This window comes from Netta rufina (assembly GCF_964035555.1).
Source record: "Netta rufina genome assembly, chromosome: 1".
Taxonomy (NCBI): Eukaryota; Metazoa; Chordata; class Aves; order Anseriformes; family Anatidae; genus Netta; species Netta rufina.
Genome location: NC_140123.1, coordinates 2,455,112 through 2,599,290, shown reverse-complemented (window position 1 = coordinate 2,599,290; position 144,179 = coordinate 2,455,112). Strand labels below are relative to the sequence as shown.

The window sequence follows — 144,179 nt, the reverse complement described above, 5'->3', positions numbered from 1 at the left end:
CTTTCTTTCCACTGGCAATTTGCATCCTGAAAAGCATTAACAAGCTTTGTGAAACCATGAGCAGATGGCCACGAAGGTACCTCCATCTCCTGAATGAAACATGGGGCTGCCTAGCACTGAACAACACAGCTGCCCAGGTGTCCAGAGCAAGAAGTGAGATGTTTCACACACCATTTGAAATTATGCTCTGGAAATGTAATGAGCAGCATCAAGCCAGGGGATTTTTCATTTTACTGGGTGGCAAAGTGAGCAGTGCAGTGATCCTGAATGCTGCTGGAATACACTTTGTACCAAATCTAATTGTATCAAATTTTAAATTTTTGGTATATTTGCTTGTAAATTTTTTTTATCAAATTTAAAAATCTACAGTTCTATGAAATTTAAAGTGTCTGGTAAATACATTCATAAGCAACAAAGCATCTTCACATGTTGTAGTTGGAAAATACTGCAGGTACTGCTAGATAGTGAGTTAGATGGATCCTTAACCCAACCCAACATAACAAAACACCATTAAAAAAGCAATCTTTGTAAGGCCTTCCAGACAAATGCTCCAAAAGATCAGAAAATTCTAGCTTTTAGTCTTCATCATGAGAAAAGATGTTAAAATGGGAGGTGTAGAAACTGTCCCATCTTAACCTGCTCAGTTATAAAAGAACACATGTATTTGTGCTGGGCTGGGTCAAGGATCCACCTGACTTGGTATCTAGTGGTGGTAAAAGTAGAGATTAAGGCAATTACACGACTACACTCCCAACTCCTAGCATTCCCACTTAATTCAACATATTTTCCCATACCCCATGTTATATTTTGGGGGCTCTAGCTTGACTAATGCACCGGATACAAACCTTTGGGGTGAAAGCGGGCAAGTCTCACCTGGGGCTGCTAAGAGCATCCCATTTCTCTCCACCACCTCCTCGGCTCATTCATCTCTGCAGCCCTGCTCCCAGGTGTTGACAAAGTTGGTGTGTCCAGCCACAGTAGCTTTTCACCAATGGCTGCTAATACCTCAGCAACCCGTGCCATGTGGTTAGGAATGATTGCAGAGCTCTGTAGTTCATAAAAATTCCAAGATTATTAGTTTAATAATAAGTCTAGTCTTTCCATGTCAGTACATTATAGACCCCCGGCTAGGCGTTTTAAATCCAGGACTATGAGAGAATGTTGTAAAGTCTCCAGGCCACAAGCCTGTTTTTTTCTTTGAGAAAGAGGAAAATTAATAAGACAACCTAGAGAATGGGAATAAATCCAGGAGACAAAGCTAAAGAATGAGAGGGAAGAAAAAAAAAAAAAAAAAAAAGAAAGAAAGAAAGCAAAGGGTGGAAAAAAGCCAGAGGGAAAAAGATGGAGGCTGATAAATGGTTCTGTAGAAAGGCATATTGAAACTTTGTTTACAATCTCATGGTACCAAAGCGTGCGGTATTAATAGCCTTCGACACCTTGTAAACTCAGCAAAACTAATTTTGCAGAAAAGAAGTTCTTTCCCAGAAGTCTTCTCTTTCTTGCCTAACACACATTTTCGAGGGCTGACATGTCCCCTTTCATCAAGACAGCGGCAAGGAAGTTGGAAGTTTTGCCAGGACGCCTGGGGTAATGCCCCGTGTGCTCCTGCAAAGACAAAACACAAAAACATCAGATTTTTAATGACCCCGACAGCCCCATAACACTCTGCTGGGACAGTGGGTCCACAGGAGAGCTCGTACACTCCACTTGTGAGGCAGGCAGGCATTATTGTCCCAGTCCAACAGCGGATGAATTGTCAGCTCTACCAAATGTGTAGAGTCAGACCCCATCCAAGGTCTCTGTTCACACAATCTCTTCACCTCATGCCAAGGCATGGAAGAACCTACGTATTTTAGCACCCCCATGGGAAGAAAACATCTTTGGGTCAACCCTACCCACATGTGGTATTCCCCTAAAGAACAGAAGCCTTATTTCCCCCTTACCAGTGACTGTGATGGTCAGCAGAGCGCAGAGGAAGGTGACTTCTAAGGTGCCATCCCTGCAGATCCTGAGGATGGATGTGCACATGGTTGAAACAAAAGGGATTTGGGATGAGCTGATGGGATTATTCAGGAACACCAGTGACCAGGGCAGAGTAAGGAATGGGAATAGTTTTAACTCAAAGCTTTCAGCTAGAAACCGACTTTTTCCCCCCAAATGAAATATTTTACATGAAATTTCCCTGTTAACATTTTCTGTGTTATTTTTTTGTTTTGTTTTGTTTTGTTTTGTTTTTAGGGGGTGGGCAGAGAATTCATCTGATCGCTCTTGAAATTTTCCATTTGTCCTGATCCAATGAATATTTCCCTATACATTATGAAACACCATTAGAAAAAGAACAAGAAAATCTACCCCGGATTAGCAGGAATGGCAACCATCTGCAATGAGGGAAATGGAAAACAAGGGTCCCATTAGAAGCTGGTAAAGAAGCATTACCCCCTCCTGTCCTCCCCAGGCTTGTGGTGATCACTTACTCCAAGGCTGATATGTGTCTGTCTTTGGTTTTGAGCTTCTATTTTTCTGTGGAGCTGAGAAATCCTGAAGCTGAGAAATCCTTCTCTCTGAAGCTTCACCTAAAGAAGTAAATTTTATCAAAAAAAAAAAATAGAAAAAAGGTTGAGTTTGAGGGGATGCTCTTTGTGTGCCTCCCTCTTCCAGACCAGGGAACAAAGTCACCGGGCACTTGGTTAAAGAAGGAGCTCCCCTCGAGATGCCTCCTTTCGAAAGACAAGGGGCTGATTCCAGGAAGCTGTCAGGAGAGCCAGTTTATGGGCCCCTGTCAGCCTCCAGTTACAGGTCATTCTCACCTCCTACCGCTGGTAACCTGAGCTGGAGCTCCCCAAAGAGGGTGAGATTAGCTGACAGCCGTAAAAGTCAGCCTGGGAGCATGACCTGGTTGTGCTGCCTCTGCCACATTCGCCCTTCCTCTGGCTCTGTCACCCGGCTGCTGGCAGCTGATCTCACATTGCTGATCTATGCCTCAGAAGATGCAATTTTATTTTTTCTTTCTTTCCCAGTGAAGTTTGGTGATGCTGGTGACTTTCTGACCCTTTTGGTAGTGCTCTGACTGATCAAGACCAAAATCAATGAAAACAAAACAAGGCAAAACCCGTCTTTCCCCGCTCCCCAGCTCTCTGAAGGTCAAGGGCAGTCCTGCAGAGTTAAAGCTCCCCTTCCCTCCAGCCCTGCAGCATCACAACAGGCTCTGCTCTGCAACAAGCTTGGCTCGGCAGGCAGGAGACATACCAGTTACTGGGTTGAAAGGTTCTTGCACAAACTGGATCAGCTGAATCCTTTTCCAACTGGAAAGATCATCGCAGGGGCTTAGTGGTTCGCTGGTGAGAACCAAAACAAACAAGCAAGAAACTCTGCAGAGCCCTCCCCTCCATGTGGAACCTTAATCCAGATACTCGTCTGGCTTCAGTGATGCTGAAGAGTTGGCCCAGACTCGGCAGCAGAAAGCGTGCGTTTGATGGAAAGTCATAACCATGGCCCACATGCTGACTCAGCAAGAGCATTCAGTTCTTCTGCCAGCTCTTGGGACGCTGGCTTGATTAACAAGTACATTGGGCTGGCTGTGTGTTCATTAAACAATGTCTTCATGTGCTTGCTGTCACCACATGGGCAGCGAATTCTCTCATGACAGAGAGAAGCAACATGAAACACGCAGGAAAGAGTTCATCCAGTGCATCTGTAGCAGCACAGTGCAATCAGCCTCAATGCTCAGCTTTGTTTTGCCAGCATAGGACAGGATTGTGCCCCTAGCAGAGGTTAGGTGGAGAGAAGAGCGTGAGAGGAGAACCCTGGTCACAGAAGAGACGTTGGGTTAGAAGCTAGATAACTTTTGGCTTGCAAAATCCCAAGAGGGTAGGATAGGTTTGAGGTCCTTCTAAGCTGCTTGTCCTTTTCAAAAGGAGTTCCAGTGTTGACTGTAGCAAAACCATGAGGTTTGCAAGAAAACTGTAAAAAACATAAGAAGATTAAACCACTCAATCTGCTCCCAGTAATAATGTAAACATGAATCTATAACAGGACGTACAGGCTTCCACTCTTCAGCTCCAACACAGATGATATTTGTTTATTTTTGGGGGCGGGGGGGAAACTATATGGGAACCAGAGATTTCCAGCCTTCTGAGAACTGACCTGATGAAACTGGGAAGGCATCCAAAGGCATCTGCCGTGTCAGTGGAGGGTGAAGGAGGAGGCTTGGGGAGCTTTTGGTGTGCAGACCTGGTTCCACGGGGCTGCTGGGATGTATAGTTCAAGGGCAGCACAATAGGCTTGTGGCTTCTCCCACCTGCCTAAGACCTGGCATCCAGCTTGACAATGGTGAAGCCAATTCTCTCACAAAGAATCTGAGACAAAAACACGCAGGGTTTAGTTTTTAATGAGATGCTTGCTAAATGTTACTGGAATACAAACTGATGAGAAACACATTGGTGTCTAACTGGCAATAGGGATTTATCTGTGGCTGATCTTACAGTCAAGAGCTAACATTTCTGAGAAACAGTCTGTGCATGGTCCTGAATTTCAGTACAGGGTCAGACTGGGTATTGGTGATATTCTGCTGGCTAGATTGGGAACAGGGCTTCCACCTCATTCCACATGAAGTAGCTCAGCCTCTGTTTTCTCTTCAGTTAAGAAGAAGGAGAAAACAGCACATACTTGTTAGGTGCTCTAAACCTGCAGCCTTTAGAGCTGAAACAGAGGAGGGAGGGGATTCGAGCATTGAAAAGTTTCATCAGTCTCCCTTTAGATATCCAGAAGCCTCTAACTGCCTTTAGGTTGACACCCTTTGGCCATGTAGTAGTCAAATATCACCAACTCTAAAGAACCATCCTCTCTCTTTCTTTGCTGCAAGGCCCCAAAACCTCACATTTGGAGCTGAGATCTTATATTCTAGGTCAAGAAGGAGGACCCAGGGAGCTACAGGCTGGTTAGCCTCACCATGATTCCTGGAAAGGTGACAGAACAGCTAATCCTGGAAACTGTTTCCAGGTAAATGAAGGAGAAGAAAACCATCACAGCACAGGCTGCCCAGAGAGGGGCTGGGGGCTCCTCCTTGGGGATCTCCAGCAGCTGCCTGGACATGGGGCTGGGCCCCCTGCTCGGGGTGGCCCTGCTGGAGCAGGGCTGGCACCAAATGACCTCCAGGGTTCCCTGCCAGCCTCAAACATTCTGCAATCCTGAGACATGCCTAAATGAGAAATATGGCACCCACTGTGAGACCTGTCCTCTTCACACTGACTTCCTCTGAAGCCCATGGTATTGATGATTCTGAGCAAGGGGACTGTATAACTTCAGGTTATATAGCACCATTTAAGCTGGCATGAATTCAGATCTTCCGTCCTGCCCAAAGACTATTGCACTCAACCCTACAGTCATTAGACTGTGTGGAGCTTTTAACCTAAAGCCTATCTTTTATTATCCTTTGCCTTGCTTTCAACTAACATGGAAGATAGGGATGTAATCAGCTAATAAACTTTCACCTCAAGATCTGTCCTTTACGTTTATTCACGTTAAAAATATCCTCAAAAAACTTATCTCCCATTTTGGTGATTTCCTGCACACTGTGAAATGTACTCGGTTTCAGAGCAAAGTAGCTCATAGACCCCTTCAACACCAAGAAGCTGTTGTAGAGCTCCAGAAATATGCAACCTGAAGGAACCTGGAAACTGTAACTTCAAGTCATTTCTATCTCTTTCCCACAGTTCCTGCCTCAAAAGGAGCCTGGCAAATATGCTGTAGAGGACCTGGCAATGTCCCTGAAGTCGCCCATGACTTCAGTCCTTGAAGACACCCATAAACTACAGGAACATGTGTGGATGAGAGGAGCTTAGGAACTGGGGCTCAGCTCCACAGCAGTAGATTTGCCCAAAAAGTGGAATCTTGGAAGATGAGGGCTCCTCTCTCAACCCCTCAGGTGAAAAAGCAAGCAAGATGAGCTAGAAACATGCCAACTTTCCATCATGTCCTTGATAAAATCCAACTGTCTCTATGAATCATTTAGATTTCAGCTGTGGATAGGTTACATTGTCATGGCGGGAGGTATGGATAAAACTGAGGCAAAAAGAAACAAACCAACAATCCCTTGTAAACAGGAAAAAAATAGGAAAGAAAGAAAATCTGAGGATTTAAAGGGAAATAATTATTGCTGGACCCAACCCAGGTCATTTATCTAAAATCCCACATACCTTGGGGGCCTTCATCTGAAAAATGTCTAGCTTTTTTTCCTGTTGTTTTAACCAGACTGAAGCCTACAAGACAAAGATTTGAGACACTAATAACTGTGGCTGATTTCTGCCTGGATTTGTTTCAGCCCTCTGTCTCTTAATGCTAACCAGCAAAACGAGAAATAATTAATAACACTCAAAATTCTCCACACTGAGCGTGAAGTGCCATTGTTTCCTTCACATTCCTTGTGCTGATTCTGCAGGGCCCCAGCCCAGCAAAGCAATCAAATACATGTGTAACACTGACAGCCTGACTAGCAGCTTTGGCTCCAAGGAGCTCGAGGCTAGTATTTCATCCAAAAAGGTGCTGGGCTATTAGTTGACTAACCGTATGGATGTCTTGAACAGGTTCTTGCCTTGACCTTGAGTATGACCATTAGTGATGATGTTTGATGTGGGCTTACGTATTTCCAAAGCTGGACATGATAATCTAGCCCTGAAGCCTTAGATGAGCTTCCAGAATCATTTCAAGGAGGTATCAGAAAGGGTTGTTAGTTCTTCTGCAAAGTTACTCTTAGGCTGTGTCTAAATTGGTAAATCATACAGCGCCTAGGATTATCCCCAGGCATGAGAGCTCCCTGCTCCAAATGGTTTAATTTTTGAGATGCTTTTGGCACCAATTGGGTCTGGACCACTGGACCACTCCATGGACACCTCCCAGGCATGGCTCAGGGGGTTGCCTGTTCTCAACACGCAATTTGGATGCAGCCACCTGGTTTTGGACAGCCAGAAGGAGCAGCAGGATGGACACGAGACTTTTCTTGATGTTTGGTTTTGGGGCTAGAGAGCAGTGCTGGGCACATCTAGAGTACTAGTATAGACCCACTGACTGAATCTCTCTCTTACCCCATCCGTTACCCAGTGGGAACATATCTTGTGGCAGAGATGTTTATAAACCTTCATCCATCTGGAAGTCATTATCTCAAAATGAAGTTTATTTGAAGAAATTGTATTAAATGATTACATGTTATTTTTACCTCAGCTAGAAAGCAAACTGTTGTACCATTGCTGAGAGCCTCTCTTTGGTCCAGATTTGTTTTAATATTTTATCTAGACTATCAGCATCGGGGTATGGCAGCTAATTTGGCTGCTTTGCTATAGTTGTCTGATGGTCGGACATAATTTATTAAGAGTTTGACTCTTTATTTAGGTTTATTTGTTACTGTTTCTCTTCTCCATCTTCTGTTAGGTCTGCCTATTGACCATCTAAATTGTCTCTTTATTTACTTTCTGCATTTTGCAGCAAAGATTTGAAACACATATTAAAGTCCAGAAAGGAGAGAGAACAAGGCAGCGAAAAAATATCCCAGATAGGTTGCCAAAATATTGTCACTTGTGTTGTGTACTGGGAAAAAGCTGGACTAGACAGTTGTGGGGCTGATCCTGCTCTCAGCAAAAGAAAACAAGAAAAAACGAGAAGGACTGAAGCAGGGCAATAAACATCAGCAAATGCATAGATTTGCAGTCCAGAGATGGACTTTAAGGATCATGCAATCTTACTGCACAACTCCAAGCCACTGATGGGTAATTCATGGTCAAGCAAAGCCATGCCTTTTGAAGGGAAAAGTAGCTGCTTGATTTAAGTAACTTAGCTAGTGGGGAGTCTGTCCAGCCTCTGGATTTATGTCAAATTTTGGCTCATCGCCTCACACGTACCACTTCTGCAGCCTTCCCCTACCCATCTGCACAACTGAACCCTTGTGAAGTAACCTCTTTTTCTCTGCTCTTGACAAATGCCATCTCATCTTGCTGATATCCATCCTCCACGAGGACTGCTTTGATCACGTCTCTTCCTCCCCAAACAGCTCTTCTCAGATTCCCCCATCTGTGCAGCATCCGACCTGAGGCTCCTCCTTTCGGTTTCAAAGCCTGTCATCCCTCAGTCAGCTTCGGATTTCCCCAATGCCAGGTTTTGCATCTGCTGCCCTTCCCAGCTTTCTCAAAAAATATTCCTCTCTCTTAGCCAGAGCCTGGATTCATCAAGGCTCGTGAGCAACTAAAGTTCAAGAGACGGCACGACTCAAGTGCTCTGACATCTGGGGCCAGTAGGAGCCCCCCGCCCCTCCCGGGTTGAATCTCAAGAAGATAAAAGTGAGAGCTTTTGGGGCCCCTGCAGCAAAGGGGCACCATAAGTGAGTGTGAACATGAGGCCCAAGACATGAAAAAGTTGTGAAGCGGCTGACCTCCTGATATTTAGAAGTAGTTTTAAACTGTAAGACGTTTAGTGTGCTTCCTTTCTATGTATCATTGTTCCCCACTATACATCTGCCAGCTATGTTTTTGTTATTTTAAAGGTTGGAAGACCATGACATTTTTCTTTTTTTTCCCTTGCACATTATAAATTTCACCCTAGTATTATGTCAAAGACCAGAAACGGTGATGTGTGGACAATCTCCTGCGCTGTGTTTGCACCACTACCAGCACAGCGGGCAACTTCTGCTATATATAAAAAACAAACTACAACTTTCTGCTTTCATACCCCTTGGCCACATTTCCGCCACTCCTCGGTGATTCCTTAACTCCTTAGTTCAATTCCTTTAACAAGCAGGATAAATGTCAGCCAGATCCTGTGATTTGTATACGTTCAAAGTTTCCAAGCCCATCCTTATCAGCTTAATTTTTCCTCTTTATTTTTCTTGCTAATGACATATTTGGAAAGGAATTCCATATTCTGGCAGGTTTAGAGGCATTTATTAATTACATCCTGCTCTTTGTTTATTAATGAGCCTGCGATCTCATTTTCCCCCCTTATAATTGTAGAGGGCTTTTATTTCCCTTAGCCCTCACACGCTTTACATTAGCTCATAAACGTTTCCTTTCTTATGCCCAGAGATTTTCACTATTAGTTTAATTGACCGATGGCTCATCTGAAGTAGGGAACTGACTCATGGTGCACTGGAGCTGTCAGCAAGTGGACTAATTGTTAATACAAGCACCGCGGGCAAGCCCAGCTAAGCCTGGGAGAGAGAAAATAAAGTCAAAGCTGGGTTCCTCCTGTGTGTTTGCACAGCACCTAGTACAAAAAGGCCAGAGTTGCCCCGAAGTTTGCTTGGTGTTAACAAAATAGAAGTAAAAATAAATGGTGATGTATGAAAAAGATGGGGAAGTGTTTCCACAAAAGCACTGTCTAGCTGCTTCCATTCTCCAAGTTTGCAGATGACCCGTTTTCCACGTGACGTTGCAAATTCTTCTGATGGAAATCCCAGGTGCTGTTTTGGAACCAAGTTTCTTTGAGCTGAAAGAAGTAGATCATCAAAAATATCAGAAAAAGGCGGCTGCTGTTGGGGTGGTTGGCACTGAGAAAGCTCTTGTGAAATGAAGACTATAGATGAAAAAGTCCGGCACTGCCTTGGATCAGGAATCTCTCCAGTGATGGGTAATTGCAAATGGGATAACCATGATGCCAGAAACTGGCAGAAGAAGAGATTGTCCACCAGCTCCCAACCAAGGACCCCCTGAGCACATCAGTTATGCATTCACACACTTGCCCATGTGAGATGAAGCCACGGGTGCCCTGACCTGGGTCCATCAGTGAGGCAAGGTGGAACTGTGCACAAGGATGGAAAGTCCCAGCTTAATGCAACTCCTCATCCTCCTCGCCATCAGGAGGACAACAGTTTGGAAGTCAGAGCCAGATCTCATTTCAGGGGCATCTTTGCTAAGGTTGGCTTTGTCCCTTTTCAAGAAGAGCTGAGTAAATAAATGCATCTGGGAGGACACATGGAGCTGGCGTACAGCAGTTGGGGGCCCAGGGTGAAAATGGGGAAAGAACTGGTCAATCTGTCTCTCTGCTTTGTTGATTTTTCCTCTCCATCCTTCCCATGACCTCTCTGGCCTTCTCCAGATGTGTCACGTCTTATTCAATGAGCTTCAGACAAACACGAGCTCCTACATCAGGATCCTCCACCATCAAGATGGAGCAACCCAAGAAAACCCCTTGTGCAGCCCCAAAATTGCCCTCACTGTACCACAAGAGCTGGGACAACGACTTCCTTGACTGAGCATCCAGCATGCCAAAGGAGACACAGCTTTGGGAGTCTGCTCTTCTGCCTGTTTTTCTCTCCCTCGGCCACGAGCTTCCTCCTTCCGTCTACCCCTTTGATTTATCGTACTTTTGCACTTCTGAGCACCTGGAAAGTGTTTTTGTCCCATTAATTTTGCCTTGGAAGTTTCAATGCTTCCCAGAAGAAAAATAAATCATCCAGGCTGGGAAGATGTGCCCCACACAGCCTCCTCCCTTGTCTGGGTTCCCTCCTCTTCTGCCTTCCACTTTCTTTTCCCTCCTACTGTTCCCTTCCCTTTCCTCTGAGATGGAAGAGGGGGTGATAAATGTGCCACGCAAGGTATGAACTCCACATACCAAGAGCAACGAGGTAATCTTATCTGCTCAAAGATCATTTTGCTGAGCATCTAAATAAAGCTCTCTGCACCCAGCACATTTCCCATTGCTACAGATAACACCTGTGGTCCCAGGAGATAGGACACCTGGCTGGAGAGGTCTAAAACCTGCAGGCATCTCCCTCCACTTCTAAAACTTTTGGTCCTCAGAAGTTTGAAACACCTCTGGATGGCCAGTATTGGGCTGAAATTGTGTTTCCTTTAACCTGAAGGTCTCAAGTCTCTCTTTGCAATACTATTTCTCCTACGAACCCCTCAGGTTGCCTCCTAGCTTGACATCTTTCTCCTTGCAATGAACTAACCTGTGGTAGCACACACTGCACAGAGGACAAACCCCAAATCAGGCCTTTTCCCAGTTTATCATGGAGAGGGACATAGCACTAAAATGTCTGTACTGTTGGTTTCTGTGGCCACTGTCATGCTCCAGCCCCAGTCCTCCTAGAACTTGCCAAAATTGTGCTGTGTAAGGTTAAATACTGCTGATATCTTCTGCCAGCATAAATCCTTTGTTTTGGGATGTTTACTGAAGATTTGATGTTAGGATTTTGTAATATCCTCCCTTCCCACACCACTTGGAGAACTCATTTAAATTTCTTCCAGTGATGAGTACAAGATGGACAGATTAGATACACTTGGCACTAAAGGAACTGCATCGAAAGCTATGAAATACTTGTCAAATCATAGTATCTTCCCCTTCCCCTTCCCTTTCCCCTTCTCCTTCCCCTTCCCTTTTCCCATTATGTTCATTTTAAAGATAGTTTCAAAGCCCAAGAGTCAAGCCTGGTTTAAAATTTTCCACTACTCACTTCTTCTGCATTCAGTACAGGAAATACAGGGGGGAACCACTCAGGAGTTTACTGTACAATTTTATTATGTAACTTTCTTTTTCCTTTTTCCTGGGAATTAGATTTATGTGGCCATTCAGACTGTCATCTATCTGTCCCCCATGGACTTCTCCACTTGTTGACTTTTCAGCCCTCTTTGACAGAAAGCTGAAGTTTCTAAAGAAATTACGTTCTTATTTTTATGCTAAAATAAAGATCTGGAGCAAGGAATGACTTCAGTTTAAATAGTTAATTTCTTAATAATTTTTATCCTATTAGCTGATTGTTATATGGCAAATGTTCTACATATGAAATCACAGTAGAGAACTACGAGAAAAACAAGGGAATTCTAGAGATGTAACAGAAGACAACGGAAAATATTAAAATAAATCAGTTTAGCAAGCAATCAACCTTGAGACATAAATCTATAAATACCAGACTGTTCTTACTGCCACTCTTTGTTCTCCTGGTTTCTGTGTGAATCTGAAATTGCTGAAACTCTGCTAGAAAGGTGATTTCCTCTGGTATTTTTAGTTTTGAAATATCTGAGTAAGAAAGCATTGGCAATTCTTCCAGAAAGCACATTTTGACAAGGTTTCCTGTTGTTTCACATGCTGCAGCCCCTAGGTGCAGTGCATACTTGGCCCAGCACAGAGGCCAGAGCCAGTTTGTGGTGCCTTCAGAACCACCATCCCTCCTAAAAGGGATATCTATGCAGAAAATGTAGGATGCAGCCCTCCGGACTGCTGGCTTGGATTGCTTGGTGTTGTCACCAAGGGCATATTTAGGACATAACTCATCTCAGCCTAGACTTTGTCTCAGTAATTTAAATGAATTGCATCACCAAGTGCCTGTTTCTCTCCCTTATATCAAATGTAAAAGTAATAAGGGCAAATGAGACTAAAATAATAATAATAAGAATAATAAGAATAAGAATTAGAATAAAGAATAATAAAAAAGAACAATCATTTCAACAGGAAAACTGTAAGAAAAACACATTTTCTTGATTCCTGCTGCCCTAGAGAAGTTAGAGCACAGCATTCAAGAGCATCAGACAGAAGAGTCTTGTCCAATTCCAGAAGCGCAGCTCAACAGAACCTCATTTTAAAGGATTTACTGGGGTGAAACCAGCCTGGGAGAGTGGAAAAGCAGTTGAGTGTATTTTATGAAACAAGATGAGCATGAGTGCTCTACCTGCAGTGAAGTATCTGAAGACGGAGGAAATTTGGATCCAGAGGGACGAGGGGAGTGCGGTAGGTTGCATGTCGACGGGGGTGCTATAACAACTCTACTTACACACTACATTGCTAAGGAGATCCACTTGGGAAAGCACAATAAATAACACGACTACTTAATAGCTCTGTAGTGCCTTTCATCCAAATATCTCCAAACACTGTACAAACATTTGTTAGAACTGCCGCTAACCCCGGGCAAAGTCACACTATCTTTGCCATGCTGCAGATAAGGAAATTGAGGTTACGTTATTTCCAGGAGCTTGTGACAGGGGACAGAGTAAAAAGCCAAGGGTCTTGCCACCTCTTCGCCTTTGCCCCATGGGAATGCTGGAAAAATGGAAATGGAGATCTGAGTCCTTGGTAAGCCCGTGCTAGGTCAAGGGGCCACCCAACGGTGGCTTCCTTTGCTCCTCCGGAGAGGCTAAGTTGAACTATAATGCAGAGAAAAAATGGAAGATACTAGGAGGAAAAGTGAAGAAATGACATGTTGGAAGCATGTTTTTTTCAATGCATATGTTTATAAACGCTTGGATAACTGAAATCTTGAAAGCAACCTACAGAAGTGTTCCTTTTGGCTCCACCACCTTATCATGGCTCAGGTTAAGGAAGAACGAGCTTCCTTCTTTCATAGAAGGGAAAAATACATCTACACAGCAAACTTGGGGTGTTTTCCTCTCACCTTGCTTTTGGAGCTTTCTTCAGTAACCCACACCTACAGGACACCAATGTCTATATCAGGAGCTGGAGACTGTGGGGGATGCTTTAGGGCATGAGCTTGCACTAGAAGTCCGTAAGCAGATAGAAGAGCCCTTGAGGTCTCAACGAGGTGTCTGGAGTCTGCTGTAGCACAAGGAAAGAAGGGGCAGGCCTGGATCATGGGTCATCCAACCCAGCCCTGGGATCAGATGAAGAAGCTGAGGTGAGGCTGATCCTTCCCACTGACTTTAGCAGGTGTCTAGATGATGAGCTCAGGTGTCAACCACTACACCGAAGACGCCTAAACTTGGGCAGATGACTCGTACCTTCCACAGCAGAGACAGGACTGCAATTAGAGTGTCTAAATTACAGTGACTGTGAGCTCTGGAGCACCTTTGTCTTCCACACAAATCACCAGGAGTTGAGCAAAACTCTTTGCAGCCCCCAGGATGGGGTGTATCCATGAGACACAGCCTCCCTTTGTCTAACAGCGATGCCAAGATCCGGGTGAGCAACGAGCTGTGAACACCAGTCCGTTTGCTCAAAGCGATGATAGTCCTCCCCTGCCAAGCCCCCACTGTAATGAAAGAGTCTGTTAACTGTAAATTGTTATTTTTTTATGGAAAAAAAAAAAAGGAGGAATTCAGATTGTTATGTTTTCCGACCTACAGCTAGCAACACACAACCCCCCCTTCTCCCTTTGCAACTCTAAAGCGTTGATGTTAGTGTAACACAAGATGCTGAGGAAGCGATTCCTCACAAATATTATGATGGGGTTGTCATGTTGCAGTCCACATGGGGTGATATACGGCCTGAACAACAAACTGCCCTGCTGGGCCCCAGCCCCAAAAAACGAGGCTGCCTCTCCCGGCACGCTTGGAGCCGGTCTCCTCTGCACATGCCGGGGGCTGTTTCTTCAAAGTGGCTCCTTCGGAGACCACGAGGGAGGAGGGATGGAGGTGTGAGAAGAACAAACAGTCCTCTCCCAGGGATGCGATGACCCATTATGGTTCCCTTTAAACCAAGCAGCAAAAGACCACTGACGGGCTCTTTGGTTGAAGAAGCTCGGCCCAAAGGGGGCAAAGAGGAGAGGGAGGCTCGTGATTGTTTGTGTACGGGTGGAGATTTATTTGGGAGGCAAAGGGAGTTTCCTCCATCCTTTTTTACTAAATAACATGTGATTTTAACCCCACCCTGCATGCACCTTACAGGAAGGTCTGTGTGCAGAGGAGTTGAACAGCCCAGAGAAGACGAACTGACAATTTTACGCTCAGTTCAGGCTCAAAAGAAACATCAGAGCTCCGGCATCTCTTAAAAATGGAGACACCTGCTTCGATGATATCCATGTCCAAGTCCAGGGGAGCTTTATGGGAATGTCTCCCACTGAGAAACAACTGCAATACCAAAACTCCCCCCAGACAATGAATATCAGCTCTTCCAAGACTGGTTATAAACCTGTAGCCTTGTCCAACTTCTTTTTATGTTTGTAGAAAAAAAAAAAAAAAAGGAAGGAAGAAAAATCCCAGAGCCCATCTGCTTGTCTCCTGCCTCCTCCTGGGGAAGATTCCCACCCCTGGAGTTTATTTCTCTTCTCTGGGACCAGGCTTTTGATTTGGCAGCTTGCAGATCACGTCCAGCCTGCCAGACAGCATGATGGAGTCCTCCACGTAGATTCAGAGCAGACAGCTTGGGGAGCTACCATGAAGGTCCCATAATTTTGAAATCCAGTCTGTTTGAAGTATGGCGTGGGATCAGGGACAGTCCCCAGCTGCCACAGTGCCCCTGGAGCCCTCTCCTGCCTTCCCAAGGGTATAATGACATCCCTGGGTAGCAACCCAAGCCCACCTGGGAGAACCACAGCATTTGTAGCTGAATCAAGACACCAAAACCCTTGTTTTTATCCCAGGACCACCATGACTGTGTTTCAGCAGGCACCCCAAGCAGGACCAGGCTGTAAAGATGCTTAAAAAAGCTGTGGTGCCTCTCCCCGTGGCTCAGGCATTCCTCCGGCTGCTGGTGCCTTTGAGCTGTGAAATTACCTCCCATGGGAACCCTCCGAAAGCAGAGCATTTGTGCAGCAGGCTTCTCCGAGAGCACATTTTCTCCAGAGGCATGCATATCTGGGGACTTTTTCTGCTTTGGGAACTTTCAGGAGCTAGCAATGCCCTGGTCTCACTTATCCTTGTCCTATGGCACATTACGGCTGATGTTTGGTATTAATATGTGCTATAGGATGATTAGAGAGAGCAAAGAGTAAATGTTCTTTGCACTGGGACCCTGTTGAAAAGCAAGGGACTGAATTCGGCGATACACCTTGCAAATTTCAATCTCCAGTCCCAAGTTTCTCTGCCTCCCTCTCCATAGTGAGGGTCAAACCCACTGCACGTCCCTTCTGAAAGCACCCAGCGCCATCAAAGGGCCTTCCCTGGGAGCCTTCCCTATCTACGCCTACCCCAAAGGAAAGGGGAAGACCACCCTAGGACAACCCTTGCTGGGAATCCAGTTCTCCCGTCACTTCCAGTGTAGCAGAACAACCCCGGCTCAGTGGTTTGCCTTGCAATTGATGTTTTCCGTGCCATATGGACAAGGTCTCTGCCAAGAAAATAATTAGGCACTGGCATGGAGGCAGCCCTGTGGGGAGCACGCAAATTCTTCCCATTTACAGAGTCTGTGTGCAAAGACTCCAGATCTGAAACGGAGATGGGCCTAATTCCCGCTCCACAGAGATTTGCCATTTACAATCCTTTCTCAGGTCGTAATCAGAAGCTCACAGATCCCTGCTATGCCAAGACACAGCCCCGCAGTGCTCCCTGTGGCTTCTCCCGCTTGTGGGGCCGTTCACGGGCCAAGCACACTGACACTCCCTGGTGTCTAAGCTGGTCAAATCACACATAAACCCAGCTCTCCATCAAGGTACAGCCAACACTACTTGCAGACACGCTGCGGAGATATTAAACCTCCTCCCGAGGCTCTCTGTTTTCCCCTAGCTGTCACAGCAGAGATTACAGCTTTCCACAGCCTCTCCTACCCACGCCGTTCACAACTGGCAATCGTTTGCACAGATTTTCACAGAAATCACCGCCACCCTGAAGCAAGCATCAAAGGAACTACAGGAAATCAAAGAGCATTATAAGCTCTAACACTTTCTTCTGCAGAAATAAGATATCGGAGAGGCATGCTGCAGGTCTGATGGCTGCACGTTCTCTTTTCTGCCAGGGTTTGAGGGAGGTGGGAGCAATTTGCCGCTTCACATAGAGATGAGGTTTGTACAATGGCTCTCTGAGCATATGGGAGGGTTTACGTGTCTGTCTGATGGACAGCCTGCGTTCCCCCTAGAATTTTTTGAGTGCCTTCACCAATTTCCAGTCAATTTGACAGAAAATCAGCAGTCTCCAATTTACTTGAGCTCCAGCATGTTTTGTTAATAGAAGGTTAAGGAGGGAGAGAGGCAATATGTGTGTCCTCTGAGGAAAAGCAAGTGCATGGTTTCTGTCCCTGTTAGACCCTACAAGATCTACATGGGAGAAGCTGTGGACATTTCAGCCTGTGTAAGAGCTTCAGCAAGGTTCATAGCTAATGTGCACAGGAGACTCCAAACAGCAAACAGAAATGGTTTGAAACTGGGGTGTGTTGCTACCCACTGCTCCCAGAACTGCAATCCTTGCAGAGACCATGAGACCCCGTTGCTAATTGTGATGGGCTGAACAGCTCCTAAGTTCTCTTCACCTAATGGATTAAGTATTTGTAATATTTCCTGCTCTTCTCCTTCCCTTTTAGAAGACTGAGACACTTCAATATCATCCTGACTGTACCTCTGCCTCCTCCTACCCACCAATCTCAACTTTATTGCTGGAGTCTGGCAGGACAATGCCGTAGTGAATTTGCACTTGTATCTCCTGCTGCTTGTTATGATGGCCTGGCGCATTTCTCCTGCTGGAGAGTTCATTTAAATTCTTACATTTCCAGCCAAGCCTTTGTAGATGAGTGAATCCATCTGTCTTGTTCTGTTTTTCCTCTTGGAGTGCTCCAAGCTTTTCTTGTCCTGTCCCAGCCATGGTGTCCAAGTCATGCCTTCCTTGTTGAGGTACAGGAAAGATCTGTGTCATGTGTGTCTACAAGGTTGAATTCCCAAACCCGTGGGTTTCCACACATCTTTATCCCAAGGTTTTGGTCTTTCTTTCTCCCATTTTTCAATATTTTTAACTCTTTCTTTCATTATGCAAGTACACTAATGTCTGATCCACCTGAAAAAAACATCCCTATGCCATGCTGGGACATAAAAAGGATTCATGCAGGAGGAAAATCAGGGGACACGAATCAATTCTAATTTTTGTGAACATGTTTGCCTGTAGCAAATATTCATAAATATTGGAGATAGGATGAAAAGATGAGATAGGATGAAAAAGCAAGCAGAAATCCTGAAAAATAACATATGTAGACAGAATTGAATCATCTTGCTGGTACAGGCTTGCTCTTGGAAAGATATCAGGGTCTTCTGAAAGCCACATGAAGAGCGTATTACCAACACAGCTGGCATCATCCATTGGGAAAAAACAGCTGAAACCTTGTTCACTTCTTGTTTGTTTCGTTCAGGTGACCATGATGTGTTTTGTTGTCCCTAAAATATGAGAGGTGTTAATTACTCCTTTCACTAAGCTAAAAATGGCCATGTACACAACCAAAGCCTTTACCTACAGCTGTTATTGACATTGAGCTGCTGTTGATAGTCTTAACCTTATGCTTTCTTACTGGTTGCAAACAACAAATCTCCATCCTTCCAAAAGAAGTGCATTGCTTTTTCTCTTTTTGCAACATTTTAGCATGAAATCCAGCCCTGTTTAATACACTCTAATCAGCACAGACTATTGAAAGAGTCCATGGATCCTGAATTTCAGCCGGAGTTTGACTTCTGGAGGTGACTAAACCCACCAGCTTCAGGAGGGATAGCAGCACACAAAAATAAGGGTCACGGCATGTGGGCACTGCTCAGCCCCCAACCTGTATGACACAGAAAAGCCCCCACAGGACAAAAAGCACAATGTGAATGGAAGCATTTTCTGTGAGTCACTGTTAAATTCATGTCAGGCTGGATCAGCAGAGGTAGCTCAGGGGTTCAAGGAGGAAAGCACACGAGGTGCTTCTCACCAGAACGACTGAGAGGAGCACATCCTTTCCTGAGACAACAAGGACACACAGTTCCCAATTTCTGCTTCCAGGCAAGGGCAGGGAAAAACCACAGACTCCTTTGACCATCCCTTCCCATACCTAGCAGAGCAGATACATCTATTTGTGCACTAAAACTATGCAGCCCCCTGGAAAGCTACCAAGATGCCCAGGCAAACCTCTGTCCTGTGACAAGCAGTCGCTGTGCCTCAAGCTGGTGGTGGGAAACATCTTTCTTCTGAGACCAAGCTATCGCTAAGCCAAAACATGTAGCAGGAGTCTCTGTGGGGAAGCACCGATTTATCAGTCTAGCTAGACTAGAAATTCCTTTTCGGCAGGATCTGCTCCTTCTTGAACATGTGCATCGCAGCCCGAGGAATGAGCAATGCACATGATATCTCTTTTATGTCTGCCACGGCAGCCAGCCTTTTAATAATATGAATAATAATTTAAAAAACCTGCCTAGTGACTTCACACCAGTCTTCCTAGAGAGGAGACACAGAGAGGAAGCACTATGAGATGTTTGTGCCTGTACCTGTAAAACACCCATATCCTGCCTCAGTTTACTTTGGGGTTAATTGGTCATATCTCTAAGATGCTGTAATGTTTGGATAACAAGTTTTATATATGCTGCAAGTCATTCCCACGAGGGTGCAACTGGAGGTTCCCCATAACTGCATTTCTCCAGACTGAGTTTTCTGATGCCTAGCAAGGGTTGTGCTCACCCCTCAGCCTGTTCTTTCATTGAGCATTGGTAGGGTTTCTGCCTCCTGCTTGCTTGCTTGGTTTCACAAAACGTACTGGAAATTCCTTCTCTGTGGCTTAAACTGGCCAACAGCCTTAATGGTTTTTGAAGAGATAAACAGACACAGACATGATCCGAACATGATCATATAAGCTGTGCTTTCTTAGGGAGCCAAGTGAAAAGCAAGCCAGATGATTTCAACCCAGAACACCCTTAGAAAAGAAACCTTCATGAAGGTGATCACTGTGATGAGGATTAAGCGAGTGCAAGGAGAAATGAGCTGTGAGGCTAGTTGCAACTCTTGGGTAAATTAAAATAAACAGTGATGCGTACATGGGTGATATCAGCCATAAGGACTGCAGGGTCCCAGCCAAGGCATTTGCATGCTGAGAGCAGGATTTGGCTTCAGATTAATGATTGCTACTGGTGGTTCAGGGTAAATCGCCATAAGTACATCCACCCTACAGCACCAGGACCCCCAAATCACAGCAGAGCAGTGCTGACAACAGACTAGGGAGGGTGGGCAGGATGGTAAAGAAGAGGAGAAACCAAAGCAGCTCGTCTCTGTCAAGGCCCCCATGTGGTCCCTGAGAGCAGTAGGTTTGAGTCTCACCTCTCGTGCTTGGATGGGGAGTTACAGTGTAGTCAAAGCACAAGAGTGGGCCTAACAAAGGTCAGGATGTGGATAGATGGTGCTGGGTGCCATATCATGTCTTATATGACGTCCTTTTTTATCTGAGATCCTCTTGGTGCTCTGCTTTCCATGCTTGGCACAAACCCAAGAGGTTGTGTCCACCTGGGATTGACTTGGAGGGTCGATTTCACCCAAGGGAGGGATGGAGAAGGCATGGGGAGAGGGCTGCAAGCCATGCCGAAACCCATCAGGAGGCCTACGGAGATGATGAGCTCCCCTAAATGGTGGCCTGCAGGGGGTCGGGGAGTGTCGGCCGCACAGGCTGGGTTGAAGAGGGGTCAGCTACAGGCACTTGCCATATTGAAAAAGGATTTGCAGCCAAAGGCAGGGCTGACTGGAGAGCTCCCCTCCGGGACCACTTGCTGAACGAGCATAATTGCCTGAGCATTTAAGAAAATAGAGATCCATCTTTCTGTGCAAGTGGGCCTGCTGCTGGGAGGGGAAAGCTGGGGGAAGCAGCAGAATAAATACTGGGGCTTTGCGAAGCAGAGATAAATCCACCAGCAATGATGAAGCAAAGTAAGTTAGAGAGCTTTTGGAAGCCTTTCCACGTCAAATGAGTAGTGTGTCCCCTGATGAGGGAGGGTGGCAGGGAAGTAGATCGATGGGCAAATGCTCCAAACAGTAGCATCCATCTCTCATAATAAGGCAGCAAAACTGCTCTCATTTCCTGTAATCTGATAACCCACCAGAGGAAGGGAAAAAATGCCTTTAAATGGTGATTATAACTCCCGTCATGGTGTTTCCTGATAAAGTGGCCCCCCAGCATAGTGTTATTATCAATCATGACTACTGCAATAGCATCCTGAGGCTTGCTTGGAGATCAGTACCTTCACAAGGAAACTGTCCTGTAGGACTCACAGGACCCTCATGGGAGGGAAGGCTTCACTGAGATGAAATGAGTTGCACAAGGCCTTCCAGCTGGGACTAAAACAAATCCAGATACCCTTTGATTAGCGGGATTATTTTGGCTCACGCAGTCAAAGCAGTGCTAGGTGGTGGGGACCTGCAGAGGCCTACAGGCCTACCTCCTGCTCAAGGCCAGGCCACCACAAATGTCCAGACAAAAAGAACTAACTAGTTGGTGTGGTCATAACCACGGGTTTGAAAACCATAAGCATGAAAGCCAGCATCTGAAAAAACATGACCATCAAGGCTGTAATCTCATGAACTTTGGGCCAAGTTCTGGGGTCTGGCATGTTTCTGACCAGTCCAGGCTCTGGTGGCCTTTCCTCCTGTTCCTGGGCATTTTGTTATTTTTTGGTTCTTCCATTTTATTTCTTACTGCGTAGAAGCAATAACAGTACTCAGGACTTTTTATTTTTACCTACATTGACATAGCACACAGCTGTAATGCTACTTCTCTTCACACAGGAATATGCATGCAAAGTGCTATGGCCATTAGTAGCACAGTTGCCATTTGTATTCCAGATGTATCTCAGAGCACAGTGCTCTATAACCACAGAGAAATGACAATTCTTCCTCAAACAAGCACTGACTGACACCAGCAGGTGACCAGGACCTCATTCCTGTCCTGAAGGACTCATCTCAGGAATTCCCCATACCCCACAGCGCCTCCGAGCTGCAGTTCCCAAGCAGCACCACGGCTTTACCCTCACTCATTTCTCCTCCACCACCACCAAAACGTCTTCAGTTCAGTCTTTGATTATAGGATCACTGAAGAAGATGACATCCCAGCTGTACCCACCAACAGTCCTTGGAAATGGAGGTGAGGTGCAGAGACTGTGGTGCTGCATGGCAAAACCAATTGAGGCAGCGAGGGCAGCTTTTATCCCAAGGAACCTGCAGCATTCATCTACCTGCCTCACTCCTGTGGCTGAGCTGGGCTACAAGCCCTAAATCCCACTCCTGCTCTGCTTTTTGTCTCCTTTACATGATGAATTCCTCAGAAAGCAGAACCATCTAGCCCAGCCATAAATCTGTCTTCCATGGAGCAAGGGAAGTGGCAGAGAAAGCTGGAAGAAGTCACTGGTGTTCCAGAATATTCATTAGTGAATTTTCATAAGAAAACCTCTCTCATGTCCCTTCTCAAAATAAAAAGGGGATGAAGGAAAAATGTCCATAAAACTCCTCGTGTCATAGGGACATAGCTCTGCGCAGGCTGCTGATTAATTAGGTACCTAACGGGTGGCTGCTCCAGACAATGTGCAGGAGCAGCTCATGCAGCAGGCAGCACGGAATCACAGCCCTCAGAACAGGCAGAACAAAAGCCCCACATTGCTTCGCTACACTTTGGTTATTAAATCATCTCTTCTAGAGAGAATGTCGTGTCAAGCTGGCTCACGGTTTCAGGCACGAGGGTTGCCCAAGTCTGGTTTCTGTTCTGCAGCTGCAAACACCTCATTCCCAGCAGGTCTACCTGAAGCAAAGAAAACTCCAAAGCGCTGCCAGCCATGTATTCCCGAGGGCCAGGCTCCCACCCACCACCCTGCCACAAACCCAAGACCTTTCCTGGTGCACTCTAGACCCCCAAAGATATCTTCCCTCTCAGGTGTGGGTGGCTGAGGGATGCCCACCCTGCAGTCTGGGTGCCTTGAGGGAGACTTCAGATCAACTTGAAGACCTCACGGTGACGATGTCCCTCCTCTGAAGGTGTGTCCAGCCTACAGACCATACATAAATCACCACCCCCGTGATGCAATGGAGTTCCCCAAAACGATGACTAATGATATCTGCTCTATTTACCACGAGAGGGCACTTTTACATTAATTCTCACATCCCTGGCTCCAGCTTTGGAGTCTCTGCCTGAATACAGTAGGTGACAGTGGGGTCTGATGTCCCACTCCCCAGGAGAATTCCTTTTCTAAGGATGGGGCAGTGTGGTACTCATTGCATTACAGGGAGATTGCACTAAGGGACTTGGGACTTGTCTTGGTGTATACAGAGACAATAGCAAAATAATACCAAAGAAAATTTCCATGGTAAAGGATGCCACGTAAAAAGAAAATTTCTTCAGAGGAAAAAGTTCTGTAGGGAATATTATGCAAAAATGCGATGTCTTTCAGTCCAGATGAAGGAGACACCTGCTTTCCAACTTCTCTAGGAAAGACTCTATAAATTAGCATTTTGGACAGAGAACTGAATTAACGTTTTGGAAAATGGACAATGGCTTTATACGTGCTGCAGACATGAGTGGTTCCTTTGCAAACACCTCACCAGCTGAATGCTGCAGGATAGAGTCCAGGCTGCTGACTTGGAGCTGATTAGAAACCTTTTTAAAAATTTTTTTTTCCTCCACTCTCCATCATGCAGTAGATGTGGAAAACTGCAAGCCCTGAGAATATGCATAGCTCTGAAATTACCGCTATTCATCATGTCCAATTGGCTGTTGGAGAAATCCCAACTGGTCAAGGAGTTCTGCAGCATAACAATAGGTGATTATCTTTTGCTCCAATTCATTTTGTCATGACAGCCTCCCAGCCTCTTCTGGACTCAGATTTTCCTGGGGTTTCAAGGAAAAGTGTAGAAGATCCCAGCAACGAGACAGATCTTTGCTTCTCCGGGGAAAGCACCTCATGTTTGGGCAAGAAATCAACTGTGCCTTTTAAGGCACTTAGCAGACACAATTACTATTTTGTGTCTTGGGTTAAAAAAAGAAGTCAAAATGAGTCTTTAACTAAATTCTGCAGCTTTAGTCCAGAATAGCTGGGAGAAAGAAGGCAGAGAATGACAGACGTGAATTAGATCAGCCCTGGGAAAGAGAGAGTCCTTTTCAATCATCTTTACCCTTTCTCATTTCATCTTAGTTTCATCTTAAGAATCCAACCACAGATATGAAACATAACATTTTTAAACACCATCAACGCTGTGAAAAGGGGCAGTAAAAATGCTGAGCAAACACAGAGAAATCTCACAGAAGAACAAGGATGATAAGAGACTGGAGAAAATATGACCTGTGAGGAAAGACTGGTGGAGTGGTGACTCCTCAGCCTAGGGAAAAGAAGACCACGAAGGGAATGCGATGACTGCTTTGGCATAATTTATTTACAGCACAGCAAATTTAGGTTGGCTTTGAAGGAAACCTTCTAACTTGATGGAAGAGAAATGCTGTAAAATCTGAACTCATTTCTGCTGGGGGATTTTGTGAACTGGCAGCACAGTTCTTGGTGTAGGTGTTTAGACTAGGAGCCCTCTTGGGCTTTCTTCTATCTCAAAGCTTTCTCTCTGTGGCTGGGCATAGGGAAAGTCAATCCTGTTCTTGTAACACAATTTTAAAGCCTTTCCATGAGCATCTTCCATGAGAGTTTGTCCTTGCTGAGGGAATTCCAGCAGAGAAGAAGACAGAAAGAAGCAAGGATTGCTTTGTTCCATTTGTGGCAAATGTTAAGCATTTTGCAGTATCAAAATACACTAAAACTTTCCAAACTGGATGGAAACCCCTGCTTGGGGTGTCCCTGCTGGAGCAGGGTGGCCCCAAATGGACTCAGAGCTGCCCTCCAGCATCAACCACTCGGGGATCCTGTGAGGTGCATTGCCTGAGCTGGGGCAGGATGATCCAAGGTCCCTTGTCACAGCAAACACCCTGGCAAGCCATGGGTCATACTTTTAAAGTGAGTTTATAAAAAGCATCTCTGGGCAACTTGACCATGGCCGCAGCCTCTCTTGATCACAGCAAACCACACACCACAGTGGTCAAAGACATGCTCTGAAGAAGACCCAGCCACACATTTTTCAGCTTGGGAAGGACGGAGGAAACTTAGAAATCCAAATCCAGGGAGATTTCCCCAACCTGCTGCTTGCTAGAGCAGGGAACAAAGCCCACTTTCCAGCTGCAGCAGGCTGGGCTAAGACGGAAAGGCAGACCAAGGGCAGGGCGGATTCCCAAGGGACACCACAGGCAGAGGCTCCAAATGCCACAAGTTGTCCTCCTGCATTAACCTCTTGCCTCCGAGCACCCTTTTTTCCAAACACGGCCCTTGAGGAGAACGTTGGCACTCCCCAGCAGGTCGGGGCTGTGAGTGGCAGTGCTATTTGCAGCAATCAGCTCTTGCTCAAGAGCCAGGAAGCGCAGGGCTGAGGGGGCTAATTAACGAGAAGACATTTCGATAGCCTTTACGTTTCGTGGGACTCAACGTTTCGCATTTGTTCCCCCTTTCCCTTGTGTGGAAAAAAAAATGTGTTACTGTGACTCTCGGAGACAGGGAGTGACACGGGGATCTCCGGCACCTTCCTGCTGGATGCTTTCGGTGAAGGAGTTTGACCCTTCCCAAGGAGGAGGTTCGTGCCTCGGCTGGGTGTGCATGCGAGGAGGGGAACATCTGCACCTCCTCGCATGCAAGCACCACCCACAGCGTGTCTTCTCCCATCACGTTTCCCCAGCCACAGGCTCCTAAAGTCCATTCTGAGCCGCGGCTGCTGCAGGCATGTATCTGTTGCGTAAGATTTGTCCCCATCACTCATTTTGCAGACACAAACTACTCCCTCCGGTCATAAAAATCAGGTCTCGGCACGCTTGCAACATGATGATCTGAGAACAGAAGGGTTGCAAATGCTCGGGGAAGCCTGGGTTTAAAACCCAGGTAAAAGTCGGGAGAGGTAAAGCTGCAGATGATGTGCATGGGGCAGGTGCAGGATGATCGGTGCTGGGGGCACAGCATCATCAGCCCAAAGCCTCTGCAGCTGGATGAGGCTGTAAGCAAGGGCAGGGGCTGCGGGTAAGTTCATTTGCAGCTTGTATGCTGATGGCTGAAAGCAGAAGCCAAGGCACCTCCGCTTCCCAGATGCACTGGGCATCTTCATGGACCTCAAAAAAATCCCCACAAATAACCCAGCAACCTCCAGCCCTGGGAGAAACTTGCTGGCAATCCGATGCCAAGAGGGTTTTCCCCGACATCTAGCGGCCGGCATAGACACTGAGCAAGATAACATGGCAGGAGAAAACAAGCCGTGCTATTACCAGGAAGATTAATTACAAGCGCAATACTATCCAGGCCTTCTGATGAAATATTTTACAGTATATTGCCCTCAGGAGAGCGACTCTTTTTACTGATTTATTTTAACCTTCACATTACGCAGATATGTTATAGACGTCTTCAGAGATGCCCTGGTGTTATTTGCCCCCTGACAGCAAATAATAAACTCTTTCTCAGCTATATAACATTTCCAAGGAAGCCCTTGACGTGACCAGAAAAACATCGAGGACAATTAAGTCACATGGCACTCACAGCCCTGTGGGAACGGGCTTGAGCTCTGCTCCAGGACTCAGATAGCATGAGAAACCCTGGTTCAAACGGAGTAGCAAGAGTCTAGGAGGTAGTAATTATTAAAGATCTCCTGGTTAAAGATCCTCTGGGGTCCCTCTATTATTTTAATAATGGTTCGAGCCAGCTTTACTGCTTCCAGAGGAAAGGAACGAGAGGAGCCTGCTAGCACAGAGGAGGAAGGGCTCATCGCAAGGGGACCTGGGCAGGAGATCGACTGCCTCTTGCGGGGTCTGATGGGGAGCAAGGGGGTGTTGCTCACACAGCCTTGGGGGTCCAGGTTAATTTGGTCTCTCCCTTGTATCTCAGCTTTCCGTCCCGCTGGATGGAGCAATGTCATGAGCAGAGGTTGCAGGACATCATCACTGGGGTCGCATGGTTAAGATGTGAATAAGGGGATTCAGGTTCCTGAGGGGCTTTCCTGGCTTTGCCACGAGCTTCCAGTCTCCCTGCCCAGGCAGCTTGCTGCCTTAATGCAGTGTTAGGGTCCCACTCTGGCCAACCAAGTGGCGTGTCTGATTTCTCTCACCACTGCAAGTGTTGGCATGACAGAATCATTGAATGCTTTGGGTTGGAAGGGACATTAAAGCCCATCTAATTCCACTCCCTGCCATGGGCAGGGCCCCCAACCCCAGTCCAGGCTGCCCCCAGACCCCCCCAGCCTGGCCTTGGGCACTGCCAGGGCTGGGGCACCCCCAGCTCCTCTGGGCAGCCTGGGCCAGGCCCTCATACTAAAGATTTTCCTCCTTATATCTGATGTCTTTTATATTAAAGCCAGAGGAGAAACAGCATGCCCATGAAGGAGGCAGGCATCAACATCTACATTTTCTGTGACCATTTTATTGCCTGTAAGGCCCTTGCAAGGTCTGAGCACAAGTCTGCCCACTCCAGGTTCAACCCCTGCTCTGCACACAACTAAGTAGATGGCCATGGGTTAGTACAAATACTTGAGATAACCCTAAAGGCAACCTTGCATCTCCAGATTTTGGCACTTCCAGCAGCATTGAGCCTCTCTTTCCCCAAAAGAAATGATTTCTCTCACTGAGAGCTGCAGCATCAGCTCTGCAGACCCTTTACCAGCATTACAAACTCGAAGCAAAAGCAAAGCTCACACAGCCCCCCGGTGCCTTTTTGCCTCCCTCCTTCCCGTGGTGCTGGAACAGATCCCTGCAAAACCACTTCGGCTGGAGAGCTGTTGTCAGGTCATTTTGAAAAGTTTGCAACACTTTGCAAATTGTTCTTGCTGGAGGTTGTACAATAACAGTGCCATTACTCAAAAAAAAAAACAAACCCACAACATCCAAGAATATTATGTTAGACACAGGTCGGGTCTCTCCACCCACAATAATATTCCAGGAAAAATAAAAAATAAAATGGAGGAGGAAAAGAAATTGTTAAACACAAGCTAGAGATGACAATGAAAAATTTACCCTTAACTGTGTGTATTTTTATGGAGAAAGGTTATCTATCCATCCATCATCACGGACAAGTACAGGAAAGAGCCTGTGAGTATTTAGATATTTATATCTGGCACATGAAGTTAAAAAATACTCAAATAGATGCACGGCTGTATCTACTCCATCTCTCCTCCTCCTTTAGGTGTTCATCGCAAACACTGCATAAACAAATTGAAGCTGGTGGTCCCACCTCTTGAATCATCTGTGTTAGGGTGAAGTGAACAGCAGTGTCTGTTGGTGGAGGGTGGTGATAAAGGGAGCCTCAAGCAACTCGTTCAGGTGTAAAAACCTCTCCTCTGCCAGGCCAAACCCATCTTTTTGTCTTGTTTTCCCCATCTCTAAGGCAGAGAGATCCCCAAACAGCATGTGGGGATCCAGAGGGAAAAGGAGCTCAAGATGTAGGGATGTTGTCTGAGAAATATCACCAGCATCAGCGATGAGGTTAGTAATGAGAGGCTGACATTTGAGAGGGCAACATTTTCCGTAAAAGCATTATTTTCCTATCAGAAGTCAGTAATTTCTGAGTGAAACATAATTAAAGAAAAAAAGGTGGTTATTCCTAAATGCCATTCTTTAGATTCTGAAAAAAAAAAAAAAATTGCATGGCTACAGTCAACATAAATTTAACAGCATTTTGAAGAGTTGAATGCAACAAATACCCAAAACAACATGCAAAATAAAACCTTTTTTTTTTTTTTTTTCTTTTTCCCCTTTCTTCATTTTTTTTTCTCTTTTCCCTTTTCTCTTGCATTTCTGCTTGGGCTTCCCAGCAGCAAGGAGCAAAACAAGGACCTGAAAGCCACCCCCAGTGTGGGTCTTTCTCCGATGGCTCTTGCAAGAGGATGTTGTGTCCATGGGAAGCAGCCGGTGTCTCGAGGCCAAGGCAAGCCAAGACCTGCTGGTTTTGGGTCTGGAGCACAGGGACAGGGCTCTGGAATTGGGGTTAGAGTTGGAAAAAACAAGTCCTGATGCCTCCTACTGCTGGAAGAAGACTCAGCCCACGGCTACAGCACACCCTTTATAGCATAAGGGCAGGGAACACCAACTCCCAGCTGCTCTTATCCACCTAATTCATGTCTGTGCTTTGTTTGTCCGTGCTCCTGTACATTTTTAGCATTATTTTGTCTCTGTGATGTGTTCAGCAAACCTGCAGTGTTGGGTTCAGTGAGGTTTTACTGCCTTGCTGGGTCTTCGGGGGGGGGGGGGTTCTAACATTTCCACGAGGACTCAACAACATTAATTTCCTTTCAATCAATTTTTCCCTCTCCGCCCATCAGCCCTTTCTGCCTTTCATACTTTTCCAAAACCCGCAGCCTCATAAAACTTCATGGGAGAATGTTTCTGCCTGGTTGGCGCGGGCAGGAAATTGCTGTCGTTTTTCACTTCTTTGGCCCAAGGAGGTGTTCTCCAGCCCCGGCACCGTGGGCAGAGCGAGCTGGCACCAGCACCATCCTCAGAGGGGTCTCAGAGCCGACAGCCAAGGCAGAGAAGTGGCCAAGCTCTTTATTTGGGCTGGCACTGGAAAGGCAACCTGGGTGCTTTAGCAACACGGCCGCTCTGGCCGACCCCTCTGCAGCATCTTGGCAGGGTGGAGGAAGCTGGAAACCCCCCACAGCTTGCTCCAAATTTTAGCAGTGACCCTGGTACACGTCCTTGTCCTGGTTTTTGGACATGACAAACCCTGCCTTGCTGTTGATTGAGTGTGAGCACCCACATTCCTGGAAAACTTCCCTGCTGGGACATCTCTGATGGATCTTGACCACAAGGCTCCTGAGATGGTCATGGTTTAGTGGGTGACATTGGTGGTAGGGTGATGGTTGGACCAGATGATCTTGGAGGGTTTTTCCAACCTTAATGATTCTGTGATTCTCTGACACTGCTCTATGGGGAGAGTTAATAGAGAGGAGCTCTGGGGCAGAACACAAACATGAACATGGGACTTGCAAGTTTTGCCTTCTCCCTTCATCATTTAAGAGGAATAATCCCAGGTTCAGGTTGGCTGAAGAGCCTCATCTCCTTGCTAAGTGCGTTATTCTGCTGCTTTTGAAGGAGGAAAGGCAGGAGGTGCAATATGCAGGATCCTGCCAGCCCATTTCTCCAGGACCCCCTGAGTCTCACCCGTGCCCTCCAGCACATCGATGGCTCCCTGCCTAAGTCTGGTGACATCTACAGATGTAGATGCACCCCAGATGTAGATGCACCCCGAAGCAGAAGATCAACCCCAACCCCACTAGCTTTGAGCTATGGAGGCAGAGAAAGATCCACCTCTCTCCCATATACTTTGTCTCTAGACAAAGCCTGCTAGGCTTGAAAAAAAAATAATAAAAGAATCTGGTCTTGGTGTATCAGCTGGTTTGAGGAAAGTCAAGTGGTTTCTCTCCTTGCCCCCCTAAACCTGAATAAATTCAAGGAAGACTTGGTGGATGGTAAGAAATCACACCCAGCCATCACGCAATTAGCACAGAAGAGTAAGAGTCACCAGATCAACACAATTATCTGCTGTGATTTGTGGAGAGGATACTCGAACTTTGGATTTCCTGAAATGTTTCAGCTTGTGCTCTTGCTTGGACTACAGCACCTGCAAAAAGATTGATTCTGCTCACAAGTGAGTGGTGTGAATCTCCCCAAAATTATGAATTTTTGCCAAGTGCTTCCAGCTCTCACACCATTCAGATAGAGAAATGAGAAGCGTTGCTGCTTTAGATAAATGTATTCACTGTCAAGCCCTGTCTGGTTCTGCCTGTCCTTTGCCTGCATCAGGATTTGGAGGCTGGTTTGGGGAGCCGTCTGAGTCGTGGGGTCACAGCATAGGTCTGGAGGAAGAGGGAAAATAAATCCTTGTAGGTCTGGGTAGGTACACAGCTCTGGGGGAATGGCTCTGTGTGCTGCTCCTCCCAAAATCCTATGGCTGCAAGGAGAAATAAAGCTTTCAGATCAAGATTTACCTTGTTTAGGCTTTCTCCTCCTCATCATCTCTAACTGGAGCCCAGAAAGACCAGTTCAAAAACTCTAGTGACCTGCAGTGCAAACATCCCCACAAGTGAGCACTCCCTCCAGCTTCAACATCCTCACCCATCCTCAGGAGATGGCTTCTAAGATGTGTGTTTCACCTGGATGATGGCACAAACTGCGTTGGCTGCTCAACACCCCAAAACCCCTAAAAGAAAGCTCTTGGAGAACCTCGTCCCCCCAGCCCAGCTTCTGGCAGCTGGGTGCTGCAGTGCCCATCAGCTCAGCAGAGAAATGCACGAGGATGGCAGGTGAAAATAATTTATTTTCAGCAGAGGAAGATGTCTCTGTGTGCTTTGCTGACTCTGCAGCTAATTACCATATATTTAAGCATTTTTGCAATGCGTCCCATCTTGGTTCCCCATTGCTGAGGGTGGACAGGCAGGGGACAAGCCCTGCTTCCATCTTCTCCCTCATTTGAGGACCAGCCCTCACCCAGGACTCTTGTGGCTTTGCTGGCTCCTTGGTGCTGCTGGCAGCTCCTGGTTAATCCAGCCAGGCACCTCCTTGACTCTGGTGCTGGACTTTCCTGGCAGGCAGGGAGCCGGGGGCAGCCAGCAAAGGAAACTTTCTAAGTATAAAACCCACCGCGCCTTCAGCCTTGCAAAAGCGTCAGAGCACGAGGCACAGGGTTGACCCAAACTATTTATAAACCGAGACCCCGTGGAAACACGATGGAGCCGAACCAAATTGCTCTTTCCATCCCGTCCCTCTCCCCGCAGCCCGTCACCCCAGCGCTGTGGCACCAGCCAGAAAACTTGGCTCCGTCTTCCCCCATTCAAAATAGAGCTGAGTGCTCAAAATGCACCCCCGGGAGATGAGGAGGTCCTCGAGGTGTGTGGGTGGTGGTCCTCTGAAAGGTGAAGGTGTTTGTGCATGGTGCCTACGAGGAGGACACGTGGTGGGGAGTAGCTCTACCCTGCACAGGGCTCCGAGAAATGCTGCAGGGTGGATGCTCACCCTTGGTTTTCTACCCCTATGGCCACCAACAACCAGTAAGACCAACAAAAACCAGTAAGACCAACATATGGGGCATGTTGGATGGAGGCTCCAGCTCCCCAGGACCAAGTCACCGAAGACAGAGCAGACAGGGGAGCTCCAAGCCCCCAGGTTGGGCAGGTCTCCGTTCCCTCCACGGCATTTCTAAAGAGCACGTTTTGCAGGACTCTCTACCCACCGACCCCTCTCCTACTCCCCAGATCCTGTGGGCAAGGAACTTTCCAAGTCCTTGATGGTTCTTTTTGCAGAGCTCAGAGCTGATCCTCCCCAGAAGATCCCGTGCTCCGGCAGGAAATTCACTGTGCTTGTTCTCGGGCCGTCATGCTGCTCTTGCAAGTGATAATCCTGCTTTTAGCACGCTCCTCTCACAGGAGCCACAGAGGATGCTACACTTCCAGTGACTAGCGAGTTAATTGGGTTTAAGATCTGTAAAACTTAAAAACCACCAGGGGAGGAAAGAATAGCAACCTTTTTCCTTTTTCCTAAGCTTTTTTATTGAATTCTGGGGGAATTGCGGATATGTGTGATTTGGAGGAACAAAAACACCGAGCTGGAAAGGAGTTTGGGAGCCTCTAAAGACCACCCTACATTGCTGAGGCAGGAACAGGGGAACAGGTCATGGCATCTCAAGCCCTGAAGATCTTCAAAACCCTCCTGACAAAGCCCTGAGCAACCTCAGGTCAAACTGAAAATGTTTTTTTGGATGATGGCTAGCATCATCCAAAAAATTGGGATGATGCTGCCTCTTCTCAGACCCTCCAGGAGCAGGGATTATGGTCTTGGATTAACTTTGCTGATAGTTTCTTCTTCAACAGTTCTGATTTATTTATTTTTTTTCTAAAATATACAAGGTGGAAATTTGTTGTGTGCATGCAATTCTTAATCCTCACTGCCACATCTCTTTTCTCAGCTAAGGGAGCTCTCATTGGGGCTCACTGTTTCCAAACCTAATTTTTCTTTGTCTCCTCCCGGGATGCTCCTGCACAACTTTTCACTGCGTGGACCTGAAACCAGGCACTCCTGACTGCTAACACCTTCCCAAGGAAGGCAGGAATTATTTCCCATCCTTTGCAGCAGATGCATCTCTGTTTTGCAACAGCCTCGGGGAAGCTCCCCGCTCATCTCCTGCCACTCAGCTCCCAAGAGGAGCCACTTCACGCTTCCCTTTGGGACTCTAAAAAGTTTTCCACTCATCTTATGGGAAAAAAAAGAAAAAAAAAAAGAAAAAAAAAAAGAAAAACAGCCTCAAATCCCACCGGTCATTTGAAAACCCCAGCTGAGACCCATCGGGCGGAGAGCACGGTATCTGAGCGAGGCATCGGTTTCATCGCGGGGAGGAGGTGGAGGCGGAGGAGATGCTGTCCGTGTGCCAGATGGGCACGGATAAAACCCAGCCAAGCTCTCACCTCATCATAACAGCTTATTAACCGGCAGGTCAAGGGCCTGGGCAGCAGCCCTGCTGTGTTGCAACCTTCATATGGATGGGGAAATGTGGGGGATGCAACCCGCTGATGGCGCTAACGTGGGCATCTCAAGCCTTATAAGTCTTTTATATCTTATATATATCTTATATATCTTATATATATCTTACAGATCTCGATAAATCAGCTTATTGAGGCTGTTTCCCTCGCACACAGTGTGGATTTTTCCCTTGCTCCTTAGAAAATGGGCTGAGAGGCAGCAGTTCAGGCTCCAGAAACACACTCAGACACGTGCTTGGCCATAGGATCGTGGATTCCTCCTCTGTTTTTTAATAGGATCATGGATGTTTTTTAATGAGCTGCTCTTGGGAGCAATGCTGAGACCCCATCTGGGAGCTGTGCAGGGCAGGGGCCTCCACCTCCAGGCCCAAGCAAGGAGGAAGGGGAAAGCATCGCCGCACCGGGCAGAAAACGCAGCTCCGCTTCGGCTCCCAAAACATTTTGGCATAACTTGCTAACTTCAATTTTATCTGCGAGCGTTTTCAGCCCGATACCACTGGGAATCCTGATTTTCTGAGACTTACCAACAGGAAATCCCTGAGCCGGAGGGTTTAGCTGTAATGAACTTATTGTATATTCAAGCACCGAACGTCAATTTGGATTACGATGTCAAAAATAAGCACTGAGAGCATGCAACCGTACCCTGGGGTCACCTGTCAGGAACTCCAGACTGAAATTGGCCAGATATAGACCAGCACGGCCTTGATTTATTTTTTTTCCCTGTGCAGATACAACAGCCAGGGCTGAACGAACCTACTGCAGCCTGGAGATGAGCCCCCTCCTCCTCTCCCCAGTGCCTTCTCCCACTTCACCTGGCTGGGGATGCTTCATTAGAGGCTGCCACAAGAGGCCAGGACCAGTCAGATACACTTTGGGAGGCCAAATCCCTCCACTTGTGTCATTTCGGGATCCCACAGCCCCAGGCAGAAATCAGGAGACCCATCCAAGACATCCCTTGCTCCCTGGCCCAGGGCTCAAGACGCACGGGAATTTTATTTGGGGCATGGGGTGCCAGAGGAGAGGTGCATGGGAAAGCACGGAAGAGGATAAATGGATGAATTACGTGCAGGGAGGCAGCATGGGGGGCTCCTGCTGCAGGAGGGGTGGTGCTGCCATGGGGGTGAGCAAAGGGACCACACCAGGGGATGCTCAGGGGACCAAAAACCAGAAAATTCATGTCCTAGTTGCACCCCATGGTCTGGATTTTCAAGTCATTCCTCTGATTTCACTATATGATTTCTCCAAAAACAAATGTTTCGCTAAAGTTCCCATGTAAGCTCCTTCTTTGGTGTTCTCCCCATTAACTGTGCTGCTCGTTATGTTCTCCCTCATTAATTGCACCGCTTTCCTTGAGATTTCCTCCTAAATCCTTCCCGTGGAGGCTGCACAGCCGGTTACGGTTAGCTGGAGGGAGAAGCAACCTGGAGACAAGAAGCTCAGGTTTGGTTTCTCCAACCAAAGGACGTGGGATTGGAGCCTCCAACCCAAATTTCCTTCACCTCCCCTCTCTCTCCCAAAACCCCCAGCCTCGCTGGGAGGCTGGCAGTGGGATCAGACCTTTATTTGCTTGAAGGAAGCTGGGAACGTTGGCTTTGCCCATGCACTCATCTGGGAGGCTGCAGCATGTTTATCAAGGTGAGGGATGGGGTTTGCAGCCTCTTCTCTTCCCTGCAAATGTTCAAGACCGTAAGGAGCCCCAAAAGTTGGGGATATTGGCTCAGACTAGAGCCACTGACCTATTTACTTGGGTTTTCCCTGGAGGACGGTGAATGAAAAGCCTCGGGTTGTCTTTGCTTTGGCAGGCAGGGAGACCTTGTTGGTGTCTGGTTTACTCGCCTGAAAATCATAGCAGTGGCTGAGGCTGCTGCCTGCAGAGATGCTCAGCCAAAAAGCACAAAAAATGGGGTGATCAGCCTGGGGTGATCAGCCCATGTCCCCCAGCGCCTGATATCATCAAACATCAGAGCAAGGAGGATTAGAGCTTCCCCCTCAGGCCCTCTGCACTTCCCAGCCAAGCTGACAGCACCTTGGACTTCCCACCCAGGACAAATTCAACCCCAAATTAGCAAACCTCCTCCGTGGGCCAAGAGGTGGCCAAAAAAATGCTTTGCGTCGTCACACCATGAGTTGATGACAATATTATCACCTTCAAAACACCCCAGGGTCAAGACAACCTGGGTCTCCGCCTGCTCCAGCATGAGAGCATTTCCTGCGAGCCCAGGGGAAAGGTTTCTGAAGATGCACACAGAGGAGAAGGTGGCTGCTGAGGGTTTGGAGAAATGCTGCAGCTCAGCATCCAGGGTTTGGGGAAGGGATCTTCCAAAGGAGGGCTCCCTCTGGTAGGTGAAGGGCATGAAACCCAAAGGTTGGATGTTACAACCAGGAAAAAGGTGCAGCAGGAATAGAGCTGAATGAGCTCAGACTCAACTGGGAGTTCAACAACAAGCTGCTGTGGCTGCAGAGAAGAGTTTTTAGCTGCCTGAGTTAATGCTCCGAGTGGTTCTTGTCTCCTCCTTGCAACCTGCTGTGCTATAAAGGGCTTCCACACCTCTCTTAGAATCACAGAATCATTCAGGTTGGGAGAGACCTTCGAGACCATCTGCTCCAACCACCCCCCTACCACCAATGTCACCACCAAGCCCTGTCCCCAAGCACCACGTCCAACCTCTCCTTGAACACCCCCAGGGACGGGGACTCCCCCACCTCCCTGGGCAACCCGTCCCAAGGCCTGACCGCTCTTGCTGAGCAGAAATGTCTCCTCATTGCCAACCTGAGCCTCCCCTGGCACAACTCGAGGCCGTTCCCTCTGCTCCTGGCCCTGGTTCCCTGTGAGCAGAGGCCGCCCCCCAGCTCCCCACCCCTTCCTTTCAGGCAGTTGCAGAGAGCAATAAGCTCTGCCCTGAGCCTCCTCTTCTCCAGCCCAAACCCCCCCAGGTCCCTCAGCCGCTCCTCACAGGACTTGTGTCCCAGGCCCTTCCCCAGCTTCGGAGCCCTTCTCTGGCCACGCTCCAGGGCCTCGATGTCCTTCTGGGAGTGAGGGGCCCAAAGCTGAACCCAGCACTAGAGGCTCTTGAGGCTTAAACTGACAAATCCAGCTAAAATTCATGGCCCACGCAGCATAACAGGTTGGATAAGACCAGCCTGAAGACTCAGCCCAGCCCTAGACCCACCCAGTTGTGGTAAATGTGGATGGGGAGTGGAAACAGGGACCTTCCATACTCCTCCAACAGAAGGCCCATGGAGCAGAGCGACTCAGGGCCTCTTGGCCCTCTCCCCACACGTGGGGATCTCCCAGTTTTGGAGATCACAGAATCTCAGAATCACAGAATTTCTAGGTTGGAAGAGACCTCAAGATCATCGAGTCCAACCTCTGACCTAACGCTAGCAGTCCCCACTAAACCATATCCCTGAGCTCTACATCTAAACGTCTTTTAAAGACTTCCAGAGATGCCCCCCTGCCCTTCAGCCGAACAGGAGACACCCCGGGAGACATCCCCCAAGTCCACCGAGGCTTTTTGTGGTCTCAGATCGTGAGGCAGCCTCCTGAAAGCAAGACCAGAGGAGCAAACACCGCCCTGCAGACACTTTTTATAACCAAAGACACCAAAAAATGCACAATATCAGAGAGCACCGTCTGTGCAAGTTTCTCAAGTTCTTTGCTTAACGGAGCTGCATCAATGAATCCTTTGTGATCCCCCAGAAAGCGATTTTTATGATTATTTATTTCTATTGTTTTGGTGGGTAGTGGTTTAGGTTTATCTATCAGAGCCAGCGTGACGCAGAAATAGGCTTTTCCCTGCCAAAATGAAGGCCATCCAGGCTGGCACGGATGCTGTTGTTGGGATGCAAGTCAAAGAAAGGCACCCGCTTCAGGAAATCAAACGTGGTTTTATCGGGATAATGTTTAAAAGTAACCTAATGGTTAGACTGAACAGGGCCCAGCAGATGAAACGCCAGGTTGGTCAATGCAACATGCACTGGACAGATCTCATCTGCACCAAGGGTGACATCTGATTACTGATTACTTTGTGGAAAAGTCTTCCAGTTTTTTTAAAACTGGAAAAGGTAAAACAAAATGTAAAATGGTGCTGCTTCCTACAAAATAAGTTGATAAACAAACCAGCAATGAAATCTCGCAGGAGCTGACGTGCTCGTTGGCACATTACAGCCTTTTTGGACATGGGTTAGGACATAACTGAAGGAGAAACAACTTTGGCTGCTTGGGAAGGGAAGGAGCAGAGGGATGCTGCCGATGCAGAAGGTGCCATCTGAGCAGCGATGCCTCCCTGAGGAGGGAACGCAGCTGGAGGGACCCAGCTGCCTCCCAGCCCCACCGCCAGCCGTGGCTGTTTTTCCAGCTGCGTGCCATCTTTTTGGACGATGGAGACAAACAACTGCCGCACCTTCTCGTGTGAAACGGAGCCAGCGAGGCAGTCGGGTCTTCCAGCAAGGCTCCTTGCCCAAATATTCACGTTTGGATCAATAGGGGCTTGCTGAACGGCAAGCCAAATGGTTTAGGGAGGGGGCTGGGAGGACCGAGAGGTTGAAATCAGGCTCGTAGAGAAAACAAACAGCGAGGAGCCACCAAGAGAAGACGCACGACTTCTGAGAGATACTAATCAGTTTTATTTTATAAATACAGATGAGCTTTCCCGCAATTACCAACATAGTTTGAATGTGTCATTTACTACGGGATATTTTGTTTTTGCTTGTTTTAAATACCTGGCCAAGCAAGGATAAGCTGACGCTGTTGTGCTTGCTATAAAAATAGAGTGGGATATGATCTTCCAAAACTAATATTCTCAAAAATCTCAGGAATTCCTAGCGAGGGGAAAAGATTGCAACGAAACGTGTGCTCCCTTTGCAGACATTTAACAGTGTCACAGCTGTGCAGGAACCGAAAGAACCGAAAGGCTCTTGCCAGTTTAAAGCACGCTGTGATAAATCATCTCACCTTCGGTCGTGCTTGTTGTTTCCCTCCCACTATGCTACGGTCAAATAATTTACGGGGGGAAAAGGAAAAATCACAGAAGAAAAAAAAAAAAAGCCAACTGTTGTGTGACACATTAAGAGTGACAGGGCTCACACAGGGACGGCAACGCAAGGGAACTCAACTTCATTTGGTTGGGTGCCACCTGAGAAAACGTGCAGCTAGTGAGAAAAAGCCCGAGTCTGGCTGATGCTCTACAAACCTAATTACACGGGTGGCTTAATTGCACCGAGACGCCCCGTGTCTGCCTAGGAGGCATCGCGACTTCGCCGCTGCTCTTTGGGTTGCTTTGGAAAGTCACCGCCGCACACAACTGGAGGAAAAGCAGCGTGCCCAAGCCCGTCCTGTGCTGTTTTCGTGTGCCAGGTTTTACCCCTCAGTGCTGCATTTTGCCTAAAATTGTTCTGCTCTCAGAAGACATCGAGTTACGGGACAGAGCAGCTTCTGCTCACCTCAATGAAATGTGCTGTGCTTGGTTCAAGCGTTCCTTTCTGGCTCTCCCTACACCAAAGCACGGGGAAAGCTCCCTACAGAGATGATGGCAGTGCTCAGCGCTGCTGCAGGGCTTCCTCCAGGGACTTTACATGAGGCTAGAACAGAAAAGTCTCCTCTCACGAGATGATACTCACAAACGTGCCCAAATTCATGCCTGGACTCAAATCGTGTTCAATCAGGAATCAACCGTAGAAAGGCTCAATGCAATAACTCAACTGCGGACAGAGCTGTTAAGAGCTAACAGAAGAAATGTGAATAGAGCTTTAATACAATCATTAAGGTGTTACCTGGAGAATGCATACTCTAGAGCAGTGCTATTATGGATACTGGTTCTCACATACACATCTTGGTTCGACAACAGATAGTTGAGATTATACACAGCCACGTTTTGAGGAGTTAATTTCGGCTAGCCTTACGGTGCAGTTAGGAGAAAGACCAGGTCGCTGGTTCAAAAAGAAAGCAGAGACCAGGGAGGAAAAAAAAAAAAAAAAAAAAAGCCAGTGATGAAGTGTTTTTTATTCTGCTATATATTTGTTTTTTTTAATATTTCTGAGCTCATGACCGAGCCCAAATTCTTGGGTATACAATATAGAAAGCAAGAGCAATGAAATCCAAACTCAAACAAATACCAGGAATCACAAAGCAGGCTGCAATTTGCTTTCCCGTTAGTGCAGCTGAACACACGTGCCAGGGGGAACCGAGCTGACACCAACCCACACCTCCAGCAGGAAAATTCCTCCTTGAAAGCACAGATGGCAGAGTTAAGAGGATATTAATTTTGAGGAATGAATAAGCGCCTCCCTTTCTGCAGAGGGTGGAGCGATTCCCCAAGTTCACCTAATTCCAAAGTGCTGTTTTCCATCTGGGTTTTTGGTTTTTATTTTTTTTTTATGAAGATGTTTGCACAGGGCCTGGAAGCCCAGGGCCTGTGGTGGGTGCTGAGGATCAGGGCACTCCAACCCCCAAGGGAACGGCCACGGCTTTTGGGAGAAACCTTAAGGAGATTTAGCCCTCAAGGGCTCTGCTGGCAGAAATGGTGAGTGTGGAGGAAAGAACAAAGCTGATTCTTGCACAAGGAAGTGCAGAAATCACCCAGGTGCTCAGCTCTCAGGCAAGGTTTCACCACCGCCAGCTGAAGACCCATGGGTGCAAACCAGAACTCGTGGGACTGCGCAGCACGGCCAAGAGGAAGCTGTCCCCTGACAGCTAAACCTTGGTGTTTCTGTAGCACTGACCCCATTGCTCAAGAAAACACAGGAGGACATGGGAAAACAGAAAGAGGTCTTACCATAATTGTAATTTTAAATTAACCTTTTTTCCTTCTGAAAAGGCAAAAATAAATTTAGCTCTAAATAATAATCAGTGAAACAAATATTCATAGGAGGGCCTAATCAGCACTTGAAGTTTGTTTTTTTTTTCCAGGAAAGCATTTAGAAATGGACTCCATTGCCTTTAAAAAAACAAAAAAAAAAAAACAAAAAACCCAACAGATTATAAATATCAGACATAAGAGGACTGGAAGGAGAATCAAAATTTACCTGGGCTGTGAATATACCATGATCCTGTGTTATCGTGCTCAGTAACAAGTCATTTTTTTCTAACACCATAGGAATAGCTTTAAGGTTTTTTCTTTTTTTTTTTTTTAATATATATAATTAATATAAAGAATAAGTGCAATTTTATCTCTATTCCAGATCACTGATTCCACCCCAACGTCTGCTCTCAACCCCCCCCCTTTGTCCAAGCTCACTTGTCCGAACTTTTCCGCGGTCTGCGGAAGCTGGACATGTTTTCGTTCAGTGCATAGATCCTTCGAGAGAACTCCTCAAACTCCCCCAGGACTTGTTCGTCACACTCCACCGCCACGGCGTGCTCCACCGGGATGGAGTTAAAGTCTTCGAGCTGATCTCCCGAGCTGAAGCCCGTCGCTTCCATCCCCATTATCTCCTCCGCTTGCTCCACGGTGCAGCAGAGGACGGGGCCGAGCGGGGGCCGAAACTCGCGAGGCTGCTCGCTGCTGGCGGTGCCGGCGCACTCAGCGGGCAGCAACGCCCCGTTTATTGCACTAGGATGTCCTACGAAAGATTCCTGCCGGTCTTGGCTACCGGTTAGGCTCCCGTTTTCCCCGTTCAAACCGCCGCACGAGTCCTCTCCTTCCTTGGCGAGCCCTTTCGAGGAGTCCGCAGAGGTATCGAAGGAGGAAGGTATGGAGGCAGGTTTTTTATCCGGCTCTCCCACCTGGGCTGCGATGGCTACGGGCTGAGTTAAAGCGGAGTTGTAACTAGGAGGAGGAGTCTTGTGCTGCAGTCTCTCGTTTCCCGTGCTGGCTCGTTTTCGGAGTCCTTTATCCGGAGAAGGAAGCCCGCTGGAAAAGCCGACGTCCAACCTGCCGAAGCTGGAGCTCTGTCTCTTTGGAACGGGGATTGCACTGGATGTATGGTGTCGATCACTACAAAGGAAGGGAAGGATAAATCAGAGCCGTCAGGCGTGCTCGCGAGCAGCGCAGATGTTTCACCAAAGGCTGGAGCAATTATTTCATCCCAACCCCGAGCTCCGTTTGGCCAACCACTTGTATCCTGAAGTGCTAAAACCCCAAACGTGTTTAATGCCGTATGAACTGCAGAAGACACCCCAGAGGACAGCTTTACTGAAAGCCGGCAAGATCGTGCGGGGAACATTTACAGAACTCCATGGTTGAAGAGTCAATCACCCAAGAAACCACCACATTATGCTAATTCGGACTGTTAACACCATTTTATAGGACCAAGCTGCACTTTATGAATTATTACTGTTGACCGTGTATTTATGTATTTATGGCCTGTGCTGGGCCATCATAAACTCCTCAAAAAGTGAGTAATAATGGTTGAATCCTCCACGAACAACTTCCTTCCAACACTGGACTTTCCCCGACAGCTGCACAAAGGAGAAAAGCCACGCTAACTTGGCTATTTTGCAGGGGATGATTTTTGCCAGATCTTTTGCTTTTTCTGTGCCAACCGTTCCGAAGCTATTTTGGACAACTGTCAACCTCCGCTTCTTGAGGAAGACGAAGTAATCAAGCTTCAATTTAACAAGTTCAGTTTTACTGTTTCAGACCGTTTCCCCAGACCGCTTAGGCTGTCTCGGGGTCTGTAATTGGGAACATCCGCTTTACATCATCTGGGGTGTGTTCGGTGAGGTTTAATCCTTACCCAAATATAATCACCACCCCGTATGCAAATTATATGTTGTGTATTAAGTGCCCAGTTCGTTTTCCTTCCCTGTTTTAACACAGCTATTACTAACCTTCAGAATACACAACCACAATTCGACTGCTGTCAGCGTGCGTGTCCTTCATTAGCTTCGTTTCAGAGGAACTCTTCCTCTACTCAACGCCTGATACATTTTGGGATTTGTCTTGCAGGGAAAAATCCTGTAACGGCGGTTATGAATAGCCCCTCGTGTGGATCCTTTTCCATCCCAGTCTTTTTCCTCCACTTGTAAATAGGATAAGCTAGATTGCAAAAGGTCCCTCTGTGAAAAATAAGCGTCCCCACGGGAGGGCTGCTTGCGGTACTGCTGCTCTTTAATTTCCTTTCCCATCTCACTTCCTCCCAGGCTGCCCCTTAAAACACGTGTTGGGCTCGCTCCTCTCCTCTAACCACCCCAATTACCTTCCGGAAAGGCTGCTCGTCAGAATTTACAGTTGCAGACAGTGGAGGAGAGAGATAAGCACCCAACACGCAGCCAGCAGCAAACCCAACAGCCTTCTTCTTAGATTGCAGCTGCAGTTTGGCCTTTAAAATGCAAACTAACAACATTCACAGCTCTGTCTGCAAAGGTTCAGAGCATGGAGATGCTCGGACAAAAAGCAGCATGTGGCACAGATGCTCCTAAGCAGTCTCAGAGATTATTCCTCAGTCCCTTTCTGACCAGAGACTTTTATACGTGGCTTTTAAATACTTTATCCAACCCCTGTGCAATCAACCATTATGTCATTTTACAAATAAATAAGACATCTTACAAATAAATATGACAACTAAAAATCTGAGGCAGGGCACCTGCAAGCTCTGCTTAGGCAATGTGCACTGCAGATGTATAGCAGGGATGCTTTGCTTTCCCCTCCCTTCCTCCAGCTTCGTCCTTTCAGCCTTGGCTCAGAAATGAGCACTCAGCATTACAAATTTGATCAGATTCTGTTTATCTCAAGCCTTAGCCTTGTCCACATTTCCTCCAGGCTTGCTGAATCTTCCTTAAGAAAGAGCACATGGAAAAAGGAGAGAAGCACGTTTCCAGTTTTAATAGCAAAATGCAGAAAGTCTTTTGCTCTATCAAGTGATTGGAGTCTTTACTATCAAACGGTAACTTTCAGGAATTTACTCCCAAATTCCACGATCCACAAATTCCAAGGTTCATAAAGCCAGATCATATTCAAGACACATCTTTGGGTCAAAAGGTACATTATCCTTCTTTTATGTGAATGATTTCCTCAAGGACCAGTGGTATCTGATTACTACAGGCCACTGTTCATTAAGTTTTTCAGTACAAGATAACTAAGGCTCTGCTGGTTACAGAATTCACTCCAGACAGAGACATTGTGAGCTGAATTACCTCCCTCCTACCTGCAATGCTGTGATGTCTTACTGAAGAGATGTTGCAAAATGCACCTCGCACCTTGAGGAGTAGAAACAAGGCTGCACCTTGTGGAACTGGGCAGGGAAGGCTTCCCTCTTTCTGCTCTCCCTACAAAACCGAGCCCAAAGCACAGCCTGGAATCACACTGGAGACTCAGAAGGAGACAGGCAAAGAGGAGAGTTGGGTTACGTGCTCAGTCGAGTGTTTTAGGTTAGAAAACCTGTTGTCTTTATTCCTAGCACCATTTAAAATGCTGAGCAGGAACGCATTTCAAAAAAAGGAGGTGGGGAATCAAGGGGAAGGCTTTCTCATACAAGCTACTCTTCAAACTTAAAGGACATTTATTATCTTCTTCCAAGAGAAATGGGTTGTTTTCAAATCCAATTCCAGTCTAACACCCCCTGCAACAACAATAACACCACCACTGTGCTTGGTTTCTATCAAGATGCCAGGGATGAGTCAATCAGGACTTTATTCCTATTGAACTGGAACCCAGGAGGGCTGCAGATCCCAGGGGAACAACCCACACACTTGATATAGAAGACGAGGAGCAGTCAGAATAATTCACGTTGCACAAACAAAATGGGCTAACTTTTTTTCATGCAGAACAGCTTAATCTTGTTAAATTTTCTGTTGGCGGTTTGGGTCCAGATTCACCAAGGGACTTCAGCAGTGAGAGCTGGACCAGCCTATAAGCAAGGTGCAGAACTTACAAGATCCTCTGTCCTCTGCATAATGCAGGAGGATTTGGATGCCAAAGCCTCAGATCTGCAGCAGTGACAGCTTCTTATGTCCTGATTCAGGCACAACGATGAGGAAGGTTTATGGGAAAGTCTGCCATTTTTCTGAATTTTATTCAACCATCCACAGCCCTGGGACAGGCGTTTAAGAGATCAAAACCTAATTCTGGAAGAATTTCAACTGTGTGCTGTGAATTTAAGCACAGATGTATGTTTCTCAAAATAGGCACAAAGATATTGACTCTTTCCATGGTATTTTAGTGATAAAAGTTCTTGCCTGAGATGTAAGCAAGCAGAAAAGGTCCAGACAAGTCTCATGACAACCACAGTGACCTGACCAGCAGCTTACAGACGTGTTTGTGGTGGGTCCTCCTGCTGAATATAGCTCACGTTTTGTGCTGCAGGGTGATCTAAAAAGCCTAAAAGCCATCATGGATGAGGAGGTCACGTAGGGAGAGAAGAACAGAAAGCAATCCTAAATTTAATCCTAGCTCCTGAAGCTGCAGAGCCAAACTATCATACAAAATATAAGTAATTCTTGGAAACATCAAAACCAAAGCAAAGCTTTCACGATATGAGTGACGAATAGATGAGTATCTGCCGCTGCTCTGTTTGTTGCACTGAATTGTGCTTTGAACTTGCTCGAAGGCATTTCTCTCACTCTAGACTCTTTAAAGGTCAAAAATGACTCTTTAAAGGACAAAAATACTCATGTCAAAAAGTATGGCACGGGACTGCCTGCTTGGCAAACCCCAAATTACCTTCAGCAAGTGCTGATCAGTCCAGCTTAGGCACAACAGCAACTCTTCTATGAAGGTGCAGTAGCAGCAGCAATTTAAGCGTCTCTGTAGACCAGCATGAAAACCCGTGGTGTCTAATTAGCTTGAGAGAAGCAGCTTTATAAATCGTTCCGGTGGGCATGTAAATTTAAGTTCCTCTGAAAAAGAAACATGCCTAAATCCCTTTGTAAATCTAGGCCTTGTGGGTAAAAGGGTGAGACATTAATTAGCGTGTGGGACCAGGAGAGGTTTTTAAAGAACTTGTTATGACAAGGCTACTCAAGCTAACACGTTATGTGTATCTGAACAATACCTCTTTAGTCCCGCAGCCAAAAAAATCTTCCCTTCCTTCGTAAGTTGAACTGGCAGAATGATCTACACTAAGTGATCCAACAGACTAAATGTAGCAGCAATGCAGAGCTAATCTCCCTCGTTTACAAAATAACTTCCCAGTTCTTTAATAGAGCACAGAAGGGCTGCCCCGTAGGGCAATGCAGCAGGAATCATCTTCATTTATCATGCAAGCGTTCAAACTAATGAATTAAAACAAAGAGCACTCGCAGCCAAGGCTCCTTAAACTACACGTGATTAAAAAGGGCCTTACTTCAGCCTGCGAGATCAGGTTTAAGCTGCTGGAGACGTATGCAGGCAGATTTCTGAAAGCATTCATTGCTGCCAATGTGACTGGGATGGGCTTTGCTTCAGTCAGGAATAAATATGGGGATAACAGCCCAAAGCTGGGAGAGTGGGAATGAAGTCAGCAGAATGGCTTAACTGCTTATCAAATACTAGCTGCAGCATGTAGATAAAAATAAATGCACATGGAGGACTTTGGAGACCAGCCACTTAAAGAGTTCGTTGCCTAGACTTCTTCCAGATCACTGGATAGAAAGAAAAAGTGCAAGCACTGGAGAGAAGGGTGGGCAACACCATCCTGCGAGCTGTTTATGGCACTGTCACCCTCTCCAGGTGCCTCTTCTTGTCCACGGGGCAACCAGCTTGGGCTGATTGATGAACATCTAGAAGACAAGCCTGGTAAGATGCACAGCTCTCTGTGTGCTTTAAAATAGAACAATGATCATATTTGCAGGCAAGTAAAGTAAAAACTAAACAGTTTTTAGCTAGAGGAGGTCAAGTATTTAAGTCAAGGGATCTTAACCTGTTGCCTCGCCTTCCCCCAGGTGAGAATGAGAAGTCAAACTGAGGTTTAGGATCAGAAGAAATGTTCACAGAGAAGCACAGAGCTCAGAAATAGGAGGTTACTATTAAATTTTACAAAAATGAGCAGCTGATGGAGGGTCTCTAGCCGGTCTGCATTTTCCCCAAGGAAAAGGCTGCATCATTACCAAAACTCACAGCACTGCATCAAGGCAAAGCCCAGAGAAAGAGATTCTTTATCAGCTTCACGGCTCACGGAACAAGTAAGAAAAAACACGTCATGCTAAAAAACTAACATCCAATTGCCCTGAAACTTTAGAGACTGTAAGGAAACCTCACTAGTGGAAAAATTTTGGCATGCAGGAGTGCAGGCCTTTACTCTAAGGCACTACCTTGACCTGAATTACTTGGGGTGAGCTGGTTCAGCTTCCAGCCACAATTACGTGGTTGAACTTCTGAGACAGCAAACAGATGTGGACACCTGTCCAAAAAGGAACAGCCTGCGACCAGTGGAGTATAAAAACTTGGTTTGATGAACTGTCATCAGGCCTTAATGGCTTTAAGTCATCAAGTTGGATCAGACTAGAGCAAGTTACGTACACGAGTATGCTGAACTGCTCTTAGGACGCAGGATTCCTAAATTAAAAACAAAAAAGGAAGGGAAACTCAGATTTATTGGACATTACAGATAAGAGAATTACATCATCACCAGTCTCAGTGTTTCAACTGAATCCAAATCGAGGACATCAATTCATACATGGTCTAACTTCAGCTACAAGGCAGCATAACTACAAAGTAGCTGCCTTCTCCCCAAAATATTCATTTTCACTTACAATAGTCAGTCCATTTGGGGATACTTCCAACCTGAGGTGCAAGACAGAAACCCTTTGCTGTAAGCACAAAGTAATTGAAAGAGGACATGAACATTTCTGAAGTTATTTTTCCTAGAGAACAGATTCCCTTTGTAATCTGTTTGCAGTTTTGATAACAAGAAAGTTCCTTCGGTCAGATTCACTTGCGATTATTTAATCTGTCTGCAACGGGCACGGAGAAACTGTAAAGCACTCTGAGAGACAGAACACAATTCACAGGCTCAAATATGTATCTTTTCCTCCCCACAAAATGTTTCCTCGGAGGAACATTACTGGATCACAGCTGGTCAAAATACTAAATCTTGATTGTCTGGCCAAGAGCCAAAATCCACAGCTACAGCTCTTTGGTATGAGAATACTTTCAAAAAAATAACTTAAACACCATTTGATCTTTTTTGTTGCAAACTATGACCTCATGGCAGTAAGAACACTAAATGAAGGTGTTTAAGTTGGTTTATAGCCATCTGAAATGTTTGAAGCTCCAAGCGCAGCTCCGAGCCAATATCGTGTCAACTGTGCTAAAAAGCAATAATAGTTTCTCACCTTCTTAGAGATTACGGCTTAAATAATGCACAATAGTGACAGGGCTGCAAGGGGAGGCTGCCAATACGAAGTTAAGGTGAAACTGCGTCTTTTGGCAGCTGAGAAATTCTGACACGCGTTTTTTTTCCCCATGAAAAAAAATCATCATAAATTAAGCTACCAGAGTTTGCTTAACTCGAACATTAAGTTTTAGCCTCCTCTTGAATCTAGCAGTATATGAATCAAGAGATACCTCCAAAACTCAAATTTAATGATGATTAAGCCTTGGCATAACAAGTATTTTGGGGTATAGCTTTTTTAATGAGGGCTCCAAAAGACATCTCCTGACTACAGATGTGAATTTCTAAAGGAATATGTGTAATTGCCTTCATTAGGTAAGCCTATTAATTTATTCACTAGGAAAATATCTGCTCACTGGACAGCTCAGATTTGCAGCATGCTCTGTAATTGCTACTAATAACCACAAATACTAACCCTCAAAGTTAGAGTAAATTGAATTAAGCTGAAGACCAGAAAAAGCTGAAAGTCTCCTGATTTAATGCAAGCGTGATCCAAAGACTTGTGAAAGATAAATCTGAACATGCAGAAAGGAATAAACTGATGTTCGAGTTCAAAACGTGCAGTCTAAGCAAAGATTTAGGCTCTCAATAGCTGGAAAATGCTCGAGAGAGATTTTCAGAGACAGACTGCACAGAGCCTTCTGCATTAGCAAAAGCTGATCTTAAAAGTGAGTGTTTTTCTGGAAGCTGGTGAGACCCCACAGCTAAGGAATTGAAAATGGGAAGAATTATCCCCAAGAAGAAAAAGATTCTGGGCACCACAACTGGGATAGTCTAAATTAACAACTCTGGTTCATTATCTTTTACCTTAAAAACAAGTCAACAGCCAGCCCTGATACCTGAAATATGAGTTTTTGCACTTCTGCAGCTTCCATAACAGGATGTGTGGGAACAAACATGCTTGATTTTCTTCTTGATTTCATCTACACACAATACAAATAATATTTTGCAGTAGGGGTAAAGGGAAAGGAAAGTAAACACAGCAGAATATAGGTGCCAGGAGAGACATGAAGAGGGAAGCAGAGCTTGTAGACCTGCAAGCTTGACGCAATAAATCATGCAAGTTGGGATGTGAAAACATGTATTAATCATTTCAGCGTCGTGCCTGAGAAACCAAAACAACACAAATCTCACCAGGCAGAGGGAACCAGCAGCAATGCAATTAAACCTTGATAAAAGGCTCCAGGCTCCCTGGATCGGCAGCGGGGCCAAGGGCTGCCCCAGGGCTCCAGGAAGAACAACAGAGTTCACGAAAGCCTGGGGCAGGGATTGTAAAAGACAACTGCCAAATTTGCTCTGATAGAAAGGAAATAGTAGGCTCATCTACTGAAGTTGTGGGGATTTTTGTTTGTTTATTTCTATTTTATGATCTGGAGGAGTAAAGAAACTCTTTTGTACTCAGATCTAAACTGATACTTATCAGAGAAGAAGGTTAAGCCTGAAATAACGAAGGATTTGGGTTACCCCGATTATCTAGGGGATTCAATTCTGCTCCAGGCTGCTAAGAAACACAGATGTCTCCATAGAAAAGCAAAAATGATGAGTATGTCCTGCTGAAAGACAAACTAAGTACAACCTGAGTGCTGGTGTTTACCAGTTTATGATTTGACAGCAGTTCAGCAAAAACCCTCTGCAGTGGTAACACAGGAAAGTGAAGATGAAGACCAGCAACTGAGCGACAGAAAACAGAAGTTAGTCCGTGCAAACGAATCTGTAAATAAGAAAAACTCATCACTACCTCATGCTCTCCTGCTCTACCTCCTGCAAATGAAGGATAACCTGGAAATACTTTGCTGACTACGGTCTGTGGCAGAGGGTATTGGATTACTCACCTACTGTAGCCTGCAAACGAAAAATCCCTTCCAATCTTCATTTTAACAGCTGGTGGCTTTTATGCTTGCTTAAATATATGTAAGCAGATATTATTCACGAGACAGTGGGCATCTGTACTCCGCTACGTATGGGGCTCAACTGCAATGCCCGATTATGAAAGCCTGGCCAGTTTTCCCCCTGAGCTAGACTCCCTGTAAAGGCTCATTTCCATTTGTATTATTAGGAAGCACTAAGAAGCCTTGTTTAGGATCATCAGCCTTAAAAAAAAAGTTACAAATGAACAACTGTGCATGCAAGGCTTAGAGGTGAGAAGGAAATGAGGCATAGACATTCATATGGGGGCAAGCAGGGAAGGCGATATTCCCGGAGAACGATGCTTAATATTCCTGCACGTTTTGAAATATCGTCCCGCCAAAAATGTGTTTTGTCTTGCTAATGACGGCGTCTCACCTAACAGGGAGAAAAAAAACAACCCTGCTTGTATGAAGGCAAAAGCCCTAATGCCTAACTAAAGCTTCCATTAACAGTTTTCCAGGCTAGGGTACACCAGAAGGGAAGAAAAGGTACCTACACTGTGAATGTTTTGTCCATTTACCACATCCCAGAGACATCACAGCTCTGCTTATTCAGGACTGAAGGAGACATTTACCACCTGTACTCCTCCCACCCCACAGATGAGTGCCCACACGTGTGCCAGAAGGCACGGTTTAGGTATTCTAGCCCTTCATTTTTGGATTTGTTTAGGGGACCACACAGCATCTAAGGATTTTTACATCACAGTGATGTGTATCACACACACACACTCATCTTCCTGATGAAGAAAGCTTTTCTTTACACATCTTCCTAGGGGATAAGAAAAGTAGGGAGAATATTTTCAGCTCAAATTACTGATGGTAAAAACCATGCAAGGACTGAGGTTCATTTTTTTTGGGCCTGCTTACTTCCACTGTTTTGCTAGCTGAATTTCTATTAGACAACACTTTTTTTTTTTTTTTTTTTTTTTTTTACAGTATTAGTCAAAGAAGATGCTTTTTTTTTTCCTCCTCCTCTGTTTTCCTTTGCCAAAACTATCCTCCCAGACAAAGGAAATGATTCATAAACCAAATTAGCTCCAATTAATCAGCATTTCTATACAAAGGATGAAGGATTAAGTTGAAGAGCAACTCAGAAACAAGAGCAGGAAAGCGCAGTGGCACAATGACATCCCACAAGATTTTAGTTGTCATTACTCCCTGCAGTAGATATTTTGTCCCAGGGTCTGATACTGAGCAGCATTTCTCTAAGGCACTAACCCTGTTTGAAGCCTGCTCCTGTAATTTTCAACTGGAGTAGCAATTTTTATTTCCTCCTATTTTGTATTGAAGCATGTGTGATCAGAAACTGCCTTTACAAGTGAAGTGTTCTCCTTCCCACATTCCGTATATTGCAGGGAAAAAAAGTCTCTTAGAGCCTAGCAACATTTTAGGAGCTTACTAGAAATCAGCAATAAGAATCTTTTCGAAAAAGCAAAATCCTTTAAAGAAGAGCATAACCAGAGTAGTCTGCATCATTCTGCTGCTGGAGGCCTTGTTACTTCCATTGGCTTAACAGGCAAGGAATTCAGATACCATCTAAACAGCATTAGAAAGCACCAACTGTTAAAGCTTTGTGACTACCACTGTCGCAATATTCACTGTGATTTCACATCAGATTTTATAATTTGTTCCAATTTGGTTTTCTGAGTTTTCTACAAGCCACATACAAGCCTCAAAATATCCAGGTTTGCCTATTAGTGCTTAGTACTTTATTACCCCATTCAAATCAATTAGTTTCCTTTAGGAAGGCTGGAAGCAGCCTTCCACCCAAACTGAGTATCTATACCAAAAAAATATTTTTCAGGTGAACTGAAGCAGTGATGGAGTCTGTATCTATCACCAGGGCATCATCAAGTGATCAAAAAACAAAAACCAGGAGTGGTTACCTCATACTGGATGGTATTTTCAACACCTTGGAGCATCCAGAGCATCTGCACAAGACCAGGTAATGACACAGGGACCATACGTGACCTCTGCAACCTTGTGGCAGGGGTGAATAACTGATCTAGGACTCCTAAAATCGCACAGTGCTACGTTTGGGTGGGATTCGGGCACCCAAAGACTGAAGATGGGAATGTAAGACAAAAGAATTGCTTAAGGTAAGACACTGTACAAGCAGTCATAATTCAAAGACCATAGATAAAAAGTAAGAATATGAAGCATCTACGACCTGCAGTAATATACCCACTAGTGAATAGCCTTTGGAAGTTACTAAAGTTTATCATCTCAGTGGTTTTAAGGAGAATTTCTCAAATCTCATGCTCAAACAGCTTCTGCAAGGTAACCCTATGCTAGCTTGGTCTTGTAGTGTAGAAACCAATTTGCTTTGATTTTCTACAAAGACAGCAGAGAAGATTTTGGATCCTCCACAGCAAATCAGAGCAGAACCAATTGAGATTTCCCTGGAAGGCTTCAATAATGCTCAATTCCTGGTTAAGAGAGCTTCCCATTTAGCAGCAACACTCAACATGCAATGGCTATTTATCTTAGCAGCAAGGATGCTCAGATGGTGTTGACTGTAATTCAGATTCCCATGCAGCTCACCTGGATTAAACTTTAAGACAAATGGGAGGGCAGACACTGACCAGGCTGTAAGACCTGATTTACTTGATGTCTTAGCACCTTTCTGCCCTCCCATCCTCCTGGAGTATTACAATACACAAGGTACATCTACTGCCAGCCCTCAGATTCAGTCTTAACAGAATATTTCTCTGCCTTTTGATAAAAACACTGCATTTTAAAGTCTTTTCCCTTCCATAATTCCCCCCCAGGTGTCACGGGCCCATCACATGAAAAGATGTTATGAAAGCAGAAGTTAAAAGCCAAAAAAGATCCTACTATTTGTGCAGCCTGTAGTTTGAGAAAGTAATTACCTTCACTGTGCACTCTTCACTTGTCAAGAGGAGCTGCTTGTTTGTGAAAAATCTTTACAGTGATGTTTCCTGTAGCATCCACCTCCTTTAAATCACAAGGTTAAGTTACAAGGAAAAAAGAAATACACAATCATAGAAAAATACTTACCATCTAACCATTAGCCCAAGCTCCATGAAGTTTTTCAGGTTAGGAAGAGTTTGCCTTAGGTCTGGAGTACTCAGCCCGTGTTGATATCTAAGCTACAAAAACAGGAAAAAGGAGAATTAGGAAGGCTTTCCAAACCCCAGATTCCAACGGATATAGTAATATGCTCAGTTAATTTGTCAGGTTTTCAAGTAAAACGTAGGATAATCAAGCAGCTCCAGGAGATCTATTGCGCTTAAGGAAATATTCCATTTAATGCTCATAACCTCAGATTAGCAAAACCCACCCAAGAACAGGGACAAAATGATCAGTCAATGCAACTGTTAAACCTCATTACGCTTTTTCCGTTTCCTATCTGTACCAGGAGAGTGGCCTCACAGCTTAATAAAAAAAAATATAGAGTTATTAAGGGAGCAGACTGACTTTCAACACAATGTCCTACATTCACCGAGTCGAAAAATTTATTTCTGTGCAAGTGTCATCTGTCATCCTGAGTGTATCAGCGTTAGCTGGAATCAGTAGAGGAATTATTACAGCAACATCAACTGGTAAAAATACAGACTGTCACAAGGCTGAACTAAATCTGGGTTCTTTTAACTGTTTGTATCAGCATATAAACTATTTTCATAATTGAATCCAGTGTCACGTGGCTCAGAGAGCAGGCTCTAACATCGACCTGCTTTAGCCCATGTATGAATTCCTACCTGGAATTAAGGAGATGCAGCCAGAAATTAAAAGCTTCAATATGCTGACTCCACACAAACTGCAACTTGTTTTTACCCTCAGGTTATCAAAACGAAGTACACACAAATTAATTCACTGCTTATCACAATAAACTACTCACTTAAGAAGTCCCCAGCTAAAAATGCCTTTGAAGAAAAGAGCACATGGAAAGAAGGAAAAGTCTTCAGCTTTGAAGACTTCTTCAGGGAAGATCTGCAGGGCAATTTATCCCTCGTGTGGTTCAAATATGGAAAATATCCCTAAATTCAAACATTTTTGAAAAGAATATTGGAATGAAGCAGTACCAAATTGATAGGTAGTTATCAACAGATATTAAAACCCTCTAGAAGCTGCACCTTGCCTCAGACCTGCACAAATTCGGTACTGATGAAGCTAGCTGCTAAAACATTGAATAATACGAGTTAAATATTATATTTCTTTGAGCTACACACCTGTTTCTGTAAGTCATGAAAGCAAGGTGTAGGCATCCTCTGAGTTAGAAAGGTTTCTGACCTGAACCAGGAGCCCACGCGACTTCCCAAACAAAGACCTAAACAATTTCTCCGTAGAAAAAGGCTCTTGAAATTGGGAATGATTTCTGAGCTTGTCTGAGTTTTAGAAAGAAAAATTGCTTTGGAAGAAAATCATCCACGGCACTGCATTGTACAACATGAGGCCATTTATTACATAGTTTATTATTTCCATATGGACACAGCCGAGTCATATGGTGGGCTTGGGTTCATATTTTCTGCTACAGTGACAGAACCTGGATTAAGACAAGCATACAATATAAATTACTAAATGATCACCACATTCTCCTGATGGGATTACAGTGGATTTGGTTAACCAAAGAACTAGCCTGGGGCAAAAGAAATAAAAAAAAAAGCAAAAAAATAAAATTAAAACCATTACATTTGTTCCTCCTACTACAATCAAAGTGTTTTTTTTTTTTTTTATAGAACACCCGTTTTTACAGTCATCCTTAAATTCTAAGGTTTCATAGCATGAAAAGAATTGGATTGAAGGATTTCTATTTCCAACAGCCAAGATCAGAAGAATGCATGCGAGACACACTTTTATCAAAAGACACGTACAAAAACATTGCTTCTGCTAAAAAAAATATAGTGTAAATAGCATGCAAAGTTAGGATGCAAGTTTTATGAAGCCTCTAGAAAAAAAATGATGGATTTAACTTCATAAATTATATTCTACTCCATCTTTGTAATTGCTTAAAGAAAAGGGATGTTGCCTTAGGTGGCTTTATCAATACCAGCTGATGATGATATATTTACAAAGTGAACCTAAAAAAATCTCTGTCCTGGAGAACTCACTACATGTACAGCCCATAGTAAAAACAAATGTAGAAGGAGAAGCCCTGAGATTTCTCTTTTATTTGAGAAAACAGAACTTCTCTTCCTTCTGCTCCCACCCTCTGCTTGTCAGAGGATACAGAGAGAAAGGCAGCGAGAAGAGGAGCAGTGAAACAGTCTGGGTAGGAAAAGGAGCTGCAGGAGGTGCCTGCATGCTGTCCTGATTCTCCTAAGAAACTCCTAAGAGTTTGATTTTCAATTGCTGCTGTTAAACAACACCATTTCCACCCACCCCACGCTAAGTTTCCAGAGGAACCAAGCACCACTCGCAAGAGCAGCGTTTTATTTAAAGATTAGATTGTTCCTCCAGGATATTACAGACCAGCCATCCAAAGAAAACGTGCCTGTTTTAATTTGAATGAACAAGCACCCAAGATTTGTGTTCCCATTTATGACTCTGTATACACCACGGGACCGTAAGTAAATCATTAACGATGCTCAGGCAATAAAATATTAATTGCCATTTCCTTACTAATATTTAGCTCCTCGACGCAGCTTCATTTTCCCAAGTGCTGCGTGAAATGCTGTGTGACTGAGCAAAACCATGGAGCAAACGTACCGGGAAACAAACAAGCTGAAGACATCGGGCACGTCAAAGAGCATCCTAATTCTGCTCTCAAACCAGTCACCAGCAATTCTTACCCCCCAGCAGCAAGAGGCAATGAACAGGATGCAGCACGCTTTAGGAAGAGTTCAAGACAGAAGAGCTTAAGGGTATTGATATTGAAGAAAATAACTCACCTTCTAATTGCCTTCAATCACAGATAAATTCCTTTTACCCTTCTCAAAGTGAGAAAGTTTCAGCATTTCACTGAGCTTTGTTACCTTGGCTTCTGTGGTAACTGAGAGCTTTCCAAGTTAGCTAACTCAAGATATAAAGAGGGAAGGGAAAACGTAATGGTGAAGAGTACAGTTCTTTAAGATCTTTAAAAACAAACCTAAATTCATCTAATGTGATCCTTTTTTTTTCAGAAAACTTGCATCTGTAACCTCTGACACTGGAAATCCTGTATGATAAATTAAATTTCAGCATTATGAGAAGTCTTGGAAGAGAAGACAGTATTTGTAGCTACTGGTAGGTAGCTGCCTGGAGTCTGCTTCTGTAAAGTCTCCAAGTTTTGATTTGTCCTAAGAGTTTCAGAAAGAGCCTGTACAGAACAATCTAAAGATATTAAACTTATATTAAGGGCAAGTTTATCTTTATGGAAGACTGGCCTATCGTACCAGTGGGTATTTTATATCATGCCCTGCTATTTATTCCAGCAGAGAACCATAAACGTAGAAACAAGCTGCGTGTAAAACAACAGTTCCCAGGGTGAAAGCTTTTTTTCTTAAAGCACACATTAACTTCCTACTAAACTCCATCAAAGGCAGAGAAAATTGTTCCAGCTAACAAAACACCACAGCATTAGCTGAAGGTGAGGCTCGACAAACAAGTTCACTTGAACTTGAAGCAAGCAGGGCACGACTGGTTTAAACTCACTGCTTTATGCAGGAGGGATGTGTTGCATTGCTCCACCTTCTACCTGAAGTTCCTTCTGTGCAGTGGCTGGATCGAAGCTGCCTGTGGCTCAGCAGGGATCAGCTCCACCCTGAGAACCTCCACAATCCACTGCTGCTACCCAAGCATCTTCCAGGTCTTTTATCTCGTTAATCAGACAGCTATACGTAATTAAAATCACATCAGACAATACAAAAGGTTACCTCCCTTCTAAAGATAAGAGCTCAAAGATAAATATTCATTCACCAGGTCATGGCAAGCGTGGCCATCCTGTTTGCTATTAAACTAAAATACAAACCTGCATGGGTTCAGCCACTCTCTCACAAACTCCATAAGGTAGGAAATACTGCAGCTATTAAACTTTTTCCACTTAAACTGCCTTAAAAAGAAACCACTTTGTTATCTTTCTATTTCTGTGTAATATCGGGTTGCACCCAAGATCGAAATTAGGGCTTTTGCCTCTTAAGAAAAATAACGATATCCTGCATTTAGGTGCAAAGAGTAGGCCATTTCCTATCCTAATGCCTGTAAGATTATTTAATGACTAGCGGTACACGAGCACATGCATTTATTTCCAAAGAGAAACCACAGAGTATCTGGTCTGGAATATCTTTTTTTTTTTTTTTTTTTTTTTTTTTTTTTTTTTAAAAGGAGCTCCCAACAACTCCAATCCCAAACCCATCTGTTCATCATTTCCCACATTGCTTCCCCAGCCATATTCATCTTGTTCTAAGACACGTGGGAGCAGTCTCGTAGCTCAGACTGTGTTCATCAAGTTCAGGATACCGGTCACTTCGGTGCTTGTTGTGCATAATACTCGAGTCTGCACCGAAACCTGCAGCATTTTTGCACTTCTTTGGTCTCAGACAAAGGTACTTCAGACAGCAGGTCACCAACGTGGCAGCATGCTGTTGTAAAACCACCTGTATCTACACAAGTCAGGTACCCAAGCCACTATTACCCTATCCACGTTCATGTATTATTAGGGCAGCTGAGCAGTTTTTGAATTATTTTCGGTTAAATGAGGCTTTTCTTTAATAGCTTCAAGAACTTGAAAGGCCATCTGCTCGACAAATGCGAACACACACAAACAAAAATAGAAGCAAAAACGTTCTTTCAATCAAGTTCACAGCGCTGGTTAGAAGCCAAGCATTTACATAAGGTTTTCAGAGGATGTCAAACGCTGGGACACAAATATAAAAAGCAAGTTTTAATAAAATGACATAGTTAATTGTTTTACAAGATCCTGGATGACTTTTCCCCGAGTATGAAGGAGCACTGGCTGGGATTCAGATGACTAAGCACTGCAATAATGAAAACAGAAAGTGTTGTTATAATGCCTGTTGCTATATAAACAACCTTGGGGGATCAGTGAAATAATGCCTGCTGCTATATAAACAGTTGTGTGTGTTTATACCTTTTGGGGGAAATTATAAAATTTGAGATTATTTGCACTCCTAACGTGTTGCTCTCCTTTGTTTCATTACGTCTAGCTGGTTGTTCCCCCCTCTGGAGTTTTGCTGCAGAACCCCGAAGCTGCAACATTAGCGAAACACATCATGGTATCAATTAGCTCCTTAGACAGCCTATCTCGAAATTAAGCATTTCAAACCCATTTTGACTTTTCATATTTAAAAGACTGGCAGCGTATTAATATCTATCAAGATTGGAAGCAAATCTAACGAGGTTTTCCTCCCCCAAGCTTCTTAGGAAGTAGGAGAAGAAAGCAAGCAGTACAGCAAGTACTGAGATTACAACAAGTCTTCAAGTTCTTGTCAGCCTCACTTTTGGAAGGAACAGAGACTGCCATACAAGCGACAGTCCTCATCCAAAATCCTCATCCAAAACAAGAAGTGCTCAGCTACAGGGCTGTTTTTACAGTAATGCTGACTTGGATATTGATATGCCAACACCTGCCTTCCTCTCCCAAGGGGATTTCAATGCTGCTCAGAGGTCCACCTTGAAAAGCAGATGTTTATTTCGCAATTTTCCTAAGAATATTAAACTAACGAGAGAAATAAGTGACATCAACCACTTTGAAAACCTATGTACCTCCATTAATCCACCGAGCACACAAAATTCCTCAAGCTGACCCAGTCTGCCCTAAAAAAAAAAGCCTTCAGGGAAATCATCTCCAAGGCCCCCCAGCACATTTAGCAATAACAAGGCACACAAGCAGGAATCAAAGCAGCAATAGGATAACAACTGTTTTATGCTGTCCCTTCAAAGGCTGCTTACAATCATACTTTATTTTTATAACATGTTCGGTCTAAAACAAGCTGATCCCATCCCATTGATCAGGGAGAGGCTTCTAGCAAGAAGATATTCACCTCTTCTCTTACTTAGGTCTGTAGCAGTGACATCTAACAGTCAAAATGCTGCAAGGTCACTGCTCCAAGAGGGTGAATGCTGCATTTGGGAAACGTTGATGTTATGTCTGCACACGTTAGGTTAGCATGGAGCTCTAAGTCATTCAGTTTTTGCAAACTGCATCAAGTTCAAACAGTAACTTTTTCCTCACCACTGGTTCTTGCTATCCCATAAACAATCTGCCTTCTTTCCTCCCTTCTCACCCCGCAGGATTTTAATCCATGTCCATCTGAAAAGGAGGAGAAATTCAGGCATGAAATGCAATTACAGGAGCGATTCAACAGTGACAAGGGAGATGATATTCTCTACTGATGACAGATCTACTTCCCTTCTACCTTCTGATTTACCGTAGAATTACAGAAAGCTGCTTCTTCACCTTGCATCCACAAAAACACAAAGCCTAACCATTATCTGCAAGCAGCAGCAGCCTGAATGTTAATGCTCAGCAAGCTGTAAAATCCCACCAGAAATTTACGAGTTTTCTTCAAATTTTTTAAAACCGAAGTCTGATCATAGGCGATATTCAACCCTGGATTCTGGTTTCGCAGCACGAGTGTTTATTGGAGATAGACCACAAGAAAATAAGGAAATTGGAGTACGTGTTTGAGTACATGCACAACACGCTGCAGAACTAAACATCTCGATGAGCCAAAAGCTGCGTTTCCTCCAGGACTCTCTTGCTTGTATTAGTGAAGCCCTTCCTGACAGTAAACACAATACCTCTCCAGAGAGGCCTCAGACATTAGGCTTTGTGGTTTGAGTCCCCTGTCCCAGTAAGGATATGGGAAACCAGTGTCAGGGACAGGCTGGGGGAAACAGCCTCTTACAGAAGTAAACTATTCCTGTAAAATTTGGTGGTTAGTGGGCTCGTTGTAAAAATAACATAGGTGGGCCCCCTTGCCCATAAAGGTGCCTCTCATATACCAGGACCATTTTACAGAAAGAACATTAAAAAAAAAAAAAAGCAATTTAGAAGATAGAGCAGTTACTGGCCTCAGAAAAGCTTCCCCCTCTCCCCAGTGAAGCACTCAAATAACTAAAACCACGTTTACTGCTCGGCTCTTTGCTGTGCTGTAGCTCGATGAGATGAAACTATGCAGCATAACCTTTCCAGGTTCAGGTCAGAACTTCTTAAAACACCTCGGCATCACAGCCATGTTTATTGGATTACGAGACGTGGGCACACTTACTTCCTATGACTTCATTCAGCCTAAATGTTTGTATTAAAAAATCATTGCAAGAGGCACAGAACAAAAGGTTAGATGTGCAAAAGCCAGGAGAAAGACAAGTAACGCTCTGTACCTCTGTCTTACACGTACCATTTGCTTTATGCCTTGAGCTCCCCGACTGCACGAGAACATTTTAAGCTTGCTTTTGACCTACAGACACGAAAAGTGTAACAGTTTTGTGAGTGCACAGGTAAGTACAGGGAACTAACCCACCTCGTTAGGCTGGAAATCAGAGCAACAAGAAGCTGAGAGGCTGCATGGCCTCACCAGGGCTACTCCAGAAGCCGGGGGTGCCTGAGCATCTGCAAATGCCTGTGAACGCCTCTGCCACCAACGAGGTTTCCTCACTTGATGACAGTTCAGAGCCACGCAGCGGTTTCCAAATAAGTTTGGGGAAATTTGCATGTGGTCCTACTCACTCCTTCAACATGAAACAGGGGGAAATGGAGTTTCTTGGCAGTTTTTCCTACAGCACTGATCCAGATTTGTTCCTTCTAAAACCTGTTACTTCAAAGCAGAAATGCTTTTGCTTCTAGAAAGCATTATTTAAAGAGAAAGTGATTAAGCCTGTACCAGAGACCAAGCAGAGAATTTGGGGTTTCTCAGCTCCCTGCCCCATGTTTCATCACCTCAGCTGAGTGACTTCCCAGGCATCTGTCACTCTACTTTTAGCAGGCAAAAGAGACTGACTTCTGAAAAAAAAATATTAAATTTGGGATAAAGTGGAAAGACTTCTCATTCACGGAGTATAACATCAATAGCTTAACCTGTGTAAGACTGGTTTCCTTTCAGCACCTTCAGCAAACACCAAAAAACACTAAGCCACACCAATACTGGAAATAATTTCTTATATGATAGAGCATATTCAAAACTTAAAAGCTAAAGCCAGGGTCACTAAATCAAAATCTATTAAGCAACTCTCTCCTTGAGAACAACTAAGAGCTTATATTTAGCTAACTGGAACAGCTTTTATTATTACTATTTACACAATATTGAGAAATGTTTGTGTGAATTACACACCAGGTCAAGGAAAGGTGCTTATGTTCCCTTTAGTATGTCAGGTCTCTTGAAAAATAAATACTTTCAAGCTCTGTATTTCTAAGCGTTCTGGACTGATCAAAAACTCAACGAGCCAATACATATCAGACACTTTTATTCCTTTTGTCAGAAAATGACTTGCTCGAAATTTCAACCACGGTACATAACAAGCCTGAAAGGCATTTATGGGTGATTAAGCAGCTGTCATAGCCGCAGCTTTCAAAACAGGATTTGTGCCCTGATGTGCCAAATCCTATCCAGAAGTATGAGGCAGAGCCTGCCCCACGGAGCACAGAACGACAGAAGAACAAAGGACGTGGGCGGATGGAGAAATGAAAACAACAGGAGCTCAGCGAAAAAGAAGTCACAACTTGTCACTTGCTTGTGACAGGTGAAAGTAATTCTTACTCATTAAGCGAGCCAGGTTTCAGGAAAGGACAAGCCAGTGGCTGTATGTGTCCTAGCACGTTTTCCTTCCACGGGGAGATGGCAGCACAGCAGAAAGTGAGAAGGCTCCTGAAGGAAGGGACGGGCACAGGAACAAGGTCTGAATTCCACAGGTGCTAATGCTTTATATCTGAAAGTCAAGCTTTGTCTCCAGAGCACACACCCTACTCGTTAGGAAATATTACAAAACCACATCTTTTTCCTACACTAATACGTTGTGCCATGGCTTGATAACAGACTTCCCGCTCTCCTATCTCTTCCAATTTCATAAAGCAACACTTACATGAACTACAAAGCAGTTTAAGTTGGCAATCGCATGTGTGCATGTCAGCTTAACTCTATCAGGAGCCCATTTGCCTTTTGATTACTAAATCTTGGTTCTATTTTAATCACTTACTCATTTTTTTTTGATCCTTACTTAGCAGGAAGAGTTAACGTGCAGAGACGACGACAGCTGCGCAGAACACGAGTGATCGAACACACAGAGCGTGCCTGCCAGCATGTGTCCCCAAAATTATTTTGGAGAAGTGGCTCCAGGCACAGCAGGTGGTGCCAGCAATATCCTCCTACCTAACCATGCTGCCCGGGCTCCTGCTGCAGGTGCTGCGGTCAGTACGAGCTGGGAGCCAAGGTCTGCTCCTCCGCGAGCCTTCGCTGATCACTGCAGATTGCCTCCGGGCGAGGAGAGGCAGGCTTTCATCTGAATGAAAAGGTGACTGCTGTTACAGCTAATCCAGTCTCATTTCAACCTATTTTATCTTGGCATGGGAGATAGGAAAGGAAAAAAAGGAAGCCTTCCAACAAGCTTGCAAAAAAACATATGTAAATTCCCCAATTCTAAATGATCTGGCTAGGCATCAGCCCGCTGCTGCCCTCCGAGACTCTCAGGAATGAAACCTCTCCTAAAAGCTTTTGGCTCTGTGCAGCTGGAGAAGGTACTTTGTGGTTTTTCAGGTGCAGTCCCTTCCTCTTAACGTTAAAATGAATGCTTGGCACTTTGCGAGACGAGGACTCGGCTCTGGCTTCAACCTGTGCTCTTTCAACAACACTTTTCCCTGTGCAGTTAAATTGGCCACAGATTCAGACAGTGCATTCTTTCTGAACTGTACGTTTTATGATCCTAGTTTAGGGGCCTCATAAAAGATGTAGTGTGCAAGTCACAGTATCCTGCGCTCTAGGGGTCATAACCACTGCATCTACACCGATACCCACAGAACTCTTTAAGACACTTCTGCTCGGTAGTGTTTACTGCCAAAACAAATTTCTGCCCCTAACATTTCTGCCGTTCAACTTCCCATGGAAAAGTTTAATAGTTTCTATTATAAAGTTGATTTTCTCACATGGTAGATAGCCTAACGGAGCCAGGAGCTGGACATCTTGCCTCATTTCATGTTTAAGAGCTCATTTTCAGAGCAGTTTCTTACATATTGCCCTAGCACATAAGCATTCGACTTTTTTTTTTTCATGCAGCTAATAGAAAAGATACCAGTTTTACCACAAACATGAAGAATTTTGCTTTTCTTCCATGCTTCTGGGAAGGTTACTTACCTCGTGCATTAGACAAGCTACAGGAACAACGAGCAGAAATCCCAGGAGAGCAGCAATAGCTGAGCAACATCTCTATAAAGCATGTAAATGTTGCCTGCCACCATGTGGACACAGCGACTCTGGACATGAAAAAGGAGGGCTAGACAAAGTTCGCTGCACTAGAGATCAACGCAAGGATGTGAAAATAAACAAGCTTCCTTGGGAGAACTGACAGGAGATTGTTCGAGTGATTTTTTCCTGTCAAATAGCAAAGTTCATCTGTTGCTAATGACTGTCAGATGAAAGCAGAACTATTCGCTGGCCAGGGTTGAACAAACCCCGCCAATGTGGACAGGAATATCAGCCTAACATCACTCAGGCGCTGTCAGACAACACAAATCAAGGCTGGATCAGAAGAGAAGCCTCGCCTTGTGAGACGATCCTGAACACGTATCCAACGTGATCAGAAAAACACTCACACAGTACAAACCGAGATGACTCCACAAAAGCTGGGAGCGATGGCTGAGGAGGTTTGTTCTGACTGCCACCGACTGCTGAGTCTCCGACAAGCCCCAGTGATGAACCAGGGGAAGACATGACACATTCGCTCCTCCACTTAGCCCTAGGGAAATAAAGTTGTAAAAGAGTCCAAAAATGGTTTGTTTTGTGAGCCTCCTTTCAACAGCCAGTAGCTGAGGCAAGGACAGAACGCTGTCATTTCAAGGTCTTGTCCACTAACGCCAGATGGGCTGGGGAACCCAGCACGAGAAGGATGTGGGGCTGTTAGAGAGGGTCCAGAGGAGGCCACGGAGATGATCAGAGGGCTGGAGCTCCTTTGCTGTGAAGACAGGCTGAGAGAGCTGGGGATGTTCAGCCTGGAGAAGAGAAGGCTCCAGGGAGACTTCACTGCAGCTTTTGAATACTTAAAAGTGAGCTTATAAAAAGATGGAGAGCAACTTTTTGCTCAGGCAGATAAAGACAGAACAAGGGGGGATGGTCTTAAATTAAAAGAAGGGAGATTTAGGTTAGAGGTTAGGAAGAAATTTTTCACTCAAAGTGCAGTGAGGTGCTGGAACAGGTTGCCCAAAGAAGTTGTGGATTCCCCATCCCTGGAGGTGCTCAAGGCCAGGCTGGATGGGACCTTGGCCAACCTGATGTAGTGGTGGCATCCCTGCCCATGGCAAGGGGGGTTGAAGCTGGATGATCTTTTACATCCCTTTGAACCCAAACCATTCTGTGATTCTATAGGGAAGTTGAGCTGAGACTCCAAACAAGAAATCTATAAGATAATCAACTTCTATCCCTTTTAGAGATTCACTGGAACACCAAATAATTTGGTATGCAGAGCTGCAAATGAATTCATTGTCCTCTTGACATGAAATAGCTGACCGGGACCAGAAGAATCTGGCTTTATAGCTATAAATTATTTCCTCTCTAAGCAATCTTGCAACTGGATGAGGAACAGTGTGACTGGCACATATCATGCAAGAGGCAACCCTGTGAACACCCAAAGGAATTTGTAGTTTCATGAACTAGATGGCAGATTCATGCTCTCTTCAACTGCTATACGTTGTGTATATATGGGTTAGAAATAACCAATACAGGAAAGAAGCCACTTAATGTCAACTCGTACACAACTCAGGGCCAGGCTTTCTCCAGCAGGGACAGTGTGGGTGCTGATTAAGGACTCACCTCGAGAGGATTATCACTGAAATCACGGTTAGTAAGGTCATCTCTTCATCTGCAATGAAGAACCTACATCAAAGGCAGGCCTGAGCTGTTTAAGACTCTGGGGATGCAGAAAGAAGATAGCAAAAAAATAAAACCAGCAAGCAAATTTAAGAAGCTGAGAGCAAAAGGCCTGGAGCACCAAGACCAGCGCTGCTCAAGGACTTGTGACAGCTCAACTTATCCTGGCCCATGTCCGTGATCAAGATGAGCTGTGAGACACACACCACGTTTGGAGAAATCAGAACACTTTCCTGGAGTTATCACCTTACCCATGCTGTGTGTTGTGCTCACTTTGAGCAGAAATACTCAACTCTTCGGTGCTTCTTGATATTTATCCACTCGAAAGGGAGATTTTCATGGTGTGAACACCAATGCAAGAGTTCGTTCCATTCTCCTGTTAAATTTTCACCTTCCTCTCATACTCCACACACATCCCTAACCGAGCAGCTAACAAGTTTGTGGGGCCAGCTACCTACCCAATATCTCCCAGTACCTAATGCTTTTGAGAGCCATCCAATTCACTGCCAGTTTTTTTTTGTGGATATTATTGCACAAGTCATTAATTTCCCTTTAAAAATATCACACTTGTACGTTGGTTGCAGTCAAAGAGCTGAAAGCGCGACTGGAAATTTATGCTCTTACCTAATATTATCCTACATAACAAGCTACTCTGAACATCATGAGGGCTTCAATATTACGAATAGAAAATAAGGGGATTGAAACAATTTGTGCTCACGTACAGATGGAAGTTATTATGAACTCTCGGAATTAACACACATTGTTTTGACTTCGGAATGTAACAGCAAAGCAAGTTTCTCCAAATAACTGCTCTATCGAGCTAGCACTGAGCTGCTTCTAATTCCAGCTGAATTCTCCTGAGTGCAAGATGTGGTTTTCATTGTTATTATCCTGCTGTTTTACAAAACAGTACCACTTTATCTCTAGAAGAGTTTTGATTTCAGTAATTTTAGTTAACGTCAACCCAGTCGCACTTCTTCCCCACTCACATTTCTCCTTGCCCCAAGAACTCCAGGTGAAAGAAGGGAAAAAAAAAACACAAGAAAACTTCTGTGGAACTGGGGAAGCTTACACAAATCCTTTCAAGAAGCTATTTAAGTTGATATTTAAGTTGATTCAAGTTTTTCTGGGCTCTTTGTTCTCACCCTTGGTGATCAAGACTTCGATGAAGCATTCAAGAAAGGCGATGGAGACCTGAGCTCTTTCCTTAGCACTCTGCTAGAGCTGGTGGTGTTGCTCCCATCTTCTTCTGATCCCCACCCCGCAGCCAGAGGGAGGTAAGCATCTGATCCAGACTAAATCACGACAGAGCAACTTTGCTTGCAGGACTGGTTCCCTGAATTGAAGCCAATGCTTTGGGGCCTTAAAAAGATCCCTTCACAGGCTGTGATGGTCTAGAGACCAGCTCTCACTGTCCATCCAAACAATCTTGTTACACGTATTCTTTTCACGCTCACTTGCACTAAGCTTATCTGGAAGCTTTTCTCAAAGCAGCCTAAAGATACACTACAACTCTTACATTCCAGCCTCCAAAGGAACACAAAGGATTCGAACAATCTCTGGTTCCAGATCAAGTCAGCCCCTGAGCACAGAACTTCTGTGATATATTTCCACGGTATCCATCTGCTACGCCAGATTTTTCACGCTGCTTTCACAACGTCCTCTTGGCAGAAGTATAGAAACTGCAATGTTTGACCAAGAATATCAAAGCAAAGGTGACTACAACAATTTATGTGGACTTCAGTAACACTTTCCTGATTAAGTAAGTAGTAGGATCCCCCCCGCAACAAATTCTGATTACTTTTATTATGGTTTTATATTCAACGGCATACGTTCTCAACCCATAACATGTGAACCACTGGTGTTGTACAAACCACTTCAAATAGCTTGGCCACTACAGCTTGTACCAGCACCAGTGACCCCATGCAAGCTTGGAAACTTTTAAAATACAAATACGTACTTAAATAAAAGTCTTCATTTACTTTTATGAGTTTAAAAACATGCCAGTGCTTTTGGAAATCAACTGCAAGGACTTGGAAGGCAACAGGCATGAGTGACCACGAGTTCAACAGTTCACAGTCCTTTGGAAATAGGAAAAGAACAAAACCAGAATGACCGATCTCAGTCGGTCAGTGGTAACATCTCTGAGGAGACGAGTCAAAAAGAAAAAAAAAAAAAAAAAAAAGATGAAGTGATGTGGAGACAGTTCCGATTTAAAAAAGAGAAAAGACACTGCAGGTGCAAGTGCCAACTAACCCAGACTGCAGGAAACAGAAAGACCACCAGCTTGGGCTCGATGGATAGTTTGTAATTTCGATTAAGAAATAAAACAGTACTTGCATGATACAACTAAACAGCAAACTCACAGAATCACAAAGGGAAAAGCCAGAAGAGGCTGAAAAGCAAAGCAAGCAGCATCACAACTCACAAGCCACTGAACAAACTGATGTATTTACACCAGTATAGATTAAGGACAGCACCGATTTGGCACTAATGGAGAGAGAAAGCTATCAAATCGTTTGGAGGAAAGGGAGTATTAATCCCTTCTTTTCCTCTAGTCTTCCCCATGAAGTGTGAACAGCTGGCTGCCATTATTAATGCCAGCAACAAAGAGTCACAGTTTAAGGTATATTAACAGCTTGGTTAAGTGAATTTCCAAGATTAGCACGACTTGATTAACTTCATCTTAAGACATTTTAGCCTTTAAGTAATTTCAGAGCCATTGGAGGTTATCTTCCAAAATACACTAAACACGGGCAAAATACCAGAAGTCTGGAAAATGGTAAATGCAATCCAAGCTTCAAAAACAAACCAAATGATATAGCCCCAAAGCATTTCTCTAATTCAGCGGTAGAACAGGAAAGAAGTGATGGAAAAGAACTGGGAAGGAAAAAAAGAGAAATTAAGTATAAAAAACGCAGTGGATTTTTTCACGAATAAAACTGTCAAACCAATCAGAGCAGCTGACCCTGCCCCAGGGTTGGGCAACAGCCTGAACAGCTTCTACAGGTCCCCCTGAGACCAGCTTTTTGGCCATTTTCTGAATTCCATACCAAATGTGTGGGCAGCAGGCATTAGTGCTTCTTGAATAGAAGTCTATAAACTTGTAAAATTAAAAAAAAAAAATCTCATTCATTTGCCAGAGCAAAGGATGATTTTTAAAACACATACAAACAAGAAAGTGAGGATGATTAGAGGACTTTTAAAAATGTAAAGAAGTCATACATTGGCAAGACTTTTCTTGTCAAATAAGTATAGAAGTAGAAGGGTAGTTAATAATAAAGCAAAATTAAACAACACAGTAATGAGATGAACTGAGTGTGATGAAAGTAACAGAAAACATTCACAATTTTCCAAACAGGGCATGTATTTACTAGTATTTACTACTGGAAAAGGAAAAAAAGTCATTGTTAGCTGGCAAGCCCTTCTCTAAGCAGCACAGGAGAAAGTCTCAGCACAAAGCAATAAGGCAAGTGAAGCTTGTGATTTGGAGAACACCTCCAAGTAGTTCACAGCTGTTCTCTGTAGAAAACAGCATCACCAGCCAGCAGATGTACATTGCTGCCACGCTGACGCTAAGCAGATGGAAGATATTAATTGAAAATAAAATATCTTAGTGTACCAACCTGTGCTATATTTTTGTTGAGAAGATACACTCCATATTCAAACTGAAGCTTCTCCCCTCCTTTTGGATATAAAGGAAATCTGATGGGGGGAAAAAAAAAAAAGCATTAAAGGTGAAGTTATTGAGATGCTTAAATGAACCTGAAAAAGGTAGAGACTCTACGACTGGAAAGGTAAAGATTTAAAGTGCTTCCCCTGCCCACGAACCCCCCTCCAGAGGAAGTTACCAGGAGCCCTTTGCATCTCCAGTCAGCCTTTTAAAAATTGATGTCAGAATTCAGCTGACAAATTGTGTTTTCTGAAGTATTTCAGGTTTTTAGAAGATGCTTTATGACCCTGCCAGTGCTGCAACATTCCCCTCAGTAAATGAAGCATGTCTTGAGAAGCACGCAGCATAATATCAGATTCCACCTTGCTCCTTTGTACTCAGCCTTTTGCATTTGGTTAGCTCACTTCCTAATAAAATCATTTTGAAAAAGGTGTTCTCTTTTGATTAAGTTATTTTGTGATTGAAAGAGTACAAGTCTCTTTACAGGCTCACTTCCAGGCCCATTTACCAACACACAAAAGGAACACTTAAACGGTACAAACCATTCTTCTTCGTGTGCTCTCCATCCCACTTAAACCTCACATAAAACCCTTCATCTCCCTTGGATGTTTCCCCCATCCTGCTCTCATCCCTCCATCCTGTTGCGAAAACCTCTCCATCCAACAAGCTTCACACACACAGCTGAAGCTCAATAGAATTACAGCCTCATAGCTCACCCAACCCATGCAAATCGGTTCCTAATGTTTAATTGTTCTATTATAATAAACCATGGCTCTTAGTATCGAGGTGTAGCTAACTGTTTAGGGGAAGAAACACAACTTATTGTGGTCTTAACTGCTGCAGAAAACCAGAGACCCACCCCTGTGGACCCTAAAGCATCTTTGACATTCTCTGCTGAATTATGTGCATGGATTATTTGCTCAAGTGGAGCAGTTCAAACTTTTAATACTTGTAAACTACCTTTCTGAGGACTGTCTTGTGACTCTTCCTTACCACCAGAGGTTGAGGTCAACCGTGGTCAAGCTGGTAATTTCAGTGGGATCTGTAACTTAACTTTTATGGGAGCTGCACCACGACACCAACTTTTGTCTTTCTAAAGAACCCCACGTTCTGCAGCCCCTAATCAAGATGCCGAGGATATTATCTGCACTAAGCCCACATTACATCAGAAAGCAAAGTCCCTCTCCAATTTAAGATAACAAATACAGGAGATCGATATCTACCAGAAACAACACGCGCTCCAGAGGGGTGATTACGCAAAGTGTATTTTAACATCAATCAAATGGAAAATCTTTACTGCAGCCCCACAGTAGAGTACATTTGCAGCATTTAAGGAGAATTATATAGCACCATTAAAGCTAAAGGTTAGCAGGTCGCGATCGCAGCAGATCAAATATTAAGATGTCAGCTTCAAGTTTTATGCTACCTTCAAGCTCGCTAGGTCACTTGAAGTTGAGGAATATAAAAATCACCTTGAACAGCATCCATCCAGCTCACCTTGCTTAATAGATCTATAAATCCAGCTGGTTCCCCATGCAAGAAAACAAACCCTTTTGAAATGACCACATGCTACAACAATCCCACCGTGCGTTACCCTAAGCGTAAAATACAAATCAAGAAGAATCAGTTTCAATCTCTACAATTACACGTAGCCAAATGAAGGAAGATTTAGATTTAAGGGATGAAAGAAGATTTAGATTTAAGGGATACCTTTACAATTAACAGCATAAAACCCACCCAAGCTCGGCAATAAAAGCGCCATTAGGAACACAAGCCCTGTTTTGGTATAAGATAGCATTTCATTAAGTCGCTAGTAATAGGAACCACATATTTTATTATTAGACACAGAGCCCTTCGATATATCCAGTAGAGAAAAGAGGATAAAACTTCTCCACGGTGCTCGCTACCACCTCCAACAGCTGAAGTGGTGAGGATTGAGCTTTTTGAGCTTTTTTTTGAGCTTTTTCTGTTTATCAGGTTGGTCTTGGTGTGTTTTTCTTCTCCTTTTTGTTAATATTCACATTTCTAACAGCCATTAATTAATCTTGAAAGAATCTAAGCTGCATACATCCTCGTGTCAGCTTTCATAACACAGTAAGCTACATGAAAGCCTTGAAAAATGTCAGTGGATGTCTTTGCATATGCACACTTATGACATACAGAAAAATATTACCAACTTTGATGTTCCTTTCTTTGTGTGTTATCTTGCTTGCCCATTAGGGCTGGTCACAAGCAATAAACTTAAGGGAGAGGAGCCACGACATTTTACATCGTGCTTCACTGAGCGTAATTGAATACAACTTTAACTCTTGGCTCCCTACGTGAAATTGTTGCTTCTTAGAAAAGCATGACTGTAAGCTCAATCTCTTCCTCTGGCATGCTGTGTAAGGTTTTAGTTATGCTTGCTGAAAAGTTACAGTCGAAAATGGCTCTTTTAGTAGCTTTATAATCACAAAGCACTCGATAAAATGCAGAATGGCATCTGCCTGCCCATTCCCCTCCAGTGTCTACCTTCCTGGGTTCCATTCCTACATTTGAGTTGGGTGGGAGGGAAATCATCAAGCTCCTTTAAAACAGAACATACCTAAGATGAGAATAAGTGTGATGTATTTACTGGAAAGAACAATAACCAAGCCACAAATATCTGTTGTGTAATCACCAGAACAGACTGTCTGGGAGCAGTTACCATGTAGTAGGGTAAGCTGCCAGTTTAAAGGGGTTTCTAAAGTTGATGGAGATCATCCCCTGGCACAGAAGATGCATTTTTCCTCCTTCTGTCCTAAGGCCTTTCTCAATTATCTTCTGAAAGGTGATGGAAGAGGTTCAGAAAGGAGATGTCACTCCCATCTTCAAGAAGGACAATCCAGGAAGCTCACCCGGAGCCCTGGGAAGGTTATGGAGTCCCTAACCCACTTCCAATCACACTATGAACAAGAAATCTGGGAGCAGCCAGCATAAATTTATGAAGGGTAAATAACCAACCTGACTCAGTGGGTTAGAGGAGAGAAGTGGGTGTTGCTTTTCCTCTACTTCAATGATGTTTTTGATGTGGCCTCATCCCAGGCAAAGAGATGAAGTACAGGCTAGATAAGGAGGCAGTGAGACAGACTGGCAGCTGATCCTGCAGGTCAATCCTGGTAAATACCTTCATTAAAGACCCAGGTGATGGGACAAGGAGGCACCCTCAGCACCTCTGCAGCTGACAGAGAATTGGGAAGAGTGACTGGCAGATGGAGAAGTGGGCAGATGGCAATCCCATAGATCTCAGGAAGGGGAAATGCCAAGTTTCCCATCTGGAGCCACATCTGGAGTATGGGGTCCAGTCCTGGGCTCCCAACACCAGACAGATGTGGGCATGCTGGAGAGAGTCCCACAAAGATGAATGTGGTGTCTTTGGCCTTGCTTGAATGGTTCGTGCAAGTCTTGATCACTCTGGGGGAGAAACAAAGAGCCCAGAAAAACTTGTATCAGCTCAATTAGCTTCTCGGAAGGATCTGTGTGAACTTCCCCAGGTGAACCTAAAATAAAACCTTCTACTTTGAGGATGATGAAACTGAAACAATGCAAGAGGCTGCCAGGACAGGCTCCATAGTCTCCTTTGTTGGGCTTATTCAAAACCAACTGCACGTCCCAAGGAGCCTGCTCTGAGCAGAAAGGCTGGGACCAGATCTCCAGAGGTCCCTTCCAACATCAGCTATTCTGTGATCCTCTCATTCTTTCCTGGCAAAGCCACCATGCAAGCACAGGCAGAAGTTATAAACAAAACAGCTTCTGCTCTTCGCAGTTCACTCTTCACGCTTGTGAATTCTTGTAAAAATAGGTTAACATTTACCTTAATGACTACGGAATATTACCTTCCACTAGTGCATAGACTTCATAAAACACAGCCCTGATACAACCTGAGTTTACAGTAGACATTCTGTATCTGTATCGAAAGAGCACATTACTGCCACATGCCAGCTGAACAATAATTTAACAGTAGCTCATAAAGATGATCGTAGTTCAAGTACATAAACTTGATGAAAGAAATAAAAGCACAACATTTAGTGACTTATAACAAGTTAGCCCAATTTGGGACCAATTTGGAGATGTCTCTGTATCTGTTTCCAGTGCACTCAGGGCTATTCTTGCTCCACTTCAGACACCTGACATGTCAGCAGTAAGACCCTGTGCTGGGGAAAAGCACAAGATTAGTAGAGATAAAAGAACACGCTGGCAGCTTTGGGACTGAAAATCTTTAGCACAATTGTCAAATTAAAAGAAGTCTCACTCTGAATTCAGAAGGTGGAGAACACAAAAAAGAGAGTGATCTGAACTATCTGAACTGCACACAAGACTGAATTTAGCCAGAAGGTCAATACATGCTTTTAAGATCTAAGATAAAACAAAGAGGATTCTCACTCTTAAAAGCTTACATTTATTCTGGAAGTTTCACGTTTTGCTTATTTAATGCTAAAGGAGTGACAAATGTAATGTTTTCATTAATTCCTTTGAGTCATGTGCTCTGTTTTATAGGACTCACTGGGATACAAGTCAGATGACCAGCGTTAGCCAGCTGCACCACGCTGCAGGAACGGAGGCAAGTCCATAATAAATTGCAAAACACACATGCATTACATTTTTAGACACATAGCTCACCTCCCCTTTCATGGCACGTTGCGTTGGACAAAAGTTTTATTGTGGTATCACAAGTACAAGAACGACAGAACAGTTTCTTCCACGCTGAACTAGAACGTTATGCTTGCAGCCACAAAGCACACTCGAGGCTTATCCTAACACTGATGTGTCCAAGAGCCAAAGTCTTCCCAGATTCTCAAGAAGAGCTTTTGGATCTCATTTATCCCAGGAGCCAGCAAAAGAAATAAATCACAGAGGCAGTTACAAGGTATTTTTAGTTCTGACTAATTTGTTTTAGCAGAGCTTGGGACAGAGATGGCAACTGACCTGCTTCCACTTTACCTTTACAACACACTTGGGGGATTCCCAAGGGTAATTAGGAGCTCATCTCCACCTGGAATCTTAGTGCAAACAAGTCAGTATCAACTGCTTTATTTCAACCCATCCCCTATAAATTGCTGTCATGCTCCCTTAGCAGACATGAGCTGCTGGGTAAAGAACACTTCCACCTAAATCTGGTCCTAGAAAGACTGGCGCAGAAGTCAGAAGGCTACAAGGAAGAGCTCTCCTCCTCTCCACAAAAGGCACCTAAAATTCAAATTGGTTGTTACTCTTAGCACTGAAGTCTTCTGTGTAACATTGGATTTTGCTAGCTGCTGAGCAGTTCTAAGGACAAGAATTGACGAGTTTTTGAAGTACAGAGCAACTTAGTTTCAGTCAACTTACACATAGAGAGGCTTTGCTGATGGGCAGTGGGTAAGCAAACCCACAGAGGAGGTCAAGGCTTAGAGTTCTGCTGATCTACACAACCAAAAACATCTACTTGTAAGAATCTGAAGTGAGTCTGAAAAATCAAAGCTTGTGTTCAAGGATCAGAACAGATTAGAGCAAGCCTACAAGGAAGACACTAATTTCCTTGTAAACTGCCCACGCGAACAGGGCTGGGAAAGGAAGAAATTGCAGCTACAGGAGTGGTTAAGTGAAGTGTCAACTTTGGTATTATTTTACACCGTAGACTCCACATGGAAGTTTCTAGAGTACTAAGCCTCATTAAAGCCTCCCAAAAGGGCTGTGAAAAGGAAAAAGCGAGGCCAGGGTTACGTGCTTTGTTCACAGCAACTCTGATGGGGAAAAGTAACCACAAGGCAGTCTTTTAAATAAAAACGGGCTGAAAGTCTCCTCTTTCTCCAAGTCAAAACTACAAAACCAGCACCCCACCATCAAGGGCAGATGTAATTTTTAATTCTTCAAAGATCCTGCAACACCTCATAAGTTGTAAAAGAAGTAGATATTGAATATTTGCGTAAAGAAATGCCATTATAAAGGGTATTAAGCTTTGAAGTACCCAACTCCAGCTACACCAATTAACAGGACTCTTCAGAAGCCACTAGTTTGGAGTCTGTCTTCGTGCTAATGAGACTTTGTCTAATGTGGTAGTCAAGAAATGTACATCTTAAACATTCAGCTATGTTTCCTATAAACCAAAGTGAAAAGTACAGCCTTACTACAGTGAACCACATTTTTTAAAGTTACAGAGAATGTAGACAGGGCTCTAAATTGTCACCTCTCATTTAAAAGTCTTCCTATGTAAAAAGGAAATTCAATATCTGCATTTCCAGTCAGTGTGGAGAACTAACAGTGGCTGGTTGCCATCATTTCCACTCCAGCTGAATCATTAAGATGGAAACAGATAAACAGAAATATCTGTGTAAAACCAAGGCAGATTTCATTTTTTTGGTTCAAATTGTAGTCTTTGTGTCTAACGCCATTTGTGCTCTGGGTCAGGATGGGCAGACAGGAGTTTCAATGAACACCTTTGCCAGCTGCACCTGTCCGGGGGGCTGAAGCTCTCTCTACACCATTCCTGCAGTAATCCAGTCCAAAAGGTGCAAAATGCCCCACAAGACCATCAGTCTTCACTCCATACTGCTGAAACTACCTGTTTATCACAGAGAAAAACACATCATCTTTTAACCATAAAGCACAAAGTACAGAAAAATCCTCACCTAACATCTCCAAGGTACGTTCAACCCAGCCTGTACCTCGCTAATGCTTCTTTCTAAATAAACTTCATCCCTCCTTGGGGTAGGAAAAAAATGTCTTTCAGCATTCAGTTCAGCTTTATTTCTATGAATCAAGGCATAATAGGGACAACCAGGATTTTGTGTTGCTAAAAGAAAAGCTTTTTGCAAGGATCTTCCCTTTTCTATTTACAATTCAAAATGAGATGCCTACAGTTTGTACTCTTTTTTCTCTTTTAAATTTATTTTTAATATGATTTTTTTTCTACCTCATGCCATCTCTTACTCATCTTTGGATGTATGGACTAAAAGCATCACTTCTGTTAAAAGGAACTTTGCTACTACTGTATCTCCAGCCCATTGCTCATGAACATGGATGTATTTAAAAATAAAAATGACTATAAAAAGGTGAAGATTGCTTATGTCATGCATTGAATAAACCTATAGTTTTTCCAGAATCAAAGCTAAAATTCTGGTTAGCCAAATTTGTGTATTTTAGGCATTAAGTTTTTTTTTTTTTTTTTAAAAAACTCATAAGTAAACTGTCCTAGTTATTCTACTCTACCCACTAAGAATTGCCTTTTTCAGTTGTTCTCAGACAAATGCTTATCAACCGTCAAGATCGCATTTAATTTTATATCCTCGTATGTGTTACTGAGCTAATCTTTAGCTGTTCTACATTGCAGCCTCAGTTTTCGATGAACTTGCAGTAAATCACCACAGGACTCTTGCTTCAGTCAGATGTTAACTGTTAGGGAAGCTGAAAGAATCCTTATTTCATATATTTATTTCAGACCTCAAGTATCTCTTATGAATTCAAGCCCAAATACGTTTTCAGTTGTGTTCTGTGATTTATGAACTCCTCTGTACCCAAAAAAAATCACATATGTACCAATATATTGGTGGCCAATTTTTATTGTCCAGAACCGCCTGTCTTTAATACAAACTATTTTTAAAGTTTAAGAACTTGCTTCATTTTTAACTGCTTTCACCTGCTTCTACTTTGGTATTACTCCATGTGTTTTAGATCTTTTATTCTCTTCTGCTCGGTCATTCTGCCATATCCCAAATTATATTAGAAGTCTCAAAATTTAATCTCTACTTCAGAAAGCTCTTTGGGGAAGAAATCAGTAAAATAAAGATTTTACACATGCCATCTAACTGGTTTCCACAGGCTGAAGCATGGCACAATTTACATATCGTGATACATCCCATTTGGCACATCTAGATGAAATTCTCAATCTGGTTTGGAATAGTGTTCAATAACATTAATTTCAGAATAATGTAGAAGCTTGAGGACCAATAATATTTTAGCTTTGCAATGTGAAGAAATATTGGCATGTTTTTAAGAAATTGAACAAACGCCCTCACTGAAAGCTTACCTCAAAATAAAGACTAAGTGTCTCTGACCTGTTGTCAGAGACACAATACACTTAACAAAAGCAAAACATGTAGTTTAAGATCAGAAACACCTAAAAAAAAAATACTAATTACATGTTTCCTATGCAATGTATTTACCCATTATTTAACTGAAGAACAGAAATTTGGTTCAACAATTAGGTGAAGCCAATGTCAGTGCATTTTCACATCACCATGTTTTCTGCACTTTGACTACATCCTACCTGAGTGCATCCACTGAATTTGGGACAGATCACAAACCTGAGGTGGCTTCGTTCCCTTCATTTCCTATTTTTGAGGACAGTAAGCAGAACGGCTGCAGCGAGATGACTGCAGAAGAGCTGGCAGAACACAGCTAAAGCCCAATTATTCACTATTATACAGATAAAGAACTGATGTAATTTCTCTAACAGTCCCTGGTGTGATAGCAGAGAGTCATCCATCAGACCTAGGGAATAACTGTGCCTCACACACACTACGAAAAAAATGGGGCAGTTCAGAGAATGATGAATTTCCAGCTTAAGCCCATGGACAGGATGCCCTATACGAGGATAGAACTAAATAGCCCAATCCAACTAAGATAATGGCCTGAGAGAGTCACAAGTTCTCGCATGATAGGGTTGAAACACGAGGAGTGTACAAGAACAAGACTTGAGTACTTACTGAAGTTTAAGTTTCAACTTCAGCCCCTTCTGGGGGGTTGTGAGGGGCGGGCAGGGAGGAAGGAGTAGCGTCTTCCCTCCAACCTGACCACATCCTGTGTGCTCACTGTAAAGGAATGTCATATCTAGAAGAGAAAGCTTGAGTTGTGTACAACTGCTAGGGTCTTTCTCAACCAGAATAAAGAAAACCTTGAGAGCCTTTTAGTGAGGAGGGCAACCATTATGCAGCCATCTCACTGGAAACCACTATTCCCCAGGACATTTCAGATCAAATATTAGGAAAGCAGGTTCCTAACGAGCCACAGCCACCAAAATACCCAGCACTTCCAAGTCATCATCACTCCAGCAGATGACCACAGCACAAGAAGCGTTGGCTGCACAGCTTCAAAACCTGTTTCCTTTTCAGATAAGCTACGCCGAAGATTTATCAGCTTCAGTAGAGGCAGGAACAAGCCTGAAGTAACATGCCCAGGCAGCTGGTCTTTGTTGGAAGGGTCCTCATTAGAAGGAACAAAAACACCACAGTACAAACCTGCCTTCACCACCAGACTCCTCAACTAGAGGCGCAGCAGAGTGCTGTGGATCCTCTTCACATCAAACAACCAGTCGATGGGTAAGGGCCACAAACTCACCTCGGGGTCAGTAACAGCCTACAAGGAGCAGCTAACTAGGCTGCCAACAGACAGCGTGATTGGAAAAGTTTTAAATGAAAAAGTAAGATCCCCACCTGGTGCGTAAAACTGAAAGTCAAATGAAATGGCAGTAAAAAAGAGATTACAAGTGTACACTTTGCTTTGTTAGAGATGAGATTAAGACACAAATATGAATCACAAGTGAATTCAGATTTGATTACTCCATGGTTTTTAGTCTCTACATGAGAGAAAACAAATACTTGTAAAACAAACTTGATGACAAAAATACAGACTGCCAAGGGAAAAAAGCATATCCTCATTCAAACTTTACACAATACAAAGATAATTAGTTTACTGGGAAAGGAAAACATATTGGCAGTTTAACTGCATGAAGCGTATTTTCAAAATGCCTATCTGAATAGCTCAACAATAAGATAATCAAAAGCAGAAGCACTGCCATCTTTCCATTAAGAAGTGTAACTGTCGTGACCTTGCTCTTGGAGAACGTACAATAGCTTCAATATGTACAGGCTGTACACAGAAAAGGAAACCAAAGACCCAGATTAGGAAAGTTAAGCAGTTGTTGATAAGATAGTCACTGATTTGTAAAAATATAAGGGTATCATTCTACTGGTTCAGCAAATAACACTGTCACACACCTAAAAAGCACAGCCAGCAATCCACGGAATTAGCAACACCGATGGCTTTTTGTCGATTGCGCATATCCCTGACATGTTACAGCTTGAATTCAAGGCTTGCTGGACGCTCTGTGATGGATGTCACACCGTGAGGACTATCTGTAAGGACAGAGCAGACAACCCCGCTATCAGGGCTTTAAATCTCCCTGCCACCGAAGGCTCATTTTTAACGAGAGGACACTTTAAGCAGGTCAAGTCCCCGCTCATTGAAAAATGAAGTAATGTTTTGAAAAATCATCTCAGCAGGAGGATAGAGTTCCAATGGGAGTAAGCTACGACTAGTATGTCTTCACAAAAACATTTCTCAGCTGTAGATGTCCGGGGTCAGTGGTCTCATCTACTGCAGTAAACAAAATCTGCTTTCTCAGACTGGGCAGAAGCATGCAAAAGCTGCTGCTCCCAGAGCCGGTGTTAATAAGATCTGCATTTCCAAAGGAGCACTTGATCTGATTTATAATCACTGCACCTTAATAAGTGCTGACCCAATGAAGGCAAAAGCATTGTTTTGGTGATCAAGAATAAAATAACCCTGTGTTCTAGCTAAATATTCCCAAGAATGTGGAGCGTACAAATACAGTTCAAGATAAGTTCATGGCAAAAAGTATTCTTTGAGCAATAGGCGAATGCTTAACACACACTCAATCTACCACAAAGAATCAGCTCTGCTTTGACAGCTATTAGGTTTCTCAACAAACCGTCTCCCTCCATCTGATTTAAGTTTGCCAAGATTTCTTCCCAAAGCTGCCATTTTATTATCTCGGCTGAAGTACCAAAGATGATTAAAGATTTCTCTGTCGAGTTGGAAGATGTCAGCATCAGTGAAAAGTTATTCTTCACTCATTTGCGTCCCGACTTTTCAGACTGCTGTGTTGCAAATGGCTTATCAGCTACTGGACCCAAGGCAATAACCACCTCCTGACTTTCAGCTTTCACAGTCTTAGAAACAGGAGTGAGACCACAGAAGCGAGGACCATGTTTAGACTGAGCTCATTCGACAAGTGGTTTCCAAACACTCCAAAAACCGATCCGCGTGCCTGCTCAGCTCTTCTCCTCTTACTTGCAAATCCAGCTCTTCACGCTGAAGCGAAAGGCACCACAGTTCATCAAGATAGGAAATTTGGAAGCAATCTTGTAGCAGAACTGGTCTGGATGTAAGTTTTGCTTTACTCAGGTCTAAGCAGAGCAACTTTTTGCATCAGAACTCAAGCTGGCAATAACTGGGACTGCTTGACTTAGTTCTGGATGAACCACACACAGAAAACTGGAAGCTTGCTTTCTTAGTGCAAATGAGGATGCCTTAAACATAACCCCAGCCCACTGAATGAACTGCTTAAACATGTGCAGATTAAAAGTGCACTTGGCCTGAACTATTCTTAACTTTTCCACTTCTCTCAAGCTTGGCCTCTTCAACCAATTAAGAGCACCCCAAACTAGGCTAAACCAACCTGCTGGTTCGAATTCAAGGCTCAATCAACAAGCCATGCACGTATGTTAACGTTCACCGTACACCAGGCTGCAGACCCTCGGCCAAGCACTCGCATGTGTCAGCTTCAGCTATAAACAAACTGTCTTAGGAAAAAACTCACTCATAACTTTACATCCTTGAGGAGTCCAGAAGCATTCTGAAGATCTGACAAGGTCACCTGCATTTCCTGTCTGCTGCGGTCTTCTGTTGCTACAAGACTGCCTCAGCCTGGTGAAAGATGACCTGGTTTTAATTATTCAGACATTCGCCACTTACCAAATGGGCTACAGCAATGAAATAAAACCAGGCTTTAAAGCCTTTGGCAGCCACAGAACTGCAGCAAATTTAAAGTATATGTAATAATATAAGAGGTTGGATGCATTCAGATGTTGTTCCCAGATCAAGCCAGGTGCCAGCAGTGCTCCATGATCCTGGCTCAACTACTTCTGCAATACCCACCTAACCATCACGATAAAAACTAACTACTAATTATAATCTTCTGGCACACTTAAGGTTTGCTATAATAACGAAGCTGACCTCCAGAAAAAAAAAAGACTACTTAGGGGTCATGACCCATCAAAGAAATATCCAGAAAGTTTCTTCAGGATCATATCTATCACTTTAAGCTGCAAACAAGGCAAACAATTTTAATCTTATTTTTTATAAGAACCCAGTAACATGAAAGATAGATGCTCCCTATGTTTAATGACAACAGAAAGTGTTCAGTGAGGACAAGAATTAGCATAATTAAAAAAAGGTGTAGAATAGACATAATTCCAATGAGGCACGTCAGTAGATAACCTTGAAGCAACCTACCATTCCTATTATGCCATTCCCACTCTTATGCTATAGAGCTATTTCATCAAAAATGAGTAATGTTCATAGTCTGCGTACATTTGCTTCAAAATAAGTCCTTCAATTGCTGCTCAATGATGTTACTGTATGCAGAAATTAAAACAGCTATTTTTTTTCCCGGACAAACAGCTTAAACTGTTCTCAATATTCAGTCCTTCTGAATCTTGATTTCAGTCCCAAGACTATCAAAGCTGTCAAGCTTGAGCTTTTCAGAGCCCCCAAGGAGCCAAACCCCAGGTAACTGTCAGTATGCTCAACTTCACTCTTCCTTAAGCTGCTTCACATAACTTCTTGGTTCCTGAGGTAGCCTCTGAATGCAGCATCAGAGCTGTGTGTGTACACGCATCTAACAGAAGAGTCCTTGAAAACCGTTTCAAAGATTCAGTATGAATGAAAAATGTAAAGATATAACAGAAATAATTGCTCTGAAAATTAATTTCACTTGCCCAGACACACACAAGCTAAAGAAAGGTGATTGAACGCTGAAGAGCATGGTTTTTCCTTGGTAAGCATACGTACGTCCAAGCTGTCTAATGTGATTTGATGAAACGAGTATTCTATTCTTAAATCTCCAACTGGCAGGTTGCACAAGAGTCATGTGAAATTTCAATTATAAAATAAAGAAATCAAGTAGCTTTGAGTCAACGTGGAAGCTAAAAATGCTCCCGAACAGATGACAAATGTATGCTCCTGAACTCACTTTAAAAGGAACAAGGAAACCAATACTGTCTAAAAAGATGCAGTAGCTCCCAGCTTGCAAAATGCAGACATTTACCTTGTAATATTTTAACTCGTATTACTAGAAGAGACCTGAAGGGAAGACTATCTAAAAACCTTATGACAAAGGCAACAACGCCAACATAGACAATCTTGCTCCAGACATGCCACCCCTTATTCTTCTTATATTGAAAACTGCTTTATTTAAAAATCTGGGAGCAGACTAACAGAAGCGTTAAATTCAGGGCTTGACAGACAGCATCAGAACATGTCCTAAATAGTTTAATTTCAGCATTCTTACCAGGTTTATGAGAACAAGATGAAGTGCTATGTTCCTATTCTGCAAGAAAAGTACCAAGGAATTAAGGTCAGGTATTAAGTATGTTTGTCACTGGAGGAACACGCTGCTCTGCTAACTAGCTTAAATTTGGGAGTTCTGTATCCATCATTTTCTTTGAGATCTTTCAGAATCCAGAACTTCTGGAAAGGGTACTCCTTCCTCTTACATATTGGATATACTCTGAAGGTTTTCAAAGAGACCACTGAAGAAATGTGAGCTGTTTACTGAAAGTTGCATTCTTTCCTTCCCTAGGTTCAGAAAGTCACAAAAGCAGATTTATGGGAGAAAACTTACAGCATTTTAGTAGTATCAAAATAAGTTAATGGAATACAGAGAGAAAAGCTATCAAATAGATAATAAATACTAATATCTACAAGACCATATATTGTACACCACTGGCATGTATTCCCCGTCTTGTTCCACCACCAGTAATGGGGCCAGATGCAAGAGAAATTTTCACCACAGCCTCTTACTTTTTGTACAGTCTTTAATACCAACATAACAATAATGGCAGCACACAAAACTGAAAGCTTCTGCCAGAATCTTGTGACTTAAGTAACCTGGTTTGTTCAGGGAAACAGATCTGAATTGGATAAAAATACTCCCCAAATGTAACTTACATTCTGAAAGCTCTCAAAATGCTTGACCAGCTTATTAGGACTTTAAAAAGCTGATGCAGAAAGCTGAAAGATGCATGAAGTAATACACTCATAATATAGTATAACATTAAAAACAAACACATGTACTGATGAAATTTCTTCTGAATGAAAACATCAGCTATACCCCCCAGTGCCCAATTTTTAAAATCTCTTAATAAGAATTCAGGGCAACCCTGAAGTCCAGAAAACAGTATGAAGCCAAATCAAATGCTTTATCTAGTAAATAATTACGATGCAATGTGTTATAATAAAGACTGAGTACACAGAAAACCTCAGTGTAATTACTTAACAGTTTACATTGGAGTTAGAAAAGCTGTTTAAGGACAGGTTACTGAAGTAAAGAAATTTAATAACGCACGTTAATTGCTATGCTCTATTCAGTTAGGAGCACACGAGAAACATGAGCTATTAGTTTAGAAAGAAAACTGCAAGTTCAGACATTTGAGGTTTTCTATAGCAACTCAAGTCCTCAGAGAGCTGGCAGGATCGACTCTCCAATAGCTGGGAAGAGAAGACCTCAGGCAGGAGTTAATCCTGAAAAAATCTTGCAGAACACAGGTAAATGGCCCAATAGGGATTAATATACTTAGCCAAACTTTCTCCTTTTCAGAAACTGTTGTGAAATAAAGTATTAAGTCATGAGGGTTTGGAAGGCTCCAGCCTAAAGGACTAAACCTTCCACTTTGTCTCAGACAACAGGAAATTGGTTTAATCTTTATACTCCCACACACAGGCAGCTCTGCTCCTCAGAAATGTGTTTTCCAGATATAAGTGCTCTAGCTTGATACCCGTCTGAAAGTGATGAACAGGCAAGAGGACGATCATGTGCTTAGAGAAGTAAAGCTGAAGCTAAACACATTAACTTTCTATTAAGTTATTAAAATAGTACCAAAAAGACTTCTTGGATAACTCACCCCAAAATCATTTTCAGAATTACTATAGTCCATGTTTTATCACATCACAACAGTTAAAGCTCTGCGACAGACAGCTTAACTCAAGGCAAGTTACCTCAGCTGTCCTGCCAAAGGTCACTGAGCTTCAAAAAGAAATCAGACACTTCCAAGCATCCCAACCCTCCCAGTTATGCACAGTATGAAAAGACCCTTCCATGTCGACTGGGACTTGTAAGAAATGCTGCTATAAATGCTAAAACACTTCGACTCTATGCACCCAAAGAGATCAAGAAATCGAGGCAATAGAGACAGCAATTTTCCACAAGTTAATTTTCCTCCAGCCATTTCTTTCGCTCATTTTTCAAATCTTACAAGTGAAAAACAAGCAAGGTTACTGGTGCTGCAAGCCTGACTTTGCAACCGCCCGCAGACACAGAGAGGATCGGAGTGGAGCAGCTGGTCAGAGCTGCATTCCTTTGAGTTCTGTGGTTGCAGGCTACAAAGCGAAGCTTAACCAGTAATTGCCCCTATTTTCATATTCCAGCACACAGGTGCAAAGACAGTGGGAAAACAGGCAAAGTGCCAAAACGCAGGAGGCATTCGAGGAGTGGATTTAAGGACAGCAAGATAGCTTCCGAGTAGCTTAACAGTAACAATAACCCAGTTCCATGTTGAAAGACAATGATTATAGGCCAGATGACACATTTTTCATTGAATATTAAGTTGATTTATTAGTAGGTAACAATTCACAAAACTCTTTCCTAACCATTTAAAAGTCCTCCGTGCTAAAGACAGCTATTTTGTCGTGAATCAAGCAGCACAACAGCATTTGCAGCAACTCCCCACTGAAGGCTGCTTCTGGTATCTGCAGTTTATTCCCATTGCCAGTAGAGAAACACAAGGCAAATTTTCCAGTCAGAAGCCACAACTTACCTACAAGGTCCACTAATTAGGTTTTTCTATCATTGTTAGATGCCTAATCAATAGCACTTGGCTATCAATAGATGTAGAATGACAAAACTGGACTATAGGTAGCTCCCAGAAACTCAGAAGCTCCTGTCCCACACCTACTGAACACAGTACCAAATAACTTCAAAATCAGTATCCCATCACAGTACCCCAAACTGTTCAAGTTTAGGTGTTTTTTGTTGTTTTGGAAGAAGTACAGAAGTATCTATGGTGTACTTACTCTCGCTCTTTCTCTGTCAGTTTGTCATTGATGTTATCTTTGATTGTAGACCTGGAGCCCTTGTGGATGATGGGATACCTGAGTGGCACTTGTAAGAAGTAGGATATCATTGAAACCAAATGAGCAGTGTAGCCCAGGGCAACAGCAATGCTTCCGTCATCTTTTGCTGTCAATAATAATACAAAATCCATTAAATAAATCAGTTGAATCTCAGTGCAGACTCAGCACTTCACGAAATTATCAGAAGTTATAACACACAGATACAAGTAGAAACAACTTTAGACTGCTTTGCAATTATTTTCGGTTCACCCTTTGCCTCTTATTAAAGGTAACATGAAGTGGCTAATGACATATCCTCCGTCCAATTTTACACTTTTGAAGCTTAAAGTTACTCTTCCCAAAGTTTCGTTGGGTCAGGCAGGGTGCAGAAGAGATGGGAAAGTGGGAAAAAAATTCCAAGTCATAATTCAAGACTTAAACTTTCTGCACTTCTCAATATGCAGGTGACATATATTACCAGGGTCAGAAAAAAGCTGCATTCCTCCATAGCTTTACTCAGAGAGAGACTGACCCCAGGTTCTGTGCTCTGTTGTCTGGCAGTAAGTTGAAGAAGTTACATTAACCCATTGTTTTAAAGGGTCATTCCCAATTTGACATTTAAGGTTGCAGCCTTAAAGCTTCACCTGCTGGGAATAAACAGGTCTTGAGATTCAAATTACATCCTTTCTAGAATGCAAATACCAGCCATGTAAAGACTTCTCCTTTCTGATTCAGTTTTTCCTTCCCCTCCTCCTTGTAAGTGAGCATACCAATACAAACACCACAAGAGAATCATCCCTACTGAGGCACAAGGGAGTCCTGGGCAAATAACCAAGGGCATTCTAAGAAAGCTTTTAATGATGCTCAACAATGTCTGAAATCATGCTGACTTCTACAACAAGAGATGATGCATGGATTTAAAGTGTTAAATCCTTTTAAAAAAGGATTCTGTTAAACATTCAACCTTTGAAGCAACACTATTTTTGCAAATAAAATCACTGATCCTTGAGATGCCTGACTTTTTTTTTTTTTTAATAATATTTTCTACTAAGAGTTTGAACCAAGACACAGCAAGTCAAACAATTCGGTATTTCACTGATTCGAATGCTGAGGACTTCTTCCCTGTAAAACTGTATTTCCAGAGACTTCGATACAGAATTAAATCATTCTTTTGTGAGGAGTTAATAGCAGTAAACTGAAAACAGGCCAAAAGACACACACCACTGCCTTCTCAAGAATTACAGAACTGAATTCATTCTCACAAGTGCAACCAGGAAAACAAATTAATGTGTTAAACATTATTCCTCCATTATTCAAGCATTCGATATACCCGCTGTTAGTACAAATTAACTCCTCTCGGATGTTAGATAATCGATTGAGGTTTTTGCCCAAGAAACCGTATGACTGGCAGAGTGAACAAGTACTAAGAGCAAGAAATTCCCAAGGGGATTTTAATGAAGTTCCAATTCATGTCCAACACCTACAGGTGAATGCACGCAGTTACCTGTATGACCCTTACACAGGCAGGCATATGGATTTGCTTCTGCAAAAAGATGATGTGCAAAGTTACAGTAGAAGCTGACTTGTAAAATCCTGCCATACCACAGCAGGAATTAGGGTCAGGAAGTTTTAAGTCATATTTATGCAAGATGTTTGTTGGTATGTTCATCAGGAACCGCAACAAACTAAATGGAGATTCATGCACATTGCCTGAGCACTATTTATAGATTGAAACTGGGAAAATGCATTTTTTTTCCCCCCGAGAATCACTGAGTTTAGAAGGCAGCTCTGGAAATTGCCTATTCTTACCCCTCTGCTCTCAGCAGGATAAGCTACAGCAGGTAGCAAGGAGCACAAGCTGGGCTCTGAGCATTTCTAAGAAAGGAGGCTCCACATCCTCTCTGGATAACCTGCCACAGCATGTCACTGATTAAACTTTGAATACAGAAGTATTTTAAGAGTCAGTTCCTAGCTAGCATGAAGGCAGTTTCCAAGAATAAATAATGAGCAAGACTTCTTCCAGTCCAAACCTTTCCAATCAGAAGTGTGGATCCGCAGTCGTTACTATCAGTTTACTTAATTTTATCATGTTTAGAAGCAGCGTTAACTGTAAGAACTAAGTTAAGAATATCCAGCTACCTTGAAAGTCTTCAGAATTAGGAAGCTTGACTCCACAAACAAAGTAATCCTTTTGATCATTCTGCAAGTTTAAAACCAACAATGGAAAGTGAGAATGAGACAACAACAGCCAGAAAATAGAAGTCTGTAAAAAAAACCCAGTAACAACAAAGCATCTTGTAAAGAAAAACTAAATATTCAACGAAACCCAGGCAGAGATAATGTTTTAGTAACACTTCAAATTATTTAAAAAAAAAAACAAAAGCAACTTTGTTTTTTTTTTTTTTTTTTTTTTTAAAGGGAAGAGCTTTACCTTAATTCATTGCAGAAAAAGGTTTAGGAGTTCTGTATTTTGCCATCTGTTTTTGTGCACTCTAGTAAAGTTCAGCTACCCTACTGTCAAGGTTACTTTATAATAATTACATACAAAGTGGCAAGTATCCATTAAGATGTAGTTATATACATTCTACTCTTATAGTTGAGGCTATTTGAATGATGCTGGCATAAGTCCTCTCTGTGTGAGGTTTACAACTTAAGGACCAGATCCAAGAAAAGGTTGTAAAAAGCAATATGAGGGGAAAAGTTTGATCCTACAGAAAAGCAAGGTTTGTTCCAGGTGTGAAACAAGCTTCCTGTTTACAACAAGAATACATTTTAGACCATTTGAAACCTACCAGATCAATAGGGTAGATGTAAGACAGCTCTGACAACAACTGCTTGCATCGAATGGTCTGCTGGGCATTTGTCTTCAAGAACAGCTCTCTGCAGGGGAAAAGAAACCAAAATCATTAGTTTCTTGGAAAGCTTTAAGCAAAGCTATCAACCCCCATCAGCCCCACCCCCTTCAAAAAGGCAATTCTACAAGGATGGCTAAAGGGACAAAGCAACATTTTCAGTTCTATCTTGTATTGTAAGCATATTTGGACTACAACAATTAACAATTACAAAGCTTACAAAATTACAAATTGTAATTACAAAAATTACAATTACATAGGTTCTCTTGTAAAGAACCTACACCTGCACCAGAGCCGGTTTCCTTTGCTTCTATTCTTGCTACTGTTAATTATCACTTTAGATAACTAAAAACTGTAGCAGAGAGGTCTTAACAGAAGTTTTAGGGCAACAATAAGGAAGAATTGGGTGCAACAGAAGTCCCTTCTCAAACCAGTATGTCTTTACTGATTGTGGACTAGCGGAAAAAAAATCATGGGTCCTTTTACCTCTTAGCAGTGCATTCTTTTCTTAATTCATGCAAGGATTCATTATGCTCTTGAAGCTTCTGGTACTCAGCCTCAAATGCGTTTTCTATATGAGGAAACACGAAAAACATAATTAGCATCACGTATTTTGTTAAATCTGAAGCTGTAAGAGTAGATACTGACACGAGTGTTGGCATTAACCCTCCATTTAGTCTCAGGTGCCCATTTGCTCTGACATGCTGCCAAGCTGGGGAATGACAGTGCAGGAGGCACACCTGCCTTCATGCCCCATACACCATTCACCCAGCCAAGCACAACCTATGAAAGCTCATTCTCCTTTTACACCTGTTCCCTTCACGTCCACAGTAATACAACTCCGTTAAGGCAGCTCAAGTACTTGCACTGGCAGAGTTAAGCAAGTCACACGCACTTCATTTTTAGTAGTGACTCATTATTTTTGGACTCTACTGGGAATTCAAAAAAGTCCTGCAACAAGATCAGCCAGCCATGTCGTTTGGTTGCTGGTGAGCTCCAACCAAGACACAACCATGTGGAGTCTTACTGTAAAACACTTCCAGGGTAAAATAAAATGCCAAAAAGGCCAAGCATTTCACCTTTCACTTATGTAATAAGCTCTCAAGATTGATTTTTGTCTTCCAACTCTTAGAGTGGGATCCTAGGCTAACAGGTACATTAAAATCCCTTGTGACATTAAAATATGGCTGCATCATGCCACCGTTTATTGCATTACAGCATAACTCTTCTCATTTTCTTCAGAAAATTAATTAAGCACAGTTTTAAGGCTGCTTTAGAGAGGCATCACATTAAGAAATTGTTTAGAGACAGAATACAAGAAAGGGCTGTCCAGAATTCGGTATAAGTGATGGTGAAGAGATTTTATCTGACTGTAAAGTTTATCTAAAGGTAGGCAGAAGCACTTTAAAGCCTGATCAAAAAAAAAAACAAAACAAAAACAAAAAAAAAAAACAGCACCTTCATCATAAGATAGTGTAGTGGTTATATTGGACAAGGTTTTAGGAACAGTGGGCTGAAGGAGCAACCTCTGAGCAGAGCCCAGCAGCTGCCCCATGTCAGATCAGAGCCAGCTCCAGACAGCTCCAAAAGGGACCTGCCACTGGCCAGAGCCAAACCAGTGACTGATATCGTTTGTGCTTCTGTGAGAACAGATTTAAGGGAAAAAATTGCTGTGATGTAGCAGCTGGGAGACTGGGAAGTGAGACCCAGCCCTGCAGCCCCCAAGGGGGAGCAGTAGGTGCTCCAGGCATACAGCAGCAGTTCCCCTGTGGCCCATGGAGAAGCCCCTGGTGGATCAGGAAGTCCCCCTGCACCCATGGGTCCCACATGGAGCAGATCTCCACGCTGCAGCCCGTGGAGGAGCCCACGTGGAGCAGGTGGATGTGGCCTGGAGGAGGCTGCAGCCCATGGAGAGGAGCCCACGCAGGAGCAGGGGGCTGGGGGAAGCTGCCACCCATGGGGGACCCGTGCTGGAGCAGTTTGCTCCTGGGGGATGGACCCCGTGGGACGGAGCCGTGTGGGAGCAGTTCTTGAACAGGATCCCACAAGCTCAGATTGGGAAGACAGCATCCTGCAGGAGCAGAGAACGACCATGAAGGAGCAGTGGAGATGAAGCATCAAGGACTGACCGCAGCCCCCATTCCCATGAGCCACTCAGGAAAAGGTGGAAGAGGGTGGATTGGGGGGCGGGGTGGAGGGGGGGAGATATTTTTACTTTGCTTTTAGTTTCTCACTGCTCTAGCCTGTTTGCAATAGGTAATAAGTTATTTGAATCTTCCAATACTGAGTCTACTTTGCCCATAATGATAATTGAGTGATCTTTCTGTTCTTACCTCAACCCTTGAGCCCTTTCCATCCCTATTTTCTCTCCCTTCTCCTTTGAGGAAGGGAAGTAAGGGGGTGGTTGTGGTGGAGTTCAGCTGCCCAGTTGGGTAAAACTACCACAGCTAGGCTACTACACTTCTGATCAGTGGATTATAGACACCTGCACCAGAAGCAGTAACACCTGTACACTCACCTCGGTCATGCAAAGTGTTCTTTTCCTTATGCAGCGAGGCTACTTCGTGACCAAGGGCCTTCCTCTGTCTCTCCAGTTCGTTACGTAGCACCAGGATCTTCAGCTGTAAACATTCACTCTCCTTTTTCTATTGGAAGAAAACCAGACTCCAATAGGTAAAACTGAAAGTATTTTATTCACCTTCAAGTTTTTCTTCACATAAGTGGTTTTGTAAAAGCAATGATAGGAAGAAAGGGAAAAGTAGGACAAGACTAGTGTCTGGCAGACTAAGAAGTGAGACAACAGATAATGAGGGACCCTCATCATTTTGCTGCTTTGGAAGAAAAGAAAACCTCAGCTTTGGTCTGGAGTGTTTGTTCATCCTACAGGATATATCCCTTATCCTGTGCTCAGTGATGTGTCCAGGCCCAGGGCAGAAATTAAGAGATGAAGGAGATGCAGTAGGAAATATCTGCAGGATGAGTATGTGGACAGTAACAGCAGAGTGCTAACAGCACGAGAATTCCCTGGCAAAGGGCTTGGTAACAAGAGAGGAGCTGAACAATGAGGAGCCCGGGCTAAAACGAGATAGGGAACGGGAAAAAGGCTGGAAATGTCTGAGCTGCGCAATTAAATTCTGTTCCCAGCTTCAGAGCAATGAGAAAAGAGGATCCACATGGGAAGAACACAGAGCTGCAAACAGATTATGTCATTATGCATAGTTATATTAGAAGGATCTCTCCTTTAAAATTTAAGATTTTTTTTCATGTGTCTTTAAAGATTTATTTTATTTGATGCATTTTCTTCGCTAAGAAATTATGCTTCCATGAGAACAGTGAAATAGAATTTTCTTCTATTAAAGGCTGGGTTGGTTTTCCTGTTCGGTTGTTTGTTTGGGGGAGGGATGGGGACAACATAGTTCTTTTTTTAATCTTTTTTCCCACCATTTTCAGTTTGGAATACTTGTTAAGAATAACTGAAGATTGATTCAAAATGGAAAAAGAACTTGCATCCCTCCAGTCCAGCCATACCCCTGGACAGAGCTCAAAATGTGAAGACATCTCTGTGAGCACGGCTTCTGCAAGCAGCACCAGACACTGTCACTTCATGCAACGCCGCCAGCTTTCACTTTTTCCCAGCAGCTCATGGAGATAATGTTACTTCAACGCTAACTGCATGAGAAAAAGTCAGCTCTTCCTGAACTCTTCCCTCTCCTTATTCGCCTCAGTAACATGTGTGCGACCAGCCTTCTGGTTCAAGGCTCCAGCAGGAAACGTGACTCAGGATTAAGGAATGAAACTACAGCTCGCCCATTTATAAAGAGGGATAGAAGCCCAGGAAGAGTTTTGACTACTAAACAAAAGAAAAATGGGTAATCATTTCCTTATACCATGTGCCGTTTCACTAAGAAGCTGTATCACATGCATTATCAGTGTCATTTCTGGTTTTAATGTTGTTCGTGTAGTTTTGCTCCACGTATTTATAAAGGAAAAGCCTTGGTATGGAAAGACAAGGATATCCATAACTGGAAAAAGATGATGAAGATGATTAAAAGCCTTTTAACAGCCAAGATACTAGCAGAAGACAAACAAGCTCCAGATTGGAGTCACTGACAGGAGATGTTATATTGCTCTTAAGGGAATTCACTTCATCTACAATACAATGCTGCAATTAGGGGTCTTCCCCACGGTTCCATTTTATCAAACCCTTAATTTAGTTTGACACCTCTTAAAACTAGCCGAATACACTCTGCTTTTGCACAGGGAGCAGGATACAGGATAGACTCATTCCATTTTAAATCCACCGCAAGAACCCATCAAGATTTATCAGCAAAAGCTTGTTTTTCCTGATAAAACTCTTATTTCCTATGCAGTTTTTATGCTTTGAGAGTATCAGAGCAATTATAATACAGCTAAAGCAGCACAAGCAATCTATAAACCCATTTGAGTAGCTCACACAAACCTGAAATCTGCTACATTACACTTCTCGGTTAAGTTTCCATTTTAAATGCTAGGCTTAAGTAAAGATTTTACACGCATGTTTTTTAAAAAAAGCAATTTTATGGTCAGTACATCACGGTGCTTCAACAAGCCTGTAGAGTACGCTTTTAAATGACCAAACTTACCAGTTCATTGCTTGTCGATGTACATCTCAGCTTTTCTTCAATCTCCCTTCCTATTTTCTGAACAGTTACCTGAGTCTGTTTAATTGCACACTGGGCTCTGTGAAGCCTGTAAAGAGAAGTCACAGCTGTTACTAAAGGTTCCTGTACTAAAGGTTCCCCACAAGTCATGGTGATGAATGCACCAGGCACGTCAAAAGCAGCAGAGGCAGTGGGAATTTGGATTGCCAGGCTCTGTTTTGAAATGAATGAAACATTAGAAGAGGAGTTACAATTTGCACATTTTACAAATAAGCGGTCAAAAGAAACCGCAAGTCTTTAATTTCAATCAAAAGTGACAGATGTCTTTCATTTGTCAAATTCAATAGATGTAGATCACGCAGAGCTATAATTACAGGGTTCTCATGTAATATTTAGGCTATAACACAATAGAGTGAAGACATGGGTTCACACGTGGCAGTTACCATGAGCATCATTAACAAGGGCTAACTTTATTTTTAAGTGCAAAAATCCCTTAGATAACACAGAGGCACCCGAGTTGAAAGCACAAGGTCCACTTTTCCCCTTCACAGCTTTACAATTAAGTTCTTCTCCCTTTGTTAGAGCATTATTTAGGCAGCCCTGGTGCTGGAATAAGAATTTCACTCCACTAAGGCCTGGTCAGAACAGTAAAAAAAAATGAAAAAGGAGTCAGAGAACCCACAGCACAAAGTTAACATTTGGCCAGGCAAACACAGCCAATGGACCAAGCCTGTTCCAATACAAGCTTTAATGACCACCTCTGCTTAGCCAAAATTAAACTCTGCCTTATAGGAACATTAAGTTTTACTAAAAGGAAGGCTGCACGTTTTCTGTGAGCCAAGGACCAAGGCGCTGCAGTATATAGAAGAGGCTGCCCAGCTCCTTCTTTATACGTTTTTTAATACCTTCCAGATTTACGAGCAATTGAGGCATTGCTATTTAAAGCTTTAGGCTAGAGATTTTTCATGGTCTGTATGCAGTTAGATTAAGATAGACAGGCTACGTGCTTGAAGTAACCCCAAAAAATTGTCCTTCTCACACTGCCTCCCCTTAGCGCCCTACCTTTAGGCAACAGCAGACATTAGGGATTAGTTTAATCACCATGAGGACATCACCCAAACCAGCTAGCCCAGCAAACCAGTACACAGAGAGGAGATAATACAGACAACAGGGAAAAATTAGTGCTAGTGATATTAAACAAGGTCATTACCAATTTGGACTCCTGCATGTTGTGCAAGAACATTCATGGTGAATACATTAAATCCAGAGCTAGCTTCAGTTCCTTCACACCATTGCTTCTCCTAAACACCACCCTCCAAAGTAGATTTTTGTTTCAAATTATTACTAAATGGTTGGAAGTGAGGAGACATTTCTGCTCAGCAAGAGCGGTCAGGCCTTGGGACGGGTTGCCCAGGGAGGTGGGGGAGTCCCCGTCCCTGGGGGTGTTCAAGGAGGGGTTGGACGTGGTGCTTGGGGACAGGGCTTGGTGGGGACATTGGTGGTAGGGGGGTGGTTGGAGCAGATGATCTTGGAGGGCTTTTCCAACCCTAATGCTTCTAGGATTCTCAGACTGTTCAGAAGATAGGCACTTATGGTCTTTTGGGGGGCAGCTGTACCCCACCTAAATCACATACAAAGCAGAATGGCTCCGCTAGCTGCCACCAGGCTGGGGGCTTAAAAAATATAATAATAAAAGAGACTGTTGAGGCCAACAGCACTGGGTCACCTAAAGGCCAGTCCCACATCATAAATGGAGCCCTTGGACCTCCTGCGGAGGCACCAAAGCATCCTGAGGCTGTTGGCTACCCAACATGTGCTTACATGGGCCCAAAACAAGGCTTACTGCCCATCCTGAATGTCACCCAGGGCTCTGCTGCCACATCACACAGCAGGGCTTAGGTTCCTTACTCCAACAGTTTCCAGCTGTCCTTTTGGGAAGCTCTGGAACGTTTTCTTTCCCGACGCTGGGAACTCTTACCTAGAGGTAAGATGTACATGAAAAGAGCAATAACCGAGTGAAACGTACCTTTCCTTTCTCTACCCTTCATCTCATTTTACACTCTTGTTAAGTCTGCTAGGCCATCTAGAAAACACCATGGTACATCCCTGACATCCCACTGCTTATGTAGCAAAATCCCACTGCTGAGAAGCCCTCTACTCACTGAAAAAGCATTTATGAACCTAAAAACTTATTAGAGGGTCGCTTGCCACGTTGCTTCTTTTAATCAATGCTTGGCTAACAACCTGAAGTTTTGTAACACCTTCAGGTCCTACCCACACCCAAATACAAGGAACAAATACCTACCTGGACTGACTTTTACACCAGTACATACCTTAGGATGCTTCTATAATATGGTGAATCTCTATCTAAGAAGTATATTCCCAATCTATAAACTGCTGTATAGAATAATTCAGCAATCAAGCCTGCTTTTAATATCAAATGGTTTTCTTTTTTAATACTAAATAATTTTCTTTTAAGCCAAAAATCATCCTGATATTCCTTGCACAATTAAAAATGTCCTACAGTTAAACTTGGCTGCCTTGATGCCAAATAAGAGCCATTTACACCGAGTCGACCAGTATCAGCAGGTTTTTGTTCCTGCAGTCTCTGCATGTGAACTACTGTCCTGAGGACTTGAAAATGGCAACAGAAAGGTCATATACACATCTGAAGCTCAGCCTTCCAAGCTGAAAATTTCAGGGACTTCATGTTGCAAAAGCAAGAACAGTCAGAAATCTTATTTCTCCAGCCAAAAAAAAAAAAAAAAAAAAAAAGAGCCCCAACTGCACCCACATGGAAATCTGTGGTCATCCAACTGCAGGATCACAAGCTAAGCCTGAAGAACATCAACTGGAAAAATCTGTCTGTCATCTTCACAGGCACAATAGGCTTGGAGGAATAAATTATGCCTGCACCAGTGAACGGAGATCACCAAGTTTAGGCCATAAATCTGGATTAGAAGTTCGATATAATTAGCAGAGAGAAGTTTCAACACTAATTGTCCACATATTGTTTCCATTTCTAGCCTGAACGCACATCCAAGGCTACGGGCTGAAGTTAGCACAGTTTGTGCCTTGAGTGCAATCCGCCTGGGTTTAGTAATCGACAGCTCCCAGCCAACTGATGGCATAACCTGCGTGCTATCAGCCAAGGCAGGATTCTTCCTACATCGTTTAAGAGGGAGTTTTAGTATTATTGTTATTAAAATTAGCACTTACACAGCACTTTAAGAGCTAATTCGGAGCTTGGAGAGGCCACCGCTGGCTCGCTATCAAATTTCCTTCAGTGGTCAGGAAAGCCAAGCCAGTTACAGCAGAACTGCAGGTCTTTTTAAGGAGAATTTAGCCAAAAGTGTCGTCATTCTGCGCCTGCAGGCTGTTCTGGTGTCCCTGCAGCAGAGTCAGAGGGACGTAACCGTGGCAGATTTACTGCAGGAGCTTGGGGCCCCGAAAGCTGCTGCGTAATTGTCCAGGCTCAGGTGAGTCGCACGCTGCTGCCTGGGGAAGCTCTGGAATCAAAGCAAACATTAAAATTCCTTGCAGGGGGAGGCCACCCTAAACTAGTTTGGATACCAAAACATCAGCCCCGTGCTGTAATCTAAGACCAGCAAAATCTGCATCCCTAATTGATCTAACAAGAACCCGCAGGCAAAAATTCAACATCTACCCTCATCGCTTCCCAGTTCCCGAGTTGATGAAATATGGGCTAATTGGGGTATTTCTTCAATGCTTTTCAAGTCTAAAATAAGTGTTTCCTCTTCCCCCCCAAAAAAGCTACTCTTTACCTTGGCTGTAAGATGTGAAACATTTTTAGCATACGATACCCTGCCAAGAAAAAGCTGAGTAATTTCATATCTTTGAACATCTTTAGGGTTGGATTTATCGCTCTGGCAACAGATTCTGCTTGGGTACCGACCTGGAAAAAGCGAGTTGCCAAGTTTGGGACTTCTTCACTGTTACAGGACTTCTCTGCAACAACACCCTTGTCTTGTTTGCACAATAAAGCGGTTTTCCCAACATCCCAAGGAAGGGGTCTGACATGATTTTACAGCTCAGGAACATGCTGTAACACCACATTTGCTCTCTTCCAGCTTGCAACAAGCTCGAGGCGATGTTTGAAGCTTCAGCTGAACCCCTTTCCTTCAGGACACTGCTGTATCCTCTTGTAAGCGAGGCATTCCTCTCGGTCATGCATTGCTCTGCTGATTTACTGCTTTACACAGCAAGTTCATTCCTGGCTACAATCTTGAAAAAACAAAAGCTGGAGTCCTGTGATAGTTGTGCTTATTAAGCTAACATAAGTTTATATTCACATTAATCAAAAAATCTCAGCTTTATTAGACACTTGATATGCTGTTTCCTAGTTCTACGATACACTCCAAGTATCTCTCTGCTTCTATCAGACATCTGGGTTTCTCGTGTACACAACTTCAAGCCATAAATACATCCATTAATTACAGCAGTCACATACTACGGCTACTTCTCCCAAGAAGAAATAAATGCCTCTAGTCCCATTTGCCAGAACAACCTCGGTTTACAATGAGCCTAAATTTAAACTGAGAATTATTAGCAGGGATTTAGAAAACGGAGCAGAACACTTCTGGCGACGAGCGAGATGCAGGATCCTGGAAGTACAATACCCAATCCTAATATTAAAAAAAAGCCAAGACTTTCCTAATAAATACAAAAAATTGAATGCTCACTTCTTATATCAGTCCAGAAATTATATTATAGGGAATGCCAGCCAGCTATAGCATATACGGATTTTTTACACAGCCCCTTAAACCACCATTTGCTACATCTACTTTCCCACAAGAAAAATTTTCCTGATTTATTTCATCTACTCCCTTTCCCCACTTCCCTCAGAAACCCATTCCTACAGTTTGTAGGAAGCAGATGGAGGATGAGAGAAGACAGTAGGGAGTAAACAGAGAATTAAATCATGTTTGACTCATTCACTGATGGCATTAAACCTCTCCAGCAGTCAGTGAAGGAAAGAACTCACAGAGGACAAAGCTTTTGAAGCACAGATACTTTCCATCGCCCTTTCAGTTTTGAATTGACTTACATAGGTAGGACAAATTAAGTTTTTGAATAACTGACTTGAATTGAATGTGGACACTGCAATAGTGAATGCTTTGAGCTATCTGGAAAGGGAGAAGAAGAGGAAAAAGAGACATCCATCGGACTGGCAGCAGGGGAGGTCCTGGCCTCCAGCAGAGGAACATTTGAAGGAGCTAACATACAGATCACCCTCGATACACACAGGGCACGAGCAGAAAAGGAGAAAGTCTTGAAGTGAAGCACGAACCTCCAGAAATGAAGTCACAAGACCTGAGATGTCTCCAGTCCTGTTATTCCAATTCATTGATATGACTCCGCTGCTGGGATGGATTTCCAGCTTATTGTTTTCATTCAAAGACCAAATGAAATTGTGGCAAATAACGTAGAAAGTTTGTGGGTTTTTTTTCTTTATACTCGCACTTACTGTTTGTATTTGCAGAAACCTTGCTGCCAGGGCAACAGACAGGATCACATTCGAGATGCTGCACATGGCAGAAAGGTAAAATCACATGAAAATCTAAAATTTCTAAGGGCATAAACATGTAAAGACAATCCCTACCAGAAGGACAGCGATGCTGGTAGAATCCTGCTGGCTTTTGCTGACATGTAACTTGCCAACAAATCTTAAGTTTCAACTCTAGCTCCAAGGCAGTAAACAAGGCTAAGACTACAGCTCACTGCACAAGTGAAAGGAAGATGCATTAGTTTAGGTTTAGTAGATTACAGGCTCCACCCAAAAAGGGAAACAGCTGCTGTCAAGTTAATTGTGTTCTTCCAGACAAAGTCCACAAGCCTGATAAGGTGTTTGCAACAGCTGAGCACAGGCCTTACCCTCTGGAGGGAGGAGGAAAAAACCCAGTCAATATTGAGGTGACTCCTTTCTTCAAGCTGCATATTGCTGTGTTTTTTCTGAAAGCAATCCCCAAAATCTGATAAATCAAAGTTTGATTCCAAGAAGTACAGAGCTGGGGCTGAAGTAGAAGAGCTCTACCATTAAAGGGCAGAGGGATGGTCCTACCTCTTACAGGAGCATCTGCTATTTCTCTGTCATGAGTGCATTGCTCCCACCCTGCTGGGTTTTTGGTTATCAAGAGCATTTTTATTACACTTTGAGAAGAAGCACAATGGATTATAGACCTTCCTTGATGCAGTTACGTATCGAGGCATGCATTCACTGCAGTTTTTGCCCAGGGGGACAGATAAAGAAGTTATCTTACCATTCTTACAGCCATACCCCGAATAAAGGTGTAACAAAACTAAGGAAGAGAACCCAGTGCAACTGTTCACAAAATCCTCCTTCTTAGATGCTTTCAGAAAGTTATTCAGGTGTGACATGCTCTGTTTTTCATCAACTCTAGTAAAACTGTAACAGAGATGAGGACTGGCTTATGACTTCTGATCTAATTGAACTGATCCACTTCACTGATATCGTGTTTTATATGCCATAAAAAGAAAAAAAAAAGAAAGTTATTCCTGAAGTTCTGCATGACTCTGTGTAATTTCTCTCCTAAATAGCGCTCTCAAACTGAATTTGATCAAAAGCTAGCAACATCCCGATCCCACTCACACTGAAGATTTGCTACTGTAGGGGTGTTTTATTCTGCATGGTGCATTAGGCAAGCTGAAGATAAGACCAACAGCAGAGGAAGGCTACCAAGCCTCCATTTACGTTCAAATCTCTTGTGCTTCATGGACTGTTTCAACTTGCTGTGACCCACGCTGCTCTCTCCTACAGATTCTGGCAAAAATCAGGCTTGGAAATTGGCTCTTCTGATGACTGATTAGCCTCAGTGTCCGGATAGCTTAGCACCACACGAGTAAAATGCCTGGGAACTGATTTCTCTGAAAGTCTGCTTCTACAGATCAAAATCCCCAAGGAGCCTCTCAAAAAAAAAATTAAAAAAAAAAAAATCAGCTCCCTCTTTCCTTCTCCATCAGTACTTCCCAAGAAGACGTCACCCCGCGACTCCAACCCACGTGATTTCCAAGCCAGAAGAGCTCACACTCCTTGCTCTGTTCATCCATTTCAGGGCTGCTTATTAAAAGCACACAGAGGCACTCAAGAGGTCCGATTACAGTCCCTATTTATTTATGCTGGCCTTCAGCCACCCAGGTTTTCACGTCCAAAGCCAAGGGGATGCCTGCCTGCTCTTGGCTGCCTACTCAGTGTGGACAGCCAAGTCTTCCAGGTGGAGATCTTTCCCGGTTCGAAACATCAAGTCTGGCCGTCGCAGAAAAACCACCACGCTTATCACCAGCAAAAGCATGTTTTAGGGGATGAACCTACTGATTTAAGAGCACAAGTCAGGCTAAGAGGAAGCCTACAACCCACTCCACACTCGGAAGAGTATTTCTACCACTGCTGGGAGAGCTGATAGCTGTTTTCTTACCGTTTTTCTTCACTTTTCACCTCTCCAGAGGTTCAGAACGGCTGCTTACAGCAACTGTACAACTGCAAAGTCTGGTTGAGCTGCTGGCTGTCAGGACAGGACACTTCTGCACTGCTCACGACTTGCCTTGTGCATCTCCTTGGCTGGAAAGAAGCCAGTTTCCCTGTGACACACCTTAGCACCGAGCATTTGAAGCACAGGAAGGCCTCCCTCGCTCCATCATTCCCCACTCGCAGAGCTTATGCTGAGCTCGAGGCTGTTTTTCATAGTTTCCAGCTAAAAATAGCTGCCCCGAGTCAATTACCACGTTTAGCATGTGCAATTCCACAGACTCTGTGGTTTCTGAGAAACTACTCCCAGCTACTAAATGAGTTTTTCAACACTGTAACTGCTTACACAGGCTGCACGCTTCGTCTCTTTACTCCTAGCTTCAGGGATTAACTTGCATAAGGCTTCTGTTAGTCAAGGCCACTGCTAAAGACAGAAGAATCTAAACAGCAAGCAATGTATTTGTTAAAAAGCTTCTTTCCTAAGCAAGGTAGAGCCAAACAAAACCTGATTTTATACGGAGTCCTGACATTTTAGTCTTGATCTCTTAAGGTAGTTGATTTTGCAAATATCCCCAAGATTTCAGCCTGCTGACAAACTGCCCGCATTCGTGGTCTTCAATTCTCTTCAGCCCTAAGTCATGCATTCTTCTTCAATTTAAGTTACTTTCTTTAAATTAAGTTACATTTCAAACAGCAAATCCTGCAACAAAGCCCCACTTCCAGCAAATCCCTGCTGCACTATGACAGATCATGAGAAGTACAGTGAGAATATTCACAACACTGAGATGGAAGAAATCCGTAACAACTCCTATTTCTACTTGTCATGTATCAACACGACCATGCTCAATACTGCATAGCTGTGCAGTTGACTCAGTCCAAGAAAAATGCGGTTCGTGCAGGTTTCTTTGAGTCCCTAACCAGAAAGTAATAATTAATTCAGTTCAAAAGTCAAGCTCTGCTCTTCTGCAGAGCAATGTCTTGTCACTGGCCAGCTTGGGCCACTTAACATCAGCAAACCTGGGCCATCAGTGCTGTGATGTGAAGCACAGGGCAATTGTTCACTGGGTTTTTCACCCTGCTTGGATAAATCCTGTCTGGGATGCTGCAACCAGACTTACTCTCTTATCAGCAGAGCTGTGAGAAGCTGTTTTGTTTAACAAAGGCACAACTTACGTGCTCTTTGGAGTTACTCTTCATTTCAATATTTAATCCTCCAGGTCAGATGCACGCCACGCTAGCAGCAGAAGCCCTTTCACACCCTGGTAGGTTCATTTAAATCAACATCAGCTAGGTTAGATGATATTATTAACGTTACAGCAGCAGCCCGGAGCTGCTGTTTTACACGCATCTCCAGCACTGATGTGGTACTACCTTCAGGTTTTTCTTTTTATTCTTCCTACAACCTTTTTCATTTTATTCTGAGCACAAAAATACAGCTAAAATGTTTCCAATTTGCTCTAACGGGCTTGCCAAACAGCAAAAACACGCCATCACATCTGCTGAAAGAATGGTTAAAGCCAGAGAATCACCGAATGGTTTGGGTTGGAAGGGACCTTAAAGATCATTTAATTCCAATCCCTGCCCCCAGCCCCTTGGGCACTGCCAGGGCTGGGGCACCTCCAGCTCCTCTGGACAGCCTGGACCAGGGCCTCAGCACCCTCAGAGAGAAAGAGGTTTTGTTTGGAGAGAAGGATATAGGAAGGAAAACCACAAAGGGACAAGTTTGACTAGCCTTTCCATCACTCTTTGTGTCATACTGACCTTGAGAGGATTTCATGCACTCACATATTTAGAGGCATAAATACTACCAGAAGCTCAACTGCTTGAAGTGTCACAATACCCTGAAAAAACTGTTGTAGAAAAAGTAATGTTCTGTATTCTATTTAAGGACTTAAGTAAAATTTTAACACACAAAACTATGTCTTTTCTTTAGTGATTCGCCAGCATATCCCATCCTCCCAACACCACTTAACACTGGAAGGTCTATTTTGACAAATTAAAGAAAACAAGGAGAGAAAACTCAGTGAATACTAAATATAAATCTCTTGCCTTTCGTACTGCAAGTGTGCAGAGAGCTTGATTCTGGAGACATGTCCAGAACATGACCTCAGATGTATTTGGCCCATCCTGAGTGTTATATGAAAGGTGAAACGTGTTTCTGTACAACCTATTACTACCAGCTACATAATATTTAGAAAGCCTTCAAGTGACCTCTTTCTAGGAAATATGACAATATGGCCAGGGGGGGGTGGGAAAGTCGAAATTTTAGCTTTCCAGTTGGGGTGGTTAATTTGTCAGCCTTTTTAAAACAACCGACTGGAAGAACATTCGTCATCTCCATATGGCATGAGCAGCTTGTTAGCTGCTCTGTGGTTGCCTGAGGTTCTTGTCCCTGCCCCAAAACACGAAGGCTCGTGAGCTACAGGGGTGCTGAGAACTTCCTCGTGTAAAGCTGAGCTGCCTGGGTACTTAAACTTTTCCTCTTGCTTAATTATATGGGTTTACGAGTTAATTAAGCATTGGAGCACACTGGCACCATTTTAATCTAACACTCAAGTTTTTCTACTGTTCACACTCTCTGGCATTCCTAATTGATTCTTTTTTAATCAACGTAATTGGAGCCAAGCATATGCTTTCCATAAAGGCATATTCACAAGCTTCCTAAGTTTTAGCTATTCTTCAATTGAGAACTAAAAAATAAAATAATTTCTTCCCCAAAAGGCAGTTTTGACAGCTGACGGAGACTAACCCCAGAGCAGTAATGGATTATTGCAGTTTTTAAGAGGTAAGGGCTGAACTAGAACGTGGTCACAGTCTTCACGTCGTACAGCTGATCACTGTGGCTACCTGGCAGCACAATTCCTTCAGAGTAACTCAAACGTGGATACCACCAGCACCGGGACCTGCTTCCTGCTGTGAGAAGTAAGAAAAGCCAGTACGAGCTGCTCTTCACATTCACAATCTCACAGAAACGTTACAAAACCAGATGTGCAACTTGTGAGTTTTTACTAGAAGTATACCACATCATGGGAAAGGCTTCAAAAGATGGGATTTATACAACCAGATGCAAACCTTTACAGTGTAGACACCTCCCTGCTCTCTTTAGAGCCAGTGGACAGAAGCAGGCAGACAGCAATACATTTCCTCCCAAAGTGCATGTCCTGTCAAATGACTCACAACTCAGGTTATGCCTGTACCTCTCTTCTGGTTGTAAGAGGAACATGCTCTTAAAAAAAAAAATCTTTGGAAAGAGTTCACGGTCTTGTTACTCAAGTCTGGACTCCTGGAGGAGGTGACAAACCAGACTGGGTGGGAAGAGAAAAAGCACACCTGACAAAAAGAGACCTGAGATCATTAGGAAGTAGTAAATGCTATCATCAGGCTTCTGAAATAGGAATTGAGGGTAAGCAAGGGTAGAGAAAGTGGACCTGTAAAAAAAAGCTGAGTTAATGTGACAGATGAGAGGGGAATTCAGGACTATGTGGAGGACCTCTCTTCCATTCCCAAAGAATTCTCCCAGCTAGCAAGTAAACAGGCAAAAAAACCACACCTATATAAGGCCGTAAGTTAAAAATTTCAGCTTTTCCTGGAACTACACAATGCAATATATCCTTGATAAGGCACACAGAATCCACTGAAATATAATCAGCATCAGGCCTGGTGCTGAGGACTGGGAAAAAATATTCCTTTTAGGAGAAGGCAAAAAATAAAGGAGTACCCCTTAGCTCAGAGGCAGAGCTAAACAGGAGCTACACCCAACAGCATACCCAGAAACTGCAAGAGTGCACCTGGACTCTCACCTCCCCAGACCTGAGCACACAGCTCCGGTAATCAGGTTTCAAAACAGCACTGATGGGCACCCAGCAAGGGAAGGTTTAGGAAAGCTGACATTTTCACTTCTATTCAGCTTTTTGACAGACACTTTCAGAAGAAAAGTTCACATTTGACAGGGCTCCAGTTGGTCATGTTCATGACCAGCTGGTATCATAGTGAGTGTTTTCTCTAGTTTGTGCTTCACACTACAAAGAAATAAAGGAAACAGGGAAAATATTCATGAACAAAACAATCAGGATGACCAACATACATTTTCTCTTAACAAAAACATAACATTAGATAATATAAAAGTTCCCTTCCAATGGATTGTGTCTGAGTGTAACCAGAACTTCCTAACGTCCCCTGGTTGTTTTCCACTAGAAATAAAGATAAACTACAGACTGCCTTCTAAATGTTGAAGTGTTTTACAGAATCAAGAAAAAGCACTTTTAAATTTTAAGAGAACTTATAAAAGATTGACTTCCGAATAAGCGATCTAGAGCCAACTTTCCCTGCCACTTTCTTCACTGTAGCATTGGGGCTATTGCTTCACGCAGCCAACAGTGACACCTACTGCTAGCACTACCAAAAGACAACTTCTACAACTGAAAGCCAAACACGACTTCTGAAAACTCTATTACACATTTGCTTCTAGAAGTGTTCATTTGTAACATACCTAATAATGTTATTTCATTACTGGAGTTTGAAAACTATGCTGTAAAATGCCTTTTAAACACAACCTACTCCTCAAACCCAACCTACTTACAGTTTTTAATGCTATTATACTTCCCCACAGCTAACATTCTTGAACAGCTATAGTTAAAACTGATTTGAAAAGGGTTGTTGTGTTTATATTCGTACCAATATTTTATGTTTTTCACCAGAGACAGCTAAAACAATCAAGCTGTGCAAAAGCGCAGTTACTATACCTGTCGTGTACTACACGCCATGGAATAACTGCTTCCTCACTAAGCAGTTATCTTCTGGATTACGAGGGAAGATTACACAAAATTTAAGTTCAGTTCAGTGTTTTAACAGAAAAAATCTAGTCCTTATTGTGTAGCTATTGCATAAGCTATACCATCACTCAAGCAGCTTTTAGAAAGGTGCTTCTTTTCATTATTTTATTTAAATCAGTTCTCATTTTGTTGAGGAACACAGAGTAAGGGCTTTCCACAGAGGTTCCCTAACATAGAAGCTTTCAACACTTGTAAGGTAGTCTCTGGGCCAGCTCTAGGTCAGCGTCCACTGGAAGCAGCCCAGAGGATACCAAGAAACACGCATCAAGACTCACCTCCTCATCCCTAGTAGCAAACCTGCACTACCTAAATAGCTCCTTTGCACGGTCCAGTTCAGAATTTTATTGATTTCAAAAGGCTCCTTCCACATACCCAAATAAGTTAAAATGTCCATGCAGATATATTCTCAAAAATCTTACCTAAGCAAAGAGAAGACATCGTAAGAGTTACGAACGCAGTTCTGATCCACTTGGAGAAGACTATTCTTCAGGGCACCTGAGTGATCCTTAAGGCAAAGAAAAAAATGGTAATTTAGAAATCAAAAAAGCTTCCATCTGGACTAAAAGCATGCACTTTGATAACAAATGACCTTGCATTTAATGCATTTTACATCTGTCTTCATACAAGTTTACATACTGTTGGCAGAAGCAATTGAAGAAGGCAACAGCAGCAGCTCAAGTCTGGCCTACAAGAACACTTACCTATAAAAGGATAGGTCAGTAGCACATTGATCTGAGTTCGAGACACAGAATTTGAACTTCCTAATCCATTACTGCATAAAGTCATTTTATACGTAGGATGTGATTTACAGTACTGCCATTCTTCAGAGCTGAAAGCCCATTACGCATTCAGCGCTGTGCCAGAGATGCACAAGACCATTAGATAAAGTCCTGTTCTTCACTCATGCTTCCACGTGTTTAAAAGATCAAAGCAATCTGAAGCTTTGAAAGATGTGAACCAGTTTCTGGAAGCTACAAACACCCTGCGTCATCCCTAGCAGACCAAAGCCTACGTGCTGCACTAGAAGCATGACACCAATACAGGCCAAGAGCCATTCTTTATGTCACAAGGGTCCAATATCGTACTTCGTGTGGCTGTGCCTGACATGCCAAATTCCATGAAATGCCACAAACTCTCAGAACTGGTTCTTCACATGACGAAGTGAATTCTAACTAGGTCAAACAAGCCAGCAGCATTGCCAGAGACCTAACGGATTGCAGAAAGGCGGCGTTATTCTACAATATAAAACAGCCCGAGGTGGTGCACATGACCAGCAAACTTTTCAAGTGGTGATACGGATGTGCTCTGATATGACTGCAACAACCCCTATTTAGATATATTTTGCCTGCCTCAACAGGCTGTTTCCATTTCAAGATGTTGAGATGCAGACTTACACGTCAACATCTGACAACTGTATGAGCCACAGGCCACGCAGCTGACATGACTTTGCACCAAAAATAAGGCTCCACTTAAATAAATCAGGAGATCTATACACTACATATGAATCATATTGTAGTAGAGGCACCGTAGCAGCACTGCCTCAGCTCCTCAATCCTGTTCTCAAGATGCTAGATTTATCTTACATGCTGAAATCCATACATATATCCCCTAGAAAAAAAAAAAAAAAATCTTGAAAGGAAGACACCTTAATCCCTGAATCAGTTAGAATGGTGAAAAACTGACTTCATGGTACAAAATGTTTTCAATCTCATCAAGCACTGCCTTCAGAAAGTGAAGTGCAAAGTTTTTCAGAGAACAAGTGGAATGGCCTAGAAGTCACTGCAGGAAGAAAAGAGCTCCCAGTAGCTGCATGTTTTAGCCTCTCTTTCTCCTGCTGTATGACTGTATTGAAAAGAAATGCCCAACAAAGCAGATACAGTGGTCCAAACAAACTCCTAAACTATTCTATCTTGAGGATATTTGCAGATGCAAATGAAAGGTTTCAAATTTAATTATCACAGAGGCTTACCCTTTAGAACTGGAGTTTGTCTACTTTTCTGCCGCAATATTTATTAGATACAGGCACATGTCTTTGCAACCATACATAAAAGCTCTGCTTCTGGAAACTGGCCAGGATCTAGCTACTAAATATGGTCTGTGCAGCCTCTACCTGTAGGTAGATGTGGGTACCTCTGACCTGTAGGTAGATGTACGTGATGTAGGCCACATGCTGTAGAGAGAGAGATCAGCTTTTCAAAGGTCCTACTGCTTGACTGTTGGAAAACGTAGCTACAGCTCAGTGTCCCTGGATTATAACTTACTGTTCTGTCTGTCCCTGGGCACAACCAAATGCTTCGAGTTATGCAGAGCCCTACAGGCTAGCTCTTGCTTTATTTCTTTAAGGAACCAACAGAAAGTTGGTCCAAGTAAAAGCTTTACCTGCTTCCCTAAATGCACTTTCTGAAAAGGTATCACCACAGGAGAGAGGGCAAGTCTTACTAGCTAGCAAGAGTAAACATAAAATTGTTGAAAATTTTTGAAAGCCAGGAAGACATTGAGGAAAAGAGGAGGAAAAAGGTGGTTTTAGGAAGGTCTAGGTGCTATACTGGCTTTATTTTGTTGAAGCTGGCCAAAAAGCAGTGCTACGCAGAAACATGCAGTCTCAGGCAAAACCAAGAAGATTCAGAAGAATGCTCAAGGGTCTGGAATACTTTAAATCCAGGCTGACAGCTTCAAAAAAGTTCTCATCCATTTCTTACTCAGATGTTGGTTCAGCTCAAGCAATTCTAGACAGTTTCTCTGTATGATTTTGAGGGAGAATGGAATCAATAATGAACAAATGTTTTAATGGTCCCATATCAGAACTAAAGGAAACAAGAAAGTAAGGTAGACGTGGTTGTTGCAAAAGGAACAGTCCTACTGAATTCATCTAGCAAAATCACTGCACAGTTTAATATGAAATAATAAAAATCTTGAACAAAATTGTACCTCCAGCTTCTGCTTAAGTAGAAAGTCAAATGTGATTAAGGTCAAAGCTTATTTGCTTGCAATAGCTGCTTTGACCTTAAGCACACATTCATTTACCCAACCTCATTGTAAATGCTAGGAGTTATATGAGCACTGTGAGATACCTACAGCGAAGAAGTAAAACCCTTCAGGGCTCAGAAGGCACACGGAAAGGCTTTTGTAACCTCATTTCCCAACCTTTTTCTCACCATGATACAAGTATCCAATGTTACAATAAAACAACAACTTGATTAAGAACATTACCCACGGAAAGTGTTTTCTCCTTGGGTACCAGGAAAAGCTATGTCACTGCTGGACAGAAGGGATGAGAGTGGTAAAATCCCAAATCTCTCTCTCAAGAATACAGAATTTAAAGGCCTTCTGCCATTCAGTGCAAAAAAGAAAATGAGTCAGTTATATTAACATATAATATATTAAATATTAAAGAGTCAGTTCTATTAACAACAAAGATAGGACTCTTATCCTACTAACACAACATATGCTATACTGTAAGTGCCTGGTTTACCTACAATTTCTGTTCCAGTTCTGTTTTGCTCCTTTATAGGACAGAAGCCTCCTGCAAAGCAAGCTTTCTGAGCATACACACGTGTATTTTGGAGGTTACCTTGTAAAAAAAAGTGGGCTTAAAGGTCCTAAACCACTAAGGCACATCACCTAGCGAAGACGTAACCTTCCTTTTTGAAGGTGTAACCTTCTTTTTTCACTTCAAGTTAACAATTTAGCAACTACAGCATTCCTACACGGGCATGCTGTTCTTGCTGTTTGATTAACAGGGATGCACCCACCTGATCAATGCATCTCCAGTGTTAAAATAGCTGTGACAATGCTAGTTGTTCCTGTTCTGCTTCAGATTGCTCTGCTACAATTGTTTTCAGGCCCCCACCTCTCACTATTTATAAATAAGCAGATAACACAGCAAATAGGAACTTGCATTTATGGATCCAGTGGTGCTCAGTAGCTCCTCCATGGTGCTTTTTGAAAAACTGAGTTCATAAAGTCTCCAAAATATTAGTCAGCTTCCAACGATTTCCTTATTTTGGCCCATAAATGGCATTAATGAATGAAAAGGACATTTATAACCATAAAAACTTAATTTCCCTATTATTAAAAGGCACTTAATTGTAAGAATCCATCAATCTAGTTTGGCTATTTAAATGGTAGCTCAAAGGATTATTAAAATAATCAGGCTTATTTGGAACAATGCACAGAAAAAATAAGCTAAGAGTACAATGCTGTAACTTTATTCATAATGAGATGTGTAAGAACAGAGGACACATCCAACACTGAAGTGTCTTTGTGCACAGGGTTTTCATTAGACTTGCAAAATAGCATTTGTACACATCTAATTTCACAAGGCTTATTATGTGCCAGCGCAAAGAAACCAGAACTGTTATCCCATCCACTTATTACATCAAAAATTTCAATATGAGGCTTATGTCTTGAATTATTATGAAGACCTAACCCCCCCCCATCAAATAAAAAGCATCCCAAGAAATCAGAAATCACAGCCAAGCAGAAACTGTGTCATGCAGCTTCTACAGTGACAGAGCCACACACCTGACACAAAAAAAAGACCCTCCATACAGAAGGTTTCAGGTAGTGCTTTATACACAAGTCAGTGTACCCACCAAAGTGAGGCTGTATTTGGGATAACCAGCAGCAATAATTAGGAAATTAGAAAGCAAAAGAGATTAAGACAGAAGTACCCCTTAGGAACACAGAGCTTCTGAAGGATATAGGAAGATTGAGTCAAGAAGTTGGGCATGAACTGCACACAAGTCACTTACATACAGGAGGTACGTACTATACCAGAAGATATTTAGGTTGAGGAACTGACAAAAAGCAACCAGAAGCTCAAGAACAGGATGACAAAATAAGTTTCTAGCTCTTGCAGCTAGAATAAATTATAGGGAAGGACAGAAAAAAGATGTGTTCTTCATACACTAGGTCTGTACTTGCAACTTTGCTAAGAGCACATACAAGAACCAAAACACACCTGGGAGCAAGATTAAGGATGGCGTTACCAACACTGAATACAGGCTTGGATTACTAACAATAAAATCATTAAAATTGCATCCTGCTTCAGCAAAACTGAGTTAACAGCACCAGAAAGCAGAGCCTGAGCTGCCTACCATAGCATTTGTATCTGAATAATAACCACCAAAATACCAAACACAATTTGAAGGCTTGCATATGGTCAGAGTTTTGCACATGCAGCCACCTTGCCACTTGCTGCACTCTCCCCATATAGGAATGGCTACTCGTGGGGTTGGCTGTCCCCACAAGACTGGACCTTGCTGGTTCCAGTACACGAAGAAACTACGCCGAAAATCATTTTCTCTCCAGCCACAGACTTCTTACACAACCTATCCATAGGACAGCACTGCCACCAGCAATTTGGGATAAAAAAAAGCTGTTAGCTGTGCCCTTTATATTAGGTAAGTTTAAACTTTTTCATCTTCTGTGTAGTAATCAGCACTGCTATACAATAATTTGGCTGCGTTCACTAGCCAGACAAACAAATATTACAGTGAAATGGTTGCAATAGGGCAAATAGCTTCAATTTAAGAGCTACAAATTCTGGTTTTAAGATCAATAACCACCACTTAACGCGGTTTTATATTCACCATGAAAATCAGTCTCAATAACCCACCATTTTCAAGATGCTTTAAGTGTGAATGAAGTGTCTGCCTCAAGCAGTAAAGTCTCAAAGCTTATTTGCAGTAATCGGGGTTTCTTTGGACCTAAAATGCTAAGCTCTAAGTCTTCCATGTATAGCTCCAACTGTCCAAGCAACAGAAGTGAGATAACACCTCTGTCATGTCAAAAAAAAACACTCCTCAAAACAAAGCGTTTTAATGTTCTGAGTGCTCAAGTGTGAAAATTTAAGTTTAGAAGTTGAATTTCAGCTTGTCACCACCACTAACAAGCCAGAACAAATAAGAGAGATCCTCACCTTCTGTTCATATGAAGCTCCATAATAACCATCATTGAGACCAAAAATAATCTCGTTTGGGTTTCTTGCATGTATCTACAAGAGAAGAAAAATCATTTTAAGGTCAACTTAATATGGTTTTACACTCCAGCTGAGCATAAATTGCTCTGTATGACTGATGGTCAAGCAGTTTCTCAGCACCTGTAATTCCAGGAGCAGATGAAACAGAAAAGTGAATTTAACCAGAGAAAAAAACATTTGCTTTACAGCTTTAGTAACAGTCACAGATTATGTTCAGCCATTCTACCTTGAGATAAGGAACAGCGGCCAGAGCATCTTTCCTACTGTTGCATTTCAGGCTATCAAAGAAGACCAGCAAATGAATCAAAGAAGCCTCAAGAGTAACTGGCATGTACGTGATATGAACCTAAAACCTCAGAAATAGGCTGTTGGGGTCATAATAGCTGTAATACTGAACTAGTTTTGTGTCTAATATTTTGCTGTTCATGAACGTTGTTTCAAATAAAAGCATGCACTAAAGAATATTCTTTAGGGAGCCATTTCTTCCGTTGAGTAAAAACAAAGGGAATATTAAAAGACACTACACTGAGGGATACAGGGTCTGGCTGGGAGGGAGTTTTCTTTTTCGCAGTCCATATGGTGCTGTCTTTTAGATCTGTGACTAAAATGGCGTTGGTAACAGCAGTATTTCAGCTATCACTGAGCAGTGCTCACGCAGCATCAAGGCCACCTCTGTTTCCCACTCCACCCCTGCAGTTACTCACTGGGGGAGGCAGCAGCAGGTTGGGAGGGGGCAGCTGACCCGAAGTGACCAAAGGGAAGTTACGTGCCACACAACCATCACCCTCTGAAATAAAAATTAGGGCTCAGTCTGTCCACAGCAGCTGTTGTTCAAGGACTGGCTGGGCATCAGTCTGTCAGTGGGAGGTGGTGAGTGACTACTTTCGCATCCCTTCTGTGTTGTTTTCCACCTTCCCTCCTCTTTTTGCTTTCACTTAAGCTGTCTTCAGCTCAACCCACTCTTGCTCTTCTGATAGATCTCATCAATTAATTAGTCCAGAAGTGCCCACTGGAATTAGAACATGTATGATTCAAAAGGCACCAGATTTTTGTGGTTTTATTATTTGTGTGATAGAGGTTTCTTTCAAGCCACTTTTACCATTAACTTAACACAGAAAACACTGTTCACCTCTTTCAAAAGGCTCCTAGTAAGGGACAAATACCAAACTTTTATCAACTCTCTAAATCTTGTACGGTAAACTCTTCAAAATGAAGATTTTTGACAGTGCCATTCCCAGGAGAATGAACTGAAACTGTAATATACACAAATATTAAGACCTGTGTTCATTTAACTGTGTGTACAATCACACTGCTACTTCCTTGAATCAATTTCTGCATTGCAATTTAACGCACCAAGTGCTAGCAGTATCATTTGGGAGGCTCACTCAGCAATGGTTGCAAACTAAATAAATACTCAGTCAGGATTTAAAGCTCTGAAGTGAACTAATACAAATCTAGACAATAAGACTTTAAAGTTCACCCTTCAAATGTGTATTTCTTTTCTTAATATTCTGTATTTATTTATCTGTTTCATTTCTGTAAATCAGGAGTAGAGAAGAACTGTTCCACATTACCTGCTGTCCCAAGTACTTTAAGCCATCTAGGTTGACTTTCCACTCAATCAAAAGCTGGAAATGCTCCTTCTTGCCTCCCCAGATCCTCACAACGAAACACGAGACGGATGTATCGAGACGATCGGGCATTATTCCAAAGTCCAGACTCCTCCACGTTGGATTCTGGTGGTATTCAAAGGGAAATAAGAACAACTTAAGCTCAAATCAGCCTTAACATCTAGGCACAATATCAGAATGTAGCAAAGCCCATGTCAAACATGGATTTTAAGAAAAAAAAGACACTCGAACATCATGCATTTCAGGGTTTACAAAGAGTTGAAAGCAACAGCTGCTTCCTTATTTCATTTTCAAAAGGCAACTCCTATCTTAAATACTATATTCTGTAAAGCACTGCAGAAACTCCATGAGTTCTGCTGCTTTCTATTACAAAACATTGAAGATTACTTCATTAATTGAGTACAGCCAATTTGAGAACTTTTAAAGTGGAAGCAACCTTATTTTCCATGTTATAATTTAGCTTCTGAAAACCAGGGTATAGCTTTCATTGCAAGAGTTGAATTAAAACTCTGATCTATTCCCCCAATAATTAAGTTGGTGTAATTTATTTACAGATTTGTTTCCATTCTCCTCCTCTTTGACCAATGCTGATGGCAATCCCCAAGTGTTGCCACAAAGAGCTCCTCTTTGTTCTGAGGGATCAAGCTTGCATCTCAGGAAAAAAGTAGCATATGTTAAGCTGAATGATGACCTTCCTCCTATTCCACTTGGACCCAGATTTGCAAACACGCAGCACTCCAAGAACTGACTCACGTCTGATAACATTTAAATAAGGACTTACAGAATCTGTTGTAATTGGCTCAAGCTACAACCAAAACAGAGTCAATCCAACACTGATAGGGGCAAGAGCCAGTATGCAACTTTTGGACTTCCCCAGCCCTTAAACCACTGGGTGTCCAAAATGCAGAAATAGGAAAAAAAAATATATATACATCCCTCTCTTGCTTGATTTCCTGGTCTCAAAGATGGAAACTCCTCCACAACAAAAGCAGGAGCAAAGCTAGCCAGTAAGTTTTACAGAAGGAATAAACTTAAGGAAGTTTCCCTAAGGAAAAGAGATGTTTGGTAGCTACTCAGCAAAAACACCAGGCTGTTAATACCAGGCCCATAGAAGATGTATGGAATTTGCTCAGTGCTACACCTTTTATATAGATTTCTGTCATCCTGTTTCCTTCAGTTCGATTCCCTTTTTGTTATTTGTTTTCCTGATGTGGAATAGGCAGAACTGAAAATCCGAAGGTCTCAAGAAATACAAGCTTGAGCAAGGTAAGAGCCTTGCAGATGCAGACAGCTTTTCCTCCATTCAGGAGGCTTTTGAAGCATTTATAGCCCAGCGTGCTCTAACGGTGCACTTCCACCTCATTGATGCAGACACTGGAGACTGTTCAGCAGGTTTTCAGACTGCCTTGCCCAACGCTTGCAACATCCTACTCCCAGAGACCCACCCCTTCTCCATTGTAGTAAACTATTCAGTTCTGGTCCTTCCACTGCTCTGAATTGGAGAATTTAGTAAATAAGATGTTCACATACTCTGTTTTTTTAAACCTATTAGCTCTGCAGAGAATACACATTTATTTATACATGCAGGTAGGTGTTCCTTACCATTCACCTACACAACAAAGGGATTTTCAAAGAATCTAGTGGTATATCCTACAGCACTGTCTGTCTGATTCTCCCTTTATCTGGGACATTATGCCTTGTGTTTCTGCTTCTACACCATGGTTGCTAAACTACACGACACTTCTAATGAATCTGTACACCCAGCAAGTGATATACAATCACCCTTGAATAAGCAAATTGCAGACATTTAAATAAAAGCAGCTGTTTCTGTTGCTAACACCAGAGAGAACAGGGAAAAAAAAAAAAAAGGATGAACTGTAAACAGACCTTAGGCATGACACATTCAGTTCCCAGACACTGAAAGAATACTTCAGTGAGAGAAATAGATTTACTGGGACGAGCTAAAATTCAGCTAACATTACTTGGCTTATTTGGCATTCTCAGCATTTAAAGGGTTGATATACTGTAAAGCTTAACCTGAACACTGATCAGTTTTCACAAGAAAACGCTCTGCCTTTGGAGTGTTTAGTCCCAAATGCAGAGGTATCAACAGGCCCTTGTTCCACAGCTGGAATAAAAACCATGCATTTCTCCTAGTCACCCACTCTATTCCAACCCTTGTGGAAAGAACCTGAAAAGGAGAATGAACGTGATGCTCCTAACAGAAACAGAGTAAAAATATGCATTTAATGGTCACAGCACTCAGCAGAGAAACCTATATATTGCAGCAAACAACAATTTCAAAAGGAAAGATTTTCTTATATGAAAGTAACTTACCAGAGAATTCTTGATCACTTCACTCTTATAAAACTCTAAAGAAAAAAAGTAAAAAATACCTTTAAATTAGTTTAAACACTGATATAAATCTTAATATTTGAAATAAAAAAGCTAGAACAAGTAACTTTTAGTCAAACTTATTTGAATTTTAAACTACCCACTGACACTTACTTATTAGAAGTCATTATTTAAATGTAAAAGTTTCATCTTTATACCCAAGATGATCCTGAGGAATTCCTGTGCCTTTGGTTTCTGGGGGAAAAAACCTGTTCCAGCACTTTACAACATTTGGTTGCCATTTGCAAAGTGACAAGTTTGTTACGTGACATCTTCCTGGAAGAGTGCAGGAGGGATAAACTAATTGTATTCCTTTCCTGAAGAGCAAGGGTGACCTGTTCCGGATGCTTAGAAAGTAAATGGCCAAATCACCTCACAGAGGTACAAAGAAACCTATATTTAAGTGGAAATAAGCAACTGCTGACACATGAACCTTGGCTCTCCCAGCCAAAAAGAGCTTGAAGCCTTTAAGTGGACAACTACAGGCTGACAACCACACTTCAGATGCAGAAATCAATTACAGGTTCGACCAACCACCACAAGAAAGTCCAAGCAGGAGGCTCAAGAGTTACAGATTCTTACAACAGCACCTTCAAAAAGCAAGGTTCTACTCCTGGAAATAAAATGTGGAAGCAACAAAAGTCACTTGCAAAGCTCCAAGCATTGGTAGTATCAAAAAAAAGCATAAAAATATATTTTTAATAACATCTCTCCATAACAAGGAGCTATAGGCTGGGATGGAAAAAAAAAATTAGAGAAAAATAGAATCTAACACTCAGTTATCAAAAGCAGCACAGATGACTGGATGCTTCTTGTCACTGGCTGACAATGCTATTTTTGTCAGTCTTCGATAGTAGCAAGTGCTGGTGTATGCTCTGTAAAATATCTGGTACACACAGAGCAGAATGCTCTCTCCCACACAAAGCTACTCCTGCTCCAAAAGCTTTTGCTTTTCTGCACACTTGGAAGCTCCAAAGTTCCTTAAACTCCAATTTTTGGCTGGGGGAAAGGAGGGCAACAAAAATAGGTTTATTTAAGAAGCTCTACCAGAGCTGCCGCCTGTTTTGCTTCCTTCCCTACCTACCCTGTAAGATTTTATGAGGCTCAGGAAGCTAAAGAGCTCTTTTCCACCATTAGTGTAGATGAAGCAAATCATGGCAGCAGGTTATCAAGACATGAAAAGGACAGAAAATTAGCAGCATAAGAATTCCACCTGGTAAAAGAGTTGGCAAGAAGCCCGGTTTACCTTTGTATATCTTGGTGTTATCACACAGGTGAAGAGTGAAGTACGTATCCAGGAGGCGATAGCCATTCTTATTGATAATGTTGCGTGCTGCAATATTCCTAAGATGACGAAGTCGGCGCTAAAAAGGAGGAAAAAAGAAATTTCTTGGTGTGAGATCACATTATTTACTTTTTTTTTTTTTTAATTATTTTAACGATTTCCAAAGCATTGTTGTCACAAAAACACCAGACGCTCCACTTTTTCACTTTTTTTTTTTTTTTTGGCAAAAAGCTAGTGTGAATATTAAGCATTCAGCAAAGCCACAATAAACTGTCTGGGCGAGCAACAACAATCCCCCATGAGCTCAGATTAAGCAATGCTGATACACAAAACAAGCTATTCTTCATGTCCTGTACGTAACTTTTACTCAACACATACAACTCATCTCAACTATTAATTATTTCCCATCCATATGCGACACCAGTAGCACTGAACGGCAGCAATATCACCCAGGCGTTCTGCACATTAGGAGTGCTTTTTAATTATTTCCAACACAAACTAGCAGATAAATCTCTAACATAATCCACCACCAAGTCCAGAACCACATGAACAAAGCTTCCTGAAGTCACAGCAATCCCAGAAACTGCTACAGCATCCTTAAATAAAAAACAAAGCACACAGAGATCCTTACCAAGTTATCGTTCGTTTTAACTACTTGAAGCAATTCTGTAGGGCAGTCTAGTATTTCTGAAATTATTGCTTAGGTCTGCTTCTTGTTTAAACTTTGAATACCTGTGCGTGCATAGCACAGACCCTCAGCAAGCTGCCACTTTGGATGCACGAAGCTCTCCCCAAACCCTCCAGCATGGTACTGCAAAACCCTGCTCCCAAACAACCTCTCAGCCTACAAGCCTCACAAACCACCTACAAGCCTCAAACAACTGGTTTAATACATCCTTTTACCCCATGCTTCCTTTCACAGCATGCTGCTTTCTCCCCAAAAACAGTGTTAGGCTGCCCGTCTGGATCCACCTTCAGAGAAACCCTCCTGCATCTGCCAGAAGAGAACTTGAAACGCTCGCAAAACCAAGAGGCAGCAACTTGTCTGCCTGCAGTTTGTCCTGGGTTTTTAACAAGGGCTGAAAGGCCAGCATCAGGTTTGGAAGGAGGACTCTCACATCTCTATTCACATGACAGACCCACAGCCACTGGTGAATAAGCTCCAGCCTTGTTTCTGGAGTCTATTTATGACTTAAGACTGTAAAAACAGAACCTGAGAAAGGATGCCAAGAAACGTCACAGCACCACTGCTTACTAGTATATGCATGTGATATAAAATTTAAAGAATAGTAATCTTGTAAGCAGCTTAATTGCAAGGCTACACTTTTTTTTTTTTTGTTAGAAATTGGTATCAAGAATGTCAGCTGGAAGAATAAGGTTCACTTAAAAAATATATGGACCTTTGTACATTATTTCAGATCTCAAAGCTGTGCAGTTCTCCTGCCCACTTCCCAAGAGCAACTCTGTTACCAAAACACCCAAAGAGGGCAACTTTCTCTGAGTCCTTTTACGATTGCAAGCTCATTGTGTGACTGGTTCAAGCAGTGCATTACAATGAAATAACCCTCAAGTGAAGTCAAACGAGTTCCTCCTCCTTTATTATATAGAATGAGGTTTCAAAAAGCTCTCAAGCATCATAACCTCCACTTGCGTCTTGAAGACATCAGCCAAGTTGTTATCTCCGTGCTGTGCGACTTCCCAGTTGCACCTCCCAGTTGCCCACGACATCACTGATGCCACATCGCATTATTCAGATTCCCTCGGAGCTCTGCAGAGGCAGCTCTCAGAGCTAATTAACCTCCCCTGACCGAAGATAATTAGCTTTAGCCAGGAGACCATCAGCTACAGAGGCAAATCCAAGAGACGAGTCAAACCGGCGCTAAAATCCTTCGCAGCCTTGCAGCTGTCCTGTGACAGTGACCTTTATTTCCGAGGTGTTTTCGAGTCTCTGCTAAGTTTTACCTCCTATCTGTCTCGTAATTTTCATTACGAGAAACAGCTTCAGCTACAGGTGAGGCTACAGCCTGGGGCTTTCAGAAGCCAAGGGAAAAGCAGCTCACAGCCAGGCACTGTGAAGTGCAGAAGCCAGTTTTTATAAAGAAGCGACCCATTACGCTTCACCCTGAATACAACAGGTGCAAATAATTCTCTTATTTTCAGGTGAAGCAGGAAAAAGTAGTCATTTCTCATTAGAGATACGTTTTAGCTCATTGTTCTGGTTATAAAAGTGCCAAAAAATCTCCGTCTCAAGAAGGGATCGCTTGCAGATGAGATGTTCTGCAACCATTCCAAAAGAGCCCTTCCAAAAAGCCCAATTTAAAATCAAAACACCAGCGCTAAAGAAAATATATATAAAAAAAGGCTTTGGCAACCTCCTGAGTCACAGAACTTGGAAGAGGCCAGCTGTGCTCACAAGCTGATTGCTCAGGATTTGCTTTCTTAAAATAAGATAAGCAAAATATGCAGATAAGGACAGATAATTCTCACCACGGGCTCCTCAAACAGCTCGCAGTCTATCAGCAACGCAACGCCGAAGATCTCAGCCACCACGCTAGGCATCTTAATAAGATCTCTCGTTGTAAAAATATTATTTTTCACCAGAGCCCTGATTTAGCTAAGCTCTGACAGGCAGAAGTGACAGCATTAGAAAGGAAATTTAACTTCTCCTGCAGCTCTGGATTTGGCACGCGCAGCCCCGGTGACGGCGAGTCTGGATCGCTGCTTGGTGCGGTGCTGGAGCAGGAGCAGGTCGAGCAGCTGACGTTAGGGTTTGTGACATGCGAGTTCGTTTGATTGCCACGGTTGTCCTCGGCCATTGCACTTCACAAGAAAGTTAACGAAGCAGGGAAATTGCACGGTAGGCCTTATTATCATTTGATTTAACTGCTAGCCTGAGTTGTAATTGAGTAGAAGCAGCTGCTACGTAGTGTTTCTACAGTCACAGAGAGACAGAAAGGTTTGGGTTGGAAGGGACCCTAAAGCCCACCTAATTCCACCCCCTGCCATGGTCAGGGCCCCCTGCCCCCAGCCTGGCCTTGGGCACTGCCAGGGCTGGGGCACCCCCAGCTCCTCTGGGCAGCCTGGGCCAGGCCCTCAGCGCCCTCAGAGGGCAGAATTTCTTCCCAATTTCTTCCCAAAGCCTCCCCCCTGCCAGGCTCCAGCCGCTGCCCCTCGTCCTGGCCCCCCAGCCCTGACCAAGAGTCCCTCCCCAGCTTTCCTGCCCCCGGGGCCTTCTCTTCCCCAGGCCCACCACTCCCAGCTCTCCCAGCCCCTGAGCATCATGTCATCAGCTCGGTGCCATCAGCAAACCCGCTGAGCGTGCACTCAATCCCACTGTCCACAAAGCTGTTAAACAGCTCCAGTCCCAATACCAACCCCTGAGGAGCACCACTCACCACCAGTCTCCAGTTTCTTTAACCTACATGAAAGAAATTAGTTCTGGAGCTGCTACAAAGCGGGACTTTCCATGCACAGTGATGACCAGATCCTCTCAGAAGTCAGGGGTCTCTTTTTATTTAAGGAAAGCACTCTGTTTTCATCGTTCTGAAGAACTATTATCAGCTGGTTAATGTATCTGCTGTTCCTATTCAATGACCTTCCGGGAATCCTTCCAGATTTACCGCAGGCCATAAACAAGTCAGGCCACTGCAGAATAAAGCATTTTGACCAACATCCTCGTTAATGCTCTGCTTTTTCACCAGATGATCCCACAGCTCTTCGGCCTACCAAGTCTTCTGAGCTTTCAAGGCCTGAAAACACCCAGTCCCTTCACATTTCGCTTCCCTCCACACACAGATACCACGACCTGGAAGTACCTAAAATACCACCACGAAGATCCAGCTGTTTGCCCCCCGTCCCTCAGTGTTTTCTTGTGGGTTCGTGCTGTTTCGTGGTGAGGGTCAGAGAATGCAGCCAAGGTAAAACGAGCAAAAAGAGCTAGTTTTAAACTCGAGCAGGTTCCTCCAATCCAGCTCACCACAGATGCACCCACCACAAAAGCAGTGAACAGCAGGAGGAGAGGAAGGATAAAATATTTTTTCTTTAATTCAGCAGCTTAAACTGATCCAGACATCACGCTCTGCTTCCCTTTGGGCTTGAGGAGCTGGAACGATAAAGCTAATTCAACAAAAACACAAGTGAATATGGCTAACAATCCCTTACCATGAACAACATCCCTGCAGAAATGGGGGAGAGGGCAGCAAAGAAGAGGGACAGAGTCAAAAAACAGAGGAGCCGTGTGCTGCTGTCGCCTGAACTCAGCTGCTCAGGGAGCCACAAGGAGCAGGGACTACCTATAAGCACCTCAAGCATTCCTGGCATTTCCTCATTATTTGCTCAAGGTCACACAATGGGCAGCAAAACCAGGAACGTAGAGTTCTGACTCCTGCCCCGTCTGCATCACTTTGTTATTCTCTCACAAGAATCCGGTGACCCCAGAAGCAAACAGAGCTCTGTGCAGGCTGGAGGAGAACGCAGACAGTTTGCTGTCTCTGCTGCTGATCTATTTCAACACCAGCTCCGGCTCCAGCCACGAACTGGGAAGCTCAGATGATAAATTTGGGCAACATTCAGCCCATTCTTCCTGCCATGGAGCCTGTTTTATTAGCCCTGGGATGAGCTGCTGGGAAAAGGAAGAGGCTTTGCTGGTTTTTATCCCTCACCTCTCTCCTACTGCCCTCTCTCACATCCACTCTTTCAACAAACCTGCTCAGGAGTTCTTGCTCTTCGCAGACACGTTAGCACTCCTCCAGATGTTACAGGGATGTCAGCATCCTGCCTGCATCCACGCTCCTGAGCGGGATTCACAAGTTGTTGGGATAATCTAACTGTTCAGGGACCCAGTAAACGTGAACACATCTTCCTGAAGGAAGTTTAAATTTGGCCAGGAAGAATTTTTCCAAACCAGCTATGGGCTTATAAAAAACCATCATCCTCACAGCCCCTCCACTTTGATGCTATCAAATAATTCCCAGTGACACCCCACATAACCCGTATCATGGGCAAGGCATCTTACAAGCTCAATTTTGCCTAATTCAAGAAAGGACCAGCAGATGGGGGAGGACAGGGAGGGCACAACCTTGTCTTTCCATACAGTGTAAACACCGGGGTGAAACCAGCGTGACAAGGCTGGAAGCCATCCCGAACAAGCAAAGCCTAAACTTACAGAAATGACTTCAGGAGCACGGCGTTGCCAAAAGCAACTCAGCCCTGGGGGTTCTCCCAGCGGCCTGCTTACCTGAAAAGCGATCCATTTTTCTCCAAAAGTTGTATTATAAAAGGTTTTCAACAGGGGCTACAGCTTCAGCACCAATTCTGCTTATTTAGCCACGAACAGGGTGCCCTACCTGTAAGAATTTTTAACACCAAGATGCTGTCTCTGCCTTCAGACACTCTCTCCAGTTTTCAGCCTGTTGCCTTTCTTTAAAAGAAATATTCCGTGAATTCTTTCCAGGCCAGGATCAAGCCTGACCTCTGCACAAGCTGCCACACATTCCCCGTTTCCCCCAGCTTCCTTAAGATTTTCCCAGCTCGCATGCTTGATGACCCGCAGTGACTCTGGAAGAATTTAAGCAAAATCCTTCCAGCTATTTTAGCATGAAAGCAGGGTGCAAAGATTAGCTCGGAACAGAAACGTCACTGCAGCAAATCTCATTATTTCAAACTCGACAGAACCAAGCTTTTCAGATCAGCTGTGTGGGGCTGAACACTTGCATGGCTCTCAGTCATTTTTTTTCATTTCCTTTAAAGCATAAAAGCTTGAGTTCTAACAAGTTTATCAAAATAACAAGCTGTATTTAGCCAACATGGGCATTATTTGTCATCACAGCACCTTGATATCACAACATGCTGATTCCCCGGATTTTCACCATCTACCTGCTTTCCCTTACCTGCACCAGTGTGAATAGTGAGCAGCAGCCATGTGACCTGAGTACTCAGCAGTCAAAAGGTAGACACGAATTCATACAGCATTCGATTTTAGATGCATTTTCAGCCTGCCTTAAATTTTCAGACCTCCCAAAAGGGCTGGCCTAGCTTGCTGCAGTAGGCAAAGCCTTCAAGAGCAAAGCTTTTCAGCTGCATGGCTACTTGAAACCCCTGCTTGTAGTACTCAAGGAATGACAAGAAAATGCTGTCCTCTGATTTACACGCTTGCTGGGAAGATCTACGCAGAGGTTTTGCAACTTCACTTTCCACAGTTCATCTTTTGACAGCTCTGAGTCAAGAGAATCAAACAGGACTTCGGGCCTATTTCAGGAGCAAAGCAGAAGCGTTTGCTACTCAGTTCTGTAGGCCAAACCATAAGAAATTTGGGGAATTCTGTTTTAACATCTTTTCAGCACACACTTGGAGGCAGCGAGGCCCTCACACAACCACCACTAGGTCAAGAACCATCAATAGGTCAGCAAGCCATTTGCTGATCTCCCTATAATTGCATGCCCTTCATATCTCAGTCTCCTCGTGACAAATGATGGGATCCAGCAGCAGTTCAGGAGCTTCTTTGCCTTTTTAAATAATTAAACTTCCTTCTGACAACTGCCTTTTATACCTGTATGAGTAACACCTGAGGCCCACACCAGTTCATAGACACTGCAGGACTGTAGCTGCATTTTTCCTGTGAAAATAAAACATGCATAAAGACAACTCTTCTCTCACGTCCTTGGAGATGTGATGGAAGGAACGAGACACGCTGGCTCTGTGCAGTGCTATTTACCTCAACTAAATGAGCACAAGACTACTTTCATCATGGCCTCAACATTTGCACAGATGTTTAATTCTGGATTGTAGTTTACAGTTCCTTAAATGAAAGTGCTTCCTTTTTTTTTTTTTTTTTATTTAAACCACTTGCAAGCATCTGAAAGACTTTTGAGGGGTCTGAAACCTCTGAAGCTCTCGTTTGAGCACGCTGAGACTCGCTGAAGGTTTCCACTCATCCATTTCTGCAACAGCTCCTCCTGTCCCTGCACTGCGAAGCTCAGCACGAGCGGTCAGCACGTTAAAAGATGCTGTCCAAATGACAGAGTCTTCCCCTTCTGGTTCAGGGAGAAGGAGGAATAAGGAAAGGCTCCGTATTTGACACGGCATATGTAGACACAGATGGAGAAAAATTGTTCTTGGAAAGCAAAGGAGCCCTTCACAATCTCAACACAACATGGCAGTCTGTGGCACAACCTCTAATACGCCTCTGATGCCAACTAAAGCAGCAACAGCAGTATCAGAAAACTATTAGATAATTGCAGAATGGTTATATATTGCTTTTAAAAGGAACTAAGCCCTCTGGTCTTTCCTCACCTCAACCCTTCTCCTGAGCAAGGCCACAAAGACTTTTCCTCATTAAGTAACTGACTTTACCCTGGGGAGCACCTCAGAAACCAAGCTGTACCTCAGAGCGATGGGGTGTGCAGCCAGCGACCATACAGCAGCAAGAAACTTCCTTTTTGTACACTATTATCTCACACCAAAAATCCACATCACTTTCCTAGAGTTAGAACCAAGGAGACAACCAAGAAGAGGATGGAAATGCAGTGCAGGCTCCCTGTTCACTCTTTTCACTGGTCCCCTCCATCTTCATCCTTCTTCCCACATCCCAAATCGATCTGTGCTCATCGCTGCAGGAAGAGGCTGAAAGAGCCTCTTATTTAAAAGGTGAGGTAGGGACAGGGCCAGAAGGCACAGCTGTTCAGTCTCAGGATACAACCAGGATGGTTTGGTGTGATAAAAACACAGTTTACTTCAATTTAACGTTAGCAGGAAGGATTCAATACCAAAATCCTAAGGCCACGCAGGGGCTTAGGCAAATCAAGCTCTGTCTCTGTATTATTTCAACAGCTGTGTTTGGTTATGGTCACCACAACAGCAACAGCCCAAGCGAGCTGGCAAACAACCCAACTCCAAAGAGCAAGAACTCCTGGTGTGCACGAAAATATTGCTCTGAGGCTGAGAAAATCCTACAGGCACCGACCCCACTGGCCAGACAAAGCCCCTCTTGCTGGCTGCTTATTTAAGGTACAAATAACAAGGGATTGCACACATAAAATACTCTCATCTTAAACAAACACCTTTAAGAAGCAGCTAAAAAGACAGCTGCTCCTTACTGGAGTTTGCCTAAATAAATATTTACTCTCTCGCAAGAGGAGAGGCCAAACCCAGAACTGCTTCTTTGATGCAAGAAGGAACCCCTACCATGGGGTAGGAGAGAGAAGAGGTACAAGCCTCACCCCACAAACAGCTCTGTGACAGTTTGGAGAAATCTCAAGCCTTTAACCTCACCTCAGGCAGCTCAGCATTCGCCCACGGGAGTTGTGAGAACGAGCCAGGTATTCCAGAGGAGAACATGATGCTCAGAAGCATGACCCAAAAAAATTACACACGGCCTGATGGAGCCGAGCATCAACAAAACCAAAGCAAAGGCCCTTCTGACCCTAAAGGACCTCCTAATTTTAGGCATGCAACATGTTACACAAGGAACAGCACGTGCTGATTAATAATAACCTGAAGCTTATTAATGTTTATGATCTTAGAGGATGACAAACCGAGGGCAGAGCAGTAAGCCTCTCTTTATAAATACGGAATGAGTCTTTATCAATTATGGAAATCTTTCCTTCACCCAGTTAAGAATATTTTCTGATGCCCCCCCCCCCCCCCCCCTCTGTATTTCCTAAATAAAGCATCAAATCTGATTTACTACAGCTGACGGAGCAGTCTCCTACAGATCATATTTAGAAATCAGCCTACAAAACACACTTACACTCCTAAGTGTGGGGGGGGAAAAGTACATTATACAAAGCAATAATCTAGCCCCAGATTAACAGGCAGACCTAAACCAGATTAGTTGCAATTTTAGGGCTACAGTTCCAGTTTCACAGCAGCTACTTCCCCCTAACTGGCATCTGTCTCTGTGAAGTGCCAGACCTCGATGCAGCTGGAGAAAGCAGTGTATGTGATCACCAGGTCAACACTCCCACGTTGGTGTTTTACTGGAGGGTTTCTTCCCTCCCCGCTCCGTGTTTGTAGACCGTGTGTGTCAGAGAGAAGTGAAAGCAGCATTCAAATGCACCACTTTCCATCTGCCTTTCAAATTTCCCCCAGCACACTTCGTAGGAAAGAGGAAGTCAAATATTTAAGAGTCAGATTTGTTTTCTTATTACTCACTGGAGTATGTAACAATAGCAACAGAAAGCTGCCTCCAGAAGAGATGCTTTTTGCAGACTGTTTTCGCTGCAGAACTGGTACGTGTGCGGCCACAAGCCCAAGGAGCAGGTTTCTTCACTTCTCCCACATGCAACGCCTCGCAAACTCAGCTGCCAACACCTTCAATCACCCGTCTATGCCACAGTGCCCACGTTATTTATGAGCTGCGTGCATCTTTAAAGCAAGGAATTTGGAAATTTTCAGCTCGTTCTAATTCACCTCATGTTGCTTTACCTCAACTCGCTTTGATGGCATCAAATATCAAAAGCATGTGCGTACCTGAGGTATTTAATTACCCTGGATCGTCGCTTCCAACTGCTAAAAATAAGCTGGGATTTACTACCAAAATCAGAAATACTTTCAGACAAGAAGTGATTTTGTTCCTGGAAAGTTCTTTCCACCTCTTGCTTTGCAGTTCACTTCACTTGTGACTTCCATTCCTTTGTATCCTGGCTTCACACAGCGCGGTAACACGTTTCTGAGGTAAGTATCTCAAGCTCATCCAACTACTAGAAACACCAAAAGCTCCACGACTCCTCGATGTTCAGCATACATTATTTAAATAAATGTAGCTCAATGGGAAGTTTCTTGTACAGCTACTTACTTCTTTACAGTAAGAACCACAGAATAAGAATATAAACCCAAAAAAATCCCTTCATGGTCTTCGAGTTCAATCCCTTTCCATCACAGGCAAGTTATGGAAGGGAAATCTTACAATGTGGTTTCACACTCAAAGATTTCTGGGGGACTTCCTACCCCTAGGTGTTTGCTTCAGAGCCTTGTTTGGCTGGCTGAAGTCCTTCAATTCCTCAGTCTGGTTTTCATCTTCAGTAGTCAAAACAAGGGACTTCTCCCTGCCAAGAATGTTTAGGACAGGGAAAACCAAATGCTTGAGCAATACTGGGATAAGAGAAAATACATCCTGGCCTCACGATGGTTTTACCCAACTACTGGAAATACCAACGTGCCTTCCACGAAACCAGCCCACATCTAGCCTGACAAGTCCTTATCAGCACCGGGTGTAAACAGAGGTGATGGAGAGCAAGGAAGCTTCATGTGGCTCAACGTGGAACCCGTCCAGTGACTGAAGGCTACAGAATGGCCCTGTGAAGTTTCACTGAACATTTGCTCTGCCTGAACTTTGGGGCTGAAAACTCTCTGCTGCTCCACTCCACAGAAGCTTTCATCACCGGACAGCAGATGGCTACAAGCTGAAAGACACAGAAGATGCTGTGTTACCCAGATTTTGGCCTGATAACGTTCGTGGCTACGCACAGTGACACAGCTCACCCCTTCCCTTCTTACCACCACATCCACATTCACAGCTCCCCCAAACGCACCCTCCTGAGCAACACATTCAAAGCCTTTAAGTCACTCGCCTTTGAAACCCACCTAGGAGTTAATAAGCACAACAGGGCACACAAACACAATTTTCCAGCACTGAGTTGGAATTAAAACCTCTGAAAGAAGAAAATTAACTGAGTACAGCTCCTAGTAACTGTAACAGCTGGCTTTTTTTTTCCCCCTGTCCATTACCCAGAGAGCAGAATTCTTTTCAACATCAAGTTATCAATAGTAGGGGCCCAAGAGCTGAACAACTTCCTGGGAAAACACGGGTCTTGCTACTAGAGATGGAAGTGCTACTTGGTCCCCTCACAGGCACAAAACACCACGTGTAGTTTTCTCCAATAACTTGGAAGTAATTCACAGGTGATCTCCAGAAGAAAGCCTCCTGCAGCTGCTCAGTCAGACCTGTGAACATCACAACAGGAACAGCCCCAACATTTTACCTCCTAGCTGGCTGATAGTCAAGCAGCTGATGAGCTTTTTTTTTCCTTCCTTGTGGCTGGTGTAGAGTGAAACTGTTCAGGGATGAGCTGTGAAGCATCACTTCAGAAGTGCCATTTCATGTCCCATGCAAAGAGGCACATCTGAATGTGCACCCGCCTGTTACACTGAAATCCACGCTGGGTTTTGTTTGCCTCCCCCCATCGTAATCCACCCTTTTCACAAGAAAGGAGTAAAGCTGGAATCAACAGCAAAAGTTTCTCAATTTGAGCACGAAGGAGAAGTTTAAGTGCTGGAAGCTCTGGTGCTGAAGTCCAAGCAGGCTGCTCAAGCAAGCTCCTGCCCCTAGCCAACCACAAACGATATCTTTTTTGGTCAGTAATTAACACAGTAACATCCAGCAGATCATCTGACTGCAGCGTGACTGCCCACTCTACGTTAAAGACTGCATTTTTTGGCCAAATTCTTCCAACTCGATTGTAAGCTTGAAAGGTCTGAGTCCCCCCATTCCTTTGAACTGCTTATAAAGACAGGACTGAAAAGTTTCTTCTAAGCTTTTACAAACCAGTAAGAAGTTATCATGACGCTCCTGGCTTTCTTGCACCAAGCAGCTGGGAAGAGATAATGCTGAAGAATTTCTGCTTTCAACTGCAGTTGTTTCAAGACACTTCAGGAGGAGAAAGAAAAGGGACATTGTGGAACAACTAAGGACACAAAATGGATTGAAGGCTAACCAGATGCATTTTTCTTTACAGCTCCACCATCTATTTCTCCCATTTAAAAGGGAGAAAAAAGCAAAATACAGTGTTAGGCCAGGTCATCCTAGGTGTAATCGCATTAAGGTATGGGTAATATCAAGTCTAAACTGAGATCTACATCTACAGGTCATATTAAATCTAAACTGAAGTCACACCTTCGGCCACTGAAAGCACTCACCTGAAGCTCACAAGTTTAAGAATTTACTCTTTAGAGATTCATAACCATGACTTCAAGCACCTCACGTTCATCCTTATACTCCAAAAAGGCAGCACCAGGTGTTCTGCCAAGAACTGCCTAGTGAAACAAATCACTGGGTCACATTCTGTGCTAGCAGGTAGCAAACATTACCTCGTGTTACACAGCACCCGCTCGGATCAGACACGTTTCTTGCATTATTCAGGTGGAGCACTGAACTGCAATGACTTTTCCATTCGATTTCTCATTTCTGCAGTAAAACACCCTCGGGGAGGCAGCCCCTCGAAGGCATTTTGCAGTTCAGTAAGAGACTTCGAAGCTCAGATAACAAATCCTCCTCTTTCCCTGTATTATCTGCATATGAGACTTTATTTTCAGAGCTTTTCAATCCGATGGCAAGCACTGGCACAAAACACAGACACACAGGCCGTGGATTTGCAGAGCACACGACAAAACAACGCTTCAGACTGTTGCAGGCTGCTGCTTGCTACAATTCACATTTCTGCAGCATCTCCACCAGCATCCTACAGAACTCAAACTAAATATTTACTTGGCTGGAGCAGTCTCTAATTGACTGTTCAGTTTCTGTTCCTACGAACTCCTACAAAAGTTTCTACTCCCAGAGGAAAAACAGGAAAAAAAAATTGTTTTGGTCTCACTTTCACAAATGAATTCCAGTGACTAATACTAAGGCTTCTCCCTGCAGCGCGCACTCGGTTCTTGCACAAGCCTGGGAAAGAATAAAACCAGGAATTTAGCAGGCAGAAGGCGGTACTTGATCCCCTGAACGACGCTCAGCACCCTGCAAAGTTCACCCAAAAGAGAGACCCTCAATTCAGGGTCAGTACCGGCGCTGCTCCCGCAGCCAAGAGCCACCTCTATCTTTCCTCTGAGGGCCTGGTAAGTCGCTCCCACCCCAGGAGAGGTTGTGGCAGCTGGAAATGAGGTGATCTATTGATTTTTTCCTCCAGGAATGCTTCGTTTTCACACCTGGAAGGACCCAACTGAAGCAGCTCAGGCCACGTGCCTCGATCATAACACCACCAGTGCCCCAAAACTTCCAGGACTTCCCTAGCACTGAATTTCTGCAGAAAAGCAAAAACGTGCTCGGTCACTACCCCCCCTCCAGCACCGCTGGAGCCACAGGAGGGGAAAGGGCACAGGCCAAAGGATTGCTAAACCCTCGAGCGGAGCCCAGGCTGCCTCGCTTCACCTTGCTCCCAATGCTGCCCGAAATGAAAGCGCCGGGCTCCGTGGGACGGCTGCCCAGTAACCCAAAAGCCAAGCATCAGCAAACAGGAAAAACGGAGCTCGGCGAAGGAAGGATGTGCCGGGGAGGGGAGTTTTCACTCCTTTCCAGAATACGCCCCGCAGTCAGCCCTCCTTTCTCCTCAAGGCACCCCAAGGATCCCGTCCTTTCACCTCAAGGGGTCCTCGTACCCCAGAGAGTCCCCCCATCACCCCAAGACACCCCCACACCTAAGGTAAAGCTTCCTTCACACCCCAAGACACCCCCACAACTCAGGGGAGCCCCCCTTCACCTCAGGACCCCCTTGTTCACCTCAGAGGAGCCCCCAAACCCAAGGGACTCCCTCCTTTCACTTCAGGGAGCTCCCCCTTCACCTCAACACACCCCCAAACCCCAAGGATCCCCTCATTTCACCTCAAAACACCCTCACACCTCCAGGGAGTCCCTCTTCACCTCAGCAGACCCCCCTTTAAACTCAGGGTCCCCCTCCTTGACCTCAGAGCTCCCACACACCCCACGGAGCCCCCTCTTCACCTCAACACACCCCCAAATCCCAGGATCCCCCCCATTTCACCTCAGAGTAACCCAAACCTCAGGGAACACCCCTTTCACCTCAGGGTCACCCCTCTTCATCTAAACACACCCCCAAATGCCAAAAGACCCCCCCCATTCCACCTCAAAACACCCTCACACCTCAGGGGAGCCCCCCTTCACCTCAAGAATCCCCCTTTTCACCTCACAGAGCCCCCCCTTTCTCCTCAGGGAACCCCCCTTTCACCTCAACACACCCATAAGCCCCAGGAACCCGCCATTTCACCTCAAAACACCTTCACACCTCAGGATCCCCCCTCTTTCACGTCAGGGTCCCCCTCCTTCACCTCAGAGCTCCCCCATACCCCACAGAGCCCCCCCTTCACCTCAACACACCCCCAAACCCCAGGGATCCCCCCCATTTCACCTCAAAACACCCTCACACCTCAGCACTCCCCCCCTTCACCTCAAGAACCCCCTTTTCACCTCAATAAACCCCTTATTCACCTCATAGACCCCCCCTTTCACCTCACGGATCCCCCCTTTCCACCTCAGAGCACTCCCACCCCTCACAACCCCCCCTCCCCCCTCCCCTTTTCGCGCCTTACCTGCTGCGAGGGCAGCTCCACATGCAAGGCCCGGCTGCCGGAGCCCGGGGGCAAGGCGGCGGGGCCGGCGGCCGAGCTCATCATCATCCTTGGGGCGGCGGGGCAGCAGCAGCGGCGGCCGACCGGCGGCTGCTTCTGCTGAGCATGGACCCGGCGGGGCCCCCCCTCGCCGCTGCTGCCGCCGCCGCCGGGCACGAAGGGGTTAATGGCGGCGGCACCAGCGACCCGCGCCGCTCGCTACGGAGCCATATTACCGCAGTGCCGGGGGGGCGGGGCGAGGGGCGGGGCTAAGCGAGCAGCGCGCCCGCTCATTGGTCAAAACCCCCCGGAGGCGGGAAGGGCGGGTGGGTTGCGGAGGTTTCCATAGGCTGTCGGGCGCGTCAATCCGCGCCGCGCTCCGGCCGCCTCTGTCAAACGGTTGGGAAAGGGGGGAGCGAGGAGGTGATTGGCTCGCTGGCTTCCGGAAGGCGGGACGGCGCCCGCAGGAGAGGCTGGGGATTGGTGGAGGCGCGGGTTTGATTGACGCCCGCGTCACGTGGTGGTGGAGGGGGGGAGCTGTTTATATCACGTGGGGGGGACGAAAATATTTTGCTCGGGGGGCGGGGGCGGAGGAGGGAGGGGGGAGGTGTCGCCATGGCAACGGGGAGCGGCCTAGGCCCTGCTGAGGGGCGGCCGGGCCTAGGGTCCCTTATGGGGTGGGTGCTGAGTCCTAAAGGGCACGGTCCCTTGGTTCCACTAGTAATCCACCTCATATCCCACCATTTCACCCAGTATTCCAGCAAAAAGCGCCATATCCCACCGTTCTGCCCCATATATGCACCAACCATGTTTTGCCAACGTGCCCCACACGATGCTCGCCCACCCCAAGCTGTCCCACGTCACGCCAACAATTCGCCATCCCACCCCACGTCATATCTACCTCCCCTTCATCTCGCTAGCCTGACCCACGTCAACCTGCCCAGCCCAACAGCTGGCTGATCCACCCCACAGGACGCCAACCCGCTGCTGGTCATTCCAGTGCTCACACCAGTGTGCCCCATATGCACACCAGCCCACCCCATGTCGTGCCAAGCTGTCCCACATGACACCAGCTCACTCCTTATGTACTCCAAACGTCACACCGAGATGCCCCACAACACACCAACCTGCCCTACAACACATTAGCCAACCGAACTGTTGGCCAACCCACCCCACATCATGCCAACTCATCCCATAACATGTCACCCCACATCACATCAACCCACCCCACACCATGCCAACCCACCCCGCATCACATCAACCCACCCCATACCATGCCAAAACACCCCACATCACATTGACCCAACCCACAACACACTGACCCACCCCCCATTGACCCACCCCACATTGCGCCAACCCACCCCACATCAGGTCAACATTGACACCAACACAATAAATCCTGACACAGCCCTCTCCATGCTGTCCATCTCCATCCCACCCCACCCCATCCCATCCCACCCCATCCCATCCCATCCCATCCCATCCCATCCCATCCCATCCCACCCCACCCCATCCCATCCTACCCCATCCCATCCCATCCCATCCCACTTGGGCAACCTCCATCCCCGACAGTAGGACCATCCCCACCACCCCCATACCACGTCCACCTACCGCGCAGCACTGGGAGCGCCAGTCCTGTCCCCACGTCCCACTGGTACCACCGGTCCCCACGGCACCCTGCAGAGCCGGGAACGCCTTCCCAGTGTAGGCAGCCACGCTGGAAATGCTCGTCCCCATCACTGCAGGGACAGGACCCCAGTGTGGCTGCAGCAAAGCAGCCGTCACCGCAGCGCTCCACCAGGAATGCCTGTCCTGCTGCCCCAGCAGCAGCACTGGGAATGCCTGTCCCCAGTGCGCTGCGGCACTGGAAATGCCTGTTCCCACCAGACCGGGAGGCTTTGGAAGGGCTGAGCACAGCGTGCAGTGCTGGAAACTCCTGTCCTCTCCTCCACGTGGCCCCGTTCGGCCTCCAGCCACGGTTGTTGGTGCAGATGTCCTCACCAGGAAGACCTCCGGTGGAAGACCATCACGTCTTCATGCACCTCCACCGTTCATGGTCATGCAATATTCATGCTGAGTTGATGTAGTTGTACCAATATTCTCTATAGCATGCATTTCAGTCATGGATAGCTTATGGAGAATGCATTAATAACAATTTTAAAGAGGAAAAATTGAGTGGGAAGTCAAGTTTTCTGGAGCTTGATGGCCATCCTTGCAGAAGCCATGCTCTTTCATTCCTCCTGTGTGCTCTGCCTTTCCCCAAAATACCTCTCAGGAGTGAAAATTAAAGCTGACAGACTGTCCCTTGATTAGTGTAGGTGGTTTCACCACACAGTGACATGTGAGTGGGGACTTTCTTCAAAACTTTAACTGAATCGCGTGATTCTGCGTGGGGGTGCCCAACAAATTTGATACCTCGAGCTTAAGTTTCAGACACCGTGAGCCTGGAGTTGTGTTTGAATTCTGGATGCTGCCATTTCTATTTAGAAGAACTATTTCCAAATAGTGATGTATTTTTGGAAAATCTTCTGGGAACTGGTGAAATCTCATTTTTTATTCTTGTGAAAAAAAAAAATAATTTGCTGTTTCAGTATTTTCTACAGTAAAGTGCATTACTTTCAAGCATTCAAACTCCTGAGCCATGTTCTCAAGCGCAAGGTTTAAACATAGTAATTTTGGACCTGTTGTATCAGTTTTATTCACCTCCTGGTTCCTGGTTCATTACAATGCACGTGCTCCTTGCTTTTGAACTCTATCTTTATGCTGGAAGATTGAAACCTGCTTTCTAGAATGAAATTTTGTTTTGTTTTGTTTTGCTTTTCAGTCCAGAGGTGTGAAAAACATTTGGAATAAAATTGTTCATAAAATCAAGAGACTTAGTAATGCTTTATGACTTAGAAATTCTTCAGATATGCTTCCTCCAGCAAAACTAACCCAGCTCAGAATTACATATAATATCAGAGAAAATCACAGTTGTAGGAATAGAGCTATTTCCTAGATAAATCACTAAAATGGTTTGTGGAAACAGCATGAACATGCTGCTGCTTGTTTGCCCACAGCATCAGAGGATTTAAAAAAATCATTGAATCCTGAGATGATGGGTGTCATAAGCTGGAGTTGTTCTGGGTTTGGTTAATACAGACGCGAACAATTGGACTCGCAGCAGAAATTCAATGCCTCGCTGCACAAACCCAGCTGCTGTGACACCCCTGCAGGTTCCAGAGAAACACTAAACAATGAAACACCACCACCGCACAAAAAAAATTAATCGTGTGGTAGGATATAAGCAACTTCAAGTGCTTTCTGTCCTCGGTAAACTAATAAACTGTGACCAATTTATGCTGATTTAATGAATTCAAAGTCCACGCTACACGACAGTAGGCATTACCTGCAGAAAGACTCCCATGCTGTGGAGAGCAATAGCAGGGCTTTCCTATTGTTATTCAGTTTAATGAATTTCTCATTGAAAATTCTCTGAATTCTCTTCCTTTGAAATACAGGTTTTGTTTAGCAAAGTAATATGACTTACTTCAACATAGCATCTCTCGTGCCCTGTATATGGAGGTTGCACTTAATTTGCTGCTTAACATACACTAAGAGATCTAACCCTTAATTCAGGTACTAAAGAGCAAAATTTCAGAGGAAAAGTCAGACATAAGCCCAAATCAGCAAAGCCCATGTTCATTTCATAGCAGTGGAATTGATATAACTCCAAAAAAAAAAAAAAAAAAAGTCCTTGCAGATTTCCAGGTCATGTTAGTTGAGGTTTTGGCCTCATATTTCACACTTTTTATTTATTTATTTATTTATTATTATTTTCCTGCCCTTTATTTATTATTATCCTGCCCTAAATTTATATTTATTTATTTATTATTATTATCCTGCCCTATTGTGACAAGGACCTGTTCACACAAGGACATTACAGAATGGCCCTTATACACGATACCATACCCACAGCAGTAGTGAGGTCTTTTTGGGGAATACCAGGGCTAAGGTTTTCATTTTACATTTGATTTCCATCAGCTTTGACAGGTTAAGTCCAGCCCTTGCCTAGTTCACGTCACCATTCAACATGATAAAGAACCTAATCAGGAAATCTGGAGACACTTAATAACCTGGATAAGGTCCGAGTGCAAACAAAATAATCATCCCTTTTGGGCTTAAAATAATTGGTTTGCTAATTAATAAGGCTTGGTGGATTATTTTAACCAGAGTATTCGCAAGCTGCACCTGGGGAGGGCCATGGCTTCTTTTATCCTTGGTGCATCAGCAGTCCTACAGGAGAGGTCACATTGGAAGAGTCCTGCAAATCTCAGCTGCACACCCGGTATTACGTAGGACCCTGTGTAATTTAGTGACGCCCTACGAACTTGTCATTTGAATTTCTAACCACATGAAAAGGCCAGTGTTATCTGTCCGCATAGTTTGGAAGATGACAGCACCACCTTTATTACGTCCCAGTGGATGTTCTTGGGTTTGTTTAGCAAAACAGATTAAATTCCTGCGGCTGCAGCAAAATGCACCGATGCATGCAGCAGCCCGCTCCCATTACCTGCCCAGCTGCTGCTTTGTTGAAGTGAATCCATCAAGCTAACAGGGAAAGAAGGCATTTTCAGAAATATCACTTCATTTCTCAGAAAAGAGTGTAAATGCTAACTTGCACACGAGGTCTTCACACATGGTCTGAACTTGCACCAGCAGCCACTCACTTCATTAGAAAGTTAGAAATGGTTTCCTCTGAGCATTTGTTTGGAAAGCAAGGCCAGAAAACACTTGAAATTATTGTGGAGAGAATTTTAAGATGTATTTTTAACCAAGTAAGGTAAACTGCCTTGCAGAATAAAGCAAATTTTTAAAAATCTCTGTGGAAAGCTAGATGAAAGGCCACTCAGAAAGATGTAAGTGTTGCCAGAAGTGCTATTTGCAACTTTTTGTGTTGTATTTTTTCACACTTCTGTCTCAGTACTGCTCTTGCTTGGTGGCACTCAATGTGAGACACAAGGGATGGTGTCCTTTAAAACAAAGAGGGTCTGACTGCAGGTCATTTCCATTTAATAGATTATTTTATTTTATTTTATTTTATTTTATTTTATTTTATTTTATTTTATTTTATTTTATTTTATTTTATTTTATTTTATTTTATTTATTTCTATTTATTTATTTGCAAATTTTGGCATGCCAGAACCATAGGGAAAGGAAGCAATGGCCTTGTGGCTAATTCCTACCCCTGCCTTAGATCGGCTCAAATATGCTTTTTTTATACTGCTACGGGGTATTAGATCATTGCAAAACCACTCAAGTGAGCAAACACACTTCACTGACAGATGAAAGGATTCCAAGTGCAGAGCTAAACACTTAACTTTTTCAATGTATTTAAAGAAGTGGGAAAAGCTTGAGCTTTGCCACCGAATGCCTGTTAAATAATGTAACTTACAGCCACAGCAGTGGGGGTTAAAAGAGCTTGTCCAGCTCTGTTTTTGAAGACATCAAGCTTGAGCATCAGGGACTAACACAAGAGGCTGTGTTTGTGGGTGCTAAACCCTGGACTTGTTATGTACAGAGTGTTCTTGAGTCTGTGTTTCTAATTGCAGGCAGATACGCTTGCACTGTCCCCAGAGCTTATCTTAAACTGCTGTAGGACATCTGCAGCTACCTAATAAAGATGTTTATTTCTGAATAAATAGCAATATGTATCTGTGGTCATCAACTGAAGGGCTGTCAGGGTACGTGCTGGCTCTGGTCAACATGGAAAATGTTCAGAAAAATGCTGAAAATGAGCAAAGGTGAGTGAAACCACATTAAATCCCAAGGAGAGTTTATTAATTTGCAAGGAAATTGCCGTTCATTTGCACTTCACAATCGCTGTCAGATGCATAAGTGGTTTTGTTAATTGATTTCATTAACTTGTCGTAAGTTTCCTGAGTGTCCCAATACAAATAAACCCCACATCCAATAGATTTCATTGTATCTTTGACATGCAATCAAGCTATTCTGGTCACATTACCTGCACAAAATCCCCTTTCAATAAAAGAAATCTTCAAGTCAGCTCACAACTGATAGACCATTTCCACGGAGAGCACAGAAGGGGATTCCTGGTGCTTTGGTGTGTAGAGTATCTACATTATTTTCCATTATTTTCCATTGTTTTTATGGAAAAACTTCCTGCTCAGACTCACTGAGCAAACAGATGTTTAAATGAGATAAACTCTTGAGGGAGACCAGCAGCATCCCAGAACAAGGGGATCCCTGCTTCAACCCTTACAAACTGCCCTTGTTCCCAGATGGACAAGGTTGTAGAGGAAGAATTGTTTTGTAATTGCTGTCATTGTGAGTGTCTCTTTGCCATGGGCATGTTAGCTTTTGGCACCAGGGTTCTTCCCTCATCTTCACAGCATCATCACTAAATAGCGAGTAACAGCCAGGAAAACAAAACTTATTTCTGGGAAAACATGCAATGCTTTCAACTATACTGCTCTAAAAATGTGCGTGTATTATTGCCTTGAAGCCTTCAATACAGTAAAACATTGTGGTTTGGGGGAAAGGGTGGTGTTTGTCCTGCTGGTTTTTCTGGGCAGCTCGAGAAATGTGTTCACAGACTGAAGCCACCCAGCCAAGACAGGCTGATCTCAAACCCACTGAAGTCAACAGATCGAAATTGAACACCTTTGGTGCTTTTTGGATCAGGTGTATGGTGAAGGGAGGGTTTGCAAAAAAAACAAAACAAAACAAAACACACCTCATCCAGTCCTACTGGCTTGGGATGAGGTTTACCAGATGGCTACGACATGATGAGGGTGGTGGGATCCAGTTCGATGGGGGATGCTCCAACAGTACCAGTTCGTCCATCATCCCTGACACAATCTCACCCACTGGGTTACAGTAGAACCTGTATATGTGAACCCGATTTTTATTTTGGAGAAGATATTTCAGCCCATTTACTCCAGCCAGAGCATTGCCGGTTAGTTTGGAAGTTGTTTGAGTTGGCTGGCTGAAAAAAATCCAAACAAAAGCTTATTGTCTAACAGAGCTGGAGGGGGGGCGAAGTGGCAGGGGGTTGTAAAAACTCCCTTCAGAAGGATGTTATTGCTTCACCACTGTTGCCGTAAAGAAAAGCTCTTAACAGGAAAAGTTTAACGAGTTCAATAAATGTTCAAAGAACCTCACAAAAACCTTCTCCGTTTGGAAGCAGCGAGAGCCAGCTCTTGATAATACGTTGTGTTTTTGGGGTGGTAAACGAGAATTGCTGCCACGTGAAGTCATGCTGTGATCTTAGCAGGTTTCACAAGCAAGGCAGAATTGGGCCAAGACAGCTTGGGATGTTTGAAAAAGGCCTCCTGGAAATGGCACTTGGGATTAAAGCCATGAGCTTGTGGTATGCTTACTCAGGGACACGTCTGCATTAAACTCACACGAGTTTTTGGCTTCCCAGGACCCGTGTATGAGGTTAGGGTGAAGGATGGCTTGCCTCCTGCTCGATCAGGGCTTGGCAAGGTGGTGTTTTGCCCTCTGAATGCTGTTGCAGCATAGCTGGGAAAATGTGGTGCTGTTTTGGCTCAGAAATAAAACCAAAACTCCAGGCAAAGCCATTAGATGTGCTCCAAAATAGAAGGTGCTGGATGAATCTTCATGATTACTGAATAGTCTTGGTAAGTTAACAGAGACTGCTGAACAGGTTTATTTCACCCTACAGAAAATGAGTGTGTCACGGACTAAAAGGCAGAACAGGAAACAAAAAATAAGGGAGAGAATTAATCAGCTTGGGAGAAGGAATGGTATTTACCAGTATTTTTCCCTCAGGGTTTTCAGCTGGCTATAGGAGAAGGCTGTATCTGTATTCACCAAATTGTATGCTTTGGGACCACAGCAGACAGAGGAATTACAGGTCTTACCTTATATACTGTGGTGTTGATCCTTCTGGGGGCAGTCCTAGGGCTGTGCAGGTGAAAGCAGGACACCTCTGCAGCTCCCCAGCCGAACGCGTGTGCTGATGGTATCGCTAACACGTCACATCTCCTGTGTGGGATTTAATTGGTAGGAGATGGAAAAGAAGCTGGAAGCACTGCTACAAGGTCATACATTGAGCTGAAGTGTTACCCTCCAATAGCCTAAATGCATGACAGAAAACCTCAAATGCTGTTTTCCCTTGGGATAATTATAATTTAATAGAAAGTTTCAGTGGATCTAGAAGACAAGCTATTGTTTTGGAGAAGGAAATGACAACAGGCAGCTTCTTTGCTCTGAAAGCAAATCCACCACCTTGAACTTTGCTAATTTGAGAGAAATTCAATCAATTGGAGCTTTCTACTTGTTTGCAGGATGCTGTGTCTGAACAGGGATACCTGCACTGAAGTAGTTGTGTGACACTTTGCACGTGGGCTCCATCACACCCAGCCACCCCAAAGTGCTCGTTCCCAAATCACTCACTGGGGACTACACTAAAAGCCCATGTGAGCCAAGCAGAAGAGTTTTTCTGATTTCAGTGAAACTTACATCAAGGCCAGAGGCTGGCAAGTCACTGCTGAAGAAGTACTGGGTCTCTAAATTGCTGCAAAAACTCATCCAAGCAAGATGCAAAAAAAAAAAACTAAGCTCCTGCTCAAGCATGATCATGAAATATCCCCTGCCACATTGACAGGAGTCTCCAAAAGAAATTTATCTTCTGCTTGATTTCAATCAAGTCCCTTCCCTTTACTGCGTTTCCATCTTGCAGAGGTGCTGTTCTGCCTCCCTGATGGGTGAGGGTGCTTCCCACCCCGTAAGTGGTTGCATTTCACCAATGAGCAAAGCAAATCCTTGTGTGGAGTATTTATAGAGCTCTTTCAAGCCTTTTGAGTTGAAAGCCTCTGCAGGATGATCCATTAATGAATATGAAAGAAAAAAAAAAATCGATGTAGGCATTGGCTGGGAGCCCTCTGGCTGTAAAGCATCCCCAAGGCAGCATTTGTACTGAAATCTTTCTTGATCTTTGACTCGCCAGGTATCATTTCTAGGTCAGAACATTTTGACTGACTCTTCACGGATGAAGCACATACATCCTATACATCCATTTAGCACAATTTACTTCCAGGTGGCTGGAAGGCACATCCAGGCCCTCCAACACAACAAGGAGGGAGAATGAATGGGTGTTGCGGTTCTGATACCTGTTCTGATAAGGACTCCTAACCCTCCTGGTATTTCATTGAACGAGACGTGTCTCAAGACCCTCAGCCCCCAGCCACCTGGTCAGGGGTAACAGGCAACAAAAAACAGGCTAGTTTTGCCCAAACTCATGCTCTCAGGGCAGGAAGAATAGAAACAAATGTGACTCCAGTTCTTTCTGATGCCTGACTGGGAGAGCCGTGGCTTTTTATTAAGGAGCCTACAGCAAGAATGCTTTGGGGATAGCACACAAATGAAATCATAGAATGATTGAATTGTTTGGATTGGAAGGGGCCCTAAATCTCATCTAATTCCGCCCCCTGCCATGGTCAGGGCCCCCTGTCCCCAAACCAGGCTGTCTCCAGCCCCATCCAGCCTGGCCTTGGGCACTGGCAGGGCTGGGGCACCCCCAGCTCGTGGAGCAAAGCCAGGAAAAACTCCCTATGTCTCATCAGCCAGTATGAGTGGATCAGATCTGGGAAAAAAACAGAGGACCAGCCGATGCTCAGACCATGCACAGAGTTCAGATCCCCGCCAGGCTTCTTTTAAAGCCTTTTACAGCCTGTTAAAACATCCTCATCTCTATGTTCCCAAGGCTCAAGGAGAAAATAAAACCAGCAACCTCTGCATCAAACTTTTTGTTTCATGCCCTTTCCGCTCCAAAAGGTGGTCTCATGAACCCCTGGCAGAAATTTGCCCATTTTCATGATACCAGGATTCTTCCTGAAAGGGAAAAGCCTCATTTAACTGAGCTGTTGCCAACTATAACCATTGTCCCGAGGATCATTTTACTGCGTGAAGCTCAGGAGGCTTTGCCCTGTCGAGATTCAGTTGTTATTCCGTGTGGTGCTGCTGCTTGGGCTAACCTGACAAAATATTTATCCAGAGGGTAATGCATCCACTCCGCCTAGTACAAAGCCATTCCTGGCTGGCTTCGTGATTTCTCGGCATTACTACCTGGCATTTCCCCAAAATGCGTTTTTCTTATCGTGGAGTTACTGACAGGCACCTCTGGAGGGCAGTATGTCCTCTGTTATTTTTTTTTCCCCACCCCTTTCCTTAGACCCTGCTCCGTTTCCAGACCTAATAAAAAAGCTCCTTAAACCCAAATGGCCCTGCCCTGCCAATGACACTTTTGTTTATCCTGCCTGCGTTAAGGAGGGTCTCAAAGCAAGCTGGTGACATCCCAACATTTTTCTTGGTGATATGACAGCGCCATAAAAAATATCTCCACCCTGCTTTGCAGCTGGGGAAAAAGCAGCTAAATAATGCCATGTAATGTGCTCAGGATGCCCCGTGCCTGGCAGTTGAGGCAGGAATCATTGCAGGTGGCCTGCATCTTATTCCCATATTTTTTTTTCCATAAAATTAGCCACCTAGCCTTTTATTTCCAGCTCTGTTTGCTGGCGGGAGAGCTCCGATTTGAGGCAAAGGACATAAGCTACTTAAAAGCACAAGGAAGAAGAGGTGACGGTGAAAATCCCCCTGCTTTGAGCCTGTAAGGAGGCACAAACAGGGACAAAAACAGGTTGAAAGGTCCCCAGCTGCTTTCCTTCCCCTTTGAACAGGCAAATTTGTGAGCCCAGCCCTAGGCAGGAGGGAAGAGCGCCCTTGGGAAGGGGTGAACAAAGAGAGCAGGATGACTGAAACCAGGACAGGGGGCAGCAGGACTCTTGGAGGTATAACAAGGTATGTGACCAGGGCAGGGAGGTCTAAAAGCACCAGGAAAGTGCAAATTCACTTTAACACCAAGCTAAACAAGAGCAGAGGAAAGGAAGTTGCTCAGCTAAAGGCAAGACAGGTCCACCAGAGAGCAAAGATGCACATTTCTTTAAAAGAAAAGAAAGAAGGAAAAAGAAGAAGAAGGAGAGAAAGGAAAAAAAGAAAGAAAGGAAAAGGAAAAGGAAGAGAAAAAGAAAGAGAAAAATATGAAAGAGAAAAAGAAAAAAAAGAAAGAGAAAAAGAAAAACTAAGAACAGCTTTATCTGGTCTACCAGAAGCAGAATCCCACCTCTTGTTATGGCCAACAAAAGACGCCTGGACAAGAAGGCAATAAGAGCACGGTGCTCCTGACACCATCTCCATCCTTCCAGCAACACGTGCCATGCCACCACCAAGCCAGAGGTGGCAACTTCAATTTCTGTTAAGGCTTAGGTTATTTTACACTTTCATCTTGCTTGTCCTGGTGCTGTGTACATCCAAGGCAGCCCCTCCCCAAGAAGTGCCCATGTTATGTAGGCTGGGGTGGAAGCAGGAGATGCAGGTGCCTCTATAGGTGCCTATAGTGTTTTGCTAAATCAGTTAAAATCCTTAAACAGGCCACAAGCCAGGTGAATTTTAGATAAGGCTCTTATCCATTGGAGAAGGGAAAAACGACCACAGGAAAAATAGAATTGAAATAAATAAAATAAAATAAAATAAAATAAAATAAAATAAAATAAAATAAAATAAAATAAAATAAAACAAAACCAGCTCAGAGGGAGTCATTTGTTCGTGAGATCAGCTCAGAGCAGGGTTTGAAACATGAGCCCAGCACAGACCTTGGGCACAAGATGAGATCAAAGGAAAGAATCCTCCTACATTGGTGGTAAGCAGCTAGAAAATAACACTATTCAGGAGTGGTTTCACATTACAGCTTAATTTATAGGACTTGGGTGTCCCCTTCAAGCACAGCCAGTTTGGGGCAGAGCTGGCCCCACCTTGCAGAAGGGACAATTACAGGAGATTTGTTAGCACAGCCCTGCGCAGGAGTGGGTCCTTGTTTGGAGCAGCTCCCTCCCTCCTCTGTTTTAAGGAATTTGTAAGCTGCAGCTGTGCTTTGATATAAAACTTGATAACCGAGCACGCAGCTTTGAGAAAGCTCCGAGAGAGCCGACCTCCTCCAGGTCACGCAGAGGGCTCGGAGCAGAGCATCCCAGGGCTCTGCTCCCAGTTTCATGGCTTTCCTCCCTGGGCTGTTCCAGCCAAGTCACAGCAACCCAGCGTCAAGATCTGCTAGCAGAAACCAGGACCAGATTTACTAGGAGGTAGCCAGGCTTATCGTCTAGACCAGGAGGCTTTCAAAGCCCATGGCCAAGCCTGAAAAAAGGCAAAAAATAAAGTGTGCTATTTTTGGAGCGTTTGTACCTCCTGTGGAGGGAGGCTGGGGGCTCAGACAGGAGCTGGGAGGATGCAAGCCCCTTGCTGGAAGGAGCAAGAGGGCATGAATTTTACCTGCTCAGCAAACGAGGTCCAGAGGTGTAAGTAGGCAGGCATAGCTCCTTACACACCCACATCCCTTAAAGCACAAAGATTTTCTTAATCTCATGAGTATATCATGTAGGAATCATGCAGGTAAGCACGGGTCTCCTTTTGGACAGACGAACCCAGCCACATACCGCAACACAGAAGAGACCAAAGCAGCCCGCTTTTGTTTTTGCTCAAGTTTTATTTCTAGAAATTTGTACAAAAATCGGTACTCTGTAACACAACAAGTCTATCAAATGTGACAGATGGACGTTTGTCGTCAGAGGCAAGATTCCAGGAATGTGAAGTACCGTCCTCTTGCATGGCAGAAAGGCACATTTCAGAGCTCCAAACACACTCACCGAACATTTGCAAAGGCAGGTCAGACATGCAAGTAGTGCAATGTTTCAGGTTTACACAAACACGCTGTACTCTGAAGAAATCTCACTACAAGCACTGTTAGCAGCCACGTAAACATTTTATAAACACTTTAAAAAGTCGCTCACTTCGGATCCTATGCGTGAGAAGGCTACTCCTTTACATTCACTGGACAGAATATTTAAAAGCCGTCTTTGGGCAAAAATAACTCCTAAGCTTTCCCCAAATGCTTTTTTTTTGGGATTCAAAACACGAACAGTCCCGCTGCATTTACCCCTACTGGCTACCCTAGGGGTCTGCAACACTGGGGCCACACCATTGCACCGTCCCACCGCTCCTGGAACTTGTCCTCGGAGCTTCGTGGCTATGAAGGAGTCCTGTCTTTCCTGCTACGTACCACTGTGCGAGTAGCACCTGGGACAGACCTACTTCTAAAGTGACTTTCCAGACACAAGGAGTGAAGTTACAGCCACCAAAGTATCCGGTATATCGATATGGATTGAGGTCCTCTAGACTCACACATCCTTTGGTTCCCCACACCACGCAGGGCAGGTGCCCTGCCTGGGTTTTGGCAGCCTGCTGGTGCTTTCAGAAGGGGCTTTTCCAAAGCAGAGAAGCCCTTGTGCTAGGTAAAGCATCTCTCAGCATGGCTCTTGTGCAACGTGCCTCTAATACTGCTCTCCTGGTCAAATCAGCCTGCTGCTTTCTGGTCGAGAACCAGCTGGATGCTGCCCTCCCCAAAATAGCTTGTGCAGTAGTTGTAGGAATGCTTCTAATCCACCACCGGCAATCCAACAGCACGACAGAGCAGATTACAAAGGCAATCATTTCCCCCACCCAAATCCTCACAGCAATGGGGAGTTGTGCTCTTTTGGACAGAAAGATGTTTGTAATGGGATTTATCCTAAGTAAAGACTTTTTTTTTTTCTTTTAAATTATTATTTTTACAAGTGGTCTAGCAATACTTTAAACACTTTCTTTAAGAAGACACATACACCCACACATGCTTTCAAATGCGTGATGACAGTTTAGACTCCTGGAGAAGATGGGCTGAATCTGAGAGAAGGAGGTGCTGCTGCTGAGCCAGTCCCTTCAGTTGACTTCCAAGACGTCAGTCTCTGGCAGACCAAATTTGCTCTTATACTTGTCAAAGAGCTTGATCAGGGAGTCCACGTACATGCTGTGGTAGAAGTCCACTTCCTTCTGTGATGGATTATCGATTTTGGGGATGGTGATGGGCTCGCCAACTAAAAAAAAGGAAAGACCCAGAGGTTAGGTTAAATGCTCCTATACACCCTGGAGATTTTTCCTCTAGGGCTACAGATTCATTAGCTCAGTACGTCCACCCTGCCATAGCACAGCTTGCCATCGTGGTAGATGTTTGCCTGATTCCTCCCCAGTTGTGTGCAAAACGGTGGGGAAGTCCCACTTGCTGCCTGCAGCCTAATGATAAATCCCCCCCCAGCTAACAGGAACCAAGGCTAAAAGCTGCGGTTCTCATACTTCCCCTATACACAAAAGCAAAGAAATGCTTATTTCCCTAAAAGCCTCGTTTACTTTGGAGTGGAAGACTCAGAGGCACACGTTAGGGCTGGCATTAAGGCTCAGCTATCAGACAGGGCAGGTTGCTTCCTATTTTGGCTTAGAGAAGGCAGCAGCCACAGCATTTTGTCCAAAATGAGCTTACTGGCTCAACTGGCTGGTAGAATACGATGGGAGTCTTGCAGCCTCTTGAAGCTACTGTGGCTCATTCTCAGCTTGTGCTGGGAGGTTTCATTTAAAAGGGAAAATTGAGCTTTATAAATAGAGTTTTTCAACACCCCAAGACCAAGCTAGAG

At 44.0% G+C, this 144,179-nt stretch overlaps 2 protein-coding genes across 2 annotated transcripts in view; both read right to left on the bottom strand.

The window, feature by feature from the left end:
• Nucleotides 1-37,804: 37,804 nt before the first annotated feature.
• Nucleotides 37,805-129,826, bottom strand: UVRAG (UV radiation resistance associated). Its single transcript, XM_084289116.1, has 15 exons — nucleotides 129,583-129,826; nucleotides 115,225-115,342; nucleotides 113,922-113,956; nucleotides 111,528-111,689; nucleotides 109,894-109,968; nucleotides 104,390-104,475; nucleotides 91,617-91,722; nucleotides 89,513-89,639; nucleotides 87,481-87,565; nucleotides 86,935-87,022; nucleotides 86,282-86,342; nucleotides 84,104-84,269; nucleotides 67,911-67,989; nucleotides 52,334-52,425; nucleotides 37,805-41,089 (listed from the first exon to the last, which is right to left on the bottom strand). The coding sequence occupies exons 1-15, from the start codon at nucleotides 129,667-129,669 to the stop codon at nucleotides 40,387-40,389; spliced, it is 2,070 nt and encodes a 689-aa protein (XP_084145242.1). The 5' UTR covers nucleotides 129,670-129,826; the 3' UTR covers nucleotides 37,805-40,386.
• A 12,331-nt stretch (nucleotides 129,827-142,157) lies between these two features.
• Nucleotides 142,158-144,179, bottom strand: part of DGAT2 (diacylglycerol O-acyltransferase 2) — a 20,058-nt gene continuing 18,036 nt past the window's right edge. Inside the window, exon 8 of the mRNA XM_084301741.1 lies at nucleotides 142,158-143,588. Within this exon, the coding sequence (XP_084157867.1) occupies nucleotides 143,434-143,588 (155 nt within the window). The 3' untranslated portion in view covers nucleotides 142,158-143,433. The remainder of the gene's footprint in view (nucleotides 143,589-144,179) is intronic.

Coding starts and splice junctions, on each gene's coding strand:
- UVRAG (XM_084289116.1), bottom strand. CDS start 129,669: ATGATGATGAGCTCGGCCGCCGGCCCCGCCGCCTTGCCCCCGGGCTCC. Junction 104,476..109,893: donor GAGCTTCATATGAACAGAAG/GTGAGGATCTCT, acceptor CTTTGCCTTAAG/GATCACTCAGGTGCCCTGAA. Junction 67,990..84,103: donor CTGACAGAGAAAGAGCGAGA/GTAAGTACACCA, acceptor TCCCCCCATCAG/ATTTCCTTTATATCCAAAAG.